The 122,325-nt window shown below is 38.6% G+C and overlaps 4 protein-coding genes and 1 long non-coding RNA gene across 7 annotated transcripts; 3 read left to right on the top strand and 2 right to left on the bottom strand.

Moving 5' to 3' along the window:
* Window positions 1-16,608: 16,608 nt before the first annotated feature.
* On the bottom strand, window positions 16,609-79,668 carry mib1 (MIB E3 ubiquitin protein ligase 1). 3 transcript variants are annotated; one of them, XM_058745470.1, is made up of 22 exons: window positions 78,382-79,667; window positions 77,414-77,585; window positions 72,464-72,593; window positions 70,501-70,605; window positions 69,843-69,909; window positions 66,360-66,564; window positions 65,757-65,940; window positions 64,068-64,212; window positions 63,394-63,527; window positions 57,923-58,030; window positions 54,998-55,195; window positions 53,551-53,702; window positions 31,723-31,855; window positions 30,519-30,605; window positions 29,820-29,978; window positions 24,874-25,055; window positions 24,496-24,685; window positions 24,331-24,409; window positions 21,049-21,168; window positions 19,214-19,285; window positions 18,715-18,815; window positions 16,609-17,349 (listed from the first exon to the last, which is right to left on the bottom strand). In XM_058745470.1, the coding sequence occupies exons 1-22, from the start codon at window positions 78,608-78,610 to the stop codon at window positions 17,209-17,211; spliced, it is 3,093 nt and encodes a 1,030-aa protein (XP_058601453.1). In that variant the 5' UTR covers window positions 78,611-79,667; the 3' UTR covers window positions 16,609-17,208. The 3 variants fall into 3 exon arrangements, with proteins under 3 accessions (XP_058601453.1, XP_058601462.1, XP_058601471.1); XM_058745479.1 differs by having other exon boundaries at window positions 19,214-19,282; XM_058745488.1 differs by lacking the exon at window positions 19,214-19,285 and having other exon boundaries at window positions 78,382-79,668.
* On the top strand, window positions 40,546-42,764 carry LOC131520931 (uncharacterized). The gene is made up of 2 exons (XR_009266159.1): window positions 40,546-41,612; window positions 41,805-42,764. It is a non-coding gene; the product is annotated as an uncharacterized LOC131520931 (long non-coding RNA).
* A 9,952-nt stretch (window positions 79,669-89,620) lies between the features above and the next one.
* yme1l1b (YME1-like 1b) lies at window positions 89,621-99,073 on the top strand. The gene is made up of 18 exons (XM_058762743.1): window positions 89,621-89,785; window positions 90,729-90,854; window positions 91,036-91,216; window positions 91,689-91,781; window positions 91,905-92,014; window positions 92,639-92,789; window positions 92,999-93,082; window positions 93,338-93,511; window positions 93,780-93,932; window positions 94,061-94,193; window positions 94,287-94,349; window positions 94,514-94,626; window positions 94,741-94,896; window positions 95,525-95,676; window positions 95,858-95,984; window positions 96,109-96,182; window positions 96,636-96,722; window positions 97,744-99,073. The coding sequence occupies exons 1-18, from the start codon at window positions 89,753-89,755 to the stop codon at window positions 97,885-97,887; spliced, it is 2,154 nt and encodes a 717-aa protein (XP_058618726.1). The 5' UTR covers window positions 89,621-89,752; the 3' UTR covers window positions 97,888-99,073.
* Window positions 99,074-99,476: 403 nt separating this feature from the next.
* LOC131527316 (patched domain-containing protein 3) lies at window positions 99,477-115,613 on the bottom strand. The gene is made up of 5 exons (XM_058756345.1): window positions 115,579-115,613; window positions 104,806-106,864; window positions 104,320-104,441; window positions 104,090-104,235; window positions 99,477-101,404 (listed from the first exon to the last, which is right to left on the bottom strand). The coding sequence occupies exons 2-5, from the start codon at window positions 105,523-105,525 to the stop codon at window positions 99,882-99,884; spliced, it is 2,511 nt and encodes an 836-aa protein (XP_058612328.1). The 5' UTR covers window positions 105,526-106,864; window positions 115,579-115,613; the 3' UTR covers window positions 99,477-99,881.
* Window positions 115,614-115,647: 34 nt separating this feature from the next.
* On the top strand, window positions 115,648-121,252 carry rab18b (RAB18B, member RAS oncogene family). The gene is made up of 7 exons (XM_058756357.1): window positions 115,648-115,836; window positions 116,617-116,672; window positions 116,878-116,939; window positions 117,157-117,229; window positions 117,617-117,735; window positions 119,264-119,330; window positions 120,272-121,252. Exons 1-7 carry the CDS (start codon window positions 115,769-115,771, stop codon window positions 120,442-120,444), a joined length of 618 nt encoding a protein of 205 aa, XP_058612340.1. The 5' UTR covers window positions 115,648-115,768; the 3' UTR covers window positions 120,445-121,252.
* The last annotated feature ends 1,073 nt before the right edge of the window (window positions 121,253-122,325 follow it).

The raw sequence follows: 122,325 nt of genomic DNA, 5'->3' as shown, positions 1-122,325 counted from the left end.
ATAAGATCATTATTGAGTGAAAATCTGCTATAGCTCTCAGATCTCATTCATGCTTGAAGAAAATTTGGAACAACATGGACAAGTAAATGACCAAATTTTGGAGTGAATGGTCTTTTTAAGAGATCCTCTTATTAAGAGGATAAGTACTTTTTTGTTAATGAATTATTAAACAAAAAAAAAAAATTACAAATTATTATTATTATTACACTTTAACAGAAAAAAAAAACACTAAATAAGTCTTTTTATTATTTTTTTTTCAATTTGAAGTTAATTAAAACATATACTCACGAAATCAAAGAACAGACATGACGTCATTTCAGAAAGAAATCCGGCCAAAACTAAGGAGCTTTGGAGTTCATTATGGTGGTTCAAAATGGCTTTCCAGCTGTTAAACACCTTTGAAATGCTATTGGTTCGTGATGATTACATAATTGTTGGGAGAACTCTGGGGCTCCATGTTCATGGCGGTGAAAATGTTTTGATGTTAATTTCTTCGCTCATCTAAACATTGCTCCCATTAGCATAGGTGGTGTCAGGATGTTCACCAACACAATACCATTGCTCAGGTGTTTCTTCTGTTTACCTCTGAACAAAGAACTGCAGGGGTCTTGAATAATTTTCATATAGTAGTACAAATGTTAATCATCAAATTACAATTCCAATGTTTCAGGTAAAAAATATTTTTATAATAATACTAATTATACTTTGTACAGCAGTGGCGACTATCCTATATGATTAGCATCATGATAGCTGTCAGTCAAAGTCCCCAAAGAGTGCCGAAGAGTTAACAAGGAACCAGCATGATCTACTCCTCCCACCCCATCAATGACCCCCTAATGGCCTAAACCTCTTCTCTCTAGCCTCTAAACTCTCTCCATTACTCCCCCTTGTCAGCCTTTGAGGCCTATTTGTTTTGATAGGCTGAGGCATAGCCGCAAGGCCTGGTCCCATTGGAGATGCATGCTTGGGGAGAACAACAAGATGCAGACTGAATAAGAAGTCTGAAGAAAGAAGCAGGGGTTCTCTAAACCTCCGATTAGAAGATTTCAAAAACAAGATACGCACTGAGAATATAGGAGACGGCTAGAGGTGTCTTATCTGCTTTGTTGTGACCTACTCTGGCCTCGATCATTCAAATTGAGATGCTGAGATGATGTATGATGTATTAGATTGGATGTTCTCATACGTCATCTTTGACACTATCTAATCATAAGTGGAAATGCTCTGATATGACTTTTACTTTTAAAATTAGGATACATGTGGGCAAAGCCACTGTGCTAAGCCACAGCTCCAACATATTTAACAGTTCTATATTTGCATGCATGCACTTAAATAGTTAAGTCTTCTTTCAAAGTTTTGTAATCGGAACCAAAATGAAACATGAATTGGAACTCGAATGAGGTTTCATTTTTGCCATTTCACAATGTTGCCACGTCTCCATGTTTTCTCATTCTTTATAATACGGATCACATTATCCTGTTCTCCCTTACCTTTAGAAGTTGATAGAGAGATCCTGAGCTGTTGACAAAACACAGCATTGACCAGACATTCTCACCTTGCTCACTTCAAACACCATCTCTTGGAACAATTGGCCTGCTTGTAGTGAGCAGCAGTTCCGCGTACCTGTGTTTACCTTTGGTCTGCAAGCCAAGCCAACAGTGGAATTCAAAGGGCACGAGCAGTAGAGTGCTCACTCTCCCTGTTACCATTGTGTAAAGCAACACCATTAAAAGACAAAGGGCTCACTGGATAAGCAAATGTAACGCTCACCCCAAGCAACCTGAGAAAACAATATGTGATGCTGTCATAGTCTTTCAGTACTGAAACCAGTCCTGTTTGAAAGACCATCAGTCAAATGCATTTATGGAATTGGACCAAAAATCACTATTACTTATACCCTAAACTTGTTAATAATGTCAAATGTCATTTTGCTAAAATACTGTCAAACTTAATTTGTGTGTGTGTGTGTGTGTGTGTGTAAAAACACAAATTACCTTATTATTCATGGTGATAAGCAGTAAAAGGACATTCCCAGAAATCCTTGTGTGACATTCCATGTGATTATTATTATCAGTAATGAAATTTGGGGTGTGTTGTTTGACATTATTTCATTAATGTTTATTATTTATGATGTATCATGTGGTTTTCTATTTTACCACCTGCATTTTTATGGTGATTATCATTTAAGGTAAAAAGCAGATTTTGATATATTAACATTATATCACTTAAAATATATGGTTATACGTTATAAAATATACAGGCATCAATATACCATTCTGTAATACCTGAAATATTGTCAACATATTTTTATGATGAAATTTTGACAACCACAGCTAGGTTTTTTTTTTTTTTACACAGTGAATTAGTTTGTAACTAACTCTAATTTGGTTGCAGCATTCATTCTTAGACCTGTGACTGTGAGTTACGGTTAACTATCAACCATAAGTAGTTGTATTTCCATTGAAATTTGCAGAATTAAAAAAAATCTATTTTAGCTCTATGTAAGTTATATTATATAGTCAAAACAGTGCATTTATAGAATAAATGTTCATGAACTGTATCTAAGATTAGCCAGGGTCTGTAAATAAATACTAATACACCAAAATGAAATATTTTATGTTTATTTATTTATGGGGTTTTTTTCTGTAATAATGACACTAGGTGATATGCATGGGGGAAATGCATAGAAGTGCTGAGAGGTCATTTACTCACACTGTTCAAAATATAATTTAAATTAATCGATTAATCGCGATCATCAATCCCTTCCAAAAAAAAGTTTTTGTTTACATAATATATGCATGTGTACTTTGATATATGTGTATGTACTGTGCTTTGTTTATTATGTATGTACACTCATACAGTATATATTTTGAAAATATTTACATGTATAGATTTATATTCATATAATTTATATTACATATAAATATTTTTAATATATAAACATAACATCTTTTTTTAAATATATACATGCATGTGTGTATTTATATATATAAATATATAATAAATATACACAGTACACACACATATATTATGTAAACAAAAACATATTAATAATTTTTCCATGATTAATCGTTTATTAATCGTGATTAATCATTCGACAGCACTAGTTTAAATGTCAACATCATACATATGTTTATGATAAAATTTGTTAAAAAAATTATTCTATCTATTCTGGAGAGAGAAGCTGTGAAGAGGCTGAACCAGGTCGGGGGATTGAAGAAGTTACAATGGATGGCAGTATGTTCTCAAGACATTTGAAACATTGTCTACGGATAAGACAACACCTGTAGAGGACAAGGCCCAGGTCGCCATGCATCTTTCAAGAACATGAGGTGTCAATAAGTAACGTGGTTATATGGGCTTGTTAATATTTAACCGGACCCCAGATTTGCGGCCCCCTAACAAAGTTGAACTGACATGGGCATGCTGGTGCTGATCGCGGAGTGGTCCATGAGAAACCAAAAAAGAGTATAGGCTATGAAGGTAAACACATAAACGTCAAGTGAATCTGAGTCTGTTGAGGGAGGGTTGTTTGTCGACGACGGATATGGAATTTTCAGACGGGGAGTGGAGATTTTATTGGTATAAATAAAGCTTTTATGAGCATTCAGGTGCAACTGTTGCTCATTTAGCCAAAAGGTAAGGAGTTATGGCACTCCTGCAACTCCAAAATGCATTCGCTCACTCAAAACGCTAACACGCCTCCCTTGCCAGGGTCAGGGGAACACGATTAAGGACTATCTATCTCCCCCGCTCCCCCATAATGGCCTTGTGGCTCCAGGCGGAGGGTGAGCAGCGCCATCCTTGACAGACACCTTCAGTAAGCTCTTCCACCCCCCCACCAATAGCCCCGTGCCCCCCTGCTTGCCTGCCTGCGTGACTCCTGCCTCGGTGCTTTGATAAACACTGGCAGCGGGGCTCAAACATGGGTCAGGATAACCTCCTGATGACCCAAAGGCTCCGTCTCCTGTTGTGACACACACACACACACACACACCGCTGACCAGGTCATCTCTACCCGACGAGCCACTTCACGGTTCTCATCAACATTCGCAATTCAACAGTGGAGCTCTTTGCTTGAATATACCGCTGTGTGATTGTTAATTGGTGGAAGATGACTTTTACTAACAGCTGATTTGTGGGCTTGACTTAGAACTGTAGAACTGGTTTTCAAAGAGATGGTTCACCCAAAAATTAACCTGTTTGACTATTTTTCTGCTTTGGAGCACATATTTATCCATATTCAACAGCCTCCAAAACATTTTCATTTTAGTAATGAACAAAAAAATTCATCAAAATATATTCTTCCGTGTTCTGCAGAAGAGAGAAAGTCAAACAGATTTGGAATGACATGAGTGTGAGTGAATGATGACAGAATTGGCATTTTTGTGTGAACCACCAAAAGCTGAATACGTACTTGTCAATATATCCTAAAAGATCCCAATAAGAAAACTGTACAGGATTCTGTTAGAATGTGTTTATATATGTATGTCAGATAAATGTGTGCACAGGGTAAACAGAACTCTTGAGCTGCAGAACTGCATTATGGGAAAAAAAATCAGCCTTCAGCTAAAACTGCTTACTGATAAAACTGTGTTAAAGGCCTAGTCTATATTACTATTCCAAGGGCTTTTTAACTCTGGAATGTATCGTACAATTAGGAAATTCGATTTGTAAAATGTGCATATTTTATACACAGACTTCAAGTGCGAAGGAAGCATCACCACAATGACAACATGAAGATAAATGACCCTTTCCATACTTAAGGTTGCTTTAAATCACTTTGAACCTCCACCGTTCCAAAGTTCAGCCTAAAACCGAGTATATTATAGTATGTATAAATTGACACTATCCAAAACAGTGTCACGGTTTTGTGAATTGCACAAAAGGCAGAGAAAATATTCAAACCAATAGCAAAAATGTTACAGATTAAACATTGAGCTCTGATTAAAAAAACTATGACAAAAGTCTATAAAGTAAAGTACATAATACATAAACTGTAATACAGAATCACAACTTGGACGTGTCTCAGATGCTGCTTTCCAGAGTTGATTCAGTTAAACAGGATGCACAACAACATGCATGAATCCAAATTGTTAAATAATTACAAACTGCTCAGGGGAAAGGAACATTTTCTTTCTTTCTTTCGTGTTGTAAAGTTGTGTGTGGTGCAACTTGCTCTGCCTCTTTACAGCAAAATAATAATAAATACATAATTTTGCAAATATTCACTGTTTTGATTAGCTCAAATGTAGCCTCAACAACTTGTCCATATTTATTCAAAGTTATATAGCAGTATTATATAATTTGCAGTGTTATGTATGTACATATCATTTTCTGCATTATATGATTAACTCAAGATGATTAAAATTGAGCAGGAAAAATAACATTTCCCTCAAATAAACATGATAAATAATCAAGTATCACAATGCATTTTGTAATAGAACTTGTCAAGGTAAATTAACCTCAGTTCATGTCACACAAATGCTTAAGAAATTAGTCTTATAGATTCACAGCACTGAGGTTCTTTTGGTGAGTCTGAAGAACCATATCTTTGTCTACTCTGAGATGTGGTTTTCCTTAACCTTCAGAAGTTGTCTTTGTCCTTTTATGTCACACTGGGTCTCGATTAGGTCACATATAATCGCATTATCTGAGCAGCAGCAGCTTCATTGTCTCCAGAGCTGAAGCACACACACACACATACGCAGCCAATGCAGTAGCTTCATTTCCTTATCAGCTACCATGAGCTCAAACACAGTAAGGTCAGGAATTACGGTTACAGTTTCAGCCGTTCATTCAAATTACATATATCTCCTGTCTAACAAATACAATCATTGTTCAGCATTAACATGCCGCAGTGTTAATGCAAACTAGTATGATGCATCACAAGGCTAAATCAACCTAAATATGGTTTGTTTTCTTGCATGGAAAAATGGGGTGCTTTTGAAGGACAGAATTTTAAAAGTAACAGAAATGAGCAACAGCCGTAGCTGACAGCTAGATTCTCAACTATTTTCCAGTCTAACCGTATGAGCTGTGGACCAACAGACAGCACTGAAACCAGAAGCACTGCGACCAGGTGTTTCATTCCCAGGCAGTGCAATAACCTTGACATTAGTAACGAGTTTCCTAAACCTCTCATGAATCACCAACGAACTACATTTACAACTACACACTTGCTTAGAAAGAATGCAATAACAGGAAAATAAATCAAAAGCTCGATTTTAAAATAAATGTGCATCTATGTGTGAAATTACTACGTAATTCCAGATAATATTTCATTTCATTCAAGTCACATTCATTTATATAGCGCTTTATACAATAGTGACTGTGTCAAAGCAGCTTCACAGTACTAAACAGTAATAACAGGGTTAATGTTGTAGAACTCATCAAAACAATTCAATTTAAGCTGTATAGCAGCTCAGCAGAAGAAAATAGACCATTTCAATGTGGCGATGTCATTGACCCATGAAAATTTCCTGCTTGTCGTCAAACTATTTCAAAACGGTAACAGGAGGTGATTTAGTTCTAACCAACTTTAACACAGCTGTCATAACACAGCAGTGTTTTTTTTTAATCAAAAGGTGGACGTTTTTCAGAAGTTATGAAATTTCCGATCTCACGGCAATTCGTACGTATTTTATGAGGTGGCCAATTCGACCTCACTCGTACAAATTCATAAGATTTTTGCTAAATCGTACGTTGCACAAAATGAATTTGTACGAATGGCCTACACCTAACCCCTCCCCTAAACCTACCCGTCACTGGGGTCTAGACAAATCGTACAAAATCGTACAAGTGAGGTCATACGAATTCATACGAATTGGTCGTGAGATAGCATTGGAAATTTAAATGTAAAAAAGGAAACGCATTAGGACTGTTGCATTAGATTGTTATTGTTTAGATCCCTCAATATGGTCTATAGTGTCATTCAGCTCAAGTCGGTTCAGTGTTGATTCAGTTTAGTTCAATAATCAAACTTGCAAAGTTCATCAATTATGAAACAAGTTCATTTCAGCCATAAGCAGCTCTACAGAAGGCTATAGTGCCATTATTCTGTTCAAGTCAGTTTAATGTTGATTTAACGTAGTTTAATAACAGTGCTGATTTTACAAAGCTAGTGTCAGTATCCAGCTAAAATTTTGGTCTTTTGCAATAATGCCAGTGCAGTTGAATAATATAACTGAAAATTCATTTTGAATATGAATGTCTTTTAACATTTAATCAATCACTAATTTATTTTATAAATTTTAACTATATACTGTAATCGAAGTCCCTTCATTTAATGACTGGAGTGATTCAGTCTAAATGTGCTTTACAAAAAACTGAAACACTCACTTGTTAAACTTTTAGAAGATACTCTGTGCAAGGTCTCTTTACACAAAAGAGGGTTCAAAAGAAATACAAAGACCCTTCAGACAGGAAAACAAGAGTGCATCTGTCAGGTGTTGCTAGCCAAACGCCAGCAGCCTTGAAGGGAGTAGACCGGAATGCAGGGGCACTATCTCGACACAGAAGTAGAAAAGCCAAGCCAAGTTTTCTTATTTTCTTTTCTCTTAGGGTGAGAGAATTGGTAGAGTAGAAATCAATATTCCAGAGTCCATCCATTTTTTTGCCTCTTTTTTTTTGTGGACCTATGTGAAACTTGCAGAGTGACCCCTGACAGGAGTTAATGGCTAACTGTGTTATCTCTCTTTACAGCCTGGGGTTGAACCCCAAATCAATAGATGATGCACAAATATTCCGGCACTCAGCATTGTCCGTGCTCTCACCACATTTTAGATCGTAAAATGCTGCAATGTTAAAGACGTTCTGCTATGTTTATGCTTTCATTACCATTTCACTTGTACTAGATAAATGTTCTTTTTTCCTCTTAAAAAAAAAAAAAACCACAGGAAAAATGCCATTGCAAATTAAATCCTTAAAAAAAAAAAAAAAAAAATCAAACCATTAGGCACTGACTATTCCAACCCAAAATCCATAAATACCTAAGTCTGCGAGATGTCACAACAGCATTTAAGCATTCGCTAGTGCACAGAGCGTGACTGACGCTAAATATATCGTATTGAGTCACTACTATCACAGCTTATCACTGTCTAAAGTATCGTCTATGTGATTACAGCATGTACACCGAGTCGGAAAAAAAAAATGGAGGAGAGTTGAGAGGAAATTTTGATGAATGACATGCTGTATGGTGAACAAACAAGTATCGTCTCCAATCTAGAAATCAAAAGTACTTCCACCAGTTTACTACCCAGCCAAAGGTTGAGCTCAAGGAGGTTTTATAGAATTATTAAGTAAGCAATTATGATAACCCGGCGTTTTAAAGATAATAGAATGATAAGATTCTGCTGGAGGCGCATTATCGCTCACCCCTTCGCGTCACAAGTCAATATGTTTTTCGTGTTTTGCTTTTGTTTTCCCCTTTTTCTTCAATCAAATCAGCGAATGTTATGTCTGCTGGGCAAATGTGTCTTTATTTGTGGCGATCATCAGAAGCTTATGTGGATCACAGTGGAAGTGAGGGAGGGTTAGCATGACCCTGCTAAGCTAGTGGTGTTTTTATCAAAGCTCATAAACCTTGAATGACTATATATTGATAAAGACTGTTTAAAGTGTCATTGGAATGATAACATTTGCACTGTAAATGCGGCCCGGAGGCTCCAGCTCCAGTCGAGGCCCATTGATAAGCACACTGGCTCGATTCCTCACGGCATCCCCGGCGACAACAATATCCAAACATCTACTCGAGTTCATTTGCTGAGTTCAGATTCTGCCATTGCTCGAGATGCTCAGTGTGCAAAGGTATTTCCATGATAAAAACACTAATACACTCAAATGCTTTTTTTTTGAGATTCCACAGAATATATTTTTTATAAAAAAATAAATAAATTACAATCATTGGCATAAAAACTGCTGCCAATATTTTTTGGGGATGAGAATTGGTGGTGCTTTTATTATTATTATTAGTAGTAGTAGTAGTAGCTTTATTCCAAGGAGTCCTGGTCAAGACAGCACTGACAACCTTAACATTTAAACATTAATGTTTACATTTATAACTTTAAAGTGTTAAGTATTAAAAATGTAGCACCAAAATAAATACAATAAAACTAAATAAAATAATATATTTTGTGTGCATGCGTAGTGTGGGTGTGGGGAGTGACCTTTTTTGGCAAACAAATACCTATGAGACAGTGAAAAATTCATATGCAAATAGTTGAGAAGTATTCATTTATAACTATTCTGGTTTGCTTTGTGGTGAGTCATATTCCATAGAAAACAAGTAAGTATGTATTATACTCCTGCTGACCTCAGAAGTGGGCAGAATTTATGAATGTGCAGGGTGAGTGTACACTATTTCACCTCGCCTCTCTCAACAGCTCACTGCTATTACATTTACATTACATTTAGTCATTTAGCAGACGCTTTTATCCGAAGCGACTTACAAATGAGGACAATGGAAGCAATCAAAATCAACAAGAGCAATGATATGCAAGCGCTACAACAAGTCTCAGTTCACTTAACGCAGTACATGTAGAGCAAGGATTTTTTTTTTTTAATTATATAATAAATAAAAAGAAATAGAATAGAAAAACAATAAAGCAAGCTATTGTTAGTATAATAAATAAAAATGTTATTGAAAAATGAAAGCTTTAGATGAAATAGTAACAAAAATGAGGTCAATATAAACAGCTTAAACTTTTACATGAATATACCAAGCAATTTTACATTCTAGATTTGTTTCATGAGGTAAAATAAAGTGAGTCTTATCTCAAAAAAATTAAAAAGGTTAAACAATTCAAGGCACAGCTTTTTTTTATTTTTTTTTTTTTTACATTTACTTGAATTCCCGACCTCAAAGAGCACCTTCAGACATCTCATTGAACTCCCTGAGCACCCTAGACACTTTTTTTGTATATATCAAAAATTTAAGTAAAAAATTGCAGTTCAAGATGCTAAATAGTTATGTAATAAAATATGGTGATATTATGTTGGCATAAACACACACACACACACACACACACAGAAAACCAAATAAAGTATTTGGGTGAAGATAGCAAGCACTGTATGAAAACGCAAAAATGTACTAATGTACAGCATTGTGTTGACAAAAACATAAAATCAAGCCAGTTTGCTTGGGTAAAAATAGCAAGCTCTGGATCAAAATGCAATAAAATCCAGTATGTTAACACTTTGTTGAAAAGACATACAACTTTCAAAGGAATGCTGGACAAATTTAAGAGAAGCGTCCTTCCTGAAACTGGCACGAGTGCATCAGTCAAAGGTGTTTGTGCATGTGGGCGCTTGCGAAATCCAGTGATCAAACTGTGAATGGGGAACAGGTCAGCAGTACTACTATACAGCTTGTTTATTCAGCCTATCTTTTTGACTATTTAATCTTTCTGTGCTGCGTGTCTTGAGCAGAGGTGAGGCAGACATATTTGGCCACATGTATCTACACAACAAATCGCAGAATCAGAGACCTGAGACAGCGCGGGGAGGAGAAAACATGGCCTCTTTATGACTTAACAACGAGGGGTTGGGTGGCGTCTCTAGGGTCCGAACTCCAGAGCCTTGTGGCCTATGCTCTCAGCACATGAAGAAGAGCCTGTCCAGACCTAACGGCCTTTGCCCGTGCCTGTCATTAACGCCAGGCCATAAATATCCCCCGCTGCCACGAGCGAGGTGACGTGTGAGGACCTTCAGACACAAGGATCAATGTCTTGCAACAAACAGGCACAAAACGCTGCCTGAAGCAGGTGTGGCTCCTGGAACGTGTGTTTGACGTGTTCTCGGGTGCTCATTTATTGGTAGCTGATGTGATGTGGTTTGTTCAGTCGAAGGATCTTTTTATAAATGTTTTATTTTTTTACTTTTTTGTTTTTGTATTTGTCTGTTAAGAATTTAATATTTCTAAGCATCCAAAAGTGAAAGAAAGGAAATAAATAAAATACAAATTAAATAAAATATCTTAAATATCAGATCTTTTCCTGGATAATTTGCCAGAAAGAGAGAGAGAGAAAAAGTCATATTTATATGGGCCTATATTATTAACAATTCTAATTTCTATATACAAAATGCTGCCTGAAGAAGGGTCTCATCTGAAATTTTGATGTTTTCAGGAAGGTTAGTTTATTAGTAGCTGATGTATTGGTTCATTCAGTCCAAACAAGGATCTTTTTATAATTTATAATCTTTTTATTTTTTTGCCAAGAATCCAATGTTTTCTAAAATGTAAAACAAACAAATACATAAATGGGTAATTAGTCATATTTCTATAGGCCTATAATATTAACAATTCTAATTTCTATATACAAAATGCTGCCTGAAGAAGGGCAGATTAGTTTATTAGTAGCTGATGTATTGGTTCATTCAGTCCAAACATGGATCTTTTTATGATTTATATAATTTATCTTTTTTTTTGTCAATAATTCAACATTTTCAAAAATGTTTTTTTTTTTTTAATATAATTTCTGTATATAGGAATTATAATACACTACCATTCAAAAATTTGGAGTTAGCAAGATTATTATTTATTTATTTTTAACTGAAGACATTACTATTTTTACTATAATGAGGATAATAAAGATGCATTCAATTGATCAAAAGGTCCAGTAAAGACACTTATAATATTACAATTATTAATTTTAAATGAATACTGCACTCTTTCTATTCATCAAAGAATCCAGAATAAGAAATAAATATCGTATTATCTGACATATAACTGTTAACACTGATAATAAGCAATGGTTCTTGAGCACCAAATCAGCATATTAGGTATATGGGACAAGGCATCTCTAAGTTGAATCAAACCATAAGTTGGTTAGACAGTGCCAAACTTTTCAAGCAGTGGCTCGAATATGTGGCGAGAGCAGGCACTGCCACCTTGTGGTGGTTTTTGACACTTTCACTTCAGGATCACTATCACTCACTCGGACACCTCTTTCTGTAACAGCTGTCTATAGCAGAGGTGTGATCTCTGTAAAGATAACGCGAGGGGCCCGGTTCCCCCTGAAGCCGTTAGTCATCTATCTGGCTCTCGTACCCCACAGTCTGGTGTCAGTCACTCTCAGCGGGAGACTCCGTCTGTGTCTGGTACCCTAGGAGAGAGTGACGGGCCCCAGCGTTCACTCAGTCACTCTGTCACAAACTGAAGGCCTGGTATCCGCTGAGAAGATAATTGCTTCCTAAATCTCCTAATCTAGAGCACCGTCTCTGCTAACACACAACACTGCAATGTAGCACAGAGTTGGGAAAAATGTGCCGACCCCTTAATCTTGGAAACTTTGCACAAAATACTCATATATTCAGAATCAGGACATTATATACAGTGAGATGCATATGATAAAACTGGGAAATACTGTTATTTCTTTATAAATCAAATCATCTAACAACAGGTTGGTGGATTGTTCCACACATCCACACTACAGGCTAAAAAACAAAGTCACTCATGCTCACTAAAGCTGCATTTATTTGATCAAAATACAGTAAAAACAGTAATATTGTTAAATATTATTTCATTTTTATTTTTATCTTTTATCAAGTTAAAAAATGTAATTTATACATGTGACGGCAAAGCTGAATTGTCAGCTTTATTACTCCAGTCTTCAGTGTCACATGATCTTCATTCTAATTGTTTTAGAAATTTTTATTGCCAATAATGGAAACAGTTTTTGCTGCTTATTATTTTTGTCAAATCGTGATACATTAATTCAAAAGTTTAGAGTAAGAGCAAAATAGGAAAGAAATTCAGTAACACTTTAGAATACTGTTCCGTCGTTAATGAATAACTACACGGGAACAAATGACTAATGCACTATTAACATTGTAGTAACTACTATTAACTAACAAGAAACTCTGATTAACGATTTATTAAGTAAAAGTTGAAACTGGTAGTTCACTATTAGCTAACCAATAACTACAATTTTTTTTTTCATATATCCTGAGAACTCCTAAGAACTACTTTATACAGGTTCATAATTAATGTGAATTATGCATAATGAATAATTAATTCTAAAATGAAGATCATGGTAACCCACTAGTAATGACTCAAGTATTACCAAATCCTTCTAAAGGAACTACTAAGTACTTGGATCAGTATTCTAAAGTGAAAATCATCATAACTTCCTAATATTGACTGATGTCATTGTGAGCTTTTGAGATATATGTAAGGTTTTGGATAGTAATGACTCAAGTGTTACTACATCCTTCTGAAGAAACTACTAATTATTTGGATCAGTATTCTAAAGTGATATTTTCCCAGGAGGTCTCCCATCCAGGTACTGACCAGGCTCAGCCCTGCTTAGCTTCCATGGGCAACCGGTCTTGGGCTGCAGGGTGATATGGCTGTGGTCACTATAATTGTAGTTATCATTTTATCGCCCAGCCCTACCTCAAAATATATCTGCTCCCGCGCCTCCGCTGTGAACTCTGGCACCCCCCAGGTTGGGAACCACTGGCGTAGGCTATAAGAAGATTGCCAAGACCCTGAAACTGAGCTCCAGCACGGTGGTCAAGACCATACAGCGGTTTAACAGGACAGGTTCCACTCAGAACAGGCCTCGCCATGGTCGACCAAAGAAGTTGAGAGCACATGCTCAGCGTCATATCCAGAGGTTGTGTTTGGGAAATGGACGTATGAGTGCTGCCAGCATTGCTGCAGAGGTTGAAGGGGTGGGGGGTCAGCCTGTCAGTGCTCAGGCCATACGCCACACACTGCATCAAATTGGTCTGTATGGCTGTCGTCCCAGAAGGAAGCCTCTTCTAAAGATGATGCACAAGAAAGCCCGCAAACAGTTTGCTGAAGACAAGCAGACTAAGGTCATGGCTTACTGGAACCATGTCCTGTGGGCTGATGAGACCAAGATAAATTAATTTGGTTCAGATGGTGTCAAGCGTGTGTGGCGGCAACCAGGTGAGGAGTACAAAGACAAGTGTGTCCTGCCTACAGTCAAGCATGGTGGTGGGAGTGTCATGGTCTGGGGCTGCATGAGTGCTGCCGGCACTGGGGAGCTACAGTTCATTGAGGGAACATACTGAAGCAGAGCATGACCCCCTCCCTTCGGAGACTGGGCCGCAGGGCAGTATTCCAACATGATAATGACCCCAAACACACCTCCAAGACGACCACTGCCTTGCTAAAGAAGCTGAGGGTAAAGGTGATGGACTGACCAAGCATGTCTCTAGACCAATTGAGCATCTGTGGGGCATCCTCAAACGGAAGGTGGAGGAGCACAAGGTCTCTAACATCCACCAGCTCCGTGATGTCGTCATGGAGGAGTGGAAGAGGACTCCAGTGGCAACCTGTGAAGCTCTGGTGAACTCCATGCCCAAGAGGGTTAAGGCAGTGCTGGCAAATAATGGTGGCCACTCAAAATATTGACACTTTGGGCCCAATTTGGACATTTTCACTTAGGGGTGTACTCACTTTTGTGGCCAGCGGTTTAGACATTAATGGCTGTGTGTTGAGTTATTTTGAGGGGACAGCAAATTTACTCTGTTACCATTTATATATATATATATATATATATATATATATATATATATATATATATATATATATATATATATATATATATATATATATATATATATATATATATATATATATATATATATTATTTTACTATTACTATTTTTTACTGTATTTTTGATCAAAAAAGGGAGCATTGGTGAGCATAAGAGATGTAGGCTATTTAAATTTTACTTTATAAATTTTACCAACCATAAACTTTTAACAGTATTGTGTATGATGGTCAGATTAAATCCAGCCTCAGAGGTGTCAATAGAATTCCACATCCTAAACAAAACAGACACCGCTCTGTGATGCAATGACCGCAGGCTTGCAGTCCGGATGACAGATGGCCAGCTGAATGTCAGCAGATCCCACTGAGGCCCATTTCTCTAATCAGCCCCATTAAACTCTTTTCTCAGCCCAAAACGCTCTGATGACTTGTTCGCTGACGCAGCACAGCTCAAAACACACACTTGTGTGGCACGGGGGACATTAACAGGAAGATGAGAGCCAAGAATGAAATTTCAGATGTTACAAATCACCATTAATGCACTCTGCCAGAATCGAGGATCCGCAGGTTTTTTGGAAGAAACATCGGAGCTAGCTGAGTGGTTTATGGATCTTCGCCAGTAAGAGGCCGCTCCATCATCAGAAGAGGAGAAGTCGTGGTTATGAATGAATCGGTCGATACACAGGATGTAAAAGCTCTCAGTAACGACCATATCAAGGCTCAAGAAATGTGTCGTGCTACCTTTTTCCATTACATCTTTCTCTATGGATGAGTGGAGTTTAATCTTCTAATGTTTTCAAGCATGACCACACTGGCCCTACATGGATCGTTTTGTCTAATTGGATTATTTCAAATGCACAAGACCCCAGTCGACTGACTACCTGCCATTATTCTATTCTGTTATGCAGGATCATCTCAGGGAATTGCAATAATACTTAATCAAGAAAACCAACATTAAATTTTGGTTTGTTCATTCTAATCATCTGAAGTGACTGAGTCTTGAAACAAAAGGCGAAAATGCAATATCTTTTGTGAAGTACTCTGCTCCATTTTGTTAGATCTTTATTCGGCAATGCATTTTCAAAGCAAATTGCAATACAGGGCAAAAAGAATTTCTCCTATGATAAATGTTGTACATCATACATTAAACACTCATTCAACAACAAATGAAAAAAATGTGTTTCTTAAACCAGGGCAGTTTTTTGCTTACTGAAAATAAGGTACAAAACAGGCTGTTTGAGTAATCATGACAATACAAGTCTACCATTAAGGTATATTAGTGCATCTAGTTTTTAATGTTAAAATGATCACAAAAAGACTAATACTGGAAAAGAAAGACCATAAAAGATGTGATACAAATATTTAAAAAGTAAAGTATGAAACTACTTTAGCTTCCAGTAAAAATGTCAGCTTCGCAGTGTTGAGTCGCACTGAAATAAAACAACTGTAGACGTAACTTTAGACCTCCTCCATGATTGGAACGGGCCACAGGAAAAAAAAAAAAAATCTTTGAAATATATTTTGACAAGCACAGAAAGATGTCAAATTGTTCATGAAAGACTATTTTGATGAACAGCCCTCAACTGCAAATTCTTTTTGGTCAGGCATTCATGTGGCCTAATTAAAGTAAGGCCCCATTTAACAATTACAGATTACAGGTGATTTTCCATAGTATATTCTAAGTCTTTCAGATTTAGAAGAAAAAGGTAAAAATACATTAACTAGTAAGGTAAAGATAAACAGCACCTTATTCCGAAAACGTAATGAAATGTTTTTCATGTTTTTGGAACAATAGCATAAGACCAGCAATTTCTATTCAAATCTTTTTTTGTATTAAATATCTGGCAAGACAATATGGTGCATAAAGTAGGACTGCTGGAGAACAATCCAATAATGATGGTTGTATAGTAAATGAATATCCTTTTAAAGACAACAAGGATCAGTTGCATGGAAATATGCGCTTTCCTGCATTGATCAGGTGATGAGCCGATCATCAACATGGGTGTCACAATAATACTCTGTGTATATACTGTAGTACAGCAGCAATTCAAGAGAGGAACATGCAATGTTATACTAACAGTACTGCTAAAAGGTGAATGTTTTATTTCACTGTTTGAGCACGACAAACTTTCTTCCGCCAGTAAATGCAGATGCTTTACATTTACACATCATTTAAAAATGAATGCTACGTCACACAGAATGAGACAAATTTCCAAAGATTCAGTGGGACAGAGTTCAGTCATGTTCTACATTTCACCATGCTGTATCATGACCTACACAGATACTGTAGATACAATTGTTTGCATTAGGATATATGAGCATAATACACTGACATAATAAAAGATGAAACAGCAGACCCTGACAGTGTCAGTTCATGTCTTATAGGTGTTGCTGAACTGCTCGTGGCAGAAAAAAAGTGGGCACTTGCATGAACAAAATGGCAAGATGAAGTAGTTAAGCAAGATTCTTCCTCCTCTTGCTGAACATAATCCAAGCAAACAGAAAACTGAAGTTAACTGAACAAATATCGAGCCTAAAAGATAAAATAAAGATGATGCAACACTGATGACTCTTAGCTTAGCGTGGACACAGAGAGCCTTGCGGATACAGGAAAGGTGCTTATGAGAGCAGCAGCACGCTCTGTGGCTGGAAAACAGGGATGTTGTCATGGCCCGGCGCTCTAGTAAAGTAGGATTCGACGTTCGATGGCCTTGCGGCAGATGGGGCACTCGCTCATTCTGTCTCCACAGAGCTGACAAGTGCCATGACCACACATGAAGATCATATTCTTTAGGCGATCCAGACACACGGGGCACATAGTCTGAGTGGAAGGCAAACATGTTAAATGAGCGATTACTGCATAAAATTGCATATGCAGAAAACTATTAGAATTAGGGGTTAGAATCTTTGGTAAGACAGTGAATCGATTTGATTCATAGGTTTTCTATTCAATTCAAGAACAATTTTAGCAAATTCAGAACATTTTAATTTAATAAGTCAGTCTAATAGTATTATTGAAATATGAGATACTATGGAAATAAAACACTGAATGGCCTTCACTGTAATCAATTAAATTACCACTGATTCTTATTAAAGAGCAGTTGATTGTCTTTTGTTGTTTGATTAAAGGTGGGGTATGTATTTTTTCAAAAACGCTTTAGAAAACGAGTTGAGTACCAAAACAAACTTGTAGCCAATCAGCAGTAAGGGGCGTGTCTACTCATGATGCGGGGGAAAGCGCTCGGTGCACAGGACGGACATTAGCCGAGCGATGACAGAAAGATAGAGATGGCGAATAAAAAACAAAAGAGGAAAATGTCTGTGGAACAAAAGAAGGCTTACACGCGTCTACACCGGACGCGACAGTTGTCATGTTGCGCCAGCTAAAGTCTGACTACACTGGACGCAACAAAGCGACCGTTGAAAATCATATGATCAGTTTACTCACGGGATCCAGTGTAGACAGCATTATTAGTGGTTATAATGAGTTCTATAGTATTTTGTCGCACCTCGCCGCTCACGTCCAGTGTAGACACGGTGTTACAATAAGTAGGACCAGTGTAAATATCAGGTCAGCTTTCCAGCACTGGAGAGAACTGAAGGAACAGGAAGGCATGCGATCAGATGCCGAGGTTGCTTTGTTTCTTCTCGATACGTGAGTAACATTGGTTTTGCTTTGTTTCACAGAACTAATCATTGCCGTACGTATGTGTGGGGCGGAGCTATCAAAATAGGGGTGAGACCTTTTTGGGGTAGGGGCGTGTTTGTTTTGGTGATTTCAAATATCAACATTGGCTACCAGAAATCACTTACCCCTCCTTTAATGTTAAGAACATACAGTAGGCAGCAGCAGGTATATTAGGCTGCTGTCACTTTAAGACCTAATGCACATTTATGTTCTCTTAAGACATAACCGATGACATGATACTTGTCAACACAGTAATTCTGAATTGACGTTGCACTCATCTCCATTAATTTGTGCATGTTACTAATGTTCAAATATTTTACAATATTGAAGAAAACATTACAAAAATGCGATTCATTCCCTTTTTAGCATTTTTAATAATTATTGACCAAAAATTTGATTCACTTAAAATTCACATTTCAATATCGATGCAAACGCATTGACAGAATTTGTTACACTAGTTGCAATTGTTACACTCCTACTATAAACTGCAATGCTCACCTGCTCTTTGATATCCTGCAGCTGCTGTTGTAACTTCTGTACATCTGCATTGACATTAGTGTTGTCTTTGTCCCTCTGCAAGGCTGGGATATTTCCGCTGGCTGAAAGGCAAAGCAGAGACAACTGAGAAAAGTATCAGAGGTTCAATAGCCAGTCATGCAGATGGTGAACTTGGAGCCCTGGGCCTCAGCATTTGCAGATCCCAGGGCCTTCTAACTTGTCAAATATTTACAGAGGAATTACTTGATTCTAAAAGCTCTATGCCTGTTCTGGCACTTTACATGGTTTATATGTGGCACCCTGGTGCGGGAGCAACCCACAGCACTGAATCGCAGCAGGCCGCAAGCAGGCCTATGGTCCCACTTGACGGCCTCTCCTATTCGTGTAGTGCAGGCCAGAGAGAATGACGTATGCTGGGGTGGAGATATGGACTGAGAGCCCAAAGGAGCAGGAAGGAGTTGTGGCAGGAAGAACTTGGGGTGAGGAATAGAATACTTACACCAACTTAGTGCCAGATTGTTGGGCTGGAGAAGATCCTGCGATCCCCCTGCCATTGAGTTAGAGCCCCCTGCTGAGAAGCAACCAGTCACAGTGTTATGTAATGCATGCACCCCTGCTGTTGGCTCGGGGGCCAATCCAGCCAGGCCTGCAGCGTTCTCTAGTTATAAATGTTCTTTAGAGGGAGCAAAGGGAAGAGCAAGTTAATGTAAGTTTTTGACACAGCTGTTGTGTGTTCATCAAGGTATCCATCATTTACGGCTGCGGAAGTGACGACAGTCACTATTATAAACTAAAGATTTTAAGAAGGGATGCACTGATATTACAATTCTGGCTGATATTAGTAAGCCCACAAATACATCTATTACTATATACAATTTTGAAATTTAAACATCTCCAATAACAGCCAATAAGCAATATGGTATCAATATATCGTGCATCACTCATTTTACGGTTTTCATTCAGTGAAAAAAAAAAAAAAAATCATTTACAGCAAAAAGGTTTTAGAGGCCGCAAGTGTTGAGAGGCCTGAAATGAAGATTTTTATGATGGATTAGTATGAAAGAAGAAGACAGACTGGTTAATTTTAAGCCCGACAAGTTGGGAAAAAATTAGATGGATATTCACTAAAGGGGAAATTTATGGCGGCATAGTGAGAGACATTTCTTGGCTTCAGGGGTCTGCTAACAAGACTGGATCATTTCCACTAGGTCATTTAACAGTCCCCCAATCTTATTTTCCAAAAATGATGTAGAATCTGTCTGACAGCATCATTAGTGGATGTTTCCTGTGTTCATATTCAGGTTCTTCTTAGTGGAAATTAAGTTCTAGGCCCACGTGATGGGCCACAGCCTTCAGATGCCAGTTTATCACGTCCTCTTTTAGAGTGAGGAGCCTCTTGTATGTGGGGACTAAAGCGCTCTAGTCTTTAAAGTGACTGAAGCAGAAGAGAATCCCATCTATGGTGGCATTTCTCTCTCATTGCTCCATCTACATGGAGAAGGGGGGAGTGTGTTAGGTCTATATGGGATGCTGCTTTGGTTTTGTGTGTGTGGAAAAGTGGCGCCTTACAACAAACAGAGCTCAGGCACTAAAGACAGACCGAGATAAGAGCTAAAGGCTACATTCCTCTGTTGACTGGACTGTGTGTGTGTGTGTGTGTGCGTGCTTGTGTGGATCAGCATGTCTGTAGGTCAGCAGAGATGTCAGCATGGATGGATGTGTTAGACATCTAAGCGAGGCTAAAAAGAAACAGATCCTCCTCTCTATAAATAAACACTGTAAAAAAAGTGAACTTACACCAGTATCCCTTTGAACTCAAACTAAACCAACATAAAGAACATGGGCAGTGTCATGATCACATACAAAAGGAACGATGTTGCAACAAAGAGTGGTGAATCACAACTCAAAATAAGATGGGACTAAAATAAATCTTGGATAGCCCCTTTAACGTGTCCAATTATAGAAATATTCGATGTGTTCTGTGAAAAATGAATTCGGGGGATTCATTTTCACTCGTCTGCGTGGAGTGACTTCCTAAAAATCCTTATAACTTGTAGGGCATGTTACGAAGACATTCCAGAGCAGTTACAAAGCTCATTCCAGGGTGTTGATATTATGCATTAAGAGGAGGGGCTACATGTCTGATTTGAGTCATGAAAACACATTTGGGAAATAACAGATTAGTCATAACAATGGGGAGAAAAAAAGTGCGTGGGCAATAGAAACAGAGAAGCACCAACTAAAGCCAACATAAATATTAAACATGAGAGACATGAGAACCAAGGCAGAGAGGAAAGAGAAATAAAAAACGGGAACGTGTGGAAGTTCACTCACTAAGGTCCTCATCATCAGTGGCATCCTCCATACCTTTCCCTCCACAGCACAAAACGAAGGGAGTGCGGCGCTCCACCACGGCGCGACACTGTACACACTTTTTCATCAGGCTGGCACAGTCTGCAGGAACACACACAAAGTACAGGGTTAGCTTCTAATCCTATATCTGTCTCCTATATATGTATATACATACACGCATACATATACACACACACACACATATACATATATATATATATATATATATATATATATACATACAGTGAGGAAAATAAGTATTTGAACACCCTGCTATTTTGCAAGTTCTCCCACTTAGAAATCATGGAGAGGTCTGAAATTGTCATCGTAGGTGCATGTCCACTGTGAGAGACATAATCTAAAAAAAAATCCAGAAATCACAATGTATGATTTTTAACTATTTATTTGTATGATACAGCTGCAAATAAGTATTTGAACACCTGAGAAAATCAATGTTAATATTTGGTACAGTAGCCTTTGTTTGCAATTACAGAGGTCAAACGTTTCCTGTAGTTTTTCACCAGGTTTGCACACACTGCAGGAGGGATTTTGGCCCACTCCTCCACACAGATCTTCTCTAGATCAGTCAGGTTTCTGGCCTGTCGCTGAGAAACACGGAGTTTGAGCTCCTCCAAAGATTCTCTATTGGGTTTAGGTCTGAGACTGGCTAGGCCACGCCAGAACCTTGATATGCTTCTTACAGAGCCACTCCTTGGTTATCCTGGCTGTGTGCTTGGTCATTGTCATGTTGGAAGACCCAGCCTCGACCCATCTTCAATGCTCTAACTGAGGGAAGGAGGTTGTTCCCCAAAATCTCGCAATACATGGCCCCGGTCATCCTCTCCTTAATACAGTGCAGTCGCCTGTCCCATGTGCAGAAAAACACCCCAAAGCATGATGCTACCACCCCATGCTTCACAGTAGGGATGGTGTTCTTGGGATGGTACTCATCATTCTTCTTCCTCCAAACACGTTTAGTGGAATTATGACCAAAAGTTCTATTTTGGTCTCATCTGACCACATGACTTTCTCCCATGACTCCTCTGGATCATCCAAATGGTCATTGGCAAACTTAAGTCGGGCCTGGACATGTGCTGGTTTAAGCAGGGGAACCTTCCGTGCCATGCATGATTTCAAACCATGACGTCTTAGTGTATTACCAACAGTAACCTTGGAAACGGTGGTCCCAGCTCTTTTCAGGTCATTGACCAGCTCCTCCCGTAGTTCTGGGCTGATTTCTCACCTTTCTTAGGATCATTGAGACCCCACGAGGTGAGATCTTGCATGGAGCCCCAGTCCGAGGGAGATTGACAGTCATGTTTAGCTTCTTCCATTTTCTAATGATTGCTCCAACAGTGGACCTTTTTTCACCAAGCTGCTTGGCAATTTCCCTGTGGCCCTTTCCAGCCTTGTGGAGGTGTACAATTTTGTCTCTAGTGTCTTTGGACAGCTCTTTGGTCTTGGCCATGTTAGTAGTTGGATTCTTACTGATTGTATGGGGTGGACAGGTGTCTTTATGCAGCTAACGACCTCAAACAGGTGCATCTAATTTAGGATAATAAATGGAGTGGAGGTGGACATTTTAAAGGCAGACTAACAGGTCTTTGAGGGTCAGAATTCTAGCTGATAGACAGATGTTCAAATACTTATTTGCAGCTGTATCATACAAATAAATAGTTAAAAAAATCATACATTGTGATTTCTGGATATTTTTTTTTTAGATTATGTCTCTCACAGTGGACATGCACCTACGATGACAATTTCAGACCCCTCCATGATTTCTAAGTGGGAGAACTTGCAAAATAGCAGGGTGTTCAAATACTTATTTTCCTCACGGTATATATATATATATATATATATATATACACACATACATACATATACACACACACTATATTTGAAACGAAGGCCTCCACATTTTCAACAAGATCAAAACTTTGAAATAACTGTTGCACACAATCTACTACATGCCTTCTGTAATCTGAGGTATTTTTGCCTCATATGACCTCAATATTCTCATATATTTTACTATATGAGCCGTAAAAGCCATTATACTCAAAATTATACTCAAATGCACATATGCAAACTTCTTAGAAAATATTTAAAAGCTCAACTGTTTACTGGTTCAATTACCAGTTCCATTCAATAATACCAGACTATTATTTCATATGCCAGGTGTTATAGGGTTAAGTTAGCTTGTTAAATAGTCAGAAAATGAAGTAAATACCCATATAACAGGAGGTTGCAGTTTGAGGTTAAGGCAGAAAAATAGCAATAAAACCAAACTGAAAGGGAGGGTCTTACTGACATGTGATAAATGATAAAATAGAGAGAATGAAACTCAGGGGATCTGGTAGGAGGGATGTTAGCTGAGAGCAAACAATTCACTGAGCTTCAACCTAACCTCTCGAAGACATTTCATCACAGTGATGTGCTTCATTTTTTGTTGGATTTTCCCAAGGTAGAGTGTGTTTGTTTATAGTTTAACATCATGCCAGCTACCACGGCTCTATTTGTGGTGAGAAAAAAATAAAGATATAGACTTTTAAAATTGACCTTTGATTAAAAAAAACAAACAAACAAAAAAAAACACACTAACCCAAGGTAAAAGTGAATCTCAAATTTGTAAAGCACTTGTCCATGTTCTAATTCGCTCCAAAACTAATAGGACACAATAACACAAGATATTATATTTTGTATACCGAAAAAGCCTACTTTTAGTTAACTTTTTTTGCATTGTGACATGCATGACAAGTGCATTTTAACCCTAAACTGTCAATACTGTAATGCATTCAGACAATTTTCTTAAAAATACAATGATTTAAAAAAAAAAACTAACATCAAAGACAGTATACAAATGGTAACAAATACTACCATCATTTATGAATATATCTGAAAAAAGCTTTTTAAATATTCATTTTGAGTAATAAAAATTAGATGTCGCATTACAAAAATTATAATTGTGGAGGAAATTGTGCTTGAATGTCAAAAAAATATTCTCGCAATTAATAAAATGGTCCTATGGTCCTATGGAGTGAAATAAGACCAGGGCGTGTTCTAGATGAGTTTTGAGAGATTCACCCATATTTTATGCTCATCCGGTATGTGAACACCTAAATGTCAGTATCTGTATCACAGTCATGTGATGTGTGATATTCATACAAGCTAGATGACAGAAAAAGCTTTTTTTTCTGGATGAGAGACAATCACATGGGGCGATGAGAGAAGAGGTGTGGTGTGGGAGAAGAAAGCAAGCTGACTTACTCTCACAGGCACACATGTGACCACAGGGTTGGAAAAGCACAGCTGCCTTTTTATCAGAGCAAACCACACACTCCTCAATCTGTGGGTGAGAAAAAGAGAAGGGCTAACTACGGCACATGAGAATATATGCATGCACAATGAAACTAGTGAGGTGGGTTTCTGGACCTTGGTTCTGGACTGGACCTGTTCCTTACAAATGAGACACTTCTTGACACGAGGCGAGCAGAGAGAGCAGGTAGCGATATGACCGCAGGGGCCAAAAAGCGTGTCTCTTTTCATATCCGAGCACACCATGCATTCCTCAAGAGTCTCGTTATTACTGTTTAGAGACGGGCTACGGGAGCCAACCTGCCCACTGAGGACAAGAGAGGAAGATGGAGAGAGAACAAAAACATTGATTGAGATATACAGTGCAGATGGATTAAAGGATGAATAGCAAAATTAATAATTAATGAATAGCAGGAAACACATCATGAAGTCAATTTTAAATGTTTGTAGTGCAAGCTTGAATAGATGCCCTACTGTTTGGGCAGATGTGCATACCTAGTCTTCTCTTTGTGGCATTTAGCAAGGGCCTTGCAGAGACTGGGGTCGGGGCACAGGTCCAGAGGAGACTGGCCCTTCTTGTTACGGATGGTGAGGTCAGCTCCATTGGCCGCCAGGAAGCAAGCAATAGAAGCTGCACTCTTCTTCTCAGCCCCCTGAGTGCCCAGTCCCATAATTAACTGTGAAGATTCACCACAAACAGAGTCAAATACAGCAGATTAATACAGCTTATCTATTAAAGGCACAATTACCCATGTTGAAGTTTAATTAATTAAACTACGCAATTAAAATGAGAACAGTGCAGCCTACAAAAAATAAATAAAAATCTCTTCAGAGAGAATTCTATATTCTATCTATTATCCTTATCTATTTCTAAGGCCTATGAAAATACAAACTAACTTACTTAACTATACATAGGACTAGTTAAAATAGCTCCTATGAGCAGACCACTACTGTTTCTAATGAAAGCGTTTGATTTCTACTTAACACACTGTTTTCGTTTCATCACTGAATGAAATATTTTGATTGAATCCTCAGGGATTTATGCCCCTCCACTGAAAGCCTACGCAACCAAAACTTTGATGCTTCGAAATGTTAAAGACATAGTAAACATAATCTGTATGAATTGAGCGGTTTAATCCAGGTCTTCTGAAGAGACATGATTGCTTTATATGATGAACGGATTTCATTTAGGCCTTTATTCACATAAAAACACTGATCAATGCACATACATAGAGCTCATCAAATATGGTACTACTTGCTTTACATGCAACAACAAATCTACTTGGTTGCTTGCGAGACATGAGAGGACAAACCCTATTGGTTCCCATGAGCTCAAAAGCAATCATGTCTCTTCAGAAGACTTTGATTAAACAGCTTGAGTCATATGATTCCGTTTACTAAGTCTTAAGTTTTGGTTACCTAAGACTTTCAATGGAGGGACAGAAATCTCGCTAATTTGTGTTGAAGATGAATGGAAGTCTAATGGGTTTGGAACAACCCAATAAAATAGTGATGTCCCTTTCAAAGGTGCTTTCTGTTGGTCAGCATGACGAATTTGCAGGACCAACTTGAACACCAGCGAAAACTGCACAGGGAACTATTTAGCCTTGGTAGGAAACTACTGATTGCACAAATTCCTACATTTCTAATTCCATGTTCAGGGTTTCTCTGAGTTATCATTTTCCAGATAAAAAACAAAATGAACCCACTTAACCGAAAATCACTGTTAAGCGATATAAGCAACATTAACAGTGATGCTTGTCTTAATAAACACGACTAAAATAATAATTAATTGACTTCTGCGTAAAGAAACAAGAGCCCCATTCATGTCCATGATGTAATGTTGGTTTAACAGATTAATCTGGAGTGATGAAATGCTATAGACCATATTGAGCTAATGAAAGTGGGCAGATCTCGGCATACTGATTACTTCAGTGGAGTGTTTTAAATGGATGGCCCAACTCTCCATCTGCTGCATGTGGTAAGTGTGATGGCTTGATAGGGAGAGAGATTTGTCACACTGTTTGTGTTAATAAATGGCTGACTGCTGGCCTGGAAGCAGCCTCACGTCACACAACGCTTGATTTACGACAGTCGTGGAGAGGTGATGATGTGAACTGGCAGGACTGGGGTCAGGCGTAAGAGGAGCTACAAAGGCTGTAAAAGATAGGGTGCACGGGACTGGCATCGTCAGTCTGTCTGGTGTCAGACGTTATGGTGAGAGTTTCTGACAGTTGATCCAGAGTATATTGATAGCATAATGTGTTAATGAAGATAAAGAAAGGCTGTGGGGATGGGAGGTCACAGATAAGTGCTGTGAAACACCTAAGAAACAATGGCACTGATGGAAGAATTCAAGTATAAAACCTGCAGATCAGTTGTTCTGATGTGATCCATTAACTTTACCCTGTTTGAAGGGTTTACATATATACCCTCATCCCTCATTTTTATGATCTTTTTAAACATACAAAGACATCCCAAATCAAAATAAACTACCTAAAAACTAAATTATATCTTCCTTGGAACACAAAATTGGATATTAAATAATAGGGGCTGGATGTTTCAAGCTTTAAAACGAGCACAGAAGTAGCATAAAAGGATTATTTAAAAGGTCTATTGTTCTTCACTAAAACATTCTTTTGAAATGTTTACAGTTAATTGGTTCAGTTATATTTTCTGTGAATCTGTTGATCTGATTTATGATCTCTACACAGTAGTTAACAGCTCAACTGAAAGTGAAATTATCAGTCAGATTCAGTCTGTTCCTCAGACAAAACTTAGTCATAGATTACATTTACTGGTCACTAGTGTTGGGGGATATGCTCAATTTTCATATCCTCCTATCATCAGCCTTTGAGATCGCTGATACACAATACTATCGCGCTAATTTATTTAATTATTTATTTACTTGGTTTCATTGCCAGAAAGTGAACCAAATCCAGCATAAGGCTAAAAGTGGGATAATGTTTTTAGAATTGCAGAATTCAGTCAGCAAGTGCACGCTGAACAACTAAACTCCACCGTTTCAGCAATGACTCATCTGAACGCCTCTGATTGGCCATTGCATTCATAAGCTCAGCATAACTGTATGTGATTGGTTATAACGTGCAACACTGTAAAAATGTGGAAAAAGAAATATAATGGAACAAATAAGCCCTAATATTAATTAGATAGTATTACAAGCCTGATAATAATAATAATAATAATAATAATCATCATCATCATCATGCTATCATCAAAGGCATCAGCCACAGGCGATATCTATGACTATCTATCTGTGTCTATCAGCACAACCCTACTGGTCACATTTTTTTTGTCTGAAAATTTTAGTCAGATTTTATTGTAAATGAGGTAGAAGTTGTTTTGTGTTCTTGAGAGGAAAAAGTAGCTAACAATTAAATAATTTTTTATTTACCGGTGAGAAGTCGTCATTTGCGATCCAGAGACTTCTCGCATGATGGATGGAGTTGATGAATTAATAATTTCTTTATGCACAAACGGATTAACAATCTTAAACTTCTGGGTTTATTTTGCATCAAACTTTAAGCAAATAGTGTACAAATAGTAACTAAATGAATTCTAATTCTATTTTTACACAAAAATAAAACATACTTCAACTAAAAAGTCTTGGACAAACTATGCAATGTTTTCAACTTCACATCAAACTGCTTCTGTTTCACACAGACGTGCATGTTCGGCTAGTCACCCTGAAGCCGTGCATCTTGGGAAGCGGAGCTGCGTGGAAAATTACAAAAAATGCTGTGCACACCTCCACGCGAAATGAGGTCATGCGGACTCAAAGTGAACTTCTGCCAATACCGCTATGACGTCATATTTCCCGCGCGCACCCAAGCGAACTTGTCAAGTCACCTTTATTTATATAGCGCTTTTAACAATACAGATTGTGTCAAAGCACTTAACAGTATCAAATTGCAGGATAGAGTGTCAGTAATGTACAAGATTAAACACTAAATTTTCAGTTAAAGGCATTTCATTATTATTCAGAGATGTCATTGTCTAACTCAGTTTAGTTTAAATAGTATATGTGCAATCAAATTGACGATAATTGCTAGAAATTAAGTGGACACGTCGATTATAAATCAGCCTCAAGACCAATCACATGAAATCTAGCCACACAGTTCAGTATGAAGTGTTCACTCTCTATACTGTGTCACATTTGGGATCATTTAGGTATTCATTGTATTTTAAATCTGCTCTGATAGAGTTCATAGGCTGGGTAATTTGATTGTAAATGTCTTGATTAAGCTGCTGTCTACCAAAGCTGTCTTCTTTCTGCTTTCTCTCCTGCCACTCAATTTTCCACAAATATATGCAATCCCAAGAAAGGCGATGGGATAATCAGCGGAGAATGTCTCACCTGAAGGATTGTGTAGTATATAGGACACTGGACTGCAGTGGAACTGTGGCTCATTGGGCCGGTTACTCATGTGACAGCAGGGAAATGGCTCTTATAGCAGAGTACCATCTATCATTGTTAACACAGGGACAAGCCTGAGAAAAGCACTTACAGTTGCAGAGTATCCACACTGTCTCAATGTTTTACTACTTGTTACTTAGAGCTCTTTTTTGGGATCTGTGTCATTTTTTGACAAACGTTCGGTTGTTTGGGTTGTGTGAAAGCGATTTCGCAAATTCAGGAAATCGCAATCAAGTTCGCTTGAAAAGGTGGTTTGGAATATGGTTAATGCTCCTTATGTCTCTGAGTAAATCATGTTTCATAAAATTATGAATGTTCATTGCACGGAACAGTAGTTGGATGTTTCCTTCAGGATGCTTAAACCGCAGAGATGCACAGAGCAACAAAATGTATCTGTAGGGTCTTATGATTTCCGTGATGCAAAAAATCTGGAGAGAATCGCGACGTTAAATCATAAAAACGTACTTTACAGTATAACATGGAATGACAAAATTTGGCAAATTTTGAAAGAATAAAAAGTAGGGCAGTACACTTTCATGATTTGGACTAGTGTCTGTGAACATTAAAATGCAGAAAGAGTATTTAAATATAAAGTCTGCATGGTTTGTGTGTCACAGCGCTCTAAAAATATGATTTCTGGTAAACTTCTAATAAATTGTTAAATTTCTAATAAATTGTTACATTTTATAAGTTGTATTATTTCACTTAATCAGACCTACCGCAGACATTATTGAAATTAAATTTAAACATTAACGGAATCCAGAAACAACGGAAAAATCGAAAACAACGGAATTTGAGAAAAATAAAACTTATAGGGTGCTATATCTGTAATATTTTGTCATGTATGCTTTAATAAATAAATTAATTTAAACTAGCAAACAGCTTTCAGTATTTGCCACTTCTAATCAAGAACACTGCACTGAAAGTGTTTACTACATGACATTGTTAACCTAAAGCTTTTATTGAGAACACTTGTACCGTTTATATACTTCTCTGTACATACTGTGTTTTTGGAGGGCTCCCAGGGCTCCACTTTGCTGACGTCCTGCATGTCCTGAAGTTGGCGCAGCTGGGACAGAGTGTGGTGACGCAGAGCCTCGTGCAGTGGTGTGTCTCCGTCCTTGTCTTGCACGTCCAACTTTGCTTCAGCTCGCACCAAGAGCTGGACACAAACAGAGGACAGAATTTAACCAGTGTGTTCTCAGCAGTGGAGGACTTAATCATGCTCACCGATGCAGATGAACAAGCTAACAATGACATCTAAAGCATGTGTCACATTTCATCATGTATTTATATGACAAAAAATAAGATAAAGTGTAAGGTGTTAGACACAATAAGCATGTTTGTTTGGTTAATCCTTCTCAATAGACTATGCCAATACAGATGCTTTGAAAAGAGGAGAGTTGCAATGCTCTTATGTGACCACAAGATGGTGCTTTAGCTACCACTGATTCCCCTTTTCCACCCCCGCTTCCCATACCTCTCCTGGCATAGTCCAGGACTAAATAAATTCAATTGGAGGGGATAAATCTGCAGAACTCCATGCATTTAAATCTTTAGCTGGAGCACTTAGCTACATTGCTTCATCAATGCGCTTGTGTTGAGTAGGAAGCCAAAACACTAGGTGAGGGGTGTAGATGTCAAACATTGAAAGGAAATGGAAAAAAAACAAAAAAAAACAGGGGAAGACAGAAACACTTACTCGCACTATCTGGGTGTGCTGACGTTCTACAGCAAGGTGCAGTGCCGTCTGCTGGTTAACGTTCTGTACGTCCAAATTGGCACTTCCCTATGGAGCACAAAGAGAAAGAATAAATGCTTTCAACTTTAGCCACTGTGATATTTACATTTTTATAGATACATGATATAGTGCCTTAAAAAGGAAAACAAAAAAAGTGATAGTGGGTATTTATTTACATACCAAAATAAAACATTTTTTCACTGAGGTTCAGTTAAGTCAGTACCAGTGTCTCTCCTCAACTACTGAAGATAAATCGCTGCTCATGAGCATGCCTTCTAGTCCCATAGGTTGTGTTAGGAAATGTGAGCTAATGGTGATTTGTATTCAGATATTCCCTGACTGAAACCCCATAGCAACATCTCTCTGCACTACTGCAGTGCAGCTCTACAGTGGTTCGCAGGCTGAGGCTTAAGTCGCTGGTGTGAACCTTTTCTTTGTCTCTCCCTCTCTTCCGTCATGGCAGGTAGTTGACAAAGGGCTGCACTGAGCCAGCGCAGCATTCTCATAACGCTGCTGGAATGTTGCAATAACATTGTTACTGTGCCGCGACATAACGCTGAGCAACAGTGTCATGCTGTACTGTGGTGTGCGAAGGTGAGGCGCTGAACCACTTTGGCCAAATTAGCACATGCAGAACAGAAGAATCCTGCCTGTTTAAAACAGTTCAGCTCGAGACCACTGGGTTCTTGCAATGCATTGCATCCTATTTGCATTGAATTAAACTAGCCCCACCCAACAGGCAGTAAAGTGGAATGACAGGAAATGCCACGTATTTGGATTTCTACTTACTAAAATCCAAATGGGAATTCTCCTTTAAAATTCAATAAAAATTAAAAAGGCATTCTTTATTCAGTTTTCAACAATGCAAAGCTCTGCCATCAACGTTATATATAATATATGAAATATTATTATCTACATGAAATACCCCCCAAAAACATTCAATTCTCTACCTTAAGAGTCACTGTGACTGTACAGTGCACCTAGTACAATGAGAGCTGGGCTACTTTCTCAGCTCTTCTGGGTACCTAATGAGACAAACTGCACCAATTATCCACCTGAATTATTATCTGCACAAGCACTTGATCCTTTCACCCTTCTAGTGGACTGAATAACCTGCTGGAATACAGGGTCTCCAGGACCCTGCGTGCGTGTTAGAACTGCTGACCTGGTGGACTAGGAGCTCTGCCACCTCCACGTGGTTGTTGAGGGCAGCCAGGTGAAGCGCGGTGTAACCATCATCCTTTTTCTCATCCACTATCCATGGTCTTGGCAGTTTGGATAGCAGCACACGCATGGCACTGCAAAACAAAGATGAGAATACAAATTTCAGCAACTGAAAAAATGAACTAATAAACATTTAACAAGTGAGCAGGCTTTTATAAATTTGGTGAGGCTATGAAAGTCACATGAAGGGCACTGAACTCTGCAAATCAAGAGTACTAAATAAGGGTAACAAGAGATAATAGAGCAATAAAGGGTAATAGAGCAGATTAAGAGAGTAGATTAACTTCGGTGGACTTAAACGTAAAAAAATGTGTATTGACGTCTTTCCACGGTTGAAATAAAATACGTTATGTTCATTCATGTTTATTTCTTGCTTTAAGTAAATATGAAAAGATGATTGGTTCACGCCGCTTGAACTGAGGCATTACAGTTATTACGACACATTAAAAAGCCACAAAACTGTATTTAATGTTTGAATTTCTTAATATTTAATTTTAAAGCTGAGATCTTGTGTAGTGTGAGAGCGGCATGGCTTGGCGGACATAGCAACAACTAAGGAGGGTGGGTTTTTGCGAAGGGTCAACTGTATCTGGTGATACTTTAAAATGTAAATAGTAGAAACAGGCACAAGTACTAGGGAACAAGTACACAAGTGACAGTAGTGATCCATCATGAAATCAAGAGAGCATGGCCATTAAAAACATTTGATCTACAAAGTTAAACGCTGGTCTTGAGGTCTACAAAAACAAAAAATCTAAAAATTAGAGAACATTGATCAATCTGCTACATACCGGCTGCTTTATCTATCCAGTATTTGAGTAGCCAAAATTAACATTCAAGTAAATGCATATAAATGTGTAAACATGTATAAAGCAGATACAATGAAGACCACAGAGCCCTACTGGCCTTTGGAACAGCCACTACAGAGGCTATGCCACCCATTCAAACCCCCGGAAAATTGACAAACCCAAGCAATTTCATCAGGTCATGATGAACCAAGGAAATATCACTTTATGCAGTGCTCAACTGGTTATTCACTGTGCTCAAGAAGAAATGCGGGGTTAGTATTCTCAAATGTCTTTGAGTGTTAAGGGTGTTAAAGTATCACTAGTAGGATGAGCAGAAATAAATGAGGATGCATCTAAAGGACGAGAAAAAAAAAAAAAAGAAACTGATGAATGCAATTTCAGATGAGGTGGATTTGTGGAAGCCTCCAAAGTGCTGCTTTCTGCTGCAGGGTGGATTCCGGTAAACCCAAAGCCAGTCTCTGGTTACTTAGGTAGTGCGGAGAGAGCTCAGTACACATTTGGAGCGCTGTGCAGCAAAGCAGCTGTATGTACTGCAGTGCACACGGCATGCACACACACACACACACACACACACACACACAGCCCAGTTACATCTTTACACCTGCAATGCTCATGGAGGCTTGGAGTTTGTGGATATGCCCCTTAGATTATGTACAACTGATGCATAAATTTAAGAAAATGTGCTCATCAATAGGGTGAAGAAATTTAAAGTGATCACACAAAGAATACCAAGGTTTCGATATATCCTGCAACACCCATGAATTCTTTTGGACTGCACCGGCACAGACATCCCACTCAGGAAAGTAGTAGCCAATATTGAAAATGGTCTGCCACTGGTGCATTCTTGTATTGGCAAGAATGCGACGGATCTGTGGCAGTAAGGCGCTGGCATTGTGAGTGGCAAGCCCTTCTAGATGAGGCGTAGATTGACAGGCTGCCTGCCACGGTGGTGGAAATGGGCAGGCATTAATATTAATGCAGCTCGCTGGCACTACTGCATTGCAGTCAACTTTTTTTTGTTGAGGAGGAGTTCAAAGAACACTAAAAATATGCAGTCTGTGGCACAAACCCCTTGCAATTCCTTCCTGGAAATGATTTGTTCCACTGTGAGCAAAGGGAAACTGAGATGATGAATGTTTGTTATTGGTAGCAAATCTTTATAGGGTCTCGATAATCGACTTGACGTAGATAACAGTCTCCATGTAAGAGGTGAAGAACAAGGCTCAGAAGAAGCAATGAGGCTGAAGTAGCTGTATGAACATGGGGGCAAATGTAAAAGTGAAAGAGAGGAAAAGGCAGGCGGGAGAGGTAAGGTGAAGGAGAAGCACGATGGAACTGGGTCACCCTGTGAGATACAAAGATCCCTCAGGAGCATGCAGACGAGGCCTGTTGTCTCTGGTAGCCACATGGTAATTTGTCATAGGCCTGAAGCTCACTGTTACTAGGAAGGAAAAGGCCAACACTACCTTACAGTAGCACATGAGGAGTAGAGTTAAGAGCTTCAATCTTTTCAATGCAGGAAAGAGTGAAGCAACTATATGATAGGCCTGGATAAGATGAACCAGTCAACTTTGGGAACACTGGAATAAGCAACACCTTGTACCATCAAGACTGTAAAGTTGTGAAGTTAGATAGCATGGTGTTCTTGGCATACACAATGGGCGAGAAAACTGACACTTTAAGCTCATAAAAATGAGTACTCCACACACATAGAAATGGAGTGTGGCTGTACAAGCAGGACCTTTTTTCCTAAACAGAACGAACAATGGCTGAAATGAGACTGAGTAATTGAAACAATTAAGAACAATCAAGACGGAAAGTGGATCTGCATTCCAGAGTGAAGAAGTGTTTATTAAGTCCAGCTTGCATAATGCTTTCTTTAAAGTGACTTCCTGGCAACTTTATTTCTTTATTGGACATATGGTTTGTGAACTTGTGATAAAATCCATTAGCATTAAAAGTGTGGTCAACTACTGAATTTTTACATTGGTTGTAACTGAAGAGTCTGATATAGTAAACGATTTTGTGAAAATGTGAGGAAGAAGGTATTGCAGAACACATTACAAACTTTCATTCGCTTAATTTTACAGTATGTCTGTCTCACGCGAATTATCTGCATCAACGAAGGACCCATCGGCACAGTAATATCCGTGTCCTAATTATCTATACTGTTTCTAGAGGCATATTCATAAAAAAAATAAATAAATAAAATAACTTCCAAATCCAAAATGTTGCTGCACTCACATGGAAACAAATAATGTGATTTGCATGCTACAAGAATAAAGAAACAAAAGAAACATGGTATTTGGAACACAAAATCTATATTTCACTTAGACTATGCATGATATACAGATGTTATGCATCAAAAAACATTAAAATGGCAATACCTCCAGGGATCTAAAAAGCAAATTACATTTGACAGCGAGTTAACACTGAAAATTTTCTTCTTTCTGTAACGAAGGTAAATTCTTTGATTGGTAGCTGACTCACTTAGGGGAGTAGTAGACAGCACTGCTATAAATCTTAGGCTTTAAATCACTCAACCCCAAACTGTTTACTCGAGGTAGGTAAATTCAATCCACCAAAGTAGCTCAGCTGGTGTCCAAACTCTTCAGAAACAAGCAGCAAAGAAACACTAAACTAACAAGCCAGCAGACAGATGTCTAATAAGCATGTATTAAGGATACAGTTGGGTGTACTTGAAGTTAGATGCCCATTAACAGCAGTATGATGCATTGCTGAAAGGTTGATTTAATGATCTGCATTGGGGTTCTATTTAATGCTTGCTCAAGTATTACGGTCACAAAATGCATTTAAAATATCTATAGGTCTTGCCAAGTAAAGAGCATTAATATTGTAGTCTAGAAGTCTGACTAATATCTTGTAATCTAGGAGTCTGACCAAAATCTTACATCAAGCTATAAATTATTTTGGTATCATTTTATTTGAAGGTTAAGAATTGGTCTAGTTGCTTATTAGCATGCATATTACTAGCATATTGGCTGTTTATTAGTACTTACAAAGCACATATTAATGCCTTATTCTGGAATGACCATATTTTAGATCCCTTAATACCTAAAAGTTGATGACTACCTTACTATTAAAAAGCAGCAAATTAGGAGTTTATTGAGGGAAGGCTCTTAGTTAATAGTGAATATGATCCCTAATTTAAAGTGTTAACTTTTTTTTTTTTAATGACAGGAACTGTATTTAGCATGACATGGTTATTTTTAGGGACAGTTTTGAATTATACAACCATCACTTACAAAATGAATGTAACTTCATGTCATTTGATTTTTGGCACTTATCTGTATCTTAATTTTTATTTATTTTTTTCCTCTCCTGCATTTGCCTTTCAACCAAAAAAATTAAATAAACAAAGTTACAGTTAAATATATAGTTATATAGAGATAAGTCATCTTTAAACTGAGTGGATGCTGGAAAAATAGCATCAATAGAAACGATTTATTTTTGAACTCAAAGTGCAGATGCAAGCTGAATCATGAGGCCATCACTGCTCAACTTCTCCATCATTCTCTTACCTGTCAGTTTGAGTTAAGTAGATACAGTGACCTCCAAGTGACCATATGGGTTTCTATGGAAACCATTTATGAATTATTCAACACTTGAGAATGGGTCAGTTATTAACATGGGTCAGTATGCAAACTGTTAATATTACTGATGCACTGAACATAAGTCTTTTCAATTTGTGCTCCAATACATGTTGATTCATTAAATGCACTGTAAAACCGAACAGTGAAATGAGTTAAAGTTAATTAAAATAATTAAAATAAGCTCGAAATGTTGTTGTTGTAAGGCGAATGCATGTTGTTTGACTTTTAACATGCAAATGTTGTGAGTCTTTTAGATAACTACATTAGCATGCTAGTGTGCTGTTGCTAATTAGCACTTAACTATAAAGATCTGAATGAATGTGTTGTTTATGGTTTATATAATTATCATTGTGATAAGTGGGGTGGGATCATGGAAATGAGGCTTGGCTTGGCTCCCATTGCTCTTAGCCCTGCCCCACTTGTCATAAATAATTTAAGCTCTACTAACTTAAAAAAAAATTGAGTTTGTTTACTCAAATGTTTTGAGGCAATAAGTTTCCTCAAATGCTTTGAGTATTCTTAACTTATCAGGTTTTACAGTGTGGGAGGAATTAGAAGTGATTGGAAGTCAACAGAATATTGATATCTTGAGTAGATTCTACAAAAGGATCATAAAAAGATCAATCCTTTTTTAAAGGGGATAAAAGCTACTACTACTAGAAATAAAACTGTTCTTAAAGCAATGGCAGGTAAAAAGCAATCATTAAAAACACAGATTTAAATGCTATAAAGTATTATTTATTCTAGTGCTTCACTTAGTTTCTATACCCACCTCCCTTACTGCTACTCATGATATCATCCACAGTCATGTCTCTTACCATTATGACACCAACTACGACAACTATTGGCTCAGAATAATGAATTGGCCAACCCCCAGAACAAGAACAAGTGGTTTGATTGGGCAAAAGGCAGTTTGGCTTGTGTCAGTTTGTCCTTGGATAGTTTGGCTTGATTGATTACAGTCCTTTACCCCAGTGGAGGTGGACATATGCATGTGGGGGAAAGGTTGAAATGTGCATTGTCCAAATAGTTTTCCGTTTTTGGTTGCAATGACCTGTAGGTGATTTGTGGAAAAGTGGAATATAAAGATTTAGACATTTTGAAATCCATCCACAAAATTTACGTCATTAATATGGCACAACTAGCCACCACTCCTGTCTTATTAACAAAAAAAAAAAACTACACCGTGAAGTCACTGTTCCTTGTCTATTAACCACATGCTTGTTTCAAACTACCTTTTCTTTGTTTACAAACATGACAACCACGCGAAGATGCATTTCCAGGGAAATCAAACCAGCTCAAGTTACAAATTTGAGGCAAATTGAGGCAAGGAGTCACTTTTGAACTTTTTTTTAAATTTATTTTTGGCCTTTATTGGATATGACAGTGAGAGAGTGGAAAGGAAACAAAGTAGGAGAAAGAAAGGGAGAAACGTTCAACAAGGACCACGAACGAGATTTGAACCTCGGTTGGACGAAGCGCAGCCATACTTTCAGAGTAGTGCCATTGAGGCTATTGGCTCAGACAAACAGATTTTATTTTTTACTTAAGTCATTTATGTTTGTTCATTTTACCCTAAATGTTTTACCTTTCTGATAAGAAAAAAAAAAAAAAAAAAACACACTGGTATGGGACTATTGTGCAATATTCTCAGGTATTCCAAGTATTCACCAACTAAAATATTTACACCTATGCCCTCAATTTGAAATAAAAATGGCTTTCAAACCAGTGAGCTGGATCCAATGGTGCTCATATTGTTGGGCGTCTCTAGCATTGGGTATTACAGTATGTGTGTAGGGGGGTTTGGAGCTGAGGTGAGAGATCAGAGTGGAGCAGTGGTACAGCCGCAGTGGGGCTGAGTGGAACAATGGCCAAGACCTGAGAGACTGGCTGCCACAGGCTTCCCCCGACAGCACTCAGTTCGGCCCTTCATAAATCACTTTTATGCCGTCTGCCGCTCAGCAGCTTTACCCGCTCCATGATGGAATGCTTAAAGGGCTGAGGATCAGGGGAGAGAGAAATAGACCAAGAAAAAACAGGGTGGAGGATCTAGTGTTATAAACAAGTACACTGAATATGGAGGGTGTGCTTAGGGTGTTTTTCATCCTGAAAGAACAAAACCAAATGTCTTGATTCATCCACCTACCTTAAAGTTGTTGTACAACGCCAATTAAGAAATCAAATCTCGCTCTCTAGACAGGTCTGTTATATGTAATCAATCCCATCTAGACTTAAAAGCTGTGCCAAAACTAATCAGACAAATAACATTAAAAAAGTCATTTGTCTTTTTGCGCAGACCCCAAGGCCCATAGTAATTAAAACCCCTGCTTAACTCAATACTTATTAACATTCCGTCAGTTAGGTACTGATGTGATTGATGAGATCTCCTGTTACAGGGGTACCTGAACTCAGCACTTCCGGGAAAGCTTTCAAGAAAAAGCTTTGCAGAGAATTACCCATGGGTGGTGCACCCAGTCAAAGCACTAACTGTCAGAGTGAAGCTGAGTCAAAGTTCTCAGATCGTGGCTGGAAATCTTAGCTGTGCAACATTTGCAGTGAACTGTAGCAAAATGTCACACATTTCAGTATGGCTTTATATAAACAAAATGAGCTAAACGTTCATTAAATCATTAAAAAATTTACGTTTTTGCAACTTAAACATTGATCTAAGGAGGTTGAACCAGGACCTCTGTGATGGACACAGCTTTAATAGCTTTTTTCCCCAACTTATTTTAAATTGCAGAAGAGAAGTAAAATACAACAAAGTCATTCATTATTGGCCCTGCTTTCTCTGATCAATAGCCGGCTCAACTAAACATTCACAATTTATTTGAGCCTCCATTCACATCACGCGCATCAAAATAATAACTGTCACTGCAAAGCAAACTGCAAAAACACCCATTTTTTCATTTTGATGAGGGGTGGCTTGAAGATTAATTTTTATAAAAGGTCTCAGGTGTTGGGGTGATGTTTTTAAATTTTCTTGAATGAGTGATTCACCGACTGCTAGTTTTTGCAGCCCCATGAACTTTAAAATGTGTCTTTTTTTAATGGTGCTGTTTGGCTAAGGGTTGGGCCTCAAGCTGATGCATTACTTAGAGTGCATTACAGTTGGCAAATAGTCAATTTTCGTAGTGCCCATAAATACAGAACGCATTTGAACGCCAATACATTAGACTGTGGACACATTAATTGAATTGTACTTCACAATAATAAAAGATTCTTGCAAGCATTACACAATCTTAAGAATTTTTTACATCTTTTCCATAGATGCTTTTTTAGTAATCTAATGCAAGTTAGAAACCTATTTTTGTAATCCTCAAAGGTTTACCCAACACTGCCGCGAGCTATAAAAGGTGGGAGAGGAGAAGCCTCAAGACAATTACCAACTAGAGATTTACATTATTTAACAGAGACATTACACTAAACGATGTGAAAACATTACTTTGAGAGATTAGATAGTGCCTTGAGCGCTGTAATTATCTCCGTGTGGGGGTGGGCTGACTGCAGAGGTAGCATTGTTACTGCAGGTAGAGAGACGCAGCAGTGGAGGACAAAGCCGTGAGATGACAGAGGACATTGCTGGCTAAAACCAGCTCTCCACACTGAATGATGGGACCTCCTAATTAAACATTTCTGTGGTTGTGCCTCAGGAAGCCTGAACGCGGCTCTTGAAAATTAATGAAAAGCTCAAGAGGGAAGAACAAAACTTGAACCCCTGGGGAAATCCTGGCGTGTCCCAGAACCAAGATAAATCATATGCTCAATACGAGTTCGACAGCTGCAGACAGATAGCTAAGCTTAGTGTCCTTTGAAATACCTTAACAGGTTTGATCCAAATTGCACTCTAGTACTCTATAGACTTTTCATAAACCTTCAAGCACTATTGGCTCCCCCTCTTCTCTCACACCTAACTGCGTATGTTACTAAGTATAGTGACAAGGAGAGGCAAGATCTACCATATGCAGCATGCTCCGGCACTATTTAAAAGAGAACTGAGAACAGGATGGGGGCTGTTTAGATGGAGAGTTAGAGTAGGGGGTGGAGAGGTTGGGTGTTAGAAAAGCAGGGGAGGGGAAACGAGTGAGGGAAATAAAAGTGGAACCATGAGAGACCACTTTATTTGGCGCTACTAAAAATAACACAGCGAATAGCAGGCCAGCAAGCCAGTGCTGCGCTAACACAGGCTAACTACTTGCCTTGCTGGACACACAATCGATAGGTGGAACGGTGGATGGGAGACTTCCCAGAGCTTGTAGGGGGACAGCTGCCTTGGTGCAAGGAGGGGGTTATTTTTGCACTGGTTGACTAAATATGGTCACAGGGAGGTGAGCAAGATACCAAAGAGGAGCTGGTTCTAAAATGCTTCCCCTGCTAAAAAGTGGTAATGATTTAGCTTTTTGAAGTGCAACAGCTGGCTCCTTTTGTCGGTAGTGGCTTTTTGTTCACCTTCAAGAACGCCAATGGCGGGTCACTGAAATCAGATGGGGCGATAAACGAAAAGAGTCACCTCCAGTCACCTTAGGGTTTACCAAGAAAGGGTAAAACTGTTGACAACAAAAAGTTATCTGCAAGCATCAGAGAAGCAACAATCTGCATACCTGACAGGCTGTTGATGCACATTTGTTTTCAAATTAAAATGGCTACTTATAAATTTGCTTATGAAGCACAAAAAAATGGCATTACAGAAGGCAGCGGCTTGAGGGATAAAACTGCGGTTTTCGAATGATGTCGATCAGAAATAAACTAGCCAAGCACTAAAGCGCTAGAGAGATCTCATGCAGTCATGCACTTCTTCACAGAATTCACTGAGAATGCACATGCTAGAGATGGGAGGGAGGAGGGGGTGAAAGTGCTGCAGTTTTTTCTGCCCGTTTTTAGAGCAGCGACAGCTCCTCGTGTCAGCATGATGTCTATCCCTGCCTAAATGTAAGCCGTGAGTATGCTTTCTTCACCCGGCTCCACCCCTCCCGCTTTACCACTCTTGTTCCTTCTCCACAACACTCGTTCACTATCCCCCCACCCACACCCCCCTCTTCGTCAGAGAAGCTGAATCAGCGAGTCGGGCATGCGATGGCTGCAGCAGCTGGAGAACTCCGGAGGTCATTATGGCTCTTCACACACAGGAGAGAAGAAAGAGGGAGGAGCAGAGAGCGGAGGAAACTGAGCTGACAGGTAATATATGCTCCCTGTGCCTTCCTCCCTCCGGACGGGAGTTTGCCCCCCATGCCGGCTGGTCCGCACTGACGTCTCTGCTTTTTTCTTCTCCGTTCCGGATGCACTGGGGGTTAAGCGCGTGGCCGGTCAGCCACGGTGTGCGGTGTGGTCGCTTAGAGGGAGTGGAATTTACAGCTCTGCAGCAGCATGATGAGAAAAACTACTTCTCTGGGAACACCTTGTGAAATAATGTAAGTGCTTCCCCCCGCAAGGAAAACGGCAGGGATGTGTGAAACAGTCGGACAGACAGGTGTAGGTGGAACAGGGGGAAAGTTGCTGTCATCTGTGTGGATTTGCTTGCTTGCTCGCTAGAATACTGTTTCCACCTCGCTCGCTCGCTCTTGTGCCCTACCTCACTCTCTCCGTGTCTCTTGCTTTTCCAGTGCTGGTCAGGCAGCAGGCTGCTGCAGCACAGCACTCTCTGGTTCATTACCTCCTCGTGGCTGCAGCACCATAGACATCTAAAAGACGGACTCCGAAACTCAGTGTCCCTGAAACGTGCAGCTTTTATCTTGGATCTTTCACTCTGAGGCACTTTCAGACGGAATACAACTCTATCGGGATGGTTACACACTTTGCCAACACTCAATTTTCCAGTGGCCAGCCGTAATTACTGGAACCATGTTTGGTGATTCAAGACAGCGGGGGGACAGGTGTACGCTAGCCATGAAGGTTCATTGGTGTCACAGTGGGACGCAAGTTTCAGGCCAGGTGGGGGGTGAATCGAATTGATGGAAAAACAGATGTGCTGGCATATTAAATCTCCAGGGAGGGCGGTTCGGTGGCTGCTGGATATGTGTGTCAGTGAGTGAACCCACAACACCCAGGGTAGTAACCCAGTTTCTCTCTGTCTCTCTGCATGCTTTCCAATCACTAGGCAGGGGCAGGGCTGTAGTGCTGCAGTGCCATCTCCCCCTCTCAACACACTCATCCCTAAATCTTTACTAACACTATGGCGCCACAAGAGTCCAGCCATACCTCGCCATCATATCTAACCCCGTCAAGCACCACAAACTCATCCAGGATTTCCACCCCTGCCCAGAATAGCCTGTCTAAGTGTCCTTCTGTTATGTTTCCACCCCTGCACCTCTCCTTTTGGCCTGGTATTGGATAGGCTCCTGAGAGGAGGGGGATGAGACAGGGCGGTGTTGACTTGTGGAATGTGTGGAGCTGGAGCAAAGATTCATTAGAGAGCTACTGAACATTTCATGCTGCCATGCAAACAGTTATTGATCTCTAGCACACAGCATTCGAGTTCTAGAGAAGCTTCTAGAATAAACACACCCAGGTCAGCTCTGGGGGCAAAAAAAAGGGAATATGGGGATTTCGCAGGAAAAAAGAAGGGGTTAAAAAAAAAAAAAGAAGAAAAAAAAAAAGAAGAAAAAAAAAGAAATAGGAGAGGAGAATCAGCACACTCGTTACAAATCACTATTGCTGAGTGGGCATTAGCTCTTGCATGTGACCTCTGGCCTGGTCTGTGTGGCTAAAGCCCAAATCCTGCTCACAATAGCTTCCTGTTCCACTTGGATCAACCTCATTTTTGGACCTCAGCAACCAGTCTGACATACAACTGAGAATGTAGTTAAACAACGGACAAGCAGATGGAAAACGGGTGGAAAGGAGATGCATACATGTTCAGGACACTGTTACATTAGAATGCGTCTCTTTTTTTTTTTTTTCTTCTAAGGAGTCCTTTGAACTTTCATGGACAACAAGAAATCCAGGCAACAAGGACAACACAAGAACAACTTCCTCTATTTTTCAACAAAATATTTTTACAGATTTCAGAGAGAGACTAACTTTTTACCAAAAAAAAAAAACTATATGGCACTGTTCTTTTCCAGATTCCCTACGGATACCCCAACATTCTCTCGAGGACAGCCAAGGTCAACAGAAGATATAGAACTGAGTGAACCCCAATATATGTAATGCGTACTAGGAACACGGTGCTGGGATAATGCAAAAGAAAAAAAGCGTGACCTTAAGAATCTGTGAAAGTCACCTTATGTATAATCCACTGCATTTTGCAGGATGGTTAAAAAAAAAAAAGAAGAAAAAAAAAAAAAAGACATCAACCGACGTGATTAAAAGCGTTTGGTTTAAATAAAGGCTGCGTTAACCAAACATCATACCAGAGAAGGTAAGGAAACTCAGCTGTGTCTGGGGCTGCCTACTTGGTGTACATACTTCTTTATGTGCCCATATGAACATATGACAGCTATGGAATGTAAAGAAGTATGTATTCTTGGTCAGGTGCTGATCCTCAGTTTATAAAATGTGCCATGATTCTCTGCATCACTGATTATGGATACATGGAAACAGTGTGATGGATTTTGTAACTGTGGTGCAGAAACTTACTGCAGCAGTGGATTCTGAGAGAAGTTGCTGCTCTTTTGGTGACTTCACCAGCAGTCCACACCGCCTCTCTCGAACTCAGCAATTGTCATGCTATAGTTCATTTCTGCAGGTAGACTAACATTAAAATAACAGTTTGTAGTGCCCACTTTCTTGGTGACAGAATGATTTCAGTCACTGCTACCTAAAAGATCCAATAACAGCCCGAGACATCGCCATAGGAACAGGAGCTCCTTTCATTATTGGAGAGTTTGCTGCATTCTAAGCTTTGAATTGTGGCCAGCTGCAACTAAGATCCTGTTTCTGCAGGAGCGGCATGCGCCAGAACCATTAATACCTTAATCTTTTTCAACTTGCCTAGAGAGGGTAAGTTTAGGACAATTTAACTTTTTTTGTCCCTTAAAAGTTAGATCTTGCTACAGGGAAGCTGCTGAGGTAACAGTTCCACAAAGGTGAGCAGAGCTTGGCTATTAAAAAAGGAAGCTTCTCTCACATTGTGGGATAGTACCGTTGTCCGTTTCACCCTGCCACCCGTTTCTGCCCCCTTTGTTCATGTTTGCTAGGCTTGCCAAATGCTTTGCTGGACCACAGAGTAGTCAGATTAGAGCATGGAAAAGTGACAATGCAGGATCAGAGTTGGGTCTGCCTGTCAGCTGATTCCAATTGTCCTCTACAAAAGGTAAATGGGGGCCTTCAGAAGAGGACCTCTTTTTCATTTTTGGTCAACTGGTGTGCAGCAAGAAGCATTGTGAAAACAGTAGAATGAATGTACGAGTAGAACAATGTATTATACAATGCTGAACTTTTAAGCTGATCAACAGGTGTAGAAAACAGTCCTCTGAGGGGATAAGGTCAGTTATACTTTCAGGGGTTTGAATGCTTACCTACACCAGGTGTTTGGCGGCACACCGCGTCATCTATCTACTGAAGTAATATTTGATTTATGGTGATGACTAAGGTCAGAGCATCACTGCAATCCTCGCTCACTCATGCTACCGATCAAGAAAAATGTAAAGTACGCATTGTGTGCAAAGATACAGTAAGGTTTTTTTTGGTCATGACTGGAGCCTGGGAGAGCTTGTGGCCCATTTTTCTGAATGTCAGACACTCCCGTCTGTCCTCTGTAGGGCTGTGCTCTTTCCATTTTTGTGCACCGCTTGCTGTATGGTTCGCTCCTGTCAGTCGTGTGGCTGTGTTCCCTCTTTCTCGCCCTCAACCCCAGACTGAGTGACACCCACAGCAGATGCTGACATTATCAAATGTTCAGCTGCTGTCCCTGGCTTTTGCCCTCTTATGGCCAGTGTATTTGGGGGCCGAACTTTGTCCAGAATGCCGCAAGCCAGTGTCTGTGTAGCGCAGGGAGGGGGATCTGTGGTGTAAATAGCACTTTACTGACCCCTCTTTAATAAGCGCCATATTGAGCAGCAATGACCCCTTGCTTACACTCTCAGCTGGCCACCTGCTAAGGAGCTAAAGAGGCCTTTTGGTTCCATTTAAGCTGATGGACAGTCGACTGCATCTTACAAAACAACACGTGCTCACTGTGCGTCACCGAATTGTTTTGTGGAGTTGCTTCTGCCTCGGACTGTGACTGACATGTAGTTCAAATATCGTTATTAGTCATTTCAACCTTACCACATGAGCAGTCTCGGAGGAGCTCCCACCACACTCACTTATTGGATTAAGTGGGCAAATTAACCCTACAATTTAGCAGTGTATGACTGAATCTTTTCAAAATTGAGAAAGTGACAACTACAAACAGCAGCACGTGCTGACATCTTGATCGCCCAAGCGACACTATGCCCTCGGCAGGCTTAATCCATCAGCTGCTGTAATTGCTACAGGACTTGCGGACACTTGACTCGAGTGCACCACGATGGATTATTATCTTTTTTGCTAAGGACATTTCTCTCTTTTAACAAAGAGAAAGAAAACCTTTGGAGCGCAATGAAACATTTTTTGATAGTTAGAGAGAATCTGAAATGAGCCCATGCGACATTTCATGTCATGTTTCAAAGTTTTACTGCTTAAACGGGGTCAAATAAGCAGTTTTTTTTTTTGTTTTTTTTATCAGTCTCATTAACAGCAAACCACAATGCTTTGCTAAAGCTGGTAAAATGGAACCAAATCACCTCTTCAATGGATTTGGTCCCCTTCAACCAGCTGTAGCTATGCTTTGATGACAACACGAATGGTTTCTATCTTGCTTTTTTTGCTTTCGCAGGAACTGAGATTATATCTTCATTAATTTACATTAAATAAATGTTATTACAAAGTATTGTGATTGCCTTTTCTACAAGCTGAAATAACTGAAAAAAGTGGGTTATGATATAAATGCATTAGTCACCATTTGAAAGCAGGCAAGGATACAAAGTTCTGAAAAGAAGGTAATGTGATGCAATAGGGGTGTTAAATTGGGCTAAGACAGGTGACTGACAGCCACAACTGAATATCTGAGTACACATGGAAGCGGAGAGCAAAAGTAAGTTGAGGGAGAGGGGAGGAGAGCAGTTGCAGCACAAGCTCACTGCGACACATGCGGGAACGGTAGCCTGCGTGTCTCTCGGTAACCCTTCTCTGCCTGCATACAGGGGAGTGGAGATAAAAGCCAGATGCTTCTAAGTGTGGGGGGTTGTACACACAAATCATACACAGAAAGTCTCCACCAATTATGGCCCCCTGGCACACTGACGCAGCGCAGGCATGCGGTGTGAACCTCCCTCTCCTCTGCATCAGAGCAGCATCCTTCCTTCAGTCACATGGATCGCAACGCTGCATCATAATTTCACCCATAATTACGCTGATCTGCCACCATGTCATGCTGAACCTGTGCTGCACCTCCATCCATATCATGTATCAGTTCATATACAGAGATAGTTGGCATATCACATCCATATTTTATTTTTTTTCCCACATCAAGATTTTAGTTCAAATGTATAGGCTATGGTTTATGTTTTAACTGCTGTAACTGGTCACTATTTCTATTAAGATTTTTTGGTTTGTTTTCTTTTAAATAATAATCTTTTAGCCTCTATTTAATGATTGTCCCGTGTGTAACAAATGAAATGAGCTTGTAAAACAGTCAATGACAAATAAGTATATACACAATAAGAAGAGGTGAATAAAAAAAATCTAGTTTAAAATGTAAAATTCTTATAGTTTATTTTGGTTATGTTTTTAAAAACTGTTCAACCATTTTCAATAAAATGTTCAATTTAATGGTTAAATTTATTAAATTCTAAAAAGAATGTTGCGGAAACCAAGCAATAACATTCTTCTTTCACCTTGAATACTTGTGAGTGTACTACTTTTTTTTTTTTTTTTTTAAACAAATATCATGAATGATTCATTTATATCAATTAAGTAAAATCATACATTTATATAAGTGACCTTGCTATGTCCAAGTCATTTCTTTATAAATATATTTCTGCAGTCGCACCATATAAGATAAGAACAAAAAAGTAGGTAGTAAAGCAGTTAATTTATCCACTAAGAAATAATAGTACAATATTAAGCCTTAAACTACTTGGTTTCTTTGCAAGAATATCATTTTCAGGCCTATGATCAGCTAAGAACTAAAAGGAAGGAAAACAATAACCGAACAACAACAACAGTAAAACTACAATACTAATGTTTATGGCTTAATTTATTTTTATTTTGGTGGAAAACTGCAGGGAGCCCTTAAAGCTTCTCTTTTGCTGACAACATTTATAAATGAGTGTCATTAAAAATTTGATGGTTGCAGCAAGTTGTGTTTTCAAATGGTTTTATAAGTGACCTAAACTCATAGCAACTGCAGAAATGGAAAAATGCAGCACGTTAAACTGCATATTCATATAACTAAACTGCAGCCTGCATACATAGTTAGACTACATTTTAAAAAATGACTGGCTAATTGGTTAGTAACTAACATTTATCTAGCAGCTGTGTTATCTTTAGCATCTTAGCCAGGGTCAGAGTGCCAAACACCAAATAAAAATCAGTGTTGGGGAGTATTCATTATTCATTTTGGACTGGCTGGGATGCTAAGGGTATCCCCCACACCAGCTGCTAAATGGTGCCACTACCTCAAAAAAATATTTGCAAACACAGCATTTTGAAGTTTGCTTAGTAATAAAGGCCATTTCAAAACTGAAATCTTTCCTACAGTCCCTCACCTCATATGGGTCATACTTCTCAGGTTTGAAAATATGGAAATAAATATGAAAAATAAAATAAATAAATAATCATTCCTGATTCTTTAAATAATGATTTTTGTGTTCATTGTGATAAGATCGAAACATCACCCTATCATTTTTTACTTGCCCACTTCCTAAAAAATTCAAAATGATTTTAAATTTCAGAATTAAGACATGCTCATAGATGTGTATTCAAGTCATTGTATGTCTTTTTAATGGATTTTAAATAAATTTATATTTCCAGATTTAAAAAAAATAATGTTACTGACCCAAAAACTTAATGTCTAATAATTATACAAGTATTACAAAAATATTTTAACATTAATATTTTAATTTATATTGCAGTCAAAAAAAAAGCACTGAAAATGTGTTAACTACCATAAGTTGAAAAAAGACCAACTAATCTATGGCCCAGGTTAATTTCTATAAATAAATCTACCGAGTGGCTTAAAATCAAGCAGAAAACTTTTCAGGCAATTCACCTGACAATACAGCAGAGGCACAAACAGCCCATAATAATCTGTGCTGATCATTTGCTTTCATATTCAATGGTTTCTCTATAAACATAAAACACCTCATTGACCAATCATTTTCATTAGTGCCAAGCTCTGTTCCTATGATACAGTTTCCACTAGCAGCATTGGATGTGACTGCTGGCTAAGGCTTGAACTAAGCAGCTGTAGAGCGGCACACAGCAGTGCGTCCGAGGGTGAGAGTCCATGTGGCGGTTAACAAACAGGTTGGCCCATTTGTAAAGTAGTAATAGGGGCTGTGCAGCGGCAGCCTCTGCAGGGCCTGTTTGTGGACTCTGTTATGAGTCATGGGCTATTAATCGTACTGTTTACAGTGCTGGAGCACAACTGCCTTCCAGCAGCCATCCAGAGAGCCACTGAGAGGAACCAGTCCTGCTCTCAGCCTGGGACTGTCATAAACACACAGGAAGAAAAAAAACTACAAAAAAAGCCCCCTAAAAACTTATGAACACTTTCGACATACCCAAGACTCAAATTTGCAATGTACAGATAAACATGGGGAATGTTCAATAAAATCTTTAAACTAGATAGACAGAAACAGCCAGAATGCATGAGTCTTTTTTCAGATGAACATCTTTCAAGGAGTTTAAAAAAAACATTTAAAAGAATAAAGTGCATATGCATACCAAGAATGTTTTCTGACAGTCCAAAAGGTGTGTTTGATTTGTCTGGCTGTTTAGAATTCTTGTGTAAGGTTACAACTGTACTTACAACAGCCATCATTGAAGAACACCAGTTGAGAGACACATCAATGTGTTAATGACTTTAGGAAAACATGCAAGGATGAAAAAAGCAAAACCCCTCATTTTCCCTGCTGTATGATGTTTCTGTGTTAATATCGAACTGGTTAAAATGGTGCAAGTAAAGTTAGGCTGTTACCTACTGTTTTAAGTCCAAAAAGTAAGACTGTCTGCCACTTGGTTAACTGCTAGCTAGTCAATCAAGTTCTTAAGACAAAGACACAGTGACTATGTTTATGCAACCGACCCCTGAGATGTGTGGCATGTGGATTCAACAGGAAATTAAATATTTTAAAGCAGCCAACCAACAAGTTTTTCATGACCTAACCACATACTGAAAAAATAGCCAACAAGCTTAGCACAAACCTTCAGACCCATTAAATGCATACACAAGTCTGCGCAACCGGACTGGACAGAAAAGCTTCAGCACAGGAAAGAAAGAGTGCTGCGCAAAGAGGACTGCAGCGGTGGGAACTCATGCGAGAAATACAAGTAAATAGTGAGCTGGAAGAGAGCTATATATCTCTAGGACTTTCTGATGGTGAAGGGACAGGTTCTGCTCCCAAGCAAGGCTCTACAGTACAAGCGAGCCATAAATAATAACCCGGGGCAGTTCTTCATCCACATAGTCAATAAAAAGGATCCCAATGTTGCCATTGGGGGATTGATCATTTCACTGAGGCATTTGAAACTTATACAGCAATTTTCTATGACATAAAGGTGCACCAATAATAAAAATCAATTCCCAATTTATTTGCAATGAAGAATAAATAGGTATGGTTACAGTTAACCATATAGTTCTCCCAAAAATTAAAAAAATACCCTATGATTTCCTCACCCTCAAAGCATCCAAAGTATTTGACTTTCTTCTTTCAGACCAATACAATCAGAGTTATATTAAAAAATGTCCCGACTCTTTCAAGCTTTATAATGGCAGTGAACGGGTGCTGAGATTCTGAAGTCCAATAAGTGCATCCATCCATCATAAAAAGGGGTCGAAGCTCAACAAGTTTGAAATATTAAGGGTATATCAACAGCTACTAGCAGAGGAAAACTGAACATAAGGATGCAATTCGGGCTGCACAATTAATCAAATTAAATCATATCTTTCATATTTGACGTTTAAGCGTGAGATCTAGGGATGTAACGATTACTGGTTTGACGATAAATCATGATAAAATTCCCCACGGTTAGTATTACCGTTTCATTTTTTTATTATCATTAAAACCGTATTCGATTACTGCGATTTGAACAATTCACGATTAATAAATACTGTCCAGCATAAAGCACAGTTTTAAGTAACAGTCTCACATACTCTCAGCGCGCAGAGTAGTTTCGTTTTGAGTGAAACTTGGGCGGAAAAGCTGGGAGGTTTTAAAAGAGTGCTAAGGGAATTATATGAGTGAATTAATTATATGAATGTACCTCTGAAGGTTCTGACTGTCTTCAGAAACAATTCGATGGCATTTTGTTTTCATCTTCGCTCCATGTAATACCTAAAGGAAGTGTTCTTAATCGCTCTGCTTTGTCCACGGAGTTTACGGGAAACAGCTTTAATTCAGCTTTTCCATATAAAGCGCCACCCAGTGTCAGAGAGTGGATTTACAGAGACTTATATTTACATTCAGTCTGTGCGCAGTTTCTGTCTGGCCAAAAACGGACCGAATTTGCATGCCCTGCTGTAGCCTAAATATTGACTGGTTGATGAAAAACAAGCTTATGTGGATTCTACGCATTTAAACAATTCAATTATCATTTTGACATAACACTTTTCTTTATTTAAAGGCTGAAATGTGAGGTTTACCTTTTTATGAAACTTTTTCAAAGCTTTATTTGAACATTTACATTAGATATTTGAACATGCTATTAAACTGTTGTCAGTCAAGTTGTCATTTAAAGACCAAACATCATTGGTAACGTTGTTTTAGTGATTATGCAAACAAAAGGTCATTTTATTTGTTGGGTATTGATTTTTAAATATAAAACTTGGTGAACTGATTTGTGTGTCGGTACTTTTTGAACATCTCCAGCACATTTTAACAATACCGTGATAATACTGGTAACCGATACTGATAATTTGTCACTATAACCGTGATAAGAAATTTTCATACCATTAAATCCCTAGCACCCTCTGGCCTTCGGATGGAGATTTACTACTGATCACAGAACAGTGCTTTAGAGGTCTGCAAGCCCATCGGATCCCGATAGGGCCCGACACGCTGAATCCATTTGGGCCAAGTATTCGCTGTTTTTCGGTTTTTCAGAAGCGCTCCTGCTCAAAACTGAAACTGCTTATTTTTTCTTTATTTTATAAAAGCACGTTTTGGTGATATTGTGAGTGCACACAAATAAAAGTAGACCCTTTACACTTCTGAACAATGTAGCCTATTACTCTTACCTTTATGAGCAAAATTGACACGTATTTTGAAATGTTTCCAATGCAAGTGATCGCTCTGGCGTGTCCTGTAAAGCGTGCTTCAGCTTCCCCTCTCTGCACGAACGACTGGATGTATGTCAGTGCACATTTATAAGTTAAGTGTTTAAACTAACATAGTGGAGCTGTTTTATAACTACAGATAAAATTTTAGACAAGTCGTGATGATTTGAGAAGGCTAAATTGATCAAACATACCCTATATGATCAACTCAGTCTGCCACTGGCCGCTTGGTCATTACTTTAAAAAACAAAAACTTACATTTAATGAATAAAAAAATGCTCCAAACGTTTTTCTAAATTAACTTAATAAAATAACGAAACAAAATACAATCACTTCGCCATTTCATACAAAACTGAACTATTTTAAAGGGGTCATATGATGTTGCTAAAAATAACATTATTTTGTGTATTTGGTGTAATGCAATGTGTTTACATGATTCAAGGTTAAAAAAACACATTATTTTCCACATACAGTACATTATTGTTGCTCCTCTATGCTCCGTCTTTCTGAAACGCGCCGATTTTTACAAAGCTCATCGTTCTGAGAAGCGAGGCATGCTCTGATAGGCCAGCTATCCAGTGTGTTGTGATTGGCCCGAATACCTCAAGCGTGTGATGGAAATGTTACGTCCCTTACCATGTTGTGATGCCGTTTCCCGGCGCAACAAGACTAAAACAATAAACGAAACCATAAACGAGGCATTTGTTGCATTCAGTGAGGACATAATTACTGATTATAATGACTCGTACGGTCTTTTTACGTGTTGCGCCACGCAAACATAACACCATGTCTGCATTTGTGATCGTAGAAATGCCAAACAAGCACTACTCTACACAGCTCAAAACTCACGTTTGAATAGTCAGTAGCAAATTCTTTAAATATCGAAACGTACTTACAGGCTGTGAGTCAGAAGCACCAGACTGTCCTTGCGACGTTGGAATTGCCCCATTTTATAGTGTTCACAGCCATTCATAGTGTTCACATTGTAGGCTACTCTCTCCCAGGTTCAGGAAACAGTCCTCTGTAAAATGCGCTGCACACACTCGAATATTTGCGATGTACTGTTCTGGAACAGTGTTGTAAATATAACTTAACCACTGATTTCTAGTTGTGTACTCATTTGGAAGGCCAAACAAAGTACTTTCGCTTTTACAACGAAACACACTTCGTCTCCACGTCCACAACATGGTGGCGGCAACAACAATACTACAGCGAGATTGCGTATACGTTTGGGCGGTGTTATGCAAATCTTCCCACACAGTGAAGTAGACATGTGGGGGCGTGTTTGAATGAGCCGTTTTAGGAGGGCGTGGCAGAGTCTTAACTTTTAAAAAGAATATCTCTTTGGGTTTGAGACTTTAATCTTTGCAACTTGACAGATCTTATATATGCACTAACAGCTTGTAACACTCCAAAGACAAAGGAAAACATGAAATCGCATCATATGACCCCTTTAATAGCTGAAACAGTAGTAAGCCTATAAGCTGTTTTGGGAGAAGGGGAAAAAAAGACGGGCTTGGGCAGAGAATTCTTATAAGCTGTCGGACACGGGCCGGGCTAGGGCCTGAGTGTCTCGGGCCAGGGCCTAGATTTTAGGAACTAAAAATTTTACTTTCGATTAATCGTGCAGCCCTAGATGCAATCAAGAGTGCCTACTGTAGTTTAAGTTTGTAAGCAAGTTGGCATCACCATTTATGAAACAACAATGATAAATGTGCCACAGTAAAGAAAAAAAATAACTTATTTTGACTTCAGGAGCCTCAATTTCGTTCTGCACAGGCCCCAAATATGAAATGAAACCAATAAATTCAGAGATGCATAATTCTTCATTAATCAAGCCTAATTCAACCCAAATTATGACACATGCAAATCGGATGTAGCCATACCTGGGGTTCCCTCGCAGAGCTGCATGGTGAAGCGCGTTGAATCCGTTATTGTTGGTAATTGTGACATCTGCACCTGCTTCCAGGAGCACAGAGAGCATGTCATCCCTCTTCTTGCTGATGGCATCATGCAGAGGTGTGTCTCCCTCTGAGTCCTGCAGGGGGCAGCATTAAGTTATGCATTCTTTAGTAGCCTATGTGCTGCTTTGCTAATAAATGCAACACAGCATTATGTAAGTCTGTTCACAGAGACACAGAGTAAAAGAATGCCTAGAGTTTCACTTTACTGAGGGTGTGATGTGACTTGATGTACTGTTACCACAGAACAGGCTGAAATATGCTAAATTATACAAGTGCTTAGCAAGGATAATAATAAATGCTGGCATTCCATGGCAATGTTTCATGTGATGGCATTTGCTTTTGAAAAGCAGCCAACCAATCTGTGCTGATTCATGGTAAAACTGCACTAGATTGTTCACTGCCGGATAGAAGAGAAAATTCTAAAGTGCCGCAGGGTGTCAATCACCTGGGAAAACACCATCCCTTTATCATCTATTCATCTAGTTTGCAGTATAAACAGCATATTAATCAAATAATACTTTCAAAACTGTGCTAATAACATATGCAAAAATGTTTTTAAATTAGTTTGATTTGTCTGGCTGTTTAAAATTCGTGTGTAAGGTTACAACTGTACTTCAGCCATCATTGAAGAACACCAGTTGAGAGACACATATACATATACACATATACACACACACATATACACACATATATATATATATATATACACATATATACATATATATATAAAACCAGTAACAGTCAAAGTATCTGAAAATAACTGGCTGATATTTTGCTATTGTGAGATTATCAGCATCTGCCAACTATAACAATGCCAAAGTAGATGTCCAAAATCTGCCAACGGTCATATCAATTATCTATGTTTTAAATATTTGTGAGCAACTTGAACAAATCTGGTTTGTGTAACTGCGTTTAATAACATTGACTAATTAAACTAAACTCAATTAAACACTTATTTTCCATTTTATATATTCAATCTACATATTTTCTGGGAAATCTTTTGATGACTTCTTGTTTCTTTTCATTTATTTGAATTAAAAACACAGTAAAAACAGTAACATTGCAAACTACTACAATTTAAAATAACTTAAATTAACAATATTAATATCTCACTGGATAGTTTTTTTTTTTTTTTTTTATCAAATAAATGCAGCCTTAAGGAGGATAAGAGACATAAAAAATAAAAATAACATTTATTCCAAAAGTTTGACAAGTAGTGTATAAGAACTAGAAGAAGCTACACACTAACTACCAACTTTAGATTAGAATGTATGACCAAAAGTGTCAGTCAAAAAAAAAAGCAAGAAAGAGAGTTTTCATCATAATCTGAGACGTACTGAGACACCAGGGATTGAAACACTTAGCTCACCTGCAGACTGGGATGGCAGCCAAAGTCAAGCAAAGTCTTCACCACCTGTAGGTGGCCCTTGTTGACAGCGATATGCAGAGGCGTCTGTCTGCGTTTGTTTCTGGCATTCAGGTCAGCCCCACCTCGATGCAGCACCTCGATGACAGAACCTTCGTCCCCGAAGGCTGCGTGATGGACAGCTCGGTCTCCATCCTTATCCTGAAAGAGTCACACGTCAATCACTGTCAGAATCCTCATTTAAACACATCACAGTCTGATTCCAGTGTCTGACTCTAAAGCTTTTAGAACTATAACTGGCCTAGAAAAATAAAAAGCTGAGGAATGTTTATGGACACAGTGATTGCTGAAGCAACTGCCTTATAACGATGCAAATGTTCTGGTTAATTAATTAAGCCGGTTAAAAGTGATTCACAGCCATAAATTAGACTTATAATAATCTATCCGTTCCTCCGGCTGACAGTGTCAAGATGTCCAGTCTGTTTTCTCCACTGGACCACAACATTTCATTAAGGATTCCAATATGTGAAACAAACAGAAAAACAAACATCCTTTAACAGCAAGATGTCCTATAAGGACAAACATTTCTTCACATTCAACCTGTACCTAGATCTAAAAATTTAAAAAAATTAAATAAAGTAATTATTCATAAACATTAGATGAAAAACTTCAATGAATATTTGAAATGTTTCTTTAGTCGTTAGCAACTAACTCAAAGAAAGAAAGAAATTTAACTAAAACTGAAATAACAATTAAAGCTAAGATACTGACCCATTTAAAATAAATTAAAAGCACATCAAATTACTAAACTTATAAGCTTAAATGAAAATGAAGAAAATAAAAGATATTTCTAGATTTTAGTTAAATGCATATCACAGGTGACTAATTTCACCTTCCTAGTATTCTGTGAACAATTACTATGCTGTCACTCACAGTCCACAACAGACAACCAAACAAAACCAATTAAGAAGGACACAAGTGATTTTCAAAAGTCTGCAATCAAAGCTAACATCATTGACAACAGCATGTATGATCCTTTCCACAGCAACAAGCTCTTTCCTGCCCCTGAAACATCAGACACCAGGACATAAATATTCGTGCTTGATTGTGAGTGGAGAACCGTTCACGTGGCTGGAATAACAATGCCAGCGTTTCCAGCGTCCTGGTTTTTTTTTTTTTTTTTTTTCACTCCCTGCACATAAGCAAACAGTAGATGTGCTGACTGCATGCCAACATTAACTTATCCTCATAATATGGGTCTCAGGGGGTTCAGTTAATGTTACCTCAATATGCCTCTGAAGCATCTTAAAGGGATAGTTTACATGCCTTGTGTTCAACGTTATCACGCTGGATCTGGATCAGCGCTTGCGTCATGTACTGTCGTGAACGCACGTCAACAAGAGAAACAGTAGAGATGAAAATGTGGAATAAAATCGTTAGTTTTGTTTTCTTTGCGCAAAAAGTATTCTCATGGCTTCGTAAAATTACAGTTGTAAGACTGATGTCACATGGACTACTTTATTGATCATCTTGGTACTTTTCTGGACCTGTGTAAGGTCCCTTGCTGTCTATGGGAGGGTCTGAGAGCTCTCAGATTCAAACAAAAATATCTTAATTTGTGTTCCGAAGATGAACACAGGTCTTACGGGTTTGGAACGACACGAGGGTGAGTAATTAACGACAGAATTTTCATTTTTGGGTGAACTATCCCTTGAAGCCTTTTCTTTACAAACATATTTCACTTAGCATTCCTATTACAACAATGTGAGTCTAAAACTTTGATTACAATTTTATTAGTGCAAGTTACTTGGAAGATCACTCCCATGGGTTAAACTGCTCCTCTCCTTAACCTAAATATCTCTCTCTACATATATTTTTTCTCTTTATATTATTCTGGGATATTATACTAGACTGTCACAACAGTATGTAATGTTACAGGAATGCAAACTCATCATGGGCGAAGGAGGTGACAAAGATGCGGGGGTCCGGGGCAATATTATTATTATTACTATAATTGTCCGGGGCAATATTATTATTATTACTATAATTGTGTGTATTTTATTAAATTGTTATTACAATTATTTAAAATATAGATGTTATTAAATTATAACAAACAAGCACTACTCTACTACTCTATTTTCTTTAAAAATCAATAAAATATTACTATAGTAATAATACTAATAAAAAACTTGATTATTTAATAATTATATTAAAAAAAAAAAAACAGATCTTAAAGTTTCCAAGTTCCTCTTTTATTGACACTCCAACCAGTTTAAAAAAAATCTAATTATTATTATTAATATTATTTCATTAAATCAAAATATTTTATTAAATTATAACAAACAAATCAATAAAGAAATACGTTACTTTTGTTATAATACCATAATGTAAAAAAAATAGAATAGTAAATTTATTTTACAGAAAGAGAGTAAAAACAGGCCATCTTAATTTCTAACATTCAAACATTAAATTAAAGAGCTTTTATCTTGAGGGGAAAAAAAATTAAATAAAAAAATCACAGATAGAGCTTTAACCATCCAAGCATCTCATTTGTTAACACTCAAAAATTGGATTCATTGGATCTACACAAATCACACAAATTCTACATTTTTGATTAGATAGAATGACATATGGTGATTTTCACCCAAAAAGTGACAACTTTGCATCCCTGATCCTGGTGCATTAAAACTAAACAAGGAAACATTTCACTCAATTCAATAAGTTATCTAGCTCCATGAGGTCTCTCTTACAACAAAAATGTCTGCTTGAGGTGTCTGAACTACAAACAAACAAGATCTAAGTGGTTTAAGATCAGTGGTCAATCCGCAGCATATTATGGTATGCCCTGTTCTAAATGCAATAAACTTTAGAGAGAAAAAACAGCCAAAAGTGACAAGAGGTGGTTTAGGAGCAGGATACAAGACATACCTCAGCCTCCAGGTCCACATTATGTTTCAGCAGCAGTTTGAGGACGTCCACATGGCCATTTTGGCTGGCTGCCTGCATGGCAGTGTGTCCTGCACACTGCCCGTTCACCTGGAAACAAAAAGACAGGGATGATCACATCACGCTATTTGCATCTCAGATTCCATGTTTGTGTCATTCTTTAAAATGTGTTTGTGCGCATGTGTATAAGCATATACACAAGTGTCTATTTATGATCTGCAGCACTGCGGTAAGTTAAATCAGTGTGCAAAGGCATGAATATTAATGCTGGAGCCCCTGGTGTATTTGCAGGACATGTCTTGTCCTGCCGAGCATATAATTTGGCCAGTCACCCTAGCCAATTTGACTTCCCTTCCTCTCTCTCTGTGCTACAAGCAATTACTTCAGTGAGGGGCGGCAGGGCACCGGGCCAGTCCTGGCACCAACACAAACCAAAAAAGTGGGGGAAAAGAAGACTCAAACTGATCAAATATATCAGGTAAAGTGACAAGTGAATCAAATGCAAATCCAGGCATTTCTATTAATTTATGATAACTAGGCCTTTTAAAAATCATGAGATTATAAACACAATTTCTCTATGATAAAACTTTCCGTATAAAAATATATGATAATACAACATAAAAGTTACACACACACAAAAAAAAGATTGTGTTTAAAAAAAAAAATTAAGGATTTCCATTTTAAATTTCCCTGGCATTTCCAGGTCTTCCATGACTTTGGGGATAATGCTAATACCAAATATCATTGCTATATCACATGATAATTGTGCATTGCATTCCAGTGTCTAGTCTCTCTATTCCAAACAAAACTTGGATCAACTTCCTGCTCATTTCCTGTTAATCAACATGCTGTACAATCATTGGCCTAATCGAACAGTTTCCCATTGTTATTGTGGTAAGACCATCGAGAGCTTTGAGATTCAGTGATGTTTGTTTTGAAATTTACACAAGCAATGTTCTTCAAACCCCTCTCAAAATACTTACATGAAACAATTGTTTAAGCAGCATGTACAGATGGCTGACAGATTAAACCTGTCTGATTAAAACTGCTTGATTCTTTTGTTCAGTCTCATTTAAAACGATTTATGAGCCCATGTCTTCATACGAATGACTGTTGAATATTTTCAGTATGTTAGAGACTAGACTGAGGTAGTTCCATATTCCATAAACTGAGAGTTTCAGGTTCACAGGAGTTAAAAAAAAAGAGCAAAGGAAGTCTCATACATATAAGAGCAGCCATCATTCTTTGATTGTGCGTTTGATCTGATCTGTGAGATTCCAGTTAGAACCAAAAGGTGCAGCAGTTCAAAGTGGTCTTGCTACAAATTAGAACCAGTATGTTGCTTGATCAAAGTACTACTTGCATACGTTTCTTCTTTCTGACTTGTACTTTCTTAAATGTAATAACTGCTACCTATTTGATCAGATCAAATGGTGTCTTGTAACAAGGACTTTTTAAGTCTTTAACTATTCTTTAATTTGGTGACTTTGACTGTGGAAAATCTCACTCATATTGACCGCAAATAAACAGCCAAAATATTCATTTATAATGACAATTAAAAACCTTAAAGGGATAGTTCACTTTTACTCACCCTCAAGTAGTTACAAACCTGTATGAATGTCTTTGTTCTGCTGAACACAAAGGAAGATATTCTGAAGAATGTGGGAAACAGAGCAGTTCTGGGGCACCATCGACTTCCATAGTATTGTTTTTCCTACTATGGAAGTCAATGGTGCCCCAAACCAGCCTGGTTACAAACTTTCTTCAAAATATCTTCCTTTGTGTTCGGCAGAACAAAGAAATTCATACCGGTTTGGAACTACTTGAGGTTGAGTAAATGATGACAGAATTAAAATTTGTGGGTGAACTATCCCTTTAACATTGACCAAAACAATAAATAAATATGTAGGGGATGTGTAGAACTTTCTATTCTAATGGAAATCATCTGAGGTTTTTGTGCATGTGCAAATTTGGTACAGTGTGTGTGTATGTGTGTTATGATTAGGGTGACCAGACGTCCCGTATTTCAGCTCTATTTTTAGCGTCCGGACTTATTTTGAAAGAATCATGTTTTGTCTCGCATTTCAAAATGTCTTTACGACTGGGTGATCAGAGCGGGTAGTAGTAGTGTTGTGTCACACGAGAACAGCCTAATCAAAGGTAACCAAGCTTGTCGTAGAACAAAATTACCATCCAATCACATTTCGTTATCGATTAACTCGCAGTTAGTGAAGACGGGACAGGCGGAATCACGCTGAATGACACACAACAGAAACGCTCTCTCAGCCGAACGCCCGCGCAATCCCAATTCTGCGATCAGTTCTCTTTGTGCCTGAATTGTCAAATACACACACAGCTGTCAAAATGTCCATCGTGTGGAGCATCTCACGTAAATACAGTCGGTTATAGCTTAAAGGGTTAGTTCACCCAAAAATGAAAATTAGGCTGTGTTTTACTCACCAACCAGTTCGGAAGACATGAAATAAAGTACGCGCATCTGTAATAAGACGTCCCTCACACGGCTCCGGGGGGTGAATAAAGGCGTAATAAACACTTTTCTATCACTTCAGCTGACTGTGGTACAAGGAAGCAGTCCCGGCGGATGTCATAAGTCGTCGGCATTGTGTGATTAGTGACGAGCGCGGAGAGAGAACAAAACAAAACTCCGGTCACGAATTAGAAGCACAAAACGAGGATTTGTAAAGGAAAATGTTGGAGGATTTCGATATAAGCCAAGAGGAGACTGGTTTTCCTTTGCTACTACATTTCCCAGAGGTACGGGCGCGACGCATACGTCCTACGTCATCCACCTGAATGTCTTCCTCGTATCATAGTCAGCAGAAGTGAGAAAAAAAGTGTTTATTACGTTTGAAATATGGATATTTATCTTTCAAAAACGCATGAATTCCCTACAGTGGGCCTTATTATTTTGGATGCTTTTATATAGGCCTAAGTGGTCCCTAGTTCTGTATCTGAAGTCTCTTTCCCGAAATTCAGCCTTGGTGCAGAATTTCAGCCACTACGAGCCAGTCCCACAATGAGCTTTCCTTAGGACGTGCCATTTCTGTGTCTGTAGCTTTAAATGCTAATGAGGAGGAGAGAGGCGGGGCAAGGTGGAGGGTGGGTGTGTGGCCTTAACCAGCAGGACGTCTCCGAATGGTTAGTTTAAAATATTGTATCTGGATACGGTACTTTAGTTGGTTTGTTTATGTATGCTGTTACAGTTATTATCATGTAGCTAATGCTGGCCATAGGCTCGGATGAAGGAACTAAAAAAATACTTCGGTGTTCATTTGTACATCCAAACACTGAGCAACTGCCATGCTTCGCTCGTTTGCAAAAAAAAAATATTGCGCTCGCCTCGCACGGTAGTAGCTCATTTTCTCATGGGCGGACAAAGCAGAGAAAGGGGAGGTAACCTTTCCCCGTATGACAACATAAAGGGAAGATTCCAGATTGGGCCATCTGAGCTTTCATTTTCTCAAAGGCGAAGCAGGATACCCAGTGCTCGGTTTACACCTATCGCCATTTCTAGCCACTGCGGGACCATAGGCAGGCTAGGGGAACTAATATTAATGTTAAAAAACCTCATAAAGTGACATTTTCATGCCATGGGACCTTTAATATAACTCCGATTGGATTCGTCTGAAAGAAGAAAGTCATATACACCTAGGATGCTTCGAAGGCGAGTAAAACACAGCCTAATTTTCATTTTTGGGTGAACCCTTTAAGTGAACGTAAAAAGGTGGGTGAAAACCGGATGTGTGTCAGTATATTATATTCATTCGATCTTAAAGAGACAGCTGCCTAATTAAATACCTGTCTGTCTCATTAAAGTTAATCAAACAACAAAATGTTAAATAAATGTATGCATGTTAAATACACCTACTGTATCAGAAAAAATTTGTTTAATTTGCATCTATCGTATTTGTCTTACGCTTTGTAATTTGCTTATTTATTTTTATATAACAAAATAACTATGTAAGCGTGAGAGTTATATACTGTGTGTATATATGTGTATATCTCAGGGCTCGACATTAACGCTTGTCCGGGACAAGTGAATGTTTTGGACGGGCAAGTGAAAGAGAAATTTACTTGCCCAATCGGACAAGTAACTTGAAAGTGTCAATACCAAAAACAATAATAACTGCCTTTATTTGTGATATAGCCTTTGTTATAGGGGTGTGCAATTATATATCGTTTGCGATAATTTTGTAATTGTTGTTTTAACGAGTATATTGCAAGAATCAAACAAAGACTGCACGCATAATTACGTAAAGTCGTCTAGGTTAGACTAGCTCACGTGCATTCTTTCACTGCATGATTCAGTATTACAATTACAATGCATGAAGAATGATCAGAAAATTCAAGACATTGAATTTATATCACATTTATATCATTTCATATAGTTAATATCACTTGAATATCGAACACCGTTTTTTTTTTTTTGCTTCAAAAATCATCATGATTACAAATGTGATAACAGTTCAATAAACAAGAAGTTAACATTAAGAGACTTACGTTTTAGACACCATATTGCCTGTTTTTGCTCTATTCACCAACAAAAATAACTCCAAACACAGCCACAGTGCTGTTTTGCGTCTCTGAGCAACATGACGGTGTTTTGTGCCTGAATGAATCAACCATTTAAATGATTCGGTTCAGTCGCAATGACTCACTTATTAACAGTGACTTGATGCCACCTACTGGTGGTTTTAATTTCACATTTACAGTATTTAAAAAAAAAATAATAATTTCAAATATCAGTATTCAATGTTTTATGTATCAAAACATTATTTATTCATTTGTAACTTCAGGTTAAAGCATTCCATGTCCCTCAGAGCTGCATTAAACAGTGGGTAAATATATCCCACTTCAGATGCAGCTTCTGTTTCTTCTGCATTGCAAAGATTAATTTTGTTGATACTGATTTCATTTGTTTGGTAACAGCCCAAATGTCTTATTATACTAATTGACTGATTAAATTTAACTAAATTAAAACTTTTTAAATTTAAGTTTGAAAATGATGAAAATTATATATATATATATATAAGTAAATATTAGCATTTTATTTTTAAGTTTACTATAAAATAATTGTTATTTGTATTTAATTCTAACTTTTTATTTTAAAATATAATAGTATTAAATCACACTTTATTATTTTGTTCATTATTTAATTTAAAAAGAAAAATCTGAATAAACTAAATGTGTTTTGTATAACTACAATAAATAATTATATTTATAACTCAATTTAACTTAATTATTTCTCTCCGGGCAACTTTTATAACTTTTTTTATAACTTTTATACTCGGACAAGTAAATGACAAATTTACTTGTCCGAAGGACAACCACATGAGAATGCTTAATGTCAAGCCCTGTATATATAAAAAAATTAAATAAAATTATGAGAACTATGAGAAATCTGGTCACCCTAGTTATGATGGAACTCTTACATCTACATCAGGTCTCTTCAGGATGTCCTCTACTTTGGCTAGGTCACCATTGGCCGCGGCCTTCACCAGCTCTTCATTAATGTCTCCAGACTCCTGCGTCTCAAAAAGCTTCTTGAGGAGCTGAGACAGGCGCTCTGCAGGCATAGAAGGACACTCTGTCAACACTGCTATAGTGTCGCGCAGAGTACACAATGACTAATGAGAAATGGATTGATGCTTGTCTGTGGTTGACTGTGAGCACTACTGAAATATAGGACATTTTCTCCTTCTGGCAAATCAATTAATGCCACAATATACTGAAATTAGGGCTGTGAGATATAAAGAAATAGAATTGAAATCAGAGGCAGAGCAGAGGCACTCCCCTACAAAATCACCCCGAATCATTCTAAAATTAGAATCATTTCCAAATAGAGCTTTTCAAATCTTCTGGTGAAAAATCGCAAAATATATTACAGAAAAACAACACACAATCACAATGTCAGTCTTTTCCAATATTGTGCAGCCCTAAAATGTCCATGTGCCCTACCACTCTGTTTAGACACATACTCATTCCTTATTATTACAATTTTCACATTTTATAAGTCCAAAACTATAAAATAACACAAATGGTGTGCAAACGGAGTGCCTAAATACAGTTTAGGCACTAAACCCCATAAAATGTGTGTGTGTACTACCTCCAGAAGCATTAGTAACAGCAGATCCAGCAGGAGCCACTTTAGTGACAGCGGCTGGATTGTATGTCCAGGATGTCCCGCAAACCTCGACTTTGAGGTCACTGTCAGAGTAAATCTGCTGAACTCTTCCCACCTTTCCAAGGGTCTGCACAAGAGAAAACATGGGTATGAGTGTGCGACTGTCCTAAAACGAGTTCTATTGCATTTAATCCATTTCCTTTTCCTCTAAGCTCTGAAACTGCTGGAATGCTAGTCAAGTTTGTGTGCAAACTGCATATTACACACAGGTACATCCTAAGTACTGTGGAGGGAGAGAGAGATGTGGTGGTTGGAGGAGAAAAATCAATAAGTGTAAGGTTTGGCTTTTAAAATTGAGATTGGCTCATTTAAAAAGAGAATACCCAAAGGCTCGTAGACTTGCAGGACCATATCTCATCTATATTGCTCATAAATGAAGCTATTGGATTTCTGTTAAGATTTGTCCATTGAGGACATCAAAAAGAGGGAGATCCCAGAAATATAAACCAATCACACAGGCTCAGTGCCACTCTTAGCATCTCATCCACTGTTTTAGGAGGCAGAGCTGCTGGAAACAGCCTGTAGATAAAATAAAACAACTGTGCTATCGGTAAATGGTTGCAAGTGAATCCTCATCAGCCTCTTTAAACTCAAGCACACTGGGTCTTTATAACAAAGATGGGGTCTCATCAATGCCTGATTTTATTGGTCGTTTTATTTGCAGCCAAAACACAGAAATGTAACACGTTTTGAAAAAGTAAATGTCTTTTTACTCTGGAGCTCTGGAAGTCACTCCTCCATATTGAGACAACTGGAAAAAGCTGTTGATTAGTCTCTAGATTTTCTTGTGCAGACTAGAGCCAGATGTCTTAGTTTGGAAAAAACGCAATTATTTGATTAGATAAATCCATTACACTGAACTATAAAATAACAAAATCATTACAGAGCTCTGGCCTAGTGCTTAGTGTCGCTTTAAAGCCTGCAACATTTTCTGATCCTGTTCCCGCTCTCTCTTATTTTTCAGTCTGCTCTCTTACAAAATGAAATAAAAAATATCAATGTTGGTATAACAGCCAAAGTGTAATATTCATCTAATCATTCACAGAAACGGTGTCATGTAATCATTAAAGGGATAGTTCAGCCAAAAATTTTAATTCTGTCATCATTTACTTAACCACATTCTAAAAAGATATTTTGAAGAATGTTGGTAACCAAACAGTTTTGGGAACTGTTGACCTCTATTATAAAGACATATGTGGTAACACTTTACTTTGATAGTCCACTTTAGACACTCTAATAACTAGCAACTTTGAAACTACGCACATGTCAACTAGCAGTCATTAGAGTATTAGCAAACTGTCTGCTTAATATATGCTAACATTTTATTTTGATGGTGCCCAGCAGACATTACACCCGAAACTAAAAGTCTACTAAAACTCTAATGAGAATTAGTTGATATGTAGTTGCAAACTAATCAGCGTTAGTTCATACGGAGTTGCAAAGTTACTTATAGTTAGTAGAATGGCTATGAATGACTAGAAAGTCTAGAAGTGGACTATTGAAATAAAGTGTAGCCACATAGATTTGAACAGCATGAGGGTAAGTAAATGACAACAGAATTTTCATTTTTGGTTGAACTATCCTTTTAAGGATGAGGTAGGTGATGCTCACTGGCAGCATAGCTTCAGCCCACTCTCCATGTCCTCTCTGGAGTAGTTTGATGCGGTCAATGTCATAGCAGATCTGGACCAAGTCTCCCACCATGAACTGAGAACTGCCTCCCTCAGCACCAGCCGCCACCTCTCCACTACGTACAACGTTTGCCTTTGTGAGCACCGCTGGGTTAAATGTCCATCTAGAACACACAGAAAAATTCTGTGTTCATTTCAGCACAAAGGTTAAGTCACAGACCTTCAACAACAGTAGTTAAAATTGTTACATTTCAAGAAATTAGATTTTCCAGACTATTATTTCATATGTCAGGCTTTACAGGGTTAATATTGTTATAATGCTTGCTTTGTGATTTTGTTTAAGCAGTTTCATGCTTCTAAGAGGACTAATGAGAAATGTTATGGTCTTATTTAGGTCTTTATACACTTATTTACCAATTCACAAACACAGCTTCTTTTGGATTTGTAGACTGTTTATATCCAAAGTTGAGATTTTAAATGTACATTCTGTTAACCAACATTAATAATTAATATTTATTATGATTTGTCATAATTGTGAAAAAGCCAAAAAAACATTTATGATAGTATATAAAGTGCGACTGACCTGTTTCCACTAGGATACTGCACAACAATGTCATGGTCTTCATCAATGCCGCACACAGTGCCTGTGGTGGTGAGTGTCTCAAACATGCCATCAGTCCAGCCTCCGTGACCATGCTGCAGCGACTGAACGATCTCCAGGTCCAAATCAATGTTGACCAAGTCTCCAATCTGCAGACCTCCTGGGTTCCTGTTTCCATTCTGCTCACCTACAGAAAGTCACAGGTTAAAAATTGAGATGATCTAGAGAGCAATAGAATGACTTCTCAAGATCATTATCGTCTTGAGAACAACATATTCTAGGGATGCACCGAAATGGAAATTCTTGGCTGAAACTGAACAAAACGAAACACTGGGACGAAGGGCGAAGGCCAAATACCGAATGCGTTTTTTTTGTGGGTTTTTTCCCCATGTATTTTTTTCACCATTGCATGAATTAAATACCCAAATTTTGCTTTTTACTGTTTTGTCTTGCTTTTCAAAGAAAAAATATATTACAAAACAATTTAAAAATATTTACTTAACACTGAACATTTTTTAACATTCTAGCAGATATTATACCAATAAAGCACAATTTAACTTAAAATGAATAAGTTAGTAAAATATTTTTTTGGCAATTTTTGATACCCCTTTTTTGAATCAAGCATGTATTTTGTACTGTACAAATAGCCTTGCTGAGCAGAAGAGAATTCTTTAACACATTAGAAAATATTTCAGATCCCACAGATACAAATCTATTACAGATTTGAACACTGTGTGAATGTTATAATAAATGTATTAATATAGCTGTTGTAATATTATTAATCTTTATTATTGTCTTTTATTTTATATTTTACAGAACAACAGTAAAATTAAAATACTAACATTTATGAATGTTAATGGAGCTTTTATTTTGACGGAAACCCCCAGGAGGACCTCAGTGCTTCTTTTTGTTGACAGCAGCAGATTTATAAATGATTATCATTAAGAATTTGGGAAGATGTTTGTTGCATGCATCACATTGTCACATGCCTTGTAAAAATTCATAAAAATGTTACTGAACCACTTGACGTGTAACTGTTTCAGCGCAGATTATCCACACGCTTTGGACTTTGAAATTTCGCGATTTCAATCATCATACAGCAACCACCCTTCCTCTTCTCATCGAAGACATGCGTTGCAGAACAAAGCAGCATCTCGCTGTCGGTGCTTGTAATGAATTTTGCAACAGTTTTTATGCAGTTTTAAATGCCTTCACACTGCCGACTTGTTTGCTGCATTAGCGCACCCCTCTATTTAATCGTGTCACGTCATTGTTCGGTACAATTTATTCAGTTTTTTCACTTATTCACGAAATAGCTTTTTTTACTATTTTCAGCCCAATAATTTCAGTTGCCAAACATTATTGCGCTAACCATTTTTAAATGCAAACACTCAGTAATAAAATAAGAACAAACAAACAAACCAACAAGCAGGAAGACAAGAAAGATAACTCAATTTGGTGTTCACATGTTCTCTGTGCGCACACAAAGAGAGGCGTGCGAGTACCAAACTGAATTTTCTTTTGCTTCTTTTTGCACTTGAATGGTTAAACATTGTTTGACTGTTTAAACTGACAAGACTTAAAAACAAGTCCTTACCGTCAGGCTCCGTTTCATATATTGACTTGTAAAAAAAAATGAAACGGCATTTAAAGCATTTTTTAAGTACCTTTTCATAAACAACTGTTTCCAAGGGTTTTCCAGTACTTAAATTTATATTTACAAGGTTTTTGAAATTTATGATGTATATTTTTATATCATACATCAACTCCCGCATTTCAAATGCTTTTTGTTAGAGTTAAGTGAACTTCAACAGATAACCCTTGCTCAGTGATTATGGAGCAGTGAACACTGCATAGGGACCCTGTAAATTGTAAAGCACAAGACGTTGTGCTAGGGGTGTGCCATATCATACCGTCCACGATAATACCGGTATAAATTTTTTTTATAAAATATCGCGATATCAGTGATATAGCGACTTGATGACGTATTTACTAGGGATGCACCGATTGTTCGGCAGCCGAAATTATTTCAGCCGAAAATAGCAAAAAAATAAATAAAGCTTTCGGTGTTAAGCCGAATAAGCAAAAAGACTGAATAAATTTTACCGAACAATCAAATAGAGGCGTGCACTAATGCAGCAAACATGACGGCAGTTTGGAAGCATTTAAAACAGTCCGAGAATCATAACAGGCACCGACAGCGAGAGACCGTTTAGCACTGCATCGCATGTCTTCCATGAAAAGAGGAAGGGGTGGTTGTTGCTGGTTACTGCATGATGATTAAAATCGTGAAATGGCCTTAAAGAATTAAACACACTGCAGAATGTTATGCTTTCTAATACACGGATGAATAGCATTCAAACAGCGCTGCAGGAGCTCGCGACGCTGTCTCGTTAGCCAGGGTTCAAAGTCCAGACCGCGAGGGAAATCTGCGCTGAAACTGTGTTACTCGTCAGTAGCTCAGTAACACTTTAATGAATTTTTACAAGGCATGTGACAATGTGATATGTGCATCTTCCCAAATTAGTAATGAGTATAATTTATAAATCTGCTGCTGTCAACAAAACAAAGCACTGAGCACTTCCTGCGGGTTTCCATCAAAATAAAAGCTCCATCAACATTCATAAATGTTAGTATTGTAATACTACTGTTGTTCTGTTAAATAAAATTAAAAAGTAAGACAATAATAATGATAATTACAACAGCTCTATTAATACATTTATTATAACGTTCACACATAGTGTTCAAATTGGGATCTGTAATATTTTCTAATGTTTTAAAAGAATTCCCTTCTGCTCAGCAAGGCAGCATTTATGTGCATGCCTGATTCCAGAAGGGGGTCTCAAAAAGTAACGCAATAGTTACTTTCCCTAGATTTACACTTCGAATTAGGTAGTCTGTCATCAAGTAGTTGATGACAGACTAGTGACAGTAGTTCATTGGAAAAGGATGGAAAATGCTCTTCATTGTGTTTGCACTAATAAATGCTGCTGCCTGCCAGCTGCAATCACCAATAAAACGCTGTTCCATATTTTTTTGTATATAAATATCGTTATCGCAAATATTCTTTAAATATTGTGATATAATTTTGAGGCTATATCGCCCACCCCTACGTTGTGCTTTGTGGGACCATTTCTCAAGGTTTCAAGAGTAATTCATTTGAGCTGACCATTCTTGCATAGAATCTAACGGTATTGGCTTGGATGGCAAGGAGTCAATTATGGACTGGGGCCAAAAGAGCTTTTAAACAGGAATGTGCCACTGTAGCTATGCATATTTGAAGATCAGCCTCACCATACCATCTAGTGCTGACACCTAGTGGAGGCATCTCATACAATACACTCATACAATTAAGATGCAATAGAGGACTTCACTTGACCTACGAGGCTTATAACCCTTTAGAACTCAAATATATTCATGTTAAATATTATAAGCCTACTAGTATGACACATCTGGAAGGCTTACCCAACACTGGACAGTGGTCTCTGTAAAAAGTGCCTCCTTTGGCATCTTGCACACACTTCAAATCAGACTAAAAAAAAGAAAAAAAGACAATTAATTATAACAGATTTGTTAAAAAAAAAAAATAAAAAAGGGGTTTGAATACCTAACCACAAAACATTGTAACAGTCTCTGATACAGTTGTCTGCATTTCCTCCTCTTTATCCAAATCTAATTAACAATTCCAGTGGCAGATGGCTGCGCACACCCTCCGGATATATTGCAATCACAGACAAAAGCCGCTGCCCAGCCACAAAATGATTGGCTGAAATTCAGACATCGCAGAAAGTCTAACAGCCAATGAATGGGGAGCCTAGCACTTCAATAACTGAGGCACGCTTTCTGCAGACCACACCCCCTGCTCTCTTTGCCTTTGGTCTTCATGTTGAATCTCGCTCTCTTGTGAAGACAGAAAGGGAACAGATTTCTTTTATCATGCAGATAGCTCATCCAGCTGCCCCTCACAATGGCTGCCCTGCACATGGCTCTTATAAAGAAGGCCAGCTTATGAGATGACTTGTCTGTGTGTGGTGCAGTGCGTGTAGAAGGGGGGTGGGTAGCAACACAAAGGCCAGTTAACTGCAGTCTTTTGTGTATGTGTATAGTGATGGGGGTGGCTCACCATGCCCTCGAATCCCACTCGGTAGAGGTTCTTGGCCCCGTTGTCCCAGAGGACGTAGGCTGCGCTGTGGGGGCTGGCAGCACTCCAGTCCTGGATCTCCGTCACCTGAAACATAGGAGGATGGTGAGGGAGGGCAAAGAGAAGAGGAACTGATCCAGACAAGACAAGAAATTTAAAGACTTAATGAATGTCTTTCACTTTAGTCACATAACTAAAGCACTCAACGGTCTGATTAATCCAGCTAACAAACAAAATATTCAAGGGCACAAGAGTTTAGAGACCACGGACATCTTAATAAACCTTGTGGGCAACTAAAAAGTTGTATTATAAAAACTGTAATTAACATCTTAAAAGGTCAATCCTTTGCAAAATAAATGTATAAATAAAGTTTGCCACTGAATGGTGCTTACTGAACAGTACTTGTCTTGGACTAGACTTTAAATTCTAGATGAGACGGTAGTAACAGATAGCAAAAGTGGAGGCAGGTGAATGTGAGCTTGGAAGGTTTAAGTTGACTAAATGACTGGACAAGTCTTGCATATGTCACCAGAGTCTGTTGTTTTTACCTGAAGCTCCCATTATGACAATACATTAACAATACAAGGTGAAAACTTTTGCACATATGCACAAAAGGATTGTTTACATTAAGATCTATAAGCTGCATTTAGAAAATGAATTTAGATTAATTAAAAGTGAATTTTCATTTCAAGCCAACTTTAAGCTTTCAGCTTGAAACAACAGTAGCAACCATTCAAAGATCAACTGTTAATAATCCAGTGTTAATGTACCATACGTAATGTACAACACCGTACCATACATAATTTCAGTCACACAAATAAGATTAGCAATTTGTAGCGAGTTAAAAACACTGAACAAGCAGCAAGCACACTGAGAGTCCCGAGAGAGTGAATGTTTTCACCACCAGACGTGCCAATCAACATGCCAATCGGAGTGGCAGAATGCTGCTTTAATTATGAATGGTGGATTTAGCAGGTCAAACTCAAAGTTTAGGTTGAAGTAGGCACTCTCTCTGAAAGAAGTGTGCTTGAAAGCACTCTTTAAATACACTTAAAGACCAAATGAATAGTTGACTTGTAAAGTACCCTCTGGCATCACGATTTGCTCAAATTATTGCATTAAAAATATCGGTGTTGAACTTATGGGAAAGATTAGAGAGCAGCAAACTGCCTTAAAGTATACAAATAGTTTCTTAGTAGGACAACATTTACAATTACAAATACTAATTGGTTTTACAGGTAAGTCAATAAGCAAAAGAGAGGCAGTGATTTCTTTTTCTTCAGCAACAGAGCACTGAATAAATCTATTTGGCTTAAGGCTAAATAGGAATAGTGATTAGCCTAATACAACACTAGAATACAATAGATATCTGAATAGACATCTAGTCTATTCAGATATCACTGAACAGACAAAAAAAAACAGGGACTATAGGTAGGGCAAACACTTTTTAATTGTTTTTAAACTGCACAGGAAGTGTGTCAATAACTGGCAACTCATTTTAATTTATTTGAATGTCGCATAATTGGGGCTTGATAATTGGAATCAAACCAGCAGTCTTTGCACTTGTGGTGTAGGCCCTATTTTTAATTATAATGCTACATTTATTATATTTTTAATAATACCAGTTTATAATAATGTATCTTTAAAAAGTTTGTATATAACGTGGTTACAAGGAAACTTTCACAGCTACTTTTCTGTGCCATTCTGCAACTTTGTTTCACAGCACTTTTTAAGTTACTGCTAATCTAGGATGGATCACTTATGTTGCATGATGTAAGTTAAATGAATACATGTAAAATAATAATGCCTGGGCGCCATCTAATTTTGCTTCAGTGAACATGAAAGAGCATAACATAGCTGTTTCTACATGATAGGGGGAGTGTTTTTCATCTAATAAGTGATGAGTAAAGAAAAGCAAGCATAACCAAACATGTTGAGGCATTACCTTTCCTCTTCTTCCATTCCCGCCATCCTGATCCTCCCACTGCCAATCCACTCCTCGCACCACCCGTCCTCCTGCAAAGATGCCCCGGGCGGTGATCTTCTTTGACTTGCGTCGAGATTCCAAAAGAACTCTGTGCAAACACATAAAAGTATGTTACAAATCCAAAAGCAATTTCAGATGATATGTGACCATGGACCACAAAACCAGTCTTAAGTCGCTGGGGTATATTTGTAGCAATAGCCAAAAATACACTGTATGGGTCAAAATTATAGATTTTTCTTTCATGCCAAAAATCATTAGTATATTAGGTAAAGATCATATTTTGTAAATTTACTACTGTAAACATATCAAAACGTCGTTTTTGATTAGTAATATGCTTTGCTAAGAACTTCATTTGGACAACTTTAAAGGCGATTTTCTCAAGATTTTTTTGCACCCTCAGATTCCAGATTTTCAAATAGTTGCATCTCGGCCAAATATTGTCCGATCCTAACAAACCATACATCAATAGAAAGCTTATTTATTATGTATAAATCTCAGTTTTGAAAAATTGACACTTAAGACTGGTTTTGTGGTACAGGGTCACATATGCTTTGGAATATAAAAGTATAAGCTTTTCAAAAAGAAAAAGTCAGATTAAAAATGATTGCTAAATATTAGAGGTGGAGAAGTAACTTCCTGAAATGCTTTAGCTAACAAACAAGATCCCACTGTAGGCTTGTCAATGTATATTGTTCAGCTCCATTTTCTTTGAAACTCGAAGGTTACGCAAAACCTGCAGAATAAAAAAGATAATCCTGGATCATTTTTTAAATCGCTTATTGTTTGTTTCTAGAGGAGAAGCTTGTCTCCCATCTGGAAGCTGCCCCATGCTGAACCACAGCAGTTAGTTTCTGATCCTCCAGCTTTGCTGACATGTGTTCATTTCTCTTCTCTGTGTGCCCCTAACTAACTGCTTATCTTAATACAAAACATGACATTCCCAACACATATATAAGTTATGCAGGCTGTGTTTGAGATTGCAAACTTCTATTAATCTTTAAAATACTAAAGAGAGGTGCAAACAAATAAAAATAAAAGAATTGTGCATAAAATGATCATGTGTACCCTAAAGCAGCTGGAAACCACAGCAGGAGACAGCAGCTGCCAAGGGGAACACTCAGTGAAAAAGGCCTGGCTTCATCATTGTCTTTGTGTGTTGTACTTCACTAACCATTCTCACTAGGGAAATAGAGTCACACTTAGTTGAAAGGAGACCAGCTGTTGAGCTGACCTATTGTTTCTTTGAGCTCATGTTGAGGGCAGTTATGGGTGGCTGCCACGAGAGACGTCTAAACAACTGCTAGACTTCTTAATAGCCTTACCATATGGAGACAGTGAAGGAGACGTTACTCAAGCCAGTAAAAAAAAAGGAAAAGAACGCAACTCGAAAAACAAAACAGCAGCTCTATTTTCATATTCCATGCAAGAAAGTTTACTAGGTAAACAAGACCAGCTGTACTACCAATTCATGTATATGTTATAGAATATACTAAAACATCTGTCTGGCAACTAGTAAACACGTCTAATATGTTTTGGTCAGACCCACATTGACCACAGATCATACTAAGCAGAAAAAGAAGAGCACATATTTCCTATTTTATGATCACGACAGACTTTCAACCTGTAGACAATTCAATGAACCTTGATGCATCTTCGCATATACTTTGGTGAAAGAAACAAGCCATTTTATATTATAACCACAGCCAAGCCAATATTCAGAACAGCACAAATGACCTTACATCAATGATTAGCTACTGTACCATGCCCACCGCATTTCAAGAGCTGGAACTCTTAACCATGTCGTAAAAAAAACCCATTGTCACAAACTCGGCTCGCTGATGTAGCATCGCACAACAGAAAGCACATTTTTGTATCAGGTTGTCATTTTGAAACTAAATATAAAGTTGAGACAAGAAAATAGTGAAATTACAAGGAAAGATCTACCCGAGTATCAAAAAGTCAGACATAGGGCTGTGACGGAAGGGTATTTTTCTTACCGCGGTGAAGCAGCAACAAATATCACATCCCCTAATAATAATAATAATAATAATAATAATAATAATAATAATAATAATAATAAAGTAGTCTTCCTTATTATTAAAACAGCAAATTATATTAACAACAATAACAAAATAATATTTATTTCTATAACTTTGTGTTTTTCAATATCTTTTGAGTTTAATAGGAATTATGAAACAGTTTTTGTCATCGTTTGTACAATAAATTATTAAAAGAATAACAACCTGAGCAAGCTGCAGAAACAACAAGCCGAGCTCAACATGCCCCATTGCTTAGTTCTGGTGAGTTGTGCTAAACTTAGATTCCTATTTCTTAAGACATTGTTTTTCGGGTAACAGTCCGTGGATATAAACGCACTCGTCCAAACACAACTTGTTGAAAATTTTGTTTGTTGAAACGCATCGTTTGTAACAGCAAATTAGGATGTCGTTACTATTATTTAACTATTAATTAGGCAACATTTATAATAACAACCTTTTTAAAGTGCAACATAAGAGAGGCTTTTTTTCTGATTTGGGTTTTTCAAAGTCCAACATAAATAGGGAACATCAGGCTAGCCTTTCTGTACAAGTGTTCGGCTGTTGTACAACCACTGGGCCGCTTAAGTTAAACGGTTTTTTTTAGTCCCGCTCCCGCGAGGTTATATTCCGCATCCGCACCCACCCGCTCCCGCTATAAATTCACTCTTTGTTCACACGCTGTCCACTTGGGATAATTTTCTTCCTGACCCAACTGTTCCCGCTAAATATATATCTCGTTTCCAGAATCTCACATTTAAATTTCTGCTACTAAAAGAGAGAGAGATAACAAATAAAAAAGTAGTCTGCACAAAATGTATTTTATTGTAGGCTATTTATTTTATTCACCAAGTCCAAGATTCAAATTAGTTTTACATTGTACTGTCAACACAGTAGGAAAAGTGTTGCAGAAAAAAAAAAGACATCTGTCATTTAAATTTATAAGCAAAATATGAACAAAACCGTTGGCTTGTAGATATTGCGAAATGAAATCACTTTTTAACCGAACAATTTAACATCCTTGAGAAGAATGTCCTAAATCAGACTTGCCTGACGTGGGTTTCTTAGCAGTAAACTGACCATTTTCCAGTCCAAGTTGAACGTCCTTCATGGACAGTGCATCCACACTTTGCTTTGCTATCCTTATTCTGCTGTCACTCATCAACAACCTGCCTGTTCTGTCTGAGGGCCGTTACGCACATGCTGCGTGCACAGACGCCGCAATAAAATACATGACAGAGTGAGTAAAGTGCAGATATGCTGTTCTGAAAGGACGTCGGGAACGGGATATTGTTAGACCGCCCACTCCCGTTCAAATTACACCAGAGTTACCGACGGCTACCGTCCCGTGTCGCAAGAAATCTGGTCAGGTCCTGCGGAATGCAGACCTCTAGCTTCCTAACGCCTAACGTTCCTGATGCTGAACGAAACGAACTGTGATTGGTTGTTTGAAATGTCAGTCAAACGGCCTCATGGGCGGGCCTTGGCCAATGAAAGCTGCCATGGATTCCAGACCTTCAGCCGCCAGTCTGAAGGTCTGGCTACGCGAGACCATGACAAATAAGGAAAATAGAAAAATAACGGACAGCAAGGAAAATGTGTAATTGATGTTGGGTCTTTAAATAAAGTTAACTTTGGCCACATATATGTAGTCTCTATTTAATAGAGAAAACAAAACACAGAAATGTGTCAATGTCAAAAGGAACAAGCACCATTTAAAAAAATTATTCCCCTTTCTAAAAACATCAACCATACTGCAGCATTCTATTAATCCTTTTCTTTGAGCAAACAGGGAGATATTTTGCTTCTGGACGATTATTCAAAATTTCCAAGTTTATTTGCTCATGTGGTCTACCGCAGAGTCTGATCCAACACTTGCATTATTCAAGATTACGGGCTTGTTTCAGGAACAAAATGAATGAAACTCCATTCACTAGTCTCTCTGCCACGACACCTTTTTTACCCTAATATTTACTTAAGTTTGATGAACAAAACTGTGTATAACAACAAGGCTTATCTGGGCATCAATTTGACTGGCTATTTGGGCTGTCAGTCATTTATCTGTCATAAGGTCAATTGCTAATTATATTGCTATACAACAACCAATAAGTAGGCTAAATATTATAGAGTAACTTGTACATCACACAAAAAGGGGCCAGTTAGTTGATATACATCATCTCCACCAAAAAAGTTGTATCACTGAAAAATTCAACTGACTGGAGCAAGAGGAAACAAGAACATGCTAAAAAACCAAACAAGCATGTAAGAAACTAGGGTCCTGTTGTTCAAAAGAAATTTGACCAGATTTAATTTGCATCATGCACTTATATTTTTCACTTGATTTATCCATTACCGTCATAAGATACTATAGAAAAAGTAGGCTATCCATTAAGCCTTTAAGTACAGAACAGAAATAAATAACCAACGTTGCTTTGAGAAACAAAAAAACAGCACAAAAGAAAGAAGATCATGGATTGCTAAAAACAGGATTTCCAAATTTAAATTAAAATATCTGTACAAACTAGGCACAGGTAGAGTACAATATCCCTAAATTTATAACCAAATAAAACAAGACCAGTGGGCCAGCTTTAAAGTCATGCACTATGCAATTCAAACCTAAAGTAGCTTGTATTTAGACATAAACTGCCCACATTGATGGACATGGTGACCAACGATGCAAACTACTCTGTACTATAAAGGCTGGTATTCCCACTAAACTCCAGGCAGCGGAGGAGTGGTCTACCTGTCGCCAGGCAACAACAGCCTATAACTGAAGGATATGTTGCATGATGGGTCTGAAACTGGCCAGAGAGCTACCTTACCCACAGAGGGAATAATGCCAAGGAGTCAAGACTACAGGGAGAGAACTCACCTCTCACTACCAGGAGTGGTGATGCGGTAGAACCTGTGGCGCAGGTGGTGCTTATCACCATGGTAACAGGTGGTGCAGAGGTCATAGTTGGTGCACTCCGCACATTTCCATCGGATCCCAATGATGGGCTGCTGCCGACAGGTGTCACACATGGTGCCATCATGCTTGATTCCTGTAACATGGTAAATACACACACAGGAGTTGACATCCACCTGCATTGCTTCAACTAAAGTTTGCTCTCTTTCTTTCTCTCTCTCTCTATATATATATATATATATATATATATATATATATATATAAAATAGACAGATAGATATTTACAGATAGATACACAAATAGATGGATATACTCATACACATATGTGACCCTGGACCACAAAACCAGTCATAAGTAGCGCGGGTATATTCGTAGCAATAGCCAAAACTACATTGCATGGGTCAAAATTATCAATTTTTCTTTTAGTAAAGTAAAGATCATTTTCCATGAAGATATTTTGTCATTTTCCTACCATAAATATATCAAAATGTAATTTTTGATTAGTAATATGCATTGCTAAGAACTTCAATTGGATAACTTGAAAGGCGATTTTCCTCAATATTTTGATTTTTTATATATATATATATATATTTTTTTTTTTGGCACCCTCAGATTCCAGATTTTCAAATAGTTGCATCTCAGCCAAATTTGTCCTATCCTAACAAGCCATACATCCGTGGAAAGCTTATTTATTCAGCTTTCAGATTATGTATAAATCTTAATTTCGAAAAATTGACCCTTGTGACTGCTTTTGTGGTCCAGGGTCACATACAGATATATTACACTTTTCCGACCTGAACGGTTTTATTTTAAGAAATTAAGCATCAGATAATGTTCATTAATTAATGCTATTTTAAAGTATGTTTGACCTAAACAAGCTCGGTCTTAGATCAGGTGACAGATGCACTGATACTACACTCTATGAGTCTCACCTGTGGGCGCACTGTCTAAAATCCTCACATCATAAGCTCCGGAGCAGCGGTAATTGGCGGCGGTGCCGTTATCCCACACTACCACCACCTCCTCTGGGCTCTCAAAACTCCTGACGGTGCCGACGTGCCCTTCTCCTCCGTCCTGTTTACCCCACTTCCAGTCAGGCCCGCGGATAACTCGAGCACCCACTCCTTCCATCATGACTCGGTTATTCCTACCGGTGGTCATTTACACGCAAATATTGCAACAAAAGTAACTTTTAGCTAGCCGTCAAGCCAGCTCAAAAAACGTGAGGTTTTAAATGAACTGATTCGTCTCGTCTAACATCTGGGTCAACGGCAAGTGAAGGAGGGCAATTTAGTTGTTTGGACAAGTTAAAGGGATGACCTAGTTTTCTCAAGTCATACAATTAACGGTCTATTGATATCCTGACAACAGAATTTAACTTCAGTTATTAAGAACTGTGCAAGTTAGCAACAAATAAATGTAAGGTTAAGTCGTTATCGTGAAATATCTCTTACGGAGAAGAGTTAGCAAATTTAGGTTAATTATCATTTATTCTGGACACAATTTTATGGTTACATTTCAGTCTCTAACGGCTGGTTTTTAGCAAAGGCCAGTTAGCAAGTCTAGGCTAACCAGCTATAGCTAGCCTTCCTAAAGTTGTAAGTTGTTATTTGACGTTAGCAAAATAGCAACAAAAAGCTTTCGATTTAGAAAAAGCAACCGTCGTTTTTATCGCGAGATGTAAAAATGGTTTGCGAACTTTGCTGTGCGTTCGCTAGCGTTCAACAGATGGTCCAACTTTGCGTGACGCGATTCAGGATGTCTGTGCGAGCTGTTGTCCGTGAAAAGCTTCTGCAAAAAAGCAGCTCAGCTTGCAGTGCAACTAAGCCAGTTTCAGGAAAGCGTCCCGGTTTTTAATAAATGGCAGTGTAATGTCTGAATGAACGGCTGTAGATGAAGTAATCGCAGTTCTTCATGCCCGAAACAAATGCACGCACGGGTCTGTAAACAGCAGCCACATCGCCACGGATGAGGAGACCTTTGTTAGTGCTTTCCCAAGAATTCCACCAGCAGAACTTAATATGTCCTTGCCAAAAGAGATTCGGAGATGATTTCTGAAAGATATCCTTAAAGCCGACCTTTAAGCCCAGGTAATATCAAAGAATTAGTGAAAATACGGTCTTGAGAAATGTTTCATTGAGGTGCAACTCAGGACGAACGCGTCGCCATTATTGTCAATCAGAGCTCGAGCCAGTGGAGGTGGGACTGTTTGGGATCCAAGCAGTTCCCGTGGCGTAAAATGACGTCACACCAGGATTTAAAGTGAGCAGAGCCCAGACACAAAATATTTTGTGGAATCTGGCTGATTGAAGATTGTTTCACTCGAATTCTTTTCTATGTATCTCAATATTTGTCGTTAATTATATACATATATATATTATATATACATACATACATACATACTCAAAAAATGTTATGTTATCTACATTTACATTTAATCATTTAGTAGAAGCTTTTATCCAAATGAGGAGAATAATAAAAGCAATCAGACCAACAAGAGAGCAAGAATATACAAGTGTTGCCTGTGAAAAGTCTTGGTTAGTCTAGCACAGTAAATATAACAACGTTGTTTTAAATGAATAAATTTGATAAAAGAATATAATAGAAAAGAATAGAATAGGTGAGTGCTAGGTCAGGTTTTATGTTCTGTATGGAACGTTTTTAATATTATATATTAAGCCAAACTTATAATAATGTAATAGTAATAATATAGTAATTATTAATAATGAATAAAGATTAGAAAGATTCAATTAAAATGTTGTTGTATATTTATTTATGTCTGTATTTATTCATTTATTTATGTTTAATTTCTGAAGGCTTGGAACTCCAATTCTTCTCAAAGTAATAAAAGTAGTGAAAAGGTTATGCAGCACTGAGAGGACTATTAAGACCTCAGTGTTGCAGTCTGTCTTTTTTTTTTTTTTTATCCACCTTATTTTTCCCCTTCCTCTTCCCCATAGTAAGAGGATTCCCTAGTTCTCTTCTCCCATGAAGACCAGTGCCCCTCATCAGGAGCGAGCAGTCTGGTCTCTTTTGTAGGATCCAAGGAGGATGTTTCTGATGGCTTCTGATGTGGAGGAATGGTTGTGCTCCATGGAGGACCATGGCTTCTTCTGCCAAGAGAACCAGGTGTTGTCAGGCCCAGTGTGGACATCGAGCTCAACCACATTCTCTCAAAGGCCTTTGAAGAGCTTGACTTAGAAGCGTCAGCCCAATAAGAGCCTGCCCGCAGCTGCCTCAATGAATGGTTCCTGCAAGGCTGGCACTGCCAGCTAGCCACCTGCCAGAGACCTGCACCATTCTTTCTGGATGTTCACGAAGAACTTACCAAGTTGTGGTGCGCTCTCTACTCAGCCCGCATTAACTCTTCTGCCTTCTCTATCTTCACCTCCATTGACAGTGCTAAAAAAAGAGGTTATGAGAAGCTTCTTCCCTTTGAGGCCGTCACTGCACATCTCTGCCCACCATGTCCCTGGAATGGAAACCAAGGCTGTTCACCCCTACAAGCCCTGCAGTACTCCCTCAGCCCATCACAAGCTATGATCTACCTTCATGCACAGGCGCTCCATCTCAAGTCGTCACATGGCCCCACCGACTCAGCAGTCCGCGAAGCCTGCACCATCGCCCGCACAGCCTCAACCCAAAGCAGAGCCAGACAAGAAGTCTCATGCTTGCCTTCAAACCCCCGGACCAAATAACAAAAAAGGCACCTCTCCTCTTCACAACAGAATGAGTGTCAGTTCCCTGCCTTTGTCTGCCAATTGAAAGGCTCAGGCCCTCGCTGTCCAGGTCAGGCTTGGGAAGCTATCTCGAGCATGGCAACGATGCTCATGTTTTCAGATCCGAAATAGAGTGTCTGCTTGTGAAGGGCGCTATAGAAACGGTCCTGACAGCTCTCAGTGAGTCAAGTTTTTACAAAAAAGGTTTTGCCTGGATGGATGCTTACATTCATATCTAAATAGCCCCTTATCACCGACCATTCTTGAGATTCATGTTCAAAGGGGTGACTTACCAATATACAATCCTTCCATTCGGACTGTCTCTGGCTGCAGCCCTCTCCCATCTGAGACAGAAGGGAGATCAGTCAGAGCACAAGTGAACTGATGTGTGGCCAAGTATGGTGACCCATACTCGGAATTTGTGCTCTTCATTTAAAGTCACCGTGAACCGGAAGTTCCTGCTGACTTTATTTTAGTGTAGTGACATATTTCCAGCTGAAACGGAATACTGAATAGAGGGCGTGGTTTTGTTTTTGCGCTCCTCCTCTCTGTCTCTCACTCATAGCAAATTAGCAGGAGCAGTGGGCAGCCATATTGCGGCGGCACCACAGGAGCAGCTGGGGGTTTGGTGCCTTGCTCAAGGGTCTCACCTCAGTCGTGGTATCGAGGGTGGAAGAAAGAGCTGGCTATTCACTCCCCCACCTACAATCCCTGCTGGTACCAAGACTCGAACCCGCGACCTTTGGGTTACAAATACAATTCTCTAACCATTAGAGTCATTAGAGTCTCAGTCACTTGAAATGCCTGGGGCTCAGGATCAATTCAGCCAAGAACTCCCAGCCAGTGAATCGCTTTCCTGGGAGCAGTTCTTGACTCTGCTCTTTGAACATTCAGAAGATTGCTGCATCATTCAAAGTAGGGCTCTCTCTTCCGATCAGGACATTCCAGAGAATGCTGGGACTGATGGCAGCCACCTCCTCTGTGATTCCGATGGGCCTTCTCCACTTGCAGCCCCTTAAATATTTGCTGAAAGCTTGTATTCCATCCCATGGTTGGCATCTGGGACGCATCCACTTCAAGCTAACCTGCAGCTGTGTCAGGGCTGTGGCCCCTTGGAAGGCTCCTCGGCTGTATCAAACAGGTACTCAGATAGGTTAAACTTAGTCTCAGCCTCAGATGTCACGCCCATGAACCACTGGCTAAACGTCTGATGCATATGGCACACAAAAGTGGAAAAACTTCAGGAGTTTCAAAGTCGTCATCGGATTGGTTGAATTATACAGGATTTTCGGGAGACGTGAGTAACAAATTTGCTCTAAGTGAGATGAACATAATTAATCACAACGGGTTGTTATCAATTATATATCCATCTTCAGGAATTAACTGTAGCTGTCACGGCCCTGCTGGTGTGCCCTGGTTGGCCACCAGATGTCACTGTGTGTGTTAGCACATGGCTTGTTGTTTGTTGTTGGTGCCATGTGCTCTCCTGTCTATTGTCTGACCCCGCCCTCCTTGTTATCTCATTATTATTTCAGTTACTTCACCTGTGTCCTCCTCGTTTGGCTCCCCATATAGTCTCCTGGTGTATGCAGTCCTGTGCTGTTACGTTGTTTAATGTCGGATGTTTCATGTCGTGTGTGGGTTTGTTTACATGTGCTGTGGTCTCTGCCTGCCTGCCTGTTTTTCCCCTTCGGGGTGGTTTTTGTTCATTTTTTGTTGCTCTTTATTATTAAAAGACCCACTTTCTCCTGCACTTGAGTCCTCGCCTCATCTCTCGACCATCCCGTGACAGAACGTAACAGCCAAATGAGGACTCAGCGGAGAATGGGCTCACACCATCCACCAGCCTCTAACGTCAGCAGCCCCCTCTACCAACGCATCCTCCAGTTCCAGGCCCTGAGCTTCCTCTGTCAGCAGGGCACTGACGTGAGGAAGTTTGCCCTGAGGTTCTGTGGTGCAGCAGAGGGTTTGGGGTACAATGATGCGGCCCTAAAGGACCTTTTCAATAGTGCCCTTGAGGAGCCCCTCAAATGGTGGAGGATGAGGGGGCTGGACCACCTGACGTTTGGGGAATTTGTGGAGTTCCTGGCACGTTCCCCAGCTAAGGTGGCTGGAGTGCCGCAGACAGTGCTCGCCGCAGCTGCAGCACCTCCAGTGGTGGCCGACAAGGCTGCAGAAGCCGCAGTGCCCCCAGTGGCGGCCGATGAAGCTGCAGTGCCCCCAGCGGCAATCAAAGGGGCGTCAGAGGCCTCGTCTGCCGCACCCAGTACCTCCAGCCCGCTCCCAGAGCGTCCCGGGCTGATACGAAGTGTGCAGGAACCCCCACTGATGTCATTGCGAGTGGCGTGGTCTGCTCGCGGTCCTCCCAAGACAGCGATTCCCGCTCACAAAGCTCCCGAAGTGGCGGCGCCCGCTCACAAAGCTCCCGAGTCGGCAGAGGCCGCTCACAAGGTTCTTGAAGTGGCGGTGGCCGCTCACGATCCTCAAAAGACGACGGTGGCCGCTCACAAGGTTCCCGAGGCGGTGGTGCCCGCTCACGTTCCTCCCGAGGCGGTGGTGCCCGCTCACGTTCCTCCCGAGGCGGCGGTGTCCGCACACAAGGCTCCCGAGGCGGCGGTGTCCGCACACGTTCCTCCCGAGGCGGCGGTGTCCGCACACGTTCCTCCCGAGGCGGCGGTGTCCGCACACGTTCCTCCCGAGGCGGCAGCTCCCGCTCACAGAGCTCCCGAGGCGGCGGTGTCCGCACACGTTCCTCCAGCGGCGGTGTCCGCACACGTTCCTCCAGGCGGCGGTGTCCGCACACACGTTCCTCAGCGGCGGTGTCCGCACACACGTTCCTCAGCGGCGGTGTCCGCACACGTTCCTCCAGGCGGCGGTGTCCGCACACGTTCCTCAGCGGCGGTGTCCGCACACGTTCCTCCAGCGGCGGTGTCCGCACACGTTCCTCCCGAGGCGGCGGTGTCCGCACACGTTCCTCCCGAGGCGGCGGTGTCCGCACACAAGACTCCCGAGGCGGCGGTGTCCGCACGTTCCTCAGGCGGTGTCCGCACACGTTCCTCCAGGCGGCGGGCCTGCTCACGAGTTCCTCGGCGGCGGTGCCCGCCACGTTCCTCCCGAATTCCCCGAGCCGGCAGTTCCCGCTCACTTTCCTCCCGAATTCCCCGAGGCGGCAGTTCCCGCTCTCAAAGCTCCCGAGGCGGCGGGGTCCGCTCCCGAGGCGGCAGCTCCCGCTCACAGAGCTCCCGAGGCGGCAGTTCCCGCTCACAAATCGCCCAAGGCGGCGACGTCCGCTCACGATTTTCCCGAAGCGGCGCCGTTCGCTCACAAGGTTCCCGTTGTGGTGGCCGCGTGTTCTGCCCTGGGTCCCCATCCCGCCGGCGCTGCCTCAGTCCCCAGGTCCCCCTCTGCCGCTACATGGGCCTGGCCCACCATCTCTCCCCCTGATCCGCCTCTGGCCCACCTCTCTCCTAGACATTTTGATTTCAGTTTTAGTGTGTGGAGGTGATATATGTGTCTCCAGGGCACCGAAAGTAAAAAGAAGACTTGCCTTTTGGGTGTGGGAGAAGTTTTATCTGGTTTCCCTGTAACACCCATTTCGGTTAGTTTGACCAATAACAAGGCACATAGTTTCAGCGGGAAAGTGTTTCTTCGTCCCACTTGACACCTCATTTGCATGTTTTACGACTGATCTGGAGATTGGTGTAATTTTCCCCATGGTACAGTAAAAATAGTATGATGCATTTCACGATCACATAGTGTACATCATTGTGTGAGGAATAAAGAGCAGATCATTTTGATATCAAGAAAGAGACATCTAAAAGGTATTAAACCAGAGATACATTCATACACCTGAATATGAGTGTTTAGAGCTTACTAATACGAATAACGAGTGGTAACTAGGCTAATATAATAAGGAAACATACAAACAACACATGTATATACCAGATACATTTGTAACTGATTAATTATGGTCTAAATAAAGAAAATGTCTCTATGTGTGTGTTGTGTATCCTGTAATCGTGGGGGGTGGTCCACTGGTCAGCCAGGCCTGGTACCAGGTGTCATTTAGTTCTCTTGGAATGTGTTTGAAGCCCGATGGAGAGAAAAGATAGTCGGTCTGTTGAACATATTTTTGACAGTGGGGGGGCCAACCCTTGGCAATTTAGCACCCATATAACGGTAAAATGTAGGGCCAGGATGTGAATTATATGCAAATGTCAAAAGGCTAAAAGGGTCTCTTAAGACATAAAGTCCCAACGACCATCAAGGATCATGAACAGATGTTACACGTGTGTGTCGCGTTCTTTAACGTTCCACCTGGAAACAAAGATGCCGTGACGCCAAACCCCCTCACGAAACAAGAAGGTCATCATGTTTACAACTGTGACGACGAGCGCTTATCAGGATCAACCAAACGCTGGATTTTCAATAGTATGTGAAATATTTAAAGTTCGCGGCATAGAATCTTTAAAATACATCCGAGAGTTTTACACTGTTATTGTCGGTTATTGTGGCGACATTTCTACACCCCGAAACGTGACACAGAACGAAACAAACTGTGATTGGTTGTTTGACATGTCGGTCAAACGGCCTCATGGGCGGGCCTTGGCCAATGAAAGCTGCCATGGATTCCAGACATTTAGCCATCAGTCTGAAGGTCTGGCTACGCAAAACTAGGTTAAACTAGGTAGTGGACATATTGTCCCAGGGTGGAGTGTCTAAGGGGGAATGGGTACTCTACCCTCAGATGGTAAATCAGGGGTGTCAAACTCAGTTCCTGGAGGGCCACAGCCCTGCACAGTTTAGATTCAACTCTAATTAAACACACCTGATCCAGCTAATTGTTTGAAAACTACATGGTATGTGTGTTGGGACAGGGTTGGAGCTAAACTTTGCAGAGCTGCGGCCCTCCAGGAACTGAGTTTGACACCCCAGGTTTAAACGATCTGCAGTGCCTTCGGGAAGGCAGGTTCTTCGCCTCAGAAGACAACTCTCATTGCCCAATATTTTTCTCAAAGAAACAGGACACGCTAGCCCATGAATGGCCCAGTGTGCATCTGTATGCCTTTCCCCTGATCGCTGTACTTCCTCATGTCATCAGTCAATTAAGGTAGGACAGATGCTCAGTCCTTCTGGTGGCAGCCACTTCGTTGATTCTACAGAGGAAGGACCTCCTCTCTCAGGTAAAGGGAACATTTTGGTGCTCTCAGCCTGAGTTGTGGAGCCTACATCTATGGCCCCTCAACGGGTGTCTCTGCAGCTACCCATAAGGGCCATCAACAATGTCACATTACATACAGTATGTTAAAGAGTGCTAAACAACCTGGAGATGATTGTGGACTTCAGGAGACACCCCCCTGCACTCTCCCCACTCACCATCATAGAGACAGCACTGTGACTGCAGTAGAGACATTCAAGTTCTTGGGATCCATCATCTCTCGGGACCTGAATTGGGACCCTCACATCAACTCCATTGTAAAAAAAGCCCGACAAACGTTGTACTTCCTGTATACATCCAGCGTGAGGAAAAGGGCTCAGAAAATCACTCTGGATCCCTCACATCCAAGTCATCCCCTTTTTGATCTTTTGCCATCTGGCTGGCACTACAGAGCCCCAATTACCAGGACAGCCAGGCACAAGAACAGTTTTTTCCCCCAGGCAATCCAACTTACGAACAGTTAATTGCCCCCCATTATGCAATAACAATGTGCAATAACCTTATATTTATTTGCTACCACCTCCATCCTAGTACATCCCTGCATCTCCTTCTATTCTATCCCATTTTATCATCTATGGCACAACTGTATATACAATCATTTATGTTTCAAATAATTTTTATTTTTCATTTTTTTGTTTATTTATATTTACATATGTGTATTTTTTATTATATCTTATTTTTTTATCGTCTGTGTGTCATTGTTGTCTCTGTGAACTGGAAGCTTATGACACTAAAACAGATTCCTTGTATGCGCAAGCATACTTGCCAATAAAAGCTCTTTCTGATTCTGATTCTGATTCTGATTCTTTTGACATCTGTATCTCTCTCTCTCTCTCTCTCTCCTTATTCATGTTAGGTAGTGTATCCAGCAGCAAGTGCTGTCCAGCTTTTCTTGTGTTTGGCAAGTTCCCATTTGATGTTGAGTGCCTTCAAGTCTTGAACAAACGTTCCCCTCCATGAGCATCCTCATTGGTGTCTGGCAATCATGTCATTGCTGTCTTCGGGATTTAATTGTTCTCCATTTGAAGAACATGGCCAGCCAGTTGGAGTCTTCTTCGGGCAACAATGATGTGGAGTTAGTATGTGCCATTCCTTCTAAGTACTTCTACATTAGTTATTATGATCATAATATCAGATTTTTTTAAGATTTGGTGTAGACTTCTCTACTGGAAGATGTTAAACTTCTTGTTGATACTTGCTGATGCCTTCCAGGCCTCATTGGTATATGTATATGGTTCACAATGGTAAATTGGCATAAATGGATGGTAATTACCAAATTTTATTCATCTTCTAGAAGATGGCTGCTGCCTTCCAGATGCATTTAATATATGCTTCTGCAACTCTGTTCTGAGAGATTACACTACCCAACCCCTACCTCCTTGTTCAGTCAATGGCATTCACAAGCATGGTCTTCGACTTCTCAATGCTTATCCTGAGGCCAATTTTATAGAGTAGTGGAGATAGAATGCAGCCTTGCTTCCCCACAGTAGCAATTTAAAAAACATCTACATGAACAGCATGATAATGTGTAATTGTTTCTTTTTTTTCTTTTCATTTAGTAGCTGCTGCCCGTCAGAAGCAACAGACAATGCTTACAAAATAAGAACAATTTATCTTGTTCATCATTTTCAAACAGTTTACACCCTCCAACTCTTAATGCATTGTGTCTGAGTATCACTGAATGTTTGCGACCTTTCTAATAATTGTGTATATGAGTCCATCAGGTGTCCATCAAATGATCTTTTTGTTGCATTCACAGTTTTGACCAGCAGGCGTCATCACCGTTCAAGTGCTTCAAAACAGTGAATCATTTTGCAAAGCAATTGGTTTAATTAAGTTTCGAAAAGTTGTTTTGTCACATCACTTTAGATAACTACCCAGTTCCAAAAAGTTCATGTTTTCTTGCCACTGGTGTACCTAGGTTCTACACCTCAAAACTTGATACATAAACTTCAATAATGGTGGCAAATCAACAAACGATGAAACAACAAATACATATAGTAACAATAATGACAAAACAACAACTCAAGCTTAAAAAGTCAGCAAATAGTACAATGATTCTATAAGAGTAACAGTAAATAAATTTATTAGTGCTGGAAACTCACAAACCTTTAAGGGGATTGATTACCCAAAAATGGACACCCATCTACATTTACGCACCCTCAAGTTGTTTCAAACCTGTATGAGTTTCCCTCCTCTGTTGAACACAAAAGAAGATATTTTGAAGAATGTTCCAAACAGCAACCAAACAGCTAACAGTAGCTTTTGACTTCCATAGTATTTTTCTTTCCAAATCAATGGCTACCATCAACTGTTTGGTTACCAACATCCATTAGAATATCTTCTTTTGTGTTCAACAGAAGAAATAAACTCATACAGGTTTGGAGCAACTTCACTGTAAATTTCAATATGTTAACTTTACTTGCAAATGTATTGCTCAGTATATTCAGTTTTACTCAGAAGCCAATTTATGAAAACTTGAATATATAAAGTAACCTTAACTCTTCATTTACTTTATACAAAAAAAGATTCCTTGCTCTTGGTATTTGGGACAAGAAACATATAAATAGTGTGGTACATACAGTACCGTCTGTTGCCCTCACTGTCCTATCGTACTGCCACAGTATTGTTTGTTTGTTTCAAAGGTAAATGCTCATGGTCATGAACTAATTTTTGTCATGATCCTAATGAAAAGATAAGCTGGGCATTACCATTATTCTCTCGTAATGATAATACACCTCTATTTCCTCATGTAAACAATGCATTTTTCCCTAAAATACCCTTCAGCTCGTACATATTCTATGAAAAGTACTCCCCAACCCACAACTCAGCTAGACTGTCATTGATACAATCAGCTGTCCCATTAGTTTTAATAATTAGTTGTGTTAATACTGTCCATTAAGTTTTTTTCTAATGGGCTACTTTAATTGTACCTTTACTTTTACTAAAGTATGAGGATTAAATGTTTTATACAACACTGCAGTCACAATATGAGATACAGTGAGCAATCCGATTCCAGTCTGTGTCTCCAGCACAATTTACTATTGCTCTTTCTCATATTATCATATTATCATATTGTTATTATAATTACTCTTATTTACCTTACTTGTAATTTCATTATATTATATTATATTGTGCGCTTTACATGCAGTAACATGGCAGTATTTACACCTGACTAATCGAAATGTTATGGACTTTTATTTTGTCATCATCTAAGCCGGATGTTGTAGATCGTTATGTTGATGAGTCTTCGCAGTGTTAGCGAGGCTAGTTGAGCGGAAGAGGACACCGGTGGAGGGCATTACATGTAACTCCAAATCAGTAAACTCCCGTTGTTTTCAAGGAATTGTCATCACCTAATCGGAAATGTTTTCTCTTTCTACTTCCCTTCAGCCACAGGTATTAAATCACTGTCTATATAGGACAGCGGGTTTCGTTACTTAACGTACGCAGGCTAGCTGGTTAGCTAGCATATATAACAAGCATCACTTCAGATTTGAGCGAATAGTTTTCGAACATCATGCAGAAAAGGCAATGTCATGTTATTAGTCTAGTCGTCGTCGTCGTCGTTGTTATTGCTCACTTGACTGACTATTTGTGTTTACAAAATGCTGTTTTAAGACCTTGATTTGCGTTGATACCAATGCAAAAACATGCATCAAAGCAGAAGTTTTTTTTTTTTTTTTAATCTCCCCTAAAGTCATGAACATTTAGTCCACCACAGTGATTCAAGTGTGCTTAATCCTTTATTATATTTAATAGCTTCAGTTTTGAAATGACGTTTTAATAGCCGACTTAAATGTCAGTGACATTTTGCTAAGAGTAACGTTACGTTCATAGCTTTCATTCATGTATCCTAAAAACAGACTGACATTAAATAATAAATGCAGGCTTTTTACATAATTAAAAAAAATCCAGGTTCGTGGGATTATCCCCCCACATATCACAAATAGGTCTAATTATTTTACAGACATTTCAATCTGTTTTACTGATAGAGTCAGCCAGTCAGCTTTACTGATTCTATTGCCTCCTTGATAAATGAGTACGCTAACTTTAGATAGAACTTTCACTATGGGCGAAACTGATGGAAAGTTTAATGGTCTTTTTTTTCTTTCTTTTTTTGAGAAATGTATAAATCGTTTTCACACAATCAAAAATGTAAAGGTTTAACCATTGTTTTTACTCCATGTTTAAATACTCATCGATGTATTATTTACATTGTGGAATTTCAAAATTTGAGAGAACACCCCAATACAAATTATGTTTTAATTAAAGTTGTTATAAAAATGTAATTCTCAAGACACAAAAGAAGAAAAATTTGTTTTGCTGTTTATCTCCACAGGTAACAGTCCAGCTGAGTCACCTCATCAATGCCCTGCACTCTCTGAAGGGTTCAGTGAGCAGCAATACTTCAGTCAATAACAAACTCAGAGAGAACACATCAGAACAAGATGTGAACTGCACAGAGGTAATTACATCCATCTGTTCACTGACAAATACTGTACACATGTAGGTTATTTATTGCCATGGAAATGTGGTTATAAAATTGAGCAGTTGAATGTTAGCAGCTTTTAAATGAACGATGTTCTTCTGAATCCTGACCATGTTTTCCCTCTTTAAATTCTGTATCTGTGTGTTGTGCTGGGAAGCCATCACTGACCCTCCGGGATTTAGGATTGACAGATCTCGGGGTCAGCCAGCTAGATGAGCTGGTGCAGAAGCTTCTGCCCTGTGTTACTCAGCAGGAGTCGCTCTCACAACTGAGGACTGTGCCAAATATCTGGAGGACTTCCCATCTTTCCTCAGATTCGTTCTTTCACAACAAACATGGTGAGACAATTTTATCGATACCTGAGTCAATTACATCTTAAACTCTGTTAATTATCTTTCATTTTGTAATCTTGTTTTATTGATTTCAAATAATAAAACTTACTCTATTGTATTTTGATGATTCCATCCCATTGTAATTCAATGAAGCTGTCACTAAAGTTGACTGAAGCTGGTTCCTTTAGCACTTTTCAGCATTTCCCTGTGCCACAAAGAAATGTCAATCATAAAATGCACATGTGTGAATGAGACTATTTAAACCTCCTTCATTAGGACTGTTTTTTTGTTACCAATAGTTTAAAGAATTTTATTTGCCATTGCGTTCATGCACTCAACAGTTCACTCAATAGTTAATTGCTGCAGCCATCCATCACTGTAATCTTGATTATTATATAATTGATTGTGCAGCTTTCTCATGTTGTAAGGCTAAATTTACCACATGTATTAACTGTTTAATTTCTGCTTTCCTTTTCAGGGTTTTCAAGAATGGGCGGTGTTACTCCTGTGTTCTCTAAGCAGAACAAGTCACCTCTCCAAACTCTATGTGCAGATCTCAAATATTTGCCATGTAAAGTGTATAGTATTTTATTATTCAGTTGTCACACAGTAAACATGCAACTTCATTTGACATGATCTGTGTTTTGTCTAGCTGATATAATCAAATATTGATCTTTTTTTTTTTTTTTTTCAGGGATGGTCCCAAATCGTGGCTTTAAAACTCTGAAGTCCAGAACACGCCGTCTACAGGGAGGTTTTGAAAGTTCAGGGCAGCCTGAGGGATTTACACCATCATTTATGAAGGTCACCCAAACAGTAATACAGTGCTTTCTTTTAAATGATGTTACCCTAATGTAGTGTTTATTTACTTAAGTTATTACAACACAAACAGAGAGTTCGCCCAAAAATGAGAATTGGCATGATTTACTCTCATCCTCATGTCCTTCCAAACCTGTACGACGTTCTCTTCTGTGGAACACAAAACAATATATTTGAACTAGATGAGACTCATTTCCTGCTAAAACCTTGATGCGTTAAGGTTAGGTGATGGTGACTTGCATATCAAAACGGCCGGATCAGTGCACAAATAATTTAGGCTTGGTTCTTGCGCTTAACTATATTTGAAGAACTTTTATGTGCAATGAATGGTATTTATATGTGAATACGAGTTGGTTTCCTTTAGTCTTTTAAACAGCATAAGGAAAACCGTATTTGCATTTAAATTAATTTCAAAACTGAAACATGGGAGTAATTCGTTTTCTTAAATGCATTTTTGTGCAAGTGCATTGTTCAACAGCCCACAGAAAACATTATATAAACTATCCCAGTAATAATTATGCTTTTTTTTTTTAGCATATTGTAAATGTCCTTTGTAAAAGAGAAGGTTTGTATGGCTTTTTTAATGTTATTTATGTTTTTGTCCACCAGGGTTTCCTTACACGAGACAAAGGGCCAGATGTTGAAACGCTTGACAAGCTCCTTAAAAACAAAAACATTCCTGATGGTCAGCATGATGCTTTTAAGACTGGCTTTGCAGAGGGATTTCTAAAAGCACAGGCCCTAACACAGAGAACCCAAGGCAAGTTGTCTTAGGGCTTGAAAATAATGTGATCTAGTACTTTCATACAGTACTGTAAATACTGTAAGTCTGTCTCTCACAGCCTCGTTTTTGCACTGACTAAGGTCTGTTGTGAACTGAAGGGTGAAAGTTTCTCAACCTGATATGATTGTTTCCTTTCTCACTTTATTATTGTATTTATTAAAACATCATATTGTCATCTCCAATAGAATCATTAAGGAGGATGCGACTGATACTATTGGTGCTTTTGCTGTTGGGCTTATATGGCCTCTCAAAAACACCTTTCTTATCAGGTAAATATTATTTAGAATCTTCTGCATGTGTGATTTGTCTTCCTCAATTCAGTATAGTTTGTGTCATGTCTACCAGTGTGAATATAAAATTTGGATCATTAGTAAATGTTTTGGCTTGGATTGAAAACCATTAATGCTCTTTTGGCTGGCTTGCCCCTTTCATGCACCTTTTGGGGCTTTGAGAAAGCTTTGTGTAGTGCTTTGTGTGTGTGTGTGTGTTTGGAGTGTGAACTATTATGTAACCATTCCGGACAGTACGATTCCGAACCACATCAGGCCTGGACTCAGCAGTGGACCCTGTCCAGATGAAGAACGTTACCTTTGAACACGTTAAGGGTGTGGAGGAAGCCAAGAATGAGCTGCAGGAAGTGGTGGAGTTCCTCCGGAACCCACAGAAGTTTACTGTTTTGGGAGGAAAGCTGCCTAAAGGCAAGAACACACTTTTGCTGAAAGGCTCCAACCAAGAACCATTTAAATGAATAGTTACATTTAAATTCTACTGTTGTTTGCTCACCTTCATGTTTTATCAAACCTGTATGATTTTCTATTTTATTTATTTTTTTATTTGGAATACATCTTGGAAAAATTCTTACTCCTACATTCTTTACCATCCAGTAGTAGTTCATAGTGACCACGTGTGTAAAAAAGACACCATAACAGCAGTCCATATTTATTTTTATTTTTTTTCCTTTCATAGGAATCTTATTGGTTGGGCCTCCAGGTACAGGAAAGACTCTGTTGGCCCGTGCTGTGGCAGGTGAGGCAGATGTGCCATTCTACTACGCATCTGGCTCAGAGTTCGATGAGATGTTTGTTGGTGTTGGTGCCAGTCGAATCAGAAACCTTTTCAGTGAGTACCTAGCTTGCATAGTGCCAAATCAGTGAAAGTCAGGAGTCAAAAGCACTCTCCTGTGCCTACTTGGTGAAGGAATGATTGTATGCATGTATTAAAGCTGTTCTTCTGCATTTGCTCTCTAGGGGAAGCTAAAGGTAATGCTCCTTGTGTTATCTTCATTGATGAGCTGGATAGTGTTGGAGGAAAGAGGATTGAGTCCCCCATGCACCCCTATTCTAGACAGACAATCAATCAGCTTTTAGCAGAGATGGATGGGTGAGCCATGCTACTCAGTGACTCCATTGCAGTCTTTGTTTGAGTGAAAAGTTTGAGTTTCCTTCACTAACTGTTGGTTTTTAACATATGCAGGTTTAAGCCAAATGAAGGCGTCATAATAATTGGAGCAACAAACTTCCCTGAAGCGTTGGATAAGTGCGTATATTTCTTTTCGAACATCTAAAGACTAAAGCAAGCCTGCTTGTTTTACAATATGCCAAAAGATAATAAGATGTATGTGTTATTGTGAGTTTGTTGAAGTCTTTTTTTCAATATTATGTTGATTGGTCAGAAAATCTGAATGCTGTCTTGTTCCCCAGTGCTCTGATCCGGCCTGGCCGTTTTGATATGCAGGTCACTGTCCCCAGACCAGATGTGAAGGGCCGCACTGAAATCCTCAAGTGGTACCTTAAAAAAATTAAAGTAGACAGTGGTAAGCGGTCTGGTAAAGACTCAATTCTTAATGTTGTAAGGTGTTAAAAAAAAATAGTAATCGCACAGAGAGTCAAGTAAATGTTCTTAAGGATTATTACATTTTCTGGATTAGCTGTGGAGGCAGAGGTCATTGCCAGAGGAACGGTGGGGTTCTCTGGAGCTGAGCTGGAGAATCTTGTTAATCAGGCTGCGCTAAAGGCAGCTGTGGATGAGAAAGACATGGTGACCATGAAGGAGTTGGAGTTTGCTAAGGACAAAATACTGATGGGTAGGTGCCTCTAACTCATGCTGCATTTTGTTGGGGTAGACACATTTACCCCTAAATTTCAGATAATTACATTTTTCCATAGTGCACCAAAAATATTTTTTTTTTATAGAAACACTAAAACCAAAAGTTTCAGTAATTAAATTTGGGAAACTGAACACTGTATTCCGTTCAGGGTGTCATGTACTCGATATATAAATCCAGTCATAGTAAAGCTGTTTGGCAACAAGACACCTTTTGATATTTCAGCCTAACAAATTTTACACGTTGCTATTCTAGCATCAGTTTTGGTCCTGGTAAAGTCTGTCCGTGCTGACATGTTTAAAAATATTAATTTGCAACGTTTTTGCTGAGGTCGCCACTGGCGACTATATAGGCTGTTTACATTTTAGTGACTTAAAAATCTGCATGTAATGCCTTTTTTTCCTGATTGTTTTGCGATCACATCTTTTGTTTTGTTTTGTTTGTTAATATGGCTTCTTATCAAGATCTTAGTCTGTATGCTGTGTTCTGTTAATGCGTGAACTTCGTATTATTTGAGTCAAAGCGTACCATCAGAGAAGCACTAATTCTTTTCAGTTGCAGAAATTTTGGTGAATCATTGTTTTCCATTGACTTTTCCTCTCTGCAGGGCCAGAACGCAAGAGCGCACATATTGACAAGAGGAATAAAGAGATCACAGCGTACCACGAGTCAGGTCATGCTATTATTGCATACTACACCAAAGACGCCATGCCCATAAATAAAGCCACTATTATGCCGAGAGGCCCCACTTTGGGTCATGTGAGTATATTTTAAGCCCTTTCACTGGAAATTTTCAAATATTCTAGCTGAAACTTTAAAGTCTCTACAGTTTAAAGTCAGGGTTAGAATATTTTTAGAGATATGAGCTGAATGTTTATTTTTGAAGTGCCAGACAGTCAGCCTTGATTTAGTGCCAGTGTTTTTGTTTTCCTCTCTGTAGGTGTCCATGCTCCCAGAGAATGATCGCTGGAGTGAAACTCGTTCTCAACTTCTGGCTCAGATGGACGTCAGCATGGGCGGCCGAGTGGCTGAGGAGCTCATCTTTGGCAGTGAGAATATCACTACCGGTATGTTGCAGTGTCATTCAAAATGTTTGTTTATTATGCTAGATGAAAGGCTATACGGTTATTATAGTGAGACCACTTATTTCTGTTTGTTTCATCTGTGTAATATTTTGTTGTTGTCACATAGGAGCATCAAGTGATTTTGACAGTGCTACAAAAATAGCCAAAATGATGGTGACCAGATTTGGCATGAGTGAAAAGGTTTGTCATATTTAGCAGAATTATTTTTGCTTACTGAATATACATATTCATATGTATGGATGTTATTGTGAGATTTTATTTACTTTTTCTTTTCTTTTTGGTTGTATTCAAACTTATTGATGCCAAATGTCATTAACTTGCATATTTTCATGTAAATACTTTTTTATCTAAGGAAAAATATTAAGCAGGAAAATAAATGTTATAAGATAAATTGCATGTTATTTGCTAAGTTAAATGATATACTTATTTTGTCACTTGTACTAAAACTAAAAGAAATTAATTAGACCATTTCACATCTGATGATTGGGTTTCCATGACAGTTAGAATTCAATAGAAAGCAAGGCAGCTCACTAGGTAAAAAAAATATATATATAGCTTTTTATAAGTTTTTGTCTCAAGAGCTATTGACTGTTTATTTGATTTTTGTGTCACTTTTTTTTTTTTTTTAAATAGCTGGGTGTCATGACATATACTGACCTCACCAAGCAGAGCCCAGAAACTCAGGCAGCCATTGAACATGAAGTCAGGATACTTCTGAGGGTAAACTTTGTACTTCAACATTGCATTTTTAAAGGGTTAGTTCACCCAAAAATGAAAATTAGCCTGTGTTTTACTCACCCTCAAAGCATCCTAGGTGTATATGACTTTCTTCTTTCAGACGAATCCAAATGGAGTTATATTAAAAATTGTCCTGGCCCCTCCAAGCGTTACAATGGGGATAAGCGGGTGCTTTTTGTCAACAGTCCACAAGATATCAAATAAAGTGTGTGCATCCGTAATAAAACGCTCAAACGGCTCCAGGGCGTGAATAAAGGCCTCCTGTAGCGAATCCATGCGTTTTTGTAAGAAAAATATCTATATTTCAAACGTAATAAACACTTTTTTTCTCACTTCTGCTGACTGCTGTACGTGGAAGCCATTCCAGCAGATGACGTAGGACGTCGGCTTTGCGTGATTGGTGACAGACGCGGAGAGAGAACAAAACAAAACGCAAAACGAGGATTTGTAAAGAAAAATGGAGGATTTCGATATAAGCCAAGAGGAGACTGGTTTTCCTTTGCTAAAATAAGGAAATTTTGCTTCCTTTGCTCCTTTAAACAAACTTGCGAGACTAGCATATCTCAGAGGCGTGCACGCGACGCATACGTCCTACGTCATCTGCACGTATGACAGTCAGCGGAAGTGAGAGAAAAGTGTTTATTACGTTTGAAATGGGGATATTTTTCTTACAAAAACGCATAGATTCGCTACAGGAGGCCTTTATTCACCCCCCGGAGCCGTGTGAGGCACGTTTTATGACGGATGCGTGCTCTTTATTTCACGTGTTCTGGACTGTTGACAAAAAGCACCCGCTTATCCCCATAAGGACAATTTTTTTTATATAACTCCAATTGGATTCGTCTGAAAGAAGAAAGTCATATACACCTAGGATGCTTCGACGGTGAGTACATCACAGGCTAATTTTCATTTTTGGGTGAACTAACCCTTTAAGCACTCAACAGCCAACTTAACATTTCTTGATACCAGTTTGTGGCTCACATATTTGTTTGAATTCTCCTAGGATTCCTACGAGCGTGCTAAAATACTCCTGAAGTCTCGTTCTAAGGAACACAAAATTCTTGCCGAGGCTTTACTGCGGTACGAGACGTTGGATGCCAAAGAGATCCAGCTGGTTTTAGAGGGAAAGCCATTAGGCAGCAGATGAGGGCTCACCAGGACCTTCAGGCAACAGGCAAAGGACAATGGAACCCTAAATACATGAATGTACATATGCAACCAAGAGCTTGGTAGGCCAACACTCCCCACTGGTAAAGTGTTTTTTTTTTTTTTTTGTTCCTGGGCCAGACCTCTGAAAAACATTTTTTGGTTTTCCATGCTTGGGATTTTCTTCCTAAGAAATTGTTAATGTGGGAATTTAACTCATTTAGTATCTATTTGAGTGTTTTTCTGTCCCATCGACTGTTGGTGCTGCCTTATTTGTAGTGGAGCAGATGCTGATTTTGAATAAATCATGAAGCTGTAAGCAACAGTCCAATTTACTATAAAGTTAGGAACAAATTGCTGTTTGCTGTTTCTGACAGTTGTCTGAGCCAGGCTGAGCATATGTTGCATGGTGGCCTTTGAGAAATAGAAGGGAATATATTTTTCTCTGAGGGAGTGTGGAATGTTTCAAAGCACTTTGGTACTGGGACATTTATATTATTTGTGTGATGCATATCATATTGTCTGCTTGTGAACAATGCTGCTTCAAAATACCTTAATAGTCACAGTAAGTTAATACATCAGAACCCCAGTATGCTATTAGATATACTTTCTGAGAAGAAATTCCAAGTGGCCCAGTAATCAATAAACTTGGGTAGTTTGAGCTCTATTTCTGCACACTCATGAACTTCACAAGACTATTTTTATACCATTATACTATCTGGAATATTATATGTTCCATGTTACAGGTTTAAATACTTGCTCTCTTGCATCAATTTGATCATACAATCATAAAACAAAAGGAGACTAAAATGTGATATTTGATCTGCATTTCTCGGGTTCCAGTGGTTATTACACTCGGTTTATTCAGCTTTATTCTACATATTATTTATTAATGTACAGTAGCTCTGCATCTATGAGTTTACCTTGCCCCCATGTATGTTTGCCTTTTACCCAAGCTCGTTTTAGTTGTGTATATACAGTATATATTTATAATTAATAAAATAAAATCAAGGACATTGTTTCATTGTATATAAGTGTATTAGATTGATTTTAGTCTGTGTTCTGCCTGGTTTGTAATTCAAAATTATTTTTCTTTTGAAGCTGTTGCACAATAAATAATGAATGGGAGCTGAACTGAATAAAGGAAACATAACTCTGCATAATTGTTATTTTCATGTACTGTGAAAACTTCTGCATTGCAAGAACACTACCATTACACAATCAAACAAGTCTAAACTAAATGCTTCATATTAAGAAAATGCAAGTAGTACAAAAGTTGGTGCCAAGTTGGTGTTCTGGATGGTTGCTTACTGGCCCAAAATATAAGTCTGAGGATTTTCACCCAGTCAAGTCTCTTTGCTTTGACAAGTAATTAGCTTTCCTCTAGAAGCCACACAGTTAAAATTACACCATTTTCAGTTTTGATGGAGCTAAGACTTTTGTTCATCTTTGAAACACAAATGAAGATATTTTTAATGAAATCCAAGATTCCTGTCCCTCCATTTTAAAGTCCATTCACACAACATTTTGACAGTTCAAAAGGTTCATAAATAGACTGTAAAAGAAATCCACTTTAATTGAGCAGTTTAATTAACATAGAATTAATTTAGACTTTATTCACATATTAACGCTGACAAAAGCACATATATGATCACATCAAATATGGTGAACAGAAATCACTCAGGGTTTATAAAATGTTGACATATCAAAATGACAGTCTACATGTTACTGTAATCATATTACTGTTGCTCACTATGAATTACAACTACATTACATTTTGCACATTTCTGGGATAATACATGTTGAAAACATTTAAAACAACACTTGAAAATCTGCCTTCACTATACTTTGAACATGCTTCTACGTGCTTTAAAAGTAAATACAAGAAACTTTTTTTCTTGCTTTTAATTTAATAAAATGTTAATTTTGCAAGTATATTGTAAAGGAGACAGGACACATGAAGAAAAAGCAGAAGTTTGATTTTTGAATTCAGTGCTACCATAATTTGTGGCAAAATCCAAACAAAGTTAGAAATACTGGAATAAAAGCAATGCCGTGAAGCAGCCCAAAAGTAATGACTAAGAACACAATGGTGAAGAACGTTCTGAATATGTAGCTGCTGGAAGCTGAGAGCACAACCACACCCACAATTGTAGACAGAGCCCCCTGAAGTATGGGGTAGCCCAGGTGTGTCATTGCCTCCACAACTTTTTCATTCACATCGGGCTTTGTACTGGACACAAACGTGTAGGAGATATGAGCAGAGAAGTCCACAGAAAAGCCAATGCTAATGACCAAGTTTATCATAGAGATCGAATCAAGACTTACGTTTAGCAGTGCCATAAAACCAGTGACTCCCAAAATGACTGAAGCGATGGCAAAGGCAACCCACAAGGCACAAAGAGGATTTGGAATCAGCACAAGGGAGATGAGCAGCATTACTAGGGTTGCCACAATGACGGTCTGAAGAGTGATATGCCCTATTACTGTATATTGATCATGGTATATAAACGTTGGATGGTAGACCAACAGTGGACATGGGCAGCTCTCTGCTGTCTTCCGTAGTGAGTTCAGTATGCTCTTCTCGGTTGAATTCTGAACAACTGTCTGAAGAAACAGACGTGAAGCAGCTATATCGTTATTGGTTATGTTGACATCCTGTTTGAGCATTGGTTGGTGGTCCAGGAACTCATAAAGATGTCTTTTAAATTGACCTTCTGAGCTGATGTTCTTAATGTGTTCCTCAGCATATTTTTCGAAGGAATGAAGCCAAGATGTTGACAAGTTCTTGACGAAATTCAGTTCCTGAAACTGTACAATACACGACTCAAGTTTATGGCGTTTGCTCTCCTCCCAATATGGAAATGTGCCATTGATAGCTAACATTACATTTGGACCATAATAATCAAAGTATGTCTTTTCAGCTTCATAGTATTGGATGATGTACGATTTATCAAGTGCTAGGTTCCTGAGATCAATGCCTTCCTTAAGTTGCAGGCAACCATAAACACTAACAACAATGTATGTTAAGTAAATCAAAATTACTAAAGCTTTACTCCAAACTGTTGTCAAAAATGGTCCATAATACTTCCTGAAGAACAGTGCCATTGGGTGCTCTTCCTCAGTGCCTGTGTTATGGTCATAAGATCCTCCAACACAAAAGAAAGTATACACTTTAGACCGTCCTGGTGGGACCTCTTCTGGGACCTTCATGCAAGTTAACCAGTGTCTGTTCGCCCCCTCTCTTCTGCCATTCAGAGCCAAACAAGCTCCAAAGAAAGTGATGTTATAGAAGTAGCAGAACAAGACAGCTGTGCCTGCATACAGACAGAAAGACTGAACAGAGCCGAAGGGATTGCCGTAGCTGAGGTAAAAGGCTAGCACGTCAGTCAGGGTGGTGATAGTAATGGAAACAGCTGCCTCTTTGTAGGTATCAGCCATGCGTTTTGGCACTGTGTCTTGAATGTTGGTCCGTTGCCAGCTGGAGATCATGATAAACATGTCATCAATACCGATTCCTAAAAAAACAGTTTCACATCTTGAAATGAAAATCTGTCAGTTGTGGAGAATATGAAATGTAGTGCTCTTTGTACATTTACATTTATGCATTTTGACCCGGTTATCCAATGCGACCTACAGTGTGTGGGGTAAGATGTGTCACCTCCTTAGCACCTTTTTTTAATCACATGGCCATGTTTAGAAAAGAACCCATCAAAAAAATTATTTGATCCTCTGCTGATTTTGTACATTTGCCCACTAACAAAGAAATGACCAGTCTATAATTATAATGGTAGGTTTATTTGAACAGTGAGAGACAGAATAACAACAACAAAATCCAGAAAAACGCATTTCAAAAAGGTTATAAATTGATTTGCTTATTAATGAGTGAAATAAATATTTGACCCCTTGGCAAAACATCACTTAGTACTTGGTGTAAAACCCTTGTTGGCAATCAGAAGTCAGACATTTCTTGTAGCTGGCCACCAGGTTTGCACACATCTCAGGAGGAATTTGTCCCACTCCTCTTTGCAGATCCTCTCCAAGTCATTAATGTTTTGAGGCTGACGTTTGGCAACTCGAACCTTCAGCTCCCTCCACAGATTTTCTATGGGATTAAGGTCTGGAGACTGGCTAGGCCACTCCAGGACCTTAATGTGCTTCTTCTTGAGCCACTCCGTTGTTGCCTTGGCCGTGTGTTTTGGGTCACTGCCATGCTGGAATACCCATCCACGACCTATTTTCAATGCCCTGGCCCTGACGGTACATGGCCCCCGTCCATCGTCCCTTTGATGCGGTTCAGTTGTCCTGTCGCCTTAGCAGAAAAACACCCCCAAAGCATAATGTTTCCACCTCCATGTTTGACGGTGGGGATGGTGTTCTTGAGGTCATAGGCAGCATTCCTCCTCCAAACACGGCGAGTTGAGTTGATGCCAAAGAAATGGATTTTGGTCTCATCTGACCACAACACTTTCACCCAGTTCTCCTCTGAATCATTGGCAAACTTCCGACGGGCCCGTACATCTGCTTTCTTGAACAGGGGGACCTTGCGGGCCCTGCAGGATTTCAGTCCTTCACGGTGTAGTGCGTTACCAATTGTTTTCTTGGTGATTATGGTCCCAGCTGCCTTGAGATCATTGACAAGATCCTCCTGTGTAGTTCTTGGCTGATTCCTCACCGTTCTCATGATCATTGAAACTCCACGAGGTGAGATCTTGAATGGAGCCCCAGACCGAGGGAGATTGACAGTTAGTTTGTGTTTCTTCCATTTGCGAATAATTGCACCAACTGTTGTCACCTTCTCAACAAGCTGCTTGGCGATGGTCTTGTAGCCCATTCCAGTCTTCTGTAGGTCTACAGTCTTGTCCCTGACATCCTTGGACAGCTCTTTGGTCTTGGCCATGGTGGAGAGTTTGGAATCTGATTGATTGATTGCTTTTGTGGACAGGTTGTCTTTTATACAGGTAACCAGCTGAGATTAGGAGCACTCCCTTTAAGAGAGCGTGCCTAATCTCAGCTCCTTACCTGTATAAAAGACACCTGGGAGCCAGACATCTTGCTGATTGATAGGGGATCAAATATTTATTTTACTCATTAAAATGCAAATCAATTCATAACTTTTTTTGAAATGTGTTTTTCTGGATTTTTGTTGTTGTCATTCTGTCTCTCACTGTTCAAACAAACCTACCATTAAAATTATAGACTGATTATTTCTTTGTCAGTGGGCAAACATACAAAATCAGCAGGGGATCAAATAATTTCCCCCCCACTGTATACAGCTGTATATTCTCTATGGCATTGAAAATCTGTCCATGTCTCAAACTATATTTGCATATTGGTCAGTTATAAAACCATGTAAATTGTTTTTTTTTCTGTCCAAAGTGGTAGCAAGATATAAAGTGCATCAGATGTTGGGCCAGTGGGTCTTCTAATAGTGAACTTTGCTTCAAAATGTTGAAATTATTTCAGTACATTTAAAAATTCTAAATGTTCAATATTTTTGGGCTGTAAAATAAAATATAGAGCAGCAAAACTTTAGAATGGGATTGTATATGTGACCCTGGACCACAAAACCAGTCTTAAGAGTCAATTTTTCGAAACTGAGATTCATACATCATCTGAAATCTGCATAAATACGCTTTCCATTGATGTATGAGTTGGTAGGATCGGACAATATTTGGCCGAGATACAACTATTTGAAAATCTGGAATCTGAGGGTGCAAAAAAAATCAAAATATTGAGAAAATCGCCTTTAAAGTTGTCCAAATGAATTCTTAGTAATGCATATTACTAATCAAAAACGACGTTTTGATATATTTACAGTAGTAAATTTACAAAATATCTTCATGGAATATGATCTTTACTTAATATACTGATGATTTTTGGCATAAAAGAAAAATGTATAATTTTGACCCATACAGTATATTTTTGGCTATTGCTACAAATATACCCCAGCGACTTAAGACTGGTTTTGTGGTCCAGGGTCACATATTACAAAATAGTTCAGTTTAGGGACCAATTTATTTCTGTTCTGTGCTGTGGAGCTTTCATCACTATCCCCAGTTATTTTTATTTATTTTTTAATTTTTTTAAATGAGAAAACCCATAACCTGTGAATCAGACTTGCAGATCCTGTACCAATTTTAGGGTTGAATACGTTCAAAACAGTAAAGATAATAAACATTATCTAAGATACCGTATCTTACCAAGAATAAGGAACGGAGAAGATGCCACAGTAATAACAAATGGCACCTTTATGAGTAACAGCAACCCAAAGCTGGACAGCACTGCTTGTGCAGTGGAGAAAACTCCAAGTGAAGCCACCCATGCTTTATTCCTCACATTGTCAAACCTGCAAAATTAAACAATGTATAACTATTTACAATTAATATCAGATTTGTAACCTAAATGTTTTTTAGTTCATGATTACACAAACCTTAGGCAAGATATTATTGAAAATGAGATGGCAAGAAGATAAGTAATAGCAAAAAGTTCAGTGACAGATTGGGTACTCTTTTCAAACTCCTGTTGTCTTGACATGGATGTGAAATAAGACACCTGAGAAAAAGAATTATCGTTTAGTCACATACTTAAGATAGATTAGACTAAGAATCACAATATGAGATAGGCTACAGAAACCCCCTAAATATAAAGTTAATGTAATGTGGTTAAGCATAAATATTATGCAACATTAACGTGTTCCATAATTTAGAAAACTGACAGAGTTAAAATGTTATTGTGATTGAGCTCATGTGATTTTAGATTTCACCAATTAGTCTTTCATGTAGCATTCTTAACAGTTCTTGAATTTTACAGGGTATGTTTATGTGTAATTTATTAGAAGATTCAAAACTGGGAAACAAAATTTTTAACACAATGTTCATACACATTCAGTAGTGACTACAAAGATAAGCCTACTTACTTCAGTTTCAGAAGTCGATACATTAGAGAGCAAGTCTACAAATTCCTGAAGCCAGGCATCTTCCAGTGTATTATTGCTCTCTTGCAGATAATAGAAAAGTCTCATTGCTTTGGCACTTCGAACAACTCCATTGTGATCCACCCCCACCTTACCAATGATATTTCCCATGCGGATACAGATGAACTCGGAATAACAGTACTCAGGAAACGTTATGTTGACTAAATTAATGTTGCTGGCATTGTAATCTAGAACATCAAGCATTACGTTAGAGTTGCATGTTCCGTTCACAGTTGCGCAAATATCCGAAAACACAAACTGCTGTGCTTCATGAGTTGCTGTGATTCTTCTAACTTCTCCATCTATGCGGATGATCTCCTCTAGTGCAGCAACACTGAGTATGTTTGTTTGACTGGAGAATATCAAAGATGCAAAAACCCCGTCAGTGTTCAGTCGTATAATTGAAAATTGTGAGTCAATTTGTGGAAAAGTTTCTTGAAAGAAACGCCTCTCCACTTTAGCGCGGCCGTTTTTCGGTGTAAACTGCTCCACTATGTCGTTGGATTTCAGGTCATTCAAAAAATAAAATCCTCCTCCGAGACCTGCGGACACCGCCAGGGGTAAAGTGACAAACCACCACGGGTGGAGCCCTACGAACTTACCAACACTTTCAAAACAAAGCCGGATGGGCTTTTCAATGCAGTCTGTGATGCAGGACACCATGACTACTGCAGAGATGTGCACTGATCTGTACACCTGGCAGCGAGGAGATGTGCGGATTATATAGCCTATGCCTCATTTGAATATGTAACACCTCATTTTGTTACTGTAAGTAGCCTATTGTAAGTGTATTTGCATGTCCTCTCCTTTTGGGGTGGAGCATGCATAATTGTGCTTGTATGTTAGATATTTCCTCAAAAATGAAAATAAATACTTTATGATGTTTATGATATGTTGTTTCCATATAGTCCATTCAGCATTAATTGCAGTAATTCAGTGGGATTTTTGTAATTTGCATGACCATTATGACAGCATAAATTCACATCTGGGATTACATAAAGAGGCAAAAGTTTCAAACACCTGGAATATTATTCATGCATTTTATATAGGCTACTCAGATAATTATATCATCTTAAAAAATGAGAAATCGTCACTGGATAATGAACCAATGGTGGGAAATATTAACTTGAATAAAAACCCATATTTAACATAATGATGGACATGGTACTTGTGGGGAATGACTTACATTTTTGGTGATAAAATGCTCAAAAAAGTGATGTCAAAAAGACAAAAATAATATTAAAAAAGCAGGTCATATCTCTCCAGAGTTCTTACAATGTACATGTGCTGGCACAAAGGATCTCTTTAGACTTTGTCTTTTGTTACCTTGGTAACTATTTCCATTAGAATTGCTCCTCAAACCTATAATCAAAAGGCTGAGCTTCTTCTGAAAGGAAACAATTTTCTGAAGCAGTGATCCAGGTACCTCCTGTAAATGTGGAGCAATTAGCTCCCAGTGAAACAATGGACCTCTGAAGTCACAAACAATGGGAAAACTATTTAGAAGAGACTGGCAGATCTTCTGAGAGAAATTGGATAGGGATCTTAAGAAACAGTATTCTTTAAAAAAAAAAAGAAGAAGTTTCCTTTGTGTTGGTAATTACAAACCTCACAGCAAATGGACATCTTTTAGAACCTAATAAAGCATGTGTTTTTAACGATAGACGTGGCCAAATGTAAAATCAATTCAACTGGGTGTTTAAATAATAGTTTGGGCATGCAATGTATACATACAAATTTATACAGATTCTGTTATTTTTGTCTTTGTATATCAGGAAAATGTTTGTAGATGGATTAAAAATAAAATATATCTCTGGTGAAGAAGCAGCAGCAGCATTTTATCTCATTGCTGATATGGCAGTGGAATATGTCCAAGCAGCACAAAAACTGGAACTGGTAACCCAAGAGTGTCCCATGCATACTCACTCCTGTACCTCAACATTTCTAGACACATAAAGATCCATACTGTGTTGTGTTCAGGTTAAAGGTCCATAATCCAGCCCTGCCGTTAGAGAGAAAGAAAGATGGAGTCTGGTAACCATGACCTGAGCTCTGCAGTGAATAGCAACTACATACCCTTGTGAAAAAAGAAGTAGACTATAGCATTCATTTTAAAAAAGTACTTATTAAGGACATTATATACTTTAAAAGAATATACTTAAGCGCAAATTGAATGTGATAATGGGATAATTGCATGTCATTTGCAATTAAATGAAAATGTAATATATTTCATACTTCTTGTCTTTGAAAAATGGTTAAAGTGTACTGTTGAATGTATACAGACAAGCATTTATGGTTTTAAATTGAACTAAAAATTTAAAGGCATTTCTAATGAGACTTGTATGTCATCTATTTTAAAATATTTGTAAATACACATTTGTAATGATGAAGTTGCAATTGCACATTTAAAATCACATACTTTGCAAATTCTTAATTTCTGCAATCGGTAACAAAAACTGTATCACATCTATATTAGTGCCTGTATATAGGTTTATTTATTTAGATATTTATATGTCCTTGCTGTTGAACCGGAACTGTTATTAACAGTATTTAACTAGTGTTAAAGTGATCAGATGACATGCGTTTATAATCAAAACACTGATAATGGTGATAAAGTTAACATGCTGGAAAAAGTTTGTGTTTACTTTATTATTATTATTGTTGTTGTTGTTTTAATTCAGTTTAAATATAGCTTTAAACTGGCGCTATCACGGACACACCGCTGGTATGTTAATTGTACTTGAACATTCTACTATTATTATAATGTCAGTTATATAATAAAACAGTAACAGTAAAACAGTAGTGTTGCTGTAATCTTTAGTTAGTGTGTGACTAGGATGAACAAGGTGCAGTATCTCTCTTCCCGTGAACATAAATCTCTTCAGAAATACATAAAGTTATCCTTATCTTATGTTGAAATTAATTTTGCAAAAACATATTTCTGAAAATAGCCTCCCTGATATTGTTTGGGGCTCAGACACACTCTCTGTCTAAATCTGGATTAAAGACACATCTCTTTAGCCAAGCATTCACATGATGCATCTCCAGTTATATCTGATCAGATGAACATTATCATTACTTTGCTTGAAATGTTATGAACAGCAGCTACATTAATTATTCTCTCTCTTGCTTTTTTGTTTCTGCCACGGGATGGACATCCCAAGGTAACTAGAGATTACACAAGCTTCATTCTGGATCCAGCCTCTTATGAGGATTTGAGATGACCCAACTCCTGAGAAGAGTTGATACCAACCTCTCAGAGAACATCAGATGACGCCAAACCTGAACCAACATACACAACTACCAAATTTTCCTTATATTACTACATTAATTTTGATCTCAATATATAATCACTGCTGTTAATTGTGTTCACCATTTCTGTTTGAAAACATGTCATTAACTAACTGCATGATTTTTACTATCCTAGAACTGCACATTTCTGCCATATTGACATCACCTTGACATAGTCACCACTGATGATACTGCAGAATCTGTAAGCAAACCATTTGTGCTGTATAGTTGTGTTCTGGACTCAGCGTGGAACTGTTACACTGGAGAAATTGTAAGCTCCTGAAATGTTTAACAAGTAAGTGTAGAGGTTGAAATTTGTGCATCTGAACACTACTAAAAAATGTCATGTCAAGAGCAGTAGTTATTACTGTCTTCCCAGCTCCGGGTTCCTCCTCCCACCTCTCTGACAGCCAATTGCTTTCGCATCACTTTCGCTAATAAGCTGGTGACCATCAGCAATGAGTTCTTTACACCCTACAACCAGCCGCTGGCCTCAGCGATCTGTTCTCATCAGTGTTGGGCTAGTTACTCAAAGAATGTAATATATTACTCATTACTAGTTACTCCTTTCAAAAGTAATATTGTTACTTTACTTATTACTGTCTGGCAACTAGTTACATTACTTTTTCTTCACGCCCCACAGAAGTTGTAACTGTGTATCTTCCAGATAAAATTGTTCTAGAATGTTACTAACAACATATTTCTGCCTCATCATTTGACCAAAATCCACATTGGATCGCAGTCAGAAGTTATTACAAACACTCAATAGTGATTGATAGTGACATTCAAGTAGAAGTGTTGTATTAATTTCATTAATTGTCATGTGTAGCTTGAAGCTAATTGTAATTTCTCCGTTACCCATATACGATTCTATTTCATTATATATTTTATCAAATCACATAAGTTTGTAAGAAACTGTTTAATTTTTCAAAAAGATTTTTAATTATAGTATAGTACCACATGCTGATCAGAGGGATGTGGGTGGGATGTAATGGCAGAGTAAAATAAAGCCACAATTTACACAGTGTTCAGATCATCTTTTTTTCCTGACAAATATCAATATAATGCAATATTTCTATCTGCTGAATGTAAGCTTTTCCATATTCCAAGCTTGCCTGCTTCACTAGGGACATCACATGCATGTGCGAGTCATGAAAATTATGGAAACAAATCTCATCAGTGGACCACTCCCAGCAAGGGGAACTAATATGTTTTCACGGCTGCTTGGGCTGAATACATGGCTACAAAGAACCTGCAGTATAAAAGAAGTCAACTTCATCGACAACTTCAATCTTTTCTGGGGCCACAGACAACTGTTTAAACTGGATGGCCTCCACACAAACAAACTTGGTGTAAGAGTGCTAAAGGACAATATCTATTTCTCCCTCCGTCATCCTTCAGTAGTGTGTGCCAATCCATTTAACCTGAATGGCACACACACACCTGGACAGAATATGAGTGACCACAGGACTTCATATCAGCTTCCAAGTCATCATGTGGTTGACACATCCCACAAGGACATTGATAACGCCACACAGCCACAACAAGCACTGCTCTTGGAAACTATCCCAGCTGAGCTCTGCCCACAGACTTCATCACAGACAGACTATGACGTACTGGTCGCAGTGATTTCACCAAGTACAACATGTTCCTGGATCAACATCCTTGTTACTCTCCCACTCTTTCGCTGCAAGCCCCCAGATATCAACTAAAAAACGGCGGGCCCCACAACCACCAAAGACTGCAGGCCCAGCTCTTCGACCGCTGTCACAATGCCAGGGCACAAACCCTCCTCCATCGGCTGTAGGTGAACCAAAAACAACTGATAGCTACTCTCAGTGATGTGTGTCAGGTCCCCGCTATTTTAGCAGCAACTTACACAAATGTTTACAGAACAAGCGGGAACCCAGTGTGCCTGTAGCTTTCACTATCTCTGTTTTAGCACGTGATAGAAAGTCTAAGGCCTTCTCAAGCCGTACGGCTGACCCATCTAATCTGAGGCCTGTAATGCATCAATATAAGATTGCTGTAGAGACAAAATGTAATTCCATCAAGTTAGCATTTTTAAATATTCGCTCACTAAAAATAAATCATTTCTGATCAATGACTTAATAACCACAAACAACCTGGATTTTATGTTTCTAAATGAAACATGGCTAGAAGACAGCTGCAGTGCAACAGTCCTCAATGAAACAGCCCCTCCTAACTTTAACTTTACAAGTGTCTGCAGGACTGTTAGGAGAGGTGGAGGTGTAGCTGCTCTATTTAAAGATGCTTATCAATGCAAGTAAGTGTCATTTGGTCAGTATTGGTCTCTTGAATACCTAGGTATTGTGCTGAAAGGTGCTCCACACATTCTGTTTATCATTATTTACAGGCCTCCAAAATACTCTCCAGACTTTGTTGAAGAGTTCACAGAACTGTTATCAATGATTTCATCAGAGTTTGACTGTTTTGCTATTGCAGGGGATTTTAATATTCACATAGATAATGCAGAAATCAAAACTACAAAAGAAATCTGTAAAAAACAGTTCTAAATACTTTTGACCTGATTCAGCATGTGCATGGACCCACACACAATCGTGGACACACTCTAGATTTACTCATCAGTACAGGTCTAAAGATTTCATCCATTGTTATTAAGGATGTAGCACTATCTGATCACTTCTGTATTTTCTTTGATATATTGATCTCTGTTACCACTGAATCTAGATCTGTCTCTGCCAGAAGGAGATGCATTAACGAGAACACTAGTGCGCTATTTATGAAGGCTATATCTTTAACACCAAGCATTTCTGCAGACACTTTTGATCTTCTCCTGGATTCATTTAACTCAAAAGTTCAGAATGTTATTGATGATATTGCTCCGGTAAAGGTCAGCAGCAGTTCAGAGTATGAAAAGACAATACAGAAAAGCTGAGCGGATGTGGCGGAAGACGAAACTCGAAATTCACTATAGCATCTATAAAGACAGCCTTCATGCTTTCAATGTGGAACTAGCCACAGCTAGACAGACCTTCTTCTCAAACCTTATAAACAGTAACTTAATCAACACTCACACTCTTTTTGCTACTGTGGAGAGACTGACAAACCCCCCAAGTCAGATTCCCAGTGAAATGCTCTCCGACAGCAAATGCAATGAGTTTGCTTCCTTCTTTTATGAGAAGATCAATAATATCAGAAAGGAGATTGGCACGTCTTCTAGTCATGCAGAGGTCACACAGATTCGACCGCAATTTCAAAAAGAAGTGACTATGTCTGTTTTTGAAGCAATTGATAGCAACATTTTGGAAGAAATAGTACAGCACCTTAAATCGTCAACCTGCTATCTTGACACACTTCCCACATCTTTTTCCGAAAGTGTGCTTAACTGTTTAGAAGCAGATCTCTTAGAAGTGAACGCCTCACTTCTTTCTGGGACGTTTCCAAACCCCCTGAAAACTGCAATTGTTAAGCCCCTTCTGAAAAAATGTAATCTTGATAACACCATGTTGAGCAACTATAGACCAATATCAAATCTTCCTTTCAAGATTATTGAAAAGGTAGTTTTTAATCAGCTGAACAACTACTTAAACTCAAATGGATACCTGGACAATTTTCAATCTGGTTTCCGAGCGCATCACAGCACAGAGACAGCACTCATTAAGATAATAAATGATATTCGCTTTAATTCTGATTCTGGCAAAATATTAGTGCTGGTACTACTTGATCTTAGTGCTTCGTTTGACACTGTCGATCATAACATACTTCTAGAGAGACTGGAAAACTGGATTGGGCTTTCTGGGATGGTCCTCAAATGGTTCAGGTCATACTTAGAAGGGAGAGGTTATGATGTGAGTATAGGAGAGCATAAGTCTAAGTGGACGTCCATGACATGCGGAGTCCCACAAGGCTCAATTCTTGCACCGCTCTTGTTTAGCCTGTATATGCTCCCACTAAGTCAAATAATGAGAAAGAACCAAATTGCCTATCACAGCTATGCTGATGATACCCAGATTTACCATCTCCAAATGACTACAGCCCCATTGACTCCCTCTGCCAATGCATTGATGAAATTGTCATTGCATTTGGAAACAAAGATTAAGTTCTCAAGGTGAATGCATACCTTGACTCTAGGGGTCAAACAACTAAAAATCAAGTCAAAAATCTTGGGGTGATTCTGGAGACAGACCTTAGTTTTAGTAGTCATATCAAAGTAGTAACTAAATCAGCATACTATCATCTCAAAAACATTGCAAGAATTAGATGTTTTGTTTCCAGTCACTTATTCATGCCTTTATCACCAGCAGGGTGGACTATTGCAATGGTCTCCTCACCGGCCTTCCAAAGAAGACCATTAGACAGCTGCAGCTCATCCAGAACGCTGCTGCCAGGATTCTGACTAGAACTAAAAAATCTGAGCATATCACACCAGTCCTCAGGTCCTTACACTGGCTTCCAGTTACATTTAGGATTGATTTTAAAGTACTTTTACTCGTTTATAAATCACTCAATGGCCTAGGACCTAAATACATTGCAGATATGCTCACCGAATATAAACCTAACAGACCACTCAGATCATTAGGATCGAGTCAGTTAGAAATACCAAGGGTTCACACAAAACAAGGGGAGTCTGCTTTTAGCTATTATGCCGCCCGCAGTTGGAACCAGCTTCCAGAAGAGATCAGATGTGCTAAAACATTAGCCACATTTAAATCCAGACTCAAAACTTATCTGTTTATCTGTGCATTTGTTGAATGAGCACTGCGCTACGTCCGAACTAATTGCACTGTATTTTATGTATAATCATTTTCTATTCTTAACTGTTTTAAATTAATTTTAAATCAATTTTTATATAATTTCCTTGTTTTTATAATTGTTTTTTAATTCCTTGTTTTTATTGTTGTGATTTTTTTTTTTTATGACTATTTCACTTCCTTTTATGTAAAGCACTCTGAATTACCACTGTGTATGAAATGTGCTATATAAATAAACTTGCCTTGCCTAGGAATTATTTGATTGTTGGATTTTTTAAATCAGCAGGGCTGAGGCGTCAAAAGTAACTGAGTAACTAAGCTGTTTTATGGATGGTAACTGTAATATTATTACTGAAATCTTATTAGTAATTAGTTACACTAGTTACTGCAAAAAGTAATATTATTACAGTAACTAAGTTACTAGTAATTAGTTACTGCCCAACACTGGTTCTCATTCTCTCTTCTCACAAAGGCTGATGTATCTCCAACTGTCCATTCACCTGTCCTCCAAATCAAATGACCTCCCATATTTGACAAGACATTGTATGCTCCCCCACATTATCTAACGAGTGGTTCCAGTCCGGTGGTTCCATCACAACAAAGTACAAAGCTACTTTCTGCATCCTTCCTTCACTTTCATTCAATCTACTGCGACCGCCACTGCCTTCAAGAAACAACTAAAGACATGCCCTTTCCTCAAGCAGTTCACTGATTTTACTTTGTATACAAACATTCTAGGTAGGGAACTCGAGGGGGTCCTAATGGATCCACTTGGATCAGAAAGCCAGAGGCCTGAGTGGGACATTCTGAGGAAGCACTAAATTGTGTCAAAATTGGCCCACAGGAGTATCACAACTGCCATAAATCTGTAACCATTTGATATTAAATGTAGAATTAATCCTTGCTTTGGGTTACTGTTCTCTGTGTATTCCAATTCCAATATTTGCACCTTGCACTGGACTAAATATTTGTTGTCAATAAACTCATTTATGAATGAGTGAGGTATGGATTACTGAGCAAACAAAGCAGTGCATGATAATGGACAAACTTTAGTTGATGCATTTGCTGCTTGACGGTGAGGCAGTTACGACTGCGGTAAATGGGACCAATCTGTAAGCCTAAAAATAAGCAGAGTTAAAATTAAGCAAGTATAGCCACGAGGCATTAACACTATGCTTGCTTTGTTAAGATGATTTTAGTGTGACAAAATGGCCTTTTCTGTGTACAGTTATATACAGTGTTACAACTTTGTTGCCATACTAAACTTAGTCCAAGTAAAAAGCAAGTTTTAACAGAAGTGCTGTTATTTATGATACATGTGACTTTTCTGCTTTTAAAACCTCCTTCACATTGGCGCAGATAGCAACATATAGTGCCATTACGCTATGGGTGCCCCAAGTCCTGGCTTGTGGACCTTTCCCGATCCCTTTTCCTGATCCGTTAATTAACATATTGTTTATTAAACTGTTGTGTAAAATGAATATCACACTAGCAATCATGCTGATATTTGGGAAAACAGCTCATATGATACTGCTTAACTATTCTGTTATAAACACAAAAATGAAAACTCAGGCAAATACAGCACTGAAAAAAATGATTCATTGAATTTACAATTTTTTTTTAAGGTAAGTGGTTGCAATCAATTTATTTTAGCTACATTTAAATAAACAAATTTAGTTGACTAACATTCAACATATTTTTTTAAATTAAATGTAGCTAAAATAAATTGTTCGCGACCACTTACCTTTTTTTCAATATAGTTCATATCTTGAATTTCAGATTTGATGATTTTGATGTAATTTCTGACCTTGCATGATGTTTAAGTTACGCCAATGTCAGACTAGCTTGTTTGTTGTTAAGCCTAATGGAGGGTTAAGTTAGGCTGGCTGTACTGAGATGTTTTAATAGTGGCAGTGTCACCACTGAGGAATACAACTTCAGGCTGTGGTGGATGTGCACAGTGTGCATTAACTGTGGTCAAACACTTTGGTCATTTGTGGTGATGTCAAAGAGTGGGAGAGGCTCGTGGTTAGACACCATATTGAATTTTACGTGGATGAAAACAATGCTGTGAGGCATAGACTTACAATCTTTGCAATAGCAGGTACTGTACAGTAAAGCCCTAGATCATGAAATTTTCAGCAAACCACAACTTTCAAAACTGAGTGTTTTTTGGAAAGACGTTTCGTCAGCTGAACAATCGGTATGTTGCTAAAACAACAGTAAAATCCATCGAACACCTTGTACCTCTATTCCAGCCTCATTCCAGTCAAAAATTAAATAATGTGCTACCCTGACTAAGGTTGAGCAGAATGTCAAAAGTGGACTATGGAAATAAAGTGCATCAAATATAATCTTTGTACCTTTTTACCCCTAATAGGTACATATTATTAGTACCTTGGAGTTACTAATTAAGTAAAACATTACTGCAGGGACAAGCTGCTGTACCCCAAAATGTACAATTTTAAACCCCTTTTTTCTCTGTGAAGAAACGTTCTAACAGGGTACACCACAAGCTATTTTATTGGACATTTATCTCACCTTGTGGGTTAGGCAATACTTTCTTGGTATCAAGCATGCGTATGAGTCAGTGTGATCAGATGTTGACTGAAAATATGTTGCGATATGAGAGTTTGGGCTTTATTTTGTCAGTCAATTCCTCATCATGAATAGTTATTCCACTTCTTACCTGTTTATGAACACCATTTACGAAATCGTTAAAAGTAGCCCCAGTGTCCTCAGTCAAAATTTCTTTCTTGGATTTCTTACGCAACATCGAACATGATCCTCGTGACGTCACGCCAGAGTCGGAAGTTCCAGCGCAGCAGCAGCAGAGAACAACACCGAGTTACACCAGCTTTAGTGTAAACAGCCAGAACATGGACGACGACGTGTTAACGACTTTGAAGATTTTAATTATCGGCGAGAGTGGTGTCGGTAAATCAAGGTGAGGTCCGAATCCGCTATTTCTTTCTCGTACAGTAGGATGAGTTGTTAAATAGCGTTAGCCTCGTCTGAACGAGCAACAAGCTCCGCTAAACTAATGTTAACTGTCGCCCGTGCCCAGACTTTGCCAGTTCTATTCAGCCATTAAACTTAACTTTTAAATGTTGTTTTGGCCTCAAGAACAAAAGGAAATGCGCTATATTGTGCCCCTCGTGGTATTTTTAGCCTTCAGATGTGTTGACTTCTAAGCACTGTCGATTGTTAGCTTCATAATTGTGAAGCCATGGACATATATTTAGTTTGAGTAAATTAGTTTGAATATTCTGGTAATGAATACTTTGTATACTGTTACTGTTGTCGCATCCTTTAAATATTTAATAAGAGCAGCAGCAGTGTTAACGTTAGCTGGCAGCTGTTTCTGTAGCAGTCATGCTATCTGCTCATTGTGTGGTGTGGCAGTTAACGTACCTCTAAATATACAGGCCTTAGAGTTTATAGAGGGGTCAAATATTTAATATAAACAACATATTTAAACATCTACTTTACACACGTCTACTTATGATGACAAAGTGATTTTCCTAAATTGGTGTTAAAGTAATTTGTCAAAGCCCTTCCTCATCCACTCAGGTAAGTGAAAATGTTCTTCATAATTGAATTTGTTGCCATGTTTACTGAAAAGAAAGTGTAATAAAAACAATAATATGAGGAAATATGAGTTAATTATAACAATTATTTATCCTTTTAATGCTGATTTCCTAGTATTTCTCCGTTATGTCCCCAGTTTGCTCCTGCGCTTCACAGATGACACATTTGACCCAGAATTAGCTGCGACTATTGGTGAGTCATGTATTTGTGAATATTACAGTAGTAACCATACATTGTTAACAGGCCTGTAATCAGTTAATGCTCAAAACTAATGAGCTTATAAACTAAATCTTACTGAGCAATGAAGTCTTGTGGTTTTACCTTCCTAACAAATATACATTAATCCTTCTGTATGTTAAAGTATGCTCCATTTCTGTATTGTTCATTGGTTATTTAGGTGTGGACTTTAAAGTGAAAACTATTGCAATAGATGGCAACAGAGCAAAGCTGGCCATATGGGTAAGTGCTGTAGTACAGCCAAATCTTTTATAAATGCTCAACAACACTCAATACAGGGATGTAGTGGCTTAAATGCCTGAATTATTTTTGGATTATTATAATGTTCAGTACTCTTACAATTGTCTTGTTCCACTAGATGTCAGTATCACGCTTTATAGAATTAAGTGACGTAGTCTGTTTAGAAAGCTGCTGAAATCCTCATGAACTTCTGTTTTAGGACACGGCCGGTCAGGAGAGGTTCAGAACTCTAACACCAAGCTACTACAGAGGAGCCCAGGGTGTCATTTTGGGTTAGTGTTTTTGCATATTTGATTTCATTATTTATTACACAGTTCTTTGGATTATTTGATTCTGATTGGTCAGTCAAGAGTTCTGCAGGCAGATATTTTGTATAATGTATAATGACCAATAATTTTTATGATTGAGCTATATAGCTGTGCGAGTTTCATGTCTCTCAGATCATTCTGAGGTGTATCTATTTATTTATTTATTTTATTTTATCTCTTTATTAATTTAGTAATTAGTCAAGTAATATGTAAAATAATGTACAGTTGGCCAAATGTTATCATAAGACAAGACTGCATTATATTAATTCTCAAATTCAATCAAATTGAAGTTGAAATTGAATTAGTTGTTGAATGTAACATTTAAATTGTTATCGTTTTCTCTTCTTTTAGTGTATGATGTTACAAAGCGGGACACGTTCTCAAAGCTCGAGAACTGGCTTAATGAACTGGAGACATACTGTACACGCAACGACCTGGTTAAAATGCTAGTTGGGAACAAAATCGACAAGGTTTGTTTGGTTAATGTTATTCTGAATGTAAAGCTGCTTGATACAATGTTTTGGTGTATAGCTGTGAAGGTTGTTTTAGGTTAAGTGTCTTGAAGGGATAGTTCACCCCAAAATGAACATACTCACCCTTATTTATGGCATTCTTTTGTAAAGGACAGAAACGGTATTTTGAAAATTGTCTCATTTTTACATTCATATGAAATGTCCCTTTAAGTAGACAAAATGATAGTCCTACCCAGAGGAAAGTTGCCTTGGTCCCAGATCTTACTCTGCATATCTGAAATTTAAACATTAGCTGTGATATCTCTTTGGTTAATGCAGACAAAAATTATGGAAGGTAAGGTGTTATTAAATTTGAAAAAAAAAAGATGGTGGATTTTTGTTGTTGTTGTTGAATTCTAGGCAAATAAGGACTATGGAAGAATATTCAGGGCAATTTTCAGAAATTTGGCAGTCACTGTGCATTCACGAAAACGCAACCATGATTTGTAAATGTGTTTGGATTATGTCACAATTTATGCGTCCACATATGGAAAACACAATTGAAAATACAATTTGCAATTCCTTTTGAAAATTGTCCTGAATATTCTTCCATAAAGGACCAATGTTCGGCCTAGAATTTCAAGTCTAGCCTCAATTTCAGAAAACTCGAATCTTAAAATAATGATGTAAGGGGATCAGTCAGGGGCGTAGAATTAGATAGGGACGCAAGGGACATGTCCCTACCAATATCCAGCGACTACCAAATTGTCCCTACCAGTAATTTTGATCAAATTATTAAATATGTATATGTTTTTGTAATTTGGGACACATCTGAAGTAGGCTATGTTATACCATTGATATTACAAAAGAAGTTAAAGTAGCCTAAATATGTTACAAAACTGTCCGCTTTCAAGGAACTTAAAGGTAGTCGCCTGTGCTGTTATGTCCCATTATGTCCCTACCAGTGTCAAAAGCAAAATTACGTCCTTGGCTTCAGTTAAATGTTCAGTTTGGCTTTGAAGTCTTACTAACAGATTATTCATAATTATTGTACAGACACTTCCAGCTCTGGATGCTGATTTTTTCAGTCATTCCAGACATGCTAAAATACGTAATACTGTGTGCCAGGGTCTATTTGGCAGAGGGCTGGCACTTCATGAGTTTCTTTGCTTTTTTTTTTTTTAAGTAAAAAAAGGAATACAGCTAAACTCAATTTACAGTTCTTAAACGCATTCGGAATTGTTAAAAAAAAAAAAAAAAAGTAAATTAAAATGTTTACTTTCCTGAAGAAAATAAAACACATTTTAAACAGTTCTCTGGTTTATTGAAAAAGATGGAAACAGTTGTTTACAAACGATTTAAATAGATACATGAGCTCCTGTATTTTTGGTAAGGAAAGTTGCCAAAAAAGTAATGGAATGTGACCTTAAAGACAAGTGTTGAAGTTATGTCTGCTCACATTGGGAGCTTCCTAGAACTAACTTATTTTAGTTGCTTTGTCTTGGGGTGACTCAGCATTATAATTAGAAAGACCTATCTGTTTCAGGACAACCGTGAAGTAGACCGGAACGAAGGCTTGAAGTTTGCACGAAAACACTCCATGCTTTTTATTGGTATGCTTCCTCTTTATTATCATTCATTTTGTTTTCAGCTAGATTGGATGTTTTGGATAGTCCTACCTGGATCTTAAGCTAATTTGTTTTTTTGGCACTAAAGTCTCCTGTTAGCCATCAGAGGATGTGAATGAGCATGATGGTCTGCCTTTGTCCAGACAATCCTGCCTTGCCAGGATTTTCTTTATATTTTCCTGGCTCTTTGAAATAAAATTAGAGATGTCAGAATGGTTTTCAGTTATAAAAAGTGAATTTGTATTGAACGTGTGCTTTTATAATGGCAATACATTTGCCTTTGTTCCTGTAGAGATCATGGAACATCAGAACAATAAGTCTTTTCTGCCATAGCACTACTCTGTGATTGCTTATTTCTGATATAATTCATAATTTCTTTTACTTTAGTAACCTCCTCCCCCCAACACCTGTTTGATCTCGAGTGTCAAAAGATCACACATTCTTTGTTTGAGTTGACAACAAAGACAAACAGACACACAATGCATATTATTTCATAAACTACTTTTTTATGTATCAGTAGGCAGTATATGCAGCACAGTATACTAGTACAATAGCACATGCCAGATTTGTATAATCAAATTGTTGGGTATAATGGATTTTTTTTCTGTTAAACTTCAGATTGTGTTTAGTTTTGGTCAGTGGTGTCCAATCCTGCTCCTGGAGGGCCAACGTCTTGCAGATTTTAGCTAGAACCAGCTCTAAAACTCTTGTCTAGAAGTTTCTAGTTAGTTCTGATTAGCTGGTTCAGGTTTGTTTAATTAGGGTTGGAGCTAAACTCTGCAGGAAGGTGGTCCTACAGGAACTGGTTTGGACACCCCTGGTTTTGGTTGTGATGTCAATGGTGTCTTTTTTTTTACTTTTACAAGTCTCCTTACTGTGTTATTCCCTCTCCTGTCCTTTCTTAACCCATGTGGTGCTGTTATCAGAGGCTAGCGCAAAGACGCGGGATGGAGTTCAGTGTGCCTTTGAAGAACTGGTGGAAAAGATCCTGCAGACGCCGGGGCTCTGGGAGAGCAGCATCCAGAACCACGGTGTCCAGCTGTCCGATGATGAACAGCAGCGTCAGGGTGCCTGTGGGGGTTACTGCTCCCTGGTTTAACATCCTCACCTCAACCCAAGAACCACAAACTGAGATGGAAAGCACCGTTTTCTTCCTTCTGAATGAGAGCTTCCTCTGAGGGGGAATGGTCTGCTCCCTTAGAGCTGGTCAAAGGGACCTTTGCAGTTTGCACACTCTGTGTCACTCAATGTTGTTTTATTCTGTCCCAGGATTCTGTCATGTTATTCTCGATATGTGTATCACAGTGCTACATTACCTGTAGCCAATGTAAACCGTTATTATGCAAAATAAGTCCTTTTGAAGATTACACCCTGAGCATGTTGAAATATGCCAGATATAATGCTCTCCCCCACCCCTAGCAGGACGGCAGAGTTGACGCGCTTCCCCCTCAATGGGAGTGCTGCCTTTGACCTGATGTATGTAGGCCAATAGGATTCTAGGAGGGGAGGGGCCGAGAAACGGCAGGATCTGATCAGTGTGATGAACTCATTCAACATGGACGTTATCAAATGTCCTTTGTACCTGTATTACATTTCATCTGCTTAACACATCCTCTGCTGCTCTCATTTTAATCTCCAGCTTTTTATTTAAATTCGTATTCCCATGTTATTTTTTATAATATTTGGCCTTAGAAATATTGCTTCGCATGATTCTACCTTCTTGAATAGTTTGAAATATTATTTTGTAAATAACAGGTCTTCAGTAGCTGTTCTGAATCATAATTCACACAGTAATCTATGAAACGCAGTTTAGCTCCAGCTCTCATGAGTTGAGATACATTAAGCATGTTTAAAAATGTAATCTATGATGAATTTTGTCTGAATAACACGTGAGATGATCCATTTTACTTCACTGTGTTTTAATCTTTGACTCAATTTTTGTTTTCTAGTTAAATGTGAATGGATACCAAAAAGAACTTCTGTATTCAAGTTCATTCTTCACGAAGCAGTCTTCTGACTTGATATTGATTCTTTTCACATAATGACTTTAAACGGAAGATTTGGTCATGCCTTAATATTTATTAGATCTGCATGTGTAACATGATCTGCACTACAGGCTTTCACTGTGAATCTGTAGAGAGAGCGTATGTTATTGTAGCCAGTCAAAATGGCCAATGGTACATGGATAAAGTGGTCATTTCATTTAATAAGGTTTGAGTATTAATATATATATATATATATATATATATATATATATATATATATATATATATATATATATATATATATATACTTATTCCTGTGTTTGTTCTGCTACTGAGAGATTTATTCAGTCATAGGAAGAATGTTTTACGACTTCCTGTAACCACAAAATCATACACTAACCAGCAGCCTAATTAGGATTTCTTACAATTTATGGATATTAAATTCGCATACAGCAGTTCTGTTTCCATAAATTCTTTATTCTCAGTTTTGTAGATGCTTTCTTTCATTTTGGCTGTTGTCCTTCAACAGCGATGTTCTAGTCTGTATGCCATTTTCCACTAGAAATTATATATCTAACATAATTTTTGCATTAAAATATTTAACTTGCAAAAGTGTTTATACCCTAACTGCCACAGCATAGTGTCTTTTGTTAAAGTCTGTGTAAATGTCTGTTTAAAATTATATATTAATTATTAGTATGTAAATGAACTCCAGACGGGCATGTAGATGTCCAGTATAGCAGGAAATTGATAGCTCCATATTGTTTGAACAGGTCATAAACTGTGAAACATTTCTATACTGTGCGCTACATACACAGACTCTGGAATATATAATGAACATGCTAATCACAACAAATGTCATGCGTTTTCAAACTGAAGTGGCACCTCAGGTCATTTAATAAAACTGTAGGCCTAACAGACATTCTCTTCTTTCATTGAAAGATTAGCTCTGATTACACAGACGTCTGATTGTCAGGTATGAAAAACGAGAAGTC

The sequence above is a fragment of the Onychostoma macrolepis genome, chromosome 02 (genome assembly GCF_012432095.1).
Source record: "Onychostoma macrolepis isolate SWU-2019 chromosome 02, ASM1243209v1, whole genome shotgun sequence".
In the NCBI taxonomy this organism is placed as follows: Eukaryota; Metazoa; Chordata; class Actinopteri; order Cypriniformes; family Cyprinidae; genus Onychostoma; species Onychostoma macrolepis.
Note: the sequence above shows the minus strand (reverse complement) of the source record. Positions and strands in the feature narration are given on the sequence as shown.

What these genes read in the sequence shown, in the direction of transcription:
- mib1 (XM_058745470.1), bottom strand. Translation starts at nt 78,610, where the DNA reads ATGACCACCGGTAGGAATAACCGAGTCATGATGGAAGGAGTGGGTGCT. An exon ending in TGTTACTAATGCTTCTGGAG is followed by an intron (nt 63,528 to 64,067) that starts GTAGTACACACA and finishes CTATGCCTGCAG; the next exon opens with AGCGCCTGTCTCAGCTCCTC. An exon ending in AGCACACCCAGATAGTGCGA is followed by an intron (nt 29,979 to 30,518) that starts GTAAGTGTTTCT and finishes GTTTGTGTCCAG; the next exon opens with CTCTTGGTGCGAGCTGAAGC.
- yme1l1b (XM_058762743.1), top strand. Translation starts at nt 89,753, where the DNA reads ATGTTTTCTCTTTCTACTTCCCTTCAGCCACAG. An exon ending in CTTTTAGCAGAGATGGATGG is followed by an intron (nt 94,194 to 94,286) that starts GTGAGCCATGCT and finishes TAACATATGCAG; the next exon opens with GTTTAAGCCAAATGAAGGCG. An exon ending in GAGGCCCCACTTTGGGTCAT is followed by an intron (nt 95,677 to 95,857) that starts GTGAGTATATTT and finishes TCCTCTCTGTAG; the next exon opens with GTGTCCATGCTCCCAGAGAA.
- LOC131527316 (XM_058756345.1), bottom strand. Translation starts at nt 105,525, where the DNA reads ATGGTGTCCTGCATCACAGACTGCATTGAAAAGCCCATCCGGCTTTGT. An exon ending in TATCGACTTCTGAAACTGAA is followed by an intron (nt 104,442 to 104,805) that starts GTAAGTAGGCTT and finishes TCTTTTTCTCAG; the next exon opens with GTGTCTTATTTCACATCCAT. An exon ending in TCAATAATATCTTGCCTAAG is followed by an intron (nt 104,236 to 104,319) that starts GTTTGTGTAATC and finishes TTAATTTTGCAG; the next exon opens with GTTTGACAATGTGAGGAATA.
- rab18b (XM_058756357.1), top strand. Translation starts at nt 115,769, where the DNA reads ATGGACGACGACGTGTTAACGACTTTGAAGATTTTAATTATCGGCGAG. An exon ending in AGTGGTGTCGGTAAATCAAG is followed by an intron (nt 115,837 to 116,616) that starts GTGAGGTCCGAA and finishes TTATGTCCCCAG; the next exon opens with TTTGCTCCTGCGCTTCACAG. An exon ending in AGAATTAGCTGCGACTATTG is followed by an intron (nt 116,673 to 116,877) that starts GTGAGTCATGTA and finishes TTGGTTATTTAG; the next exon opens with GTGTGGACTTTAAAGTGAAA.